Here is a 130326-nt window from a genome sequence, read left to right on the forward strand (position 1 = left end):
TAAAAAACTTACACTTTTCTAGAAAATGTTTATGGTTATTATTTCAATAAAACACAGATTAAACTTAAAGCTAAGTTTTCTTAAGATATAGAGGTATTTTGTTTTAATGATAGGTTAAAAAAGAACTTGTTTCGTAAAAAAATATAGAATTCCCAAAAAATTACTTAAATTTTAATTCAATTAGGTGAATAATTTTCGATTCTGCTTTAACTTTTTTAGTTTGCTAATGAACTACATAAAAACTTTCAACAGCATGGCTTAAATAAAAGGCCTTAAAATACTTAGTATCTATTAAACATGGTACAACCGAGACAGTTGTTTTTAATAACAATTATTAGTACTAAGCTTTACATAAAAGTTATTAATATTTTGATTTTGTTTTACAAATAAGGACGTAAAAACACTAATCTTCTTCAGCAAGGAGATTAATAAGTGCCAATATATTTTACAAAAATTATAATGATTGCTACTTGTCGTTAAGTTTTTATCAACTATAAATCATTTTTGGTTGCAATAGACGACATGTTATAAATTTGCACTTCTGTTAATACTTCTTAAAATGAGTAATGATTTATAAAAGTTTAAACGCTTTTGAAAAATTATTCAGCTTATCAATACGTGCTTCAACCTCTAAACTTAAATTGCTTAGACGTTTCATAAATATAAACAAATTTTATTATACAACTTTTGTACTTTTTATAAGGTAAGTATAGTAGATGTTATTGTTATTTAAATTTAGAAGTATGATTTTAAAAATGCACTTGAAATTTACATTTTAAAACAATATAGATATTTTTGATTTATTTGTTAGTTTTTAAACGCTAAGTTTTATACATATTAAAACAAAACATAAATTGTATATAAGTAAAACTAATAATATATTTTAACTTGTTTTAAATCTAACTGTTGTTATTGTGTTACTGTGCTTAAGTTTTATCTAAACGTTAAGACAAAACTTTTTGTGATTTATTCTTATTTATCGTAAAAAGTTCAGTATACCAACTACAAATAAAAACAAGCAGCTGAAAGTTTTACAATACATACATACTGCATAACGCTTAACCTTAAATAAAGTTTTAAAAACTAATAATTTAAACTTTAAGTTATAAATATTCTAAGCAAAGCGACTCAAAATAAGTATAAGCACTTGCACACACAGTTTAACTTTCACAAAATCCGATCAAAACCGAATTATCAAATCATCAATCAGTCACTGCTTACTGTAAATAACATTCAACTGCGGCCAGCTCGTTTTTTGCTGATAATTCTTGTGCAATAACAAGCATACACATGCTGTCATACCAAACCCAACTAGTTTTGCCAGCTATATTTTGTTCATAGCCTAAGCAGAGGCTACCCACAACGAATTCTAACAACTGGCCAATTATAACTTACGGCAGTGCGTTTATTTACACAAACAGCGGTACATACTACCCAACACGAGCTCACCTGCAAGTTTTAGGTTTTCATGCGGCTATGCAAATCAGGTTTGCGCGAAGAGTCTGGGCTTTGATGTTAGTAAAAACTGCAGACGACGTGTAGTGGGTTTTTGAAATGATTAACTCACGTAATTTGTCTTGCAGTGAACGATGTCATAAAAAAAAAAACACTTGAAAAGTGGAAACAAATTCCCACGATTTTAATAGCGTATTTGTAAGTTTGAAAACTTGTCAGACTTATTTATAAAAGATGTATATTTTTCATGATTTACATTTAAATTTTTTTATCGAACCTAACGATGTGTCTGTACTTTTAACTTTATACAATCGTTCTTTCTGTGTACTACACACACATGTACAAAAATACAACCACTTATGGTAGTATAAGAATTTTTTTTTTTTATTTATGTTGTAATTTAAAAACTAAATCAGTAGAAGCAAATATTTTCTTTTTAGTTGTTAACGTTTTGAATTACATAGTTTATTATCAAGATTATGCGCAAACTATAAAGAAAACTTTCAAATTTATTTTATAATTGTTTATACTAAAGACTTTTAAGTATTCTCCATTATAAACTTTTTCAATGAAATTCAGTTTAAATGGTCAAATTAAAAAAAAAGAACATATTCTTAAAGAAATATCAGATTAACTTATCAAAGCTTATTAGCCCTTAAACTTAATGCACTGCAGTCAAGAAAACCTAAAAAATCCAGCGAGTTGGACTAAAACCAAAACTGCAAAAAAGACAATTTGTTATCTCGTGTTCACAAACACAAGCAAATTAATTGTTCGAGAATACATTTTGGTATTAAGCAAATGACTGCAAAGTTCACGGCGAGGCGACTTCTCGAGAGCGGGTTTCTGGCTACTCGCTGAGCTTAGCCGGGCGCCGCGTCTCCCCCTCGAGGGTGGTCCGTGCGCCACCGCCGTTCTCGTCGACAAGACAAAGCGCGGAGGCATTATTATTAAACGAGCGATATGAGGAATCTGCAACAAGCTTGATTGCTGCGATCGAAGCGTGTCAGATCGCCGTGGCGCCGCAAATCATTCCTGCTACCTGCTGCCGTCACCACGGTTGATTGGTCATAAAGTTTTTTGCATGAGGTCGTCACTGGGCTTCTTTTTTTTTTGTTCGATTAGGAGATGTTTAACTTATTAATCTGCGGTGTTTTAAGTTGTTTTGGCTTATGTTTGTTTGGTAATGTTTTTTGAAACATATCTTTTTTTTCATAAGTATTTTCCAAAATCTAATTATAGTTGTAATTCATTTTGTTTTAATCTACTTTTATCTCATAACTTTACGGCTTGTCTTTAAAATTGCTACATTTTAGTAAAAAATTCTTTCAGTAAAAAATGAACACTTTTTTTTTTGTGTTGATGACAAAAATAAAAATGACCGAATGGTGCCGAGATAAAAGATTAGCCGCTATCACGTCTCATCAGTGTCAAAGCGGTTGTCATATTAAACCTTTACTTCTGTTTAAAAAGCATTGAGGTTTTTTATTTTGAAGTTTTTTATGAAGATTAAAATTTAAACATTTATTTAACATAACTTTTTACCTAGTTATAATAAATCGACACCGTCTGTTGCAAGATTTTATTTATTAGAATTTTTGTTTTTAGCTTATTTATTTAAATGTAAATTATATACAGCTAATTCGTGTACTTTTATTTATTTTCTGTGTTGTAAAGCATCTTCAAAAAGAATAAATAAACATACCAAGTTTTAGACACTTTTAGTATTTTTTGCGTCAAATAATATAGTTTTAAATGGCTGACAAGCGCTTTTGCTTAAACTTGAAATAGCGCTTTTAGTTTTAATTTAAGCAAACACCGTTGAAATTCTGAGTTTAAAACCTATACTAACTGTTTTTGTAAAAGTATTTTTTAAGTTGGAGAAAAACTCAAAATCTGTTGCTTTTTAACAAGATTACATGCGCTACAGAAATACCCATTAATATTTAAATGCCATAAATCGTGCACTTAAACTACTTAAGTTGCCATTTAACGTATGAGTTTTCATTGGTAATTGACTACCTGTGCTTGCGCAAAAAGGTTTTAAACAAAAGAATATTTTTTGATTAATGTTAAGACTTTAATTGATGATTAAAATCCTTGATTGTGTATACGATCTAAAATAAATGATTTATTTATTACACTTTTTATGTGTTTGTAAAATCTAAATGTACAGTACTTTAGACTTTTGTTTTATTTATTTGATTTATTGGATTTATTTTTTAACAAAAACCACACATTTAATTTTTTCTTTAAATCTTAGCAAATTGTATAAGACTCACCGTTTTCATTTAATTTTAAAAAACCATAGTTATTTTGCAGAACATTTTTTTTGTTTTTATAATTAAAAATCTAAGCAAGTGATGTTACCGTTGCAATACGAAACTTTAATAAACTTTTTACCAATAAAAAAATGCATTCATTCTTTGTTGCTCGTAGCATAACGGTATTTTTGAAGCTTATGGTATAGTTTTTAAGATCTATTTAAAAAACATACAGAACATTACGTTAAATAGGTGTTTTTTATTTTACTTTACATCTGCTGTTACTATTGTAAGTAAAACTATCTTGAAAATACAACTTTGATTTTAGCCTTGATTTTTAGATATCAAAAAAAAAATCGAGACTTACGCGCAATTCGCTCTCTCCTGCTTTCCATCCACGGGAAGGTGTTTGAAAGCAGAGGCGGCCGATGGAAGTTGCATTGAGCGGAAACTTTTAATAAGCGATTAGCAGGATCGTTTATTGCTGCGATGGCTGCTGCTTGGTGGTGCGCAGCAGAGTATGAGGAATTCGGTTGAGCTTGGGCGGGATCGCTGCCCAACTGGGAGTTGGTCGCGAGCGCCAGAGGGTTGAAACTGCTGTGAGGACCTTGGTTTGCGTTTCCGTTTCTCATGCCTCCGTTCATGCTGCTCGTCGGAATCCCGTAAAAGTTGTCTTTTCTCGAGGAGTTTTCCGCTCGAGAGTGGAGATCGGCCGTGGAAGAATCAGACCTTCCTGCCGAGCTCCTTTTATCATCGTGACCGTCGCTCGTACACCCGCTGTCGTTTTGGTAGCTCATGTTGGAATACTTTTCGTTCTTTCCGAATTTAAAGCTGTTGTTTGGCAAGCTGGAGTTGTTAACTTCCGTGTCTAGCTGGTTGTTTCGAGAACAGTCGTATGTGCTCTGACCCAAGTGTCTGTTCGGCTGCTTGTTGTTGTTGTTGTAATCATAATAAGAGTAGCTGTTAGAAAAAAACTCTCGGGGAGTTAGATCGGCGCCGGCAAAGTTGCTAGGTTTCAGACCGACATTCTGGTAGTTTTGACCGTAGAGTCCGGAATCTCTTTGCTGGCCGTTGTAGCCTCCGTGGTGATAAAAGCCGGGATGATTTCCCAGCCGCTTGTTGTACAGCTGGTTGTTATAAAAGTCGCTCTTCCAGTAATTGCTGATTTGTGGGTAGATGTAGCCGGAGTTTTGCGTGCTTGCCATGTTTCCCTGCATTGACTTGGGCTGCGGCGAGTTGTCGTCGAACTGGCACTGAGGGGTGTTGGAAAAGTTCTCTCTCGTCTCGGTGCTGCTGGAGTCGGTGGGCACCGGGCTCAGTATCTGGTTGATGCTGAAAGCCATCCGGTCGTGGCCGTTGAGTGAGTGCGATCCGTTTTGCGGCTGCTGTAAGTGGACGTTTTCGGGCTGGTGTCGGACTTGCTGCATTCTCGTGGTGCAAATATGCTGCTTGAATTCCACCAAGTTTTATTAAAAAGTGTTACAGAAATCTACAAAATTAAGTCGTTACTGTATTATATTACAACAAAGGTCAAGAACCAAGGCGTACTTTAATACCCAATCTTAAAAGAGTTAGTTTTAAATAAATACTGTTGTTAAGATAAATCTAAAAAGATTAGCATGTAGAAAGGTATAAGATTTTACCGGTAAAATGAGGTACTTGGTATCTTTATATAGCTAATTTTAGGTTTGTACTAAAGTTTACTATGCGTGTGCTATAAATAGCCTATTGTATTAAGCAGCTATTCTTTAGCCTGACACAAAGTACTAATTTGTTAGTCTACTAAGTCTAACTACATATAGTTTGTGAATTTAACTTAAGTTTCTAAAGTTATTATAACAAAAAAAAAATACGGTTTCGATTTATAAATTGCAACTAGCTGAAAAAATAATTAAAAAAAACATTTGTAATACTGAGTTAAATTAAAAATTTATATATTTGCTTACTATTTTGTAGATCTTAGTATATTGAATGTTATAGCTATTAAGTTTTAATGCGTATTTTGATATATTTTTAGTAAATTAAATTTGAAGATGAAGTTGTACTGAATATTTTATTTACAAAAATCACTTAAACATATATATGAAATGAAACTACAGTTAAATGGTAAAAAAAAAAATACTAAAAAGTAATCTCTAAGTATACACCTCTAGTATTGTTTTCAAATCTAATAATAAATTCTTTCATACTTTATCATAAAAGAAAATAAAAACAAAACTCTAACACCTGCGTGTCTAAATCAAAACTTTAGACAGTTTAAAAGATTTAAAAATTGCAAACTTTTTCAAGTACTATTGGTGCTACCGATGAGTGTAGAAACAAGTAAGTGTTCGGAGCAAACCAAGATATTTTGCCTCGCCGATTTTTTCTACGCCTCTCTCTCAGTTCTTTGCTTTTGCTTGTGATGATAAAAGACGTGATCTCGCGAACAAAACTTTTGAACAACTTAAAACCGTGAATACTAAATATGTGTGCTTTAAAGAGATTACGTTCGTATTGACAAGATTTAAAATAACCCTTGGGTCCCTCGAGGAAAAGAAAGTTGGGGTCGGCCGAAAATTTAAAAAGGGCATCGTTGAGTGAAGAAAGTTTATGAATAAGCGCCCAACGCTTTTGGGTACCAAGGGAAATAAAAAGTAATTGCGAAACATCGTTTATTGACCGCTTAAAACCTTAAAAAAATTTTGTTTTGCTGTGGCTGCTACGAATTCTAATTGAATAAGGTTTTTTAAATGAGAAAACTAATATTAAGTTTTTTATTGAAGTCTTTCAGAATGAGAAGAATTTACTAATTGAAAAAAATATCTTAAAAGCTATGGTATAGTTGTTGATTCTATAAATTACTTACCCAAAACCTGTTAGTTAGATTATTAATGTTTTAGTCTTAACAAAAAATTATAAAGTTTAAAATATCTAAATAGTTTAAGTTGAAAACACTATTTTGACTAGTATCAAAAAATATTTTTTGGTTTAACTTTTATAAAGTAAAACATTTATACATCTGATCAAAACTTTTCAATTTTAAAAAAAGTTATATCTACAAATGTATGTTTTATTCATTTTTTAAAAGAACAAATTTATACTTTGAAGCATATAAAGATAAAAAACAGTACCACTATTAAGATACGCTAACATATAAAACTTGAACTATGTATTTTTTGAGGCTACATATGTGTATAAATAAATGGTAAAATAACTACTCCAATTAAATATTTTTAACAGACCTTTATTATCAAGCTTTTAGAATCACTAGAAATAACGGGGTTATACTTTATTAAGTTGGTAAAAAGAAAAAAAAAGCTGAGAAATGCAATCAGGGATTAAGGTGAGCATCCACCGCGGTGGCCGATGAAAAATCTCGTAAGCGTAACTGTGCGACCGCCACTTTGTCTGCTACAAATAAAAGTTGACATCTAATCACAACAAGGCTGAGTTATTGCGGTATGTTTTTATAACTTGTAAGAAATAAATCTAAAAGTAAGTCTTGATCGTTCTAGAAGTGAGCAACAAATTGTTTACACAGTTTAATTTCACAGTCTATTATAAACAAATACACACTTTTTTACAATTATATTGCTTTATTTCAAACTTATTATTATTAAAATAAAGTTGTTTTAAAAGTAGTTATTGTAACTAAAACTTAAAATGCAAGGTTTAATATATTGTGTATTCAGTAAACTACTTAGATTAATTGCGGTGTTGTCGTAAGAATCACTTGAAATTAGTGTATCAGCAAAGTCAGTATAACTGTCTAGATCCAAGTTATGAAAATGACACTGTATGTTGCTACTTTTATAGTCGTATCTTTTTAATGCGGTATACTTAGAAATGAAATGTAAATTGCAAGGTATATGAAAACTAATAAGTAGTATGTTTCACTTTTGTTTTAGATACAAATAAAACTATTGTATGTACTTAATAACTGTTTTTTACTAACAATAACAAACGATACATTAATCCTTTACATAATCCTACTACTGTTTCAAAATATCTAATTTTATCTTTAAATTTAAAAGTTGAAAAGTTAAGTTAGTCAGCTAATCAAACAAATATGTTGGTGGTCTGAAAAAAACGGAACCCAAAAAATATTCTTTGCTAGATACTATGATTTTATTTTTTTTTGGCTTGATTGCTTAAAACAAACTTATAAAGTAAAAAGAAAAAAATTGTTTACCAAAAAGCTTCGTTATAAAAATGTCAAATTTGATAATGTTTAGTGAAATACTCGTTATGTTCTTCTCTGCTATAAAAAATGCACCTAAAAAATATTATTTAGTGCTCTTTTTGTTTTACGTGATTTGACATTTTATATAATGGTATGAAATAAATTCAATATAAACATTCGTGCATCATAACAACTAGCATTGAAATTAGCTTTATTGTTTACAAACAAAATATAATTAAAAAGAGATTGTTGTTTAGTTTACATTCTAAGCTCGAAAAGAGATTATTACGAGATAAAAATGAGACTAATTAATCAAAAATTCTTTTGTACAAGAAATAATAACACATTCGCGCTAAGCCGATGAATCAGTTAAAACATTAAATTCGCGTTTGCACAGAGAGCAGTGACAATCTTAAACGTACAATAACAAAAGGCCAAATAAATTGTTATTAATCTTGTACCTGACAAAATGTTTAAACGGCTTCAAAGACTGATGATCGTTCACAGCATTGTTATTTTGCTCATTTCGAATGAAACCCAACCGTGTCTGGCTATCGTTGTGAACTTTTAAACTTTTTCAGCGTCTGTCGAAAAACTTTTGTTTTTATATCGAGTTTAATTGCAGAGATTTGGGTTTGAGTGTAACTCGGCTATATTAAACTTCCCATATGTTTAATAGATTAATTTAATTTTTGTTGTTGTAAGTAGTTTTAATTACAGTTAGTTAAGTAGATTTAGTTTTATTTATCTTATATGAATAAGCTTAAGAAGGTTCTAAAAAAAAATAAAACTTTAAATAACAATTAAACAGAAGTTTATGAATAAGTTGAATAGTTAATTTAGAATCAGTTAAGTAAATATATGTTTAATTTATGTTATTGGTAGAAGTTTAGATACTACTTTAATTTAACGAATTATACTTGTGAAAAATGACTTTTAACCATTAATCGACTGATTTTTTTATATATTTTTTTCGTAAGAATTTTATGTAATTTTTTTTTAAATACTTAAGTAAATAAAAATAAAAAAACTGCCAAGGCTGTTAAAAGTGCTTAGTTTCTTAAATAAAATAAACATAAAATTTTGAACGATAACTTAGTTATTAAAAAATTGAAAAACACAGCACTTAATAAAAAGAAATTGAACTTTTTCAAAAAGTTTATTTTTAAATCTATTAAACTTATAACACTTTATGCAGAAAAAAAAATTCAATAAAATACTTTTTTTGAATTTATACAATTTCATTAAACTTATATAACTTAAAGTTTTTTTTTTTCAAAACTAAAATTCAATAAAAATATATATAAATGATTTAAATAATTTTTTACTTTATTTCTCAAGTAAAAGTTAAAAAAATATCTAATTTAAAACTTTATAGACTTTTTAATTCAACCTAAGTAGGTAATTAGAATTTTAAAATCAATAGTATAAAGTTCAATTATATATAAGTTACAATAAAATAAAAACTTCTGATTTATTTTCGCAAAAAAAGTTAGTTAACAAACAACTTTGTTAAAACAGTAAAATTTTTCTTAGCTAATGATTAAAAGTAGTAGTTTTTAGTTCGACATTTTTATATTTTAATAGTAGATAAGAACGTTTAAAAGCAAGTTTTTTTTTTTTAAATCTCAAACTAAAACTGCCATCTTTAATACTTTAGTACAAATATTTCTAGCTTAAAGGTTTCCGTAAGGAAAAATGGATTCATCATTTATAGAGTTGAGTAAACCGATAGGCTTTTGTTAGGTTTTTATCATTTAGTGAGTAAAACAGATTAAGCTGCTTACAATGTTTTTTATTTGTTTACTTACAATAATGTAAAGCAATATAAAATACCTTTGCTAACCTACATTCCTTACATTTAGACTTAAGCATTTTTTATCGAATAGTTAAGTTTTTTCATTTGAAATAAGGTATTGTATATCTAATTTTATAGTGTACATATATAGCTATTTTTTCTTATAATTAACAATTATTTAAAAGCTTATTTCTTATTTTTTCAAGAATTTATTTTTTTAAGAATCAACTTATTTTGTTGTTATGACTATATTGTATAGCATTAAAATGTAGTCAATGTAAAGCTTAATAAGAGAATAGTTTTCTGTATCAACTCAGTTTTTAACTAAACTATATTTTTAAACTGTACAATCTACGACTAGTAGTTGAAGCTATCTATAATTTTTTTAAAATAAAAATAGTATGTCACAGCAGATTTGTCGTTAAAAAAATAAAATTAAATTATTGTAATTTAAAACATTAAAAAAAAAAATAATCTAAAAAAATAAATTAGTTCAAGTTGTCAATAACGACGCCTACGACCTTATACGGTACTTTATTTATCTTGAAATTTCAACTTGATAATAAGTAAGTTTAACTAGATCAAATAGATGTTATACAAATTTAATAGAACGTAAACTTGACCTAATATAACTGTAGGCCTTAGAATTGTCGCAGACAAACTGTGTCTAAAGTAAATTTGTAAAGTATAGAAAAGTAACAAAATAAGTTTGTTTCAGGTTGTACAAGCAGTTTTAAGATATACAAACATTGATTGAATATGGTTTACTTTAATTATAACCGAGCCAAGTTCTTAGGCTTACTTTCAAAAACTTTAATCAATCATTTAGAGATCTTTTTGACTGAAAAAAACTAGGTGTTTAATTGCATTTACGCCGTACTTTAACACTTTAAAAATAAAAATAAAAATATGTTTGGTAAACATTCAAAAACTTTTATAATAACTATAAATGTTATAAAGTCTCGATAGAAATACAAATGTTGCATATATGATTTCACTACAGCATATTTTAAACTATCAAAAAGGAATATATGTAAAACAGCAATCGCCAGTATGTTTAAAAAACAATTAATTTTAATTTTTAATCATCTAATTCTGTAAATTGGCGTACAATAACAAATAGTATATATCCAGACATTTAATAATAATAAGAGTTTAGTAGTTAAACTTATTTCAATTGCAAAATTTTTTAGCATATTTTCTTGTACAGATTAGATTTTCTAACAAGGTACTTATATTTAAAAAGTGTATAAACATAAAATTTCGTACAAAAAGTAGTTAATTTGAATATATATTTAAAAAAAGGTTTATTTCATTTTAAGACTTTCTACTGAATAAGTAAAGTTAGTTACTCTTTCTTTTGTAACACATTGTGGTGATGAGTCTCAAACATTTATACTTTATTTTAAAATATTACAAGTTGTTTTTGAGTTAGTATTTCTTGATTGTTTGTAACTGATCATTAAAAAAAATTCAAACCAGTAGCTTAACAATAATAACATTAATAAACTGCATACATTATGGTTTTTAAAACTAAATGTAAAAAACAGTTGTTTATGTCTTGTTTTGAAATTTAGTAACTTCATTATGAATATCTCTAGATAAAAAATCTAATATTTAAAATACTAAAAAAAAACCAACATTATAAAACAAATTTTAACAAAATTCATAGTATTTAGACTGCATTTAAAAAATATTAAGTACTAAGTTTTAACCTTAGTAACTTAAAAAGTAATTAACTTGATAAAAAAAAATATATAAAAACTATACTATAAGAAATAAATACGCGTTTAAGTTCTAATTTCCTAAAAATAGATAACGCAACAAGAAAGTTTCCCATGCACTCAACTACTTGAGCTTGTGAGTCACAAATAACAAACTACTGAGTGCAATTCCAATCCCTCGACCAAATGTCGAGATTGATTAAAAATCTGCAATGGAAAAAAAAACCAAACGAAATTTTGCATTAAAAAAAAATATCCGCAATACTAAAAAAAAAACGAGTAAAAAATAGTTTCAACAAGTCCAAAGTTTGAACCCGAAAAATAATTCTCATTCATTCCGTCACACCGAAACGACGCAGCAGCAGTTTTAAGACGTCAGGCGCCGTGGGAGATTCCGCGGCGGTTTGATCCGTCTGGGCGCCACAACAGGGCAGTGCCATCGGCCCGTGACGTATGAAGCAAATTGGCAGCGAAGAAAGGTGGTCACATTTCTATTTGAAATTTTCATGCGAGCTCAGACGGCACTTAACAGTAAAAATAACTTTTGTGTGTCAGTTTGTGTGTGCAAATGACAAATGAGCAGTGAGCCGATGTAAAAACAATGTTTTCGTAATCCTATTACTCGTAAGCGTCAAAAACACTAAAAAGTGGGAATATGCATTTTTTTTAAGTTGTTTTCCTACTGTATGTTTGTTGTTTTTTTTTTACTTTAAAAGCTTGGTTGACATTAAAAAAGTTTAAACTTACCATATATCAATTTATTAAAATAAAAAATTTCACAAAATAATTTAACTTTAGTATCTGCTTATAACTTTATTTACTTTAATTGTTAGTTGTTACATTAGTTATTTAAAAGTTTTCTATACACTTAAACTAATACTGAATTTCACAACTATGTATGTACAATGTACATTAGCTAAAAAACTAAATAGTTCATAAGCTTAAAAGCAATTAATTACAACAAGTTATTCAAATAGTGTATGATGGCAAGTAAAATAAAATGAAAAGAATAACTAATACGCTTAAATGTTTTATGTTCAAGCATGTGTAGAGACATACAAACAATCTTGAACTTTTATTACTTTACTTTAATATCATAACACATGCTTGACACTCTTGACATTGATTAAATTTTAAAATTTACTTCTGTTCAGAATGACAAATGAAAAAGGTAGCAGTATCTAACAGTTTTCTGATACAGAAATTTGTAAAATTTAAATTGTTTTAAGATTAAACTTAAAACTGTTTAATTAAAAAGTACCAGTTTTTTATTAAAAAACAGTCTCAAGTATTTTTTCTGTTTTACTGTTTACTCATGTTTAGTGACCAAAACTAAATTTTTTTTTTTGTGTAGAAGATTTATAAACCTTAGTCATTAAAAAACAGCTTAAAGTTTTATCGTGAGACAAAACTCAATTAGTTGTTCATTTAAATTTTTTTTTTTGAAATATTTTACTTGCTGTTAGTACATAAGTTTTTCTTTTAAAAGTTTAAAACTTAAAATTTCTAGCTTTTTTTAGAAAAAATCTACATATTTTTCTTACAAATGAACATATACATTAATATGTAATATAAAATCATTAAATAATAGATTTCTTATACATATCATACATCTATAGAATTACTTTGTTTACACAAGCAAAATTATCCGTTTAAACTTTGACCCCTACTGTAGACCGCCGCGGTTTCGCTGCCATTTTTGAAGTTGCGTAACAAATCCAAACAACAACAAAGCTACACAATCAATAAGTTAAAAAGTCTAAACACCGTGTAATCATTTCTTGCGGGTGGTAACGTTTCGCGTCAAAAAAGCGGTAGCAGCGATCAACGATGCAAGTTTTAGCTGATTTTACAAAAATAGGCTTTAAAAAAAATAAAAAAGTCAAAAGTCTAAGCGGCGAAAAATGAAATGTAATAAACGAGCTGAAGGTTATCCGATTAGGCGGCTTACATTTTGAGGTCTTTATGCATGTTTGTGCGTCGTTGAAGCGTTAATTTGTGTTTACGAAAATATTACTAAGTCTTAATTCCTGCCCAAGACTTGATCGAAAATCACTTTTGTGTATTTTGTAATTTATGAGCAATAATAAACTCAAAAAGTTTTTTTGCAGAAATGACACGTTGACCTGATTTTTATTAACTACCATAATTAATAATATTTTAAAATTAAAAGAATAAGTTGCATGTTGAAAGTGGTGTTTTGAACAGTATTATAGTATTAAACTTTATCTTCAGATTTTTAGTTAAAAAAAAAACACAATAAATATAAAAAAAGAAAAGATGTTATGGTTTTTTATACGTAAAGTACAAACTTTTCAAAAAGTCTTTTATGTTTTAAACTTATTTATTAATAATTTTACTGAGGAAGTTTGAAAAATACAGATAATTTTTTATTTTGTATTTTAATCTAGATTTTTTAAATTTAATACGTTGTGTACCATAGCTAAGTTTTATGAAAATTTAAAAACTAATTGTGGACACTGTGAAACAATGTAAACTAATTTAGTGCACTGCATAGTAAAGTTTATTGTATACAGTTAACTCAGAACTATTTTTGATTCAGTTTATAATGCTCTTTGGTTTTATTGTTTATAATTATAGTTATTTGTATGCATGGTTTTAATTTATTAAGTTGTTTTTTTTTTCTTATTTGCAAATGTATGTAAATAAAGAATTAAAATATTATTTAAAAATGTGCTTTTTGATTTTTCGTTTCATACTTTCTATATTTTTTTTTAATAAGTTTTTCTGTTTAAGTTGCACAACTTTTGATGCATAATTTCAATATTGTTACACAATAAGCAGGAATGATAATATATGTATTTTATGAGCTAAAGTTAGATTATTTTCTTAATTAAACAAAGTTGTTAAGACTTTAAGGAGGCACTTAAAATAAGACAAAATAAGAATGAATAACTTTTTCATTTTATAAACAAAATCCAATAGGAAAGCTTTGCATAAAATTTGTTTATAAAAAAGATTCATCATAAATACTACTAAAACTAAAACGTATAGTTTACTCGATTAATTATAATTTTTTTTTTAATTATTAACTTGACCAATGATTTTTATTGTGTCGAATAATTCAAACAAATACTTCAACTATTAAATGACTTAATTTAGTTTATTTCAATCACTTTTCTATGAAGATAAAAATTTAAAAGAGTAATAAAAATGTAAAAATCTAGATTTAGACGTATTTATGACTTTTAAAACTTATCAAATATAAAATATAATATATTGAGTTTATTAAAAAAAGTATTAAACAAAAACATGGTAATTCAAAGTAATATTTTTTATGTATTTTTAGCTATTTACTCTATGAAAAAAATAAAAATAATTTATAAGGTTATTTAAACGGAAAAACTTTTTAATGTTTTATTTTCTATGTAGATTATTTGCCATACTAAAATTTAATTAGGTTACACTACTTAAAAGCTATAGTAATTCTAAAGCTTGGAAGTAGTTTATTATTTTAAGTTTTTTTTAGTTTTTGATTTTTCTAAGACCATACTTTTGTAAGACTTTAGAATGGTCGGTGCATGTAGTGTATAATGATCTAATACCTTAACCAATACATAAAATTAAATTTATAATCAACTGAAAAACTACATTTTTCTTTTCAAACTAAAACTAAATTCTTATCCACAATAGCATAATGACGCAGCTATATCACTGTTATATCATTGAAAATTATAGATCGTTAACTTTTTGTTTGGTTTGCATAACACAAATAAAAAATAACGACTTCTAAATTTATTTCAATAGCATTGAAAAATTAATACTGAGCTTTTGACTATTTTAAAAGGTTTTAAACAACGAAAAAAAAATCTTGAATTTACATCGAATTACAAATAAGTACTCAATCTGATTATGAAGAAAGTTTAGTTTTTTTTAAAGCTTACTTGATGTTTATTTTCTATAAAGTAAAAAAAAACATTGTAATGTTTTCAAAATCCATTTAAATTGCATATTACTTCTGCTTGCATTACTAGAGTGATTGTGTTAATCCTTAAATATGTTTTTTAAACAAGCTCGTTTAAGAATTTTATACATTAACTTATAACTTTTCGTTTTATATTCATTAATTGACTTTCATACTAAAAAAGGTTCAAACTAATTCCAGTTTTAGCTCAATTTAGATTAAAGTTTTGCAACAAGCTTGACAAACTTGCTTTTTAACTTTACCTGCTACTTACTATTTTTATTTGTAACTGTTTACTCATTAAAAGATATATAATATTCATAATATCAAAAACCTCCAAATTGATGTATGTGTGATAAAAAATATTTTAACCACAGTTTTAAAAACTTTCAAAAACCCGTTATAATTATCTCTTAAAAGCTTTTAAAAGGTAACAACTAAATTTGTGTCTTAAAATATAAGTAAATCAATTCTGACTAGTAATAGATTTTTTTTAAATTTAACTAGTTCTTAAATAAGTTACTTACTTATTGAAAAATTTTAGTTGGTATGTGCTTTGCTAAAAACAATTCAATTTTGACATTTGATGAAAATGTAACGGAGTTTCAAAATTGGCATAAAGTTTGAATCATTAATGAAATTTAACACTTTAAAATCAACATTTTAAAAACAGAAGATTAAATAGAATTATAATGAAAGTATAAGTAAAGTATAAGTAAAACTTTATCCCAGCTACTTTTAATGTTACTTCAAATAACAAAAAACATTGTATAAATTAGAATTTAACACAATTCTCAAAATATAAAACATTTTTGCAATTCAACATTTAGAGTTTGTATATTAAAAAGTAATGTAACTATATGCTAATTAACTTTTCAACTTTTTTAAAAATTATGTACGCTGTTGACAATTAATTATGTAAAACAAAGTATACATAAAACATGATCAAGAGTATTGTACTTGAAAATTGGTAGGTATACATTAGCTGTTTGTATTTACTTGCGGGTGTTTGTATAATGTAGAATATTTTTATTGACTTACTTTGATTCTACAATCTTTTTTTTAAAGGTAAGTGTGAAAAGAATACTTTTTTCTGAAGCTAGCCAAACACTCGAAGTTATAATGTTACAAATTTGTAAAAACTTTGCTGTTTTAGTATAAAGTTACAACGTAAACCTTATTACTTAAAAATACTTAACATGCTAAGCTTTAGCTGATTCATAAGTGATTAGATACGTTTTGTAATTTTATAACTAGTCATAAACTTGTTTGTAGTTGTTACAACAATTTTGAAAATTAAATTTACGATTTTATATCAACATTTCTAAAATGTTACCAAACCCTTTTTTCATTATGTGGTATAAAATATTTTTAAGGTGAAATATCACTAAATAATAATCTGTTATCTATGTATTCAAGTATACAGATTTCAACTTTTAAAATATACCTAACTGAAAGTATATACTTAGGAGCTGACTTCAGAGCTACATTTTTTTGAGTTTTAAAGTAAGTTAGCTTCGTAACTAATAGATTAAAAAAAAAATATTTTTGTACAATGAGTTTTAATTTACGACAAAACTATTTAATTAATTTATAAGATATACTGCAACAACACAGATAACTTTTGCTAAATATCCTTTTTATTTATTTTTTACGAACAATTGAACATTTTTTAGACAGGCTGCTTAAACAAACATTTCTGTAGCTTTAAAAATATAAAAATACTTGATGCTTAAAAAAGTATTAAAAAAAACGTTTGCATTTATACAAAAATAGTTCAATTTATGAATAAAATTTATGAATTATACCAAACTATTAATCCTATCTCTTAAAAAAGCAAATTAATCAAAATAGCCGAAAAAAATGTTTTGAGACCGAATTTCTAAATTGTAACTAAAATTATCCTGCTCTACATTAATATAGAAATAGCAAATACATGAATACATCAAAAGAATTGTTAAGCACAAGCATTTATGTATTTTTTGTAATTTCTTCCCTTTTAAATGATATACTTTAAAGAAAATTTAGTAAAAATACTTCTTTTAAGGAAAAAATATTTAAAAGTTTTAATATTTTCTACCGATTTTAAAAACCTACATGTAGATACAAAATTCAAGTATTTAATTTAGAAAATATAACTAAGTACAATACTTTTTATTTTAAATAATTATTTTAAAGTCTAAAAAGTAATTTCAACCGAGTTGTAATAATTTGCGGCCGTAATTTTGATTATTTAGAATCGTTTAACACCAAAGCTTTAAACAGTGATGAAACATGTGTTTTTAATACGAAAGTTTAAAAAGCTATATGAACTAAAAAGCTCAATCTATCGTAAAAAATTAGAGAGTTTTAATTAACAAGTTTTTAAAATAAAAAGGCAAAAATTATTTACAACCTTTAGTTTTTAGATATTTTTATGATTTTCCTTAATAAAAAAGACTAAATTAGAAATTCTTTTAAGACTCAAAGAATCTAGAACATTTAACTTTTATATGTTCAAAAAACTATGTTTATTATTAATCAATAAAATATTTCGTTTGAAATTTAAAATTATCTTATTGAAAATAAAGATTTAAAAACTGTGTTGTCACTATAATAAGTATTTAGAACTTAAAGTAATTTATTTTAAAAGTTATTAATTTTTAAAAGCTAGTTAATTTAATGTTAATTTAAAAAACTTGATACTCAGCAAAGTCAATAAGGCGTGTAAACGTAGTTTTTTGACCTTAAAACGTACAATAGATATGCATGTTAAGGATTAAACTATCCTGATTCTGCTTTTTAGATGTTATATTCAACACTAAAATGTTAGATAAGTTGAAGTATGTTTTGTTATATTTGTATTTTTAAAATTTTCATTATTAATCAAAAAGTTTAATTTTTCATAAAATACATTTAGTTTGCATTTTTGTTTTCTAAAGTTTTATCAAGTATCAAAAAACAAAAAAAAAACTTATAGACTAAAACTCGTAAAAATAAAATTACATTTTTAAATATTACTTTACACAAGACAGTCTTTTAATCAACTTAAAATACATAAAAAAAATTAAAGAGCTTTTAGTGTTATGAACTTTATGAGTTAGTTTGTAGTTAAAAAAAAACAGTTTTAAATAGAAACTTTAAAACGTCAGTCTGCCTTTAATTGTGAAAATTCCTAAAAAAGAGCTATTACAGTATTTACGCATAAACATCTATCACCACCTCGGCCGTATACCTTTTATCTGATCAAAGTATTAGCCGTTTAGCCAAGAAAAACAAAAGACCCGTGCCATAAATATTGTTGTTCTACGGTCTCTCCTTGTGCGCTTTGCTGCCTTAACCGCATCGAGAAGTTAAAAGTACAAGTGCCTTCTCTATACCCGCTCTGATACGCGCAAGTGAGTGCCAAACTCAAATGGGGCGTTCACGTCTCCTGGCTGGATTTGTGGTGCGCGGAAGAGAAAACTGCCCGCTGTCGTCGTTGGAGGTAGAAGGCAGGCCTTCAGACGGCTGAAATGCTCAATTACAGGACTTGCGAGTCAGAGGGGCGTTTAGCTTGATCGGATGATCGGAGCTCATCGTAATCACTTGGCATCGTGCAATCGATACTCGTTATGATAACCATCGTGCGGCGCATTTGGTTGCAGCCTTCCTTTTAAATCACTCAAGCTGATTTTGTAGTTTGAAGGAGAGCACAACAAAAAGGTAGGCTTATACGTTTGTAAACATGAGGCTGGTTTACAAAAGATGATTTACAGTTCACAAAAGATTAAGTTAATGAGGGACAAGTAAGTTTAGCATCACTTCTGCGATAACAATTGAAGACAGTACACCTGTTTAGTCTTTGTAAATAGAAGATTGAGATCAAAACAATTAATTGATAAATAAATGCAAGAATTTAAAAATTGATAATTTAAAAAACGAAATAATAATAAAAAAAAAAGTAGATAATTGAGTAGATAATTTTAAATAGTTTTGCTTAGACTTGCGTTTACATATACGCATAACGCTAAAGTAAAACTATACAATTTTTTAAGGCTATTCATATTTGTAGCAATTATTTAAAACAAAAATGTTTCTAAAAGTGGGCGTGTTAAATAAATGACTATGGCTCTTCATATTACGAAACTTATTTTAATTTAGCTTTTTTATAATAACATTAGTTTTTATACGTTTATTGTAATAAAAGTATTTTGTTAAGATAGTAGTTTAATAACATTTATAAAAAAGTCAGTTTTTGATTTAAAATTTATAGAAAATCATATTAACATTTACCTTGTAAACGTCAATCTGAATAAAAAAAAGCGTTTATATCATCTGTAGTGATAAGATACATAAACAACAAATTGAAAAAAAAAAACTTTGATTAAACCTGCCAAATTACCATATGAAGTGATTTATAACTTTTTTAAAAGTAAAGTTGTGCTTTGTATTTTGATCAGAATTGTAAAAGATATATAGACTGTGCAATGTACACTTTTTGATACATACATGAATCATAAAACAAATGTTTTTTAAAACACATAGCAACGATATAAAATAATGATTTAACGGAGAAAATGGAATACATAATCATCCATTTAATTGTCAATTTAAATACGTAAAGTCACGTTAATGCCTTGTAATTGTTTTGTTTATGCACGAAATTTTAATCTATTGAAGTTTATCTTCAAGCTGCATTCTAAAGGTATCAATTTGTAAAAACTTTATTTTTTACGTAAACTAATAAATATAATTTTGAGTTTAATTACAAACGATGGATTGGAAGTTTAAACTTATATAATTAAGGAATAAAACTCTTTTTTTTTAAATTTTGAGCTGTGAAATATTATTAATTTCAATACTTGAAAGTAAACTTTTTTGTAGTAAACTTTAGACTTTATTTTATTTATTACTCAATTAAGACTAAATAAAGAAGTTATAGGAAAGGTTCATGTTGGCTGGATTTATTGGTATGGTAAAATGTTTAAATGGAAAGTTTTACTAAGTATTTTGTTTTTATTCCGAATGAACCGCTTATTCATGGGCGAGAAACATGTTTCAAAACACTTATGCGAACCAGTAAAACAGTTATAAGAACTAGTAAAACAGGTATGAGAAACAGTTTAAAAAATAAAGACATAAATAATATTTAAATTTTTAATCTATCTTACCCAAAAACTAAACTAAAAAATTCAAGTTATAACTAGTTAAAACTTAAAAAAGACTTGACATAACACATGAAGCTAAGGCTAACTACTTATGTGTACACCTAACTAAACAGTACATACACTTTCTAATGACCGCTGAAGTTTTACTCTTTTTAACAGTTCATTAGGTCAAAGGAAAAATAAAAACAAAAAGTTTGAAATTTTTACGTAAGATATCAATTATTATCACTAAATCTAGTAACCACATGTTAAATTTATATCCTAATGCAACTATTGAAAATTTCGAAAGAAGTTATATATATAAATTTAATTTTTGAAATAAACTAAAACTTAGTTTAACTTTAGTCAATATAAATTAAAGTTATATTAAAACAAAGATTAAACATGCAATACAAAAACTTTTATAAAAAACAGAAGTTACTTAAAAAAAATTAAAAAGAAAATACTGTTTTTTCGGTGGGCAAACATAAGTTGATCTATTCCTAAAATACATATATTTTTGCTTCAAAATTTGCAGTATTTTTCTAATTACATTTTGAATAACTTTTCATTGATAATATTTTTTCAAATGAAATCTTCTACTCAATCTCTGTTTTTTCACTGTTCTTGATATATGACATATTCTTTAAATTGTTTTTGCTTTTTAAGGTATAATTTAATTGCTTAAATATTCTGTCAATTAATAAAAGTCAAAGTGTTTTATTCTTGTAGTTATTTCAGGTAAATATTTAAAATGAAAATGGTAATTATTTTTCTTTAGTTGAAATAAATAAACAGGTTAATGTCAATAATTTTTGGTTATTTGAGTTAATAATTTTTTTCTTATATATGCATGCATCTACATAAGCTTTTTTTTGCATAACTCATTTAATTCACTTTACTAAACACAAATCTATTAGTTAAATGTAAAAAATGTTTTGACACTTGAAAGATTTCATTATTGTAAAACGTTTACACTCACCAATGTCTTTTAATTAAATGTTTATGGTTAGTACATACGACGTCATTGCTTGAAAGCTTGCTTAAATGATGTAAATTTTTTCAGTTAATCTTTTTATAATCACTTAATGGATGGTTTGACTGGTTGGGTCTGTAACTGGTTAAATAAATATCTTTCTCGGTTGAGTTTATACACAAACTAATAACAAAAATGATAAAATGTTTAAAACAAAACATAATCAAAGCTAGGTTAATATCATACATCTCAGCCAGATTTTATCTTCAAAGGAGATGAAACGATACATTTAGCTAGCAAATTAAATCATTTTAAAATAAGTTGTAAACTTAAATACAGTTTAAGTGCTAAAGATCAACAAAATTAAAATTTAAATAAACAAAAAACACTAAAAAAGTTACAATTAACTTACTTTACAATAAAATAAAAGCATAAATATAAACTGCAATTTAAACAGGTTTTTAGGTAAAACTTTCGGCATCTTAGACCCTTCTCAGGGTTCTTACACGACCGGAATGACACAGTTTATTTTGTGGCGACACTACATCGTCAACAGAATCTCTTTCAGATAACCCGGATTTATTACTTGGATCAAAACGAGACAATACCGATTTCTCTGCTTTCTAGATGATTGGCTTGCACCCATGCAATTTGAGTCCTCAGGTGAAAGGAAGCTAGCTGGTTCTGCATTGCAAATCTTGTTATAGTTAACTCTAGCTTTGAAACTTGTTCCCTTGTGTAGGCGCATGACATCAAAATTTACCTTGGAATTTCTTTTCTAGTCACTACCAGAAAAGACAAACTTCTGAAGTGGTATGCTTGCTTTTCTCAGATAAGTGATACTGCTTAGAGATTTGCAACCAGGAGGATTAAACTTTCTTAGAAACTTGCGATTTCGAACAGTTAAGCGATCGAACCATTAAGCTTGACAACATATTGGTGATAACTTTTCAATTCCACTATTAATCCATTTTTCCCCGACTTGTTAGGAAAGTGACCTGTTTAGTTTTGAATCATGATCACCGCAATTCAGTGGTGGCAACGATTTGTGTGCTCACTTAAACTTTCGAGTGACTTAACATAACGAAACCTAAAAGCTACTTCCTTTTTACTCCATGCATTACGCCACGTATTTGAGATCTGTGGGTTATTGTAAGCTATAAAACTCTTTCTGATGTAAGGTAATAAGTCTTTTAAATTCGTCCTAAAAGGATCTGTGCAGGGGATAGTTTGCATCCCGGATAAGGCGTATTTCTCTGCGTAAGTAAAGCTTGTACCATTCTGTCCTTATTTAGTTTACCATATGGGCCAACGTTTTCCGTTAACAATCGCTTAGTGGCCTTTACTACTAATTCCGCCCTACCGTTTGACATAGGATGATATGCAGATGTCATAAGATGGTGTATACCTCATCGTTTTAGAAAATCTTTGATAACTTTTGCAAAAAAAAAACTCTGGACCTGCATCTGAAGATATTTTAACTGGAACACCAAAAGTGACAAAAAACGACGCATAGCCTTTTTTAAACAAGATTCATTTGTACCTAATTCGATTTTTTATTGTTCTGTCTAACCTGAAAGTCTGCAAGCAGCTACAAAATAATACCACCCTTTGAAATTAAAATAACCACAGACAATTGATTAAAAAGGAACTTTAGGAGTCAATGGTTCAATTGAAGGTAGTCGAGGGTTGCTTGGTGCAATTAAGTTACAACTATTTCAATTTTCCCGATAAAGTTGAATGTCATTTGCTATTCCCGGCCAATAAACAATCGCTCTTGCTCGCTTGTTCATTGCAGTGATCTCATGATGAGCAGAACGCAGCACTCTAAGATCCAGTTTCTTAATGATGAAGGAATAATTATTCTACTCACATCATCCTTAAGTATACTGCTAGGTGGTAGAAGCCTATTATGATTCAGTTCTCTTTTACGATCACCACACATGATGAACCCATCCATCATAAATAAAGAATAGCGAATTATACTCATGCAGTTTTTATGGTAAGTGGTCTTTGGTCTCCAGAAAACCAGCTTGATTATAATTAACAAGCTTCATCATCTGTTTATCTTTCATTAGTTTCTTTTTAACTCGGTCAAAAGTCACAGCTTGAAAATTGTCACTTACTTGATGACTTGCTATGATACACTCACTGTCTGGTAAACGCATCCCAGGTAAAATTTCAGAAGCACTTATCTCAACTTTATCTGTTGTTTCATAAATGGTTTCCACTGGATAGCATGACATTGCATCTGGAGCAAGGTTTACAGGTTTATGTAGAATATTTAATCGCCACAAAAGACTTCTCTGCTTAAACCGGAAAAGGTTCAACCGGGGATTTGCAATCTCATCAAGTGTTCTGTTTCAAAACAATTTTACCAGTGGTTTGTAGTCAGTCAGAACCAGGAAATTATCACATCCTTGTGTAAGTGCCCAAACAATCGCAAGGCTTTCTCCATCTACTGCAGCACAACTTGATTCTGAAGGTCTAAGACAGAGATAGCCTGCCAAAACAATACGCCATCCAGTTTGACAATATCCTGGCACAGCAGAGCTACAAAAGCAATGTTTCTGCGACAAAAAACAACCAATACCAGTTGTGGATCAGTCTGGCTGTATACAAGTGGGCTTTTCCAAATCGAAAACTTGTGTTCCCTTTGTTGTGGCTGCAACTATAACTTCTTTTGATTTATAGGGTGTATCATCTAGCTCATTTTCCCGTAGAACCTAGTTTTGGGACTTAGAAATGGTTTAAACACAGTCATCAAAGATTTTAACTTGTTATAATAAGAAACTTAATGTACTAAGCTAAATTAGTACAGAAGGATGTATAAACTTTACTTGTGGCTTAATTTCAGATTTAGTAATAGTAAATCCAGCAAAATTCATTTATCTTTGTGCAAACTAGAACTTTTCAGTATTGAGTACAACTTCATTTTTTGCCATTAAATCTAAATAGTCAAACATATGCCTGTAATGGTCAGCCAACTTCTCAACTCATAAAACAGTGTCGTAAACGCATTTATCCTTCTATAATCTATTTTCATTAATTCTTCTGTCAATCATAATTTAATCATACCTACGCGTATATGGATCTCCACTAGCCAAATAACCTTGTAGTGCTACTTTGTAGTAGTACCTTCCATATGGAGTAAGGAATATTGTGAGATGATGATCTTCGGGTCAAAGTTGTACTGAATTCCTTTTCGATGCATCAGTCACACTTTTCCAAGTGTTTGCAGGAAATTTTCATACTTGAATGATTGGAAGTTTCTCGTACACAATACTTATTTAAAGGTGAGAGGTCAACAAATCTTCTATATCTACTATCAGTTTTAGCAACCACAACCATACGATGTACCCAAAAAGACGGAACACCTACTGAAGTTTTACCAAGTACACCTAATCTATTATTCTTATCCAAAGTTTCTTTTACCTCATTTTTTCAATGTTTTGGAATTTGGGAAGCTGTTGATATTGCTTTAGGAATGGAATCTTGGACAATATGGAATTTCAAAGATTGACCTGTCATTTCTGAAAGCAATTGGTGAGTACATCTTTTAAACGTAGATGATGCGTACCTACTCAAAAGCCAGTCTCTAATGTTTTTTGATTGCTTGCAGAAATGCAAGGAAATGGTAATTCCTTTGGTCTATCAGGAGGAGGAGTTCTAGGTATACAATCACAAGTTTGCAATTCTTCATGGATAGTATAAGATTCAATGGTCGCACCAATTCGAGAAAAATCACGACTTATTACACCAAGTTTTATGCAGGCATTTCTTGAAAGTAAAAACTTGTTCGTACATGGGCTAATATATACCATTACATTTGCTAAATGGCATTTACCTTTTACATCTTTAGCCATCAATTACATAAAGATAGCCCCAGTTGTTTTGATCTGTTCTCTGTTGGCCGCTACTATCTTTTTTTAATTGGTAGGATATTTGACTTTTTAAAAGCATGTTTCAGGTAGCCATCAAGGTCCCATAAGCATGACTGTGCACCCGTATCTGTAACAACGTTGATTTTGCAACAATTTTGTCTAGGGAATCCTATGTCTGAGTGTATTTGAGTGTATGCTTGTTTATCATAACATCTTTCAGTTAAATTGTAGGATGCTTCAGTGATATCGGTTCTTTCAACCGACTTAAAGAATCGAATTTGTAGTGATCAAGTTTGACTACGTTATACTATCATTAACATCAATTTCCTTATCAAAATTTTGTGTATATGATCCACCTACTAGAAGTGCATTTGTCTCATCAGCACATTTGTTGTCACCTTAATTAAAATTTTCCTGGGTTTTATCTCCAAATAAATTTTTCATTTGATTAACTACACATTGTACAAGTTACTTTACCACTTGGTTTTTGTGTGGTTTTCCTTAAGAATTTGTATGAGAAAACTGAGGGCCGTAATAGCAGGTTGTCTCATTGCGTTATGTGCCATCTCTTTTGCTTAAAAAAACTGATTGTCTCATTGACATATTTCTCATCTAGACTTCCCCATCCTATCATCTCTTTGTAGATATACTCATCTGCTAGAACTGTCACCATAATATATTTTCTGATTATGTCTGTAAAGTCTATTAATTGATTACAGCCATCCTTCGGGCAAGTACAGGTGTAAGAGCATGTACTGACTTTTTTTCTTTAAACGGGCAGCAAATTATCTATTGTTTTAAGTCAAATCCTGTCTTGTACTAAGAAAGTCTGATTGTCGAACAACAACTAAAAACGGAATGACTGCAAGCTGCTTGATCATCTTTGAGAGCTCTCACACACATCGCCTAGATTTTCATCACAGCACTGGTAGAATAGACGACTATTTTTTGAGTCTGTCATCTCTGTGCTGTCTTTAAACATAGTCGGTTTTCGCAAAAATGTGTTCCATACCTCTTCATTACAGTCTCTCCCTATTTGAGGATGGTCCATTTTTGGAGGCTTTGGTTTTGAAGAACTTGCATTAATGTGAACATTGTTTTGTACGATAAGCAAAGAGGCAGCTACAGAAGCATCGACATCTGGTGTTTCATATGTGCAACTCTCAAGAGGGCATTTAATCACAGGCATTGTTGACTAAATTAAGTAAGACTTTATCATAAAAAAAATATATTTCTTTGTTGAGTTTATTCACGAACTATATACAAGAATGATAAAGTCTGTGCAACAATACATACTGAAAGTTAAGTAAATACTTATGCCTGATCTTAAGGTATCCTTTTCCCTGTTTCATATTATTTATTCTCTGAAATTGTGGATTTAAATAAAAAATAGTTTTAAGATACTTTAAAAATCTTAGTATAATTCTGTAAGTTTCAATTTGACATTGAATTATTTACTTTGTATAGCTAGTTAGTAACAAAAGCGCTATAACAAAGCAACATTAAATAAACTTGTTTGAAATTTTCTGAGATTAAACTTAGTTTAATGTATTGCGATAAGCAAAAAAAAAAAGAATGGATTTTATATACTTTGTATAAAATTCATTGTTTTAAGCTGATCTAGATGAGTTAGAAAGTATTAACAGTTTTCTTTATAGTTTACAGTTTACTATAATTCATAAAACTTAGCCAACTTAAATAAAGTATACATATTATACAAAAACTGTAAAACAAAAAGAGGAATAAGAAAAGTAAATGATTAAATATATAATTTAACGCTTTTTTAAGGTTATCGTAAAAAATGTTTAGCCGAAAAAATGTTTTAGTGCTTATAAACAAAAATTTTTAGTTTAAAATGTATAAAAATTATTAAAATATATTTTTTACTGTTAATTTTATAATATAAGTAAATGAAAAAAATATATATAAACAAGGGAGCCGCTTTCAAGTGAATAAATTTTTGATCTGTTTAAATAAACACATAATTTTTTCCTAGAGTCTTGGACAAGATGTTAAAAGGTATCCGTGGTGTGCGACTTCGATAACCGAAAGGTTCTTCGTGTACAAGGTCCTAGGACCAAACAGTTTGAGCGTTTTTTTTGTCGTTCAATAAACTATTGTTAACACGAATATTCCTATGCTAGTATTTTCCATTAATTAGATTACGATCTTCCTAATTTCGCATTTGATCACTTTCCATGCGAATTATTAATTATTCAGATAGGTTCGATCCGAGAAATTTTCATCGAAACTAGTAATCTATCCGATCTGAATTTACTTTTGAAATTAGAATCCTCTCAGATCCAAATACTAGTGAAAAAAATTCGGATCATGCCTTCCTTACTGAGTATGTTGATTGGTTTCTAAAGGCACTGACTTACTCTATATGGTAAAAATTACTATAAAGTTTTAGTCACATTTAAATTACCCGTAAAATTTCAATTAACAAGTTAATATTTCTTTCGTGTAGGTATATTTACTATGTACTTGACATGATTGCTTACAAAGTTAAGTAACTAAATTGTTTTTGAATGTTATTTACTGTTAAAACATGAAGTTGAAAGAATCGTTGCTAAGTTTTGTATCTAACATCTTCTGATAAAAAGTGTTATAGTAAACCAGCTAGTCTTTTTATTTTGTCTTTTGTCTTTCTTTACTTAGTTTATCTTACTGAAGTTAATTCTATAGGTATAGTATAGATATATAACTGCAGTTGTAGAAAGTTAACAGTTTAAATTTAAAAACAAACATTTTTTAGAAACAGATAGGTTTTAATTTTAGAATTTTTCTATTTTCTAATTTAAGACAAGTTATACCCTTAAGCTTACCATTCTAAACAAAACTTTTTTTTTATAAAATTTACATATTGTTTACTATTTAAAGTTAAATTATTCTAAAATAGATATCATATTCTGCTTTTTTTGGTTTAATGCATGTTTTACAATTTTTTATCTTAAAGTACAAGTGATTAAGACTAAAAGATGTTTAAAAATTTATAGCCTTAGATATTAGTAATAAATAAGTGGTGTGTAGTTTTATGACCACTCAATTTTTCTATACAGCAGATCCAATGACAAACATTTTGAGTGTCGACATCATTTTCAATTAGCTGTAAACTAAAGCAGCAAAAAAAAAAAGATTCGGCTGTAGTTAATTAAAATTATAAAATCTTTGAAGTACATAAAAAAAAACTAATGTTATTAAGAAAGAACTTTACATAAAATAAAATAAATTAAACTAGTAGTATTAAAAATAAGGATTTTTATTGATAAATCATTAATAAAAAATAATTAAGTGGTCTAATGACCAGTTATAATAATTTTAAGTTTAATAGTATGTTTTTATTTAAAACTTACAATTTTTCTTACTAAAATTCGATGTCATTAAAGTTAAACGTTAAATTTTGAAATACATTATCTACTGCCACATTAAATTAACGTTGTTTTTGCATTACTGTGATAGAGAAGTTTAAAAAAACAACATTATTTAGCTTTTTTTATAAAATCAATATTATTTGATTTTAATTAGGAAGGTTTGCTAATACACGGGTTCTTTTTCAAATTATATTTTTAAAATAATATTGTGTTTGCACTCGTGTTTACTTTAAAAATTTTATGCTCATCTATAGTTATAAGCACCCATTAAAATGTCATTAAGTATTTAAGCGAAAACTACACAATTGTAACAGTCTCAGTATTTTTTACAATAAAACAACACTCTAATAAGATTTAAATTATAAAAGAGAAAAAATATTGTTATTTTGATAACAGTACTAAACTAAACACTTTTTATTGTAACTTTTATGTATTTTTATAAACAACATGAACGTAAAACATTAATCAGCAAAATATAATAGGGCGACGCACAAACTTGGACGCTAAGGCTGCTGTTTTCTATGGACAACAAAGAAATTTTAAAAAGTTTCAGTTGTTATCGTTTAATTATAAGTTTTCGGCTATCGACATGTGATATTCTTAAGCTTTTAAATTTCATAACGGTAGCCAATATAGGCGGAGCGATATCCCTTCTTAAAAAGTTCAGTGTACAAAAATAATATCAATTTAAAATAGCTAGAACTAAATAAGCTAACGTTCAACATGAGTTTTTATATGACTAGAATTAGAGCATTGAATATTATACAATAAAACAATTTACTAACTTTATGTAAAGTAACAAAACTCCATTCAAAAATTTTTACAAACTTAGAGAAAATTATCAAAGTAGAGTATTCTAGTACACGTTCCATGTTAAATTAACTTAGACTACCTTAAATCTTAGTAAATTTAAAATTTCTACTGTAAAAATAACTCAACTTTGTTAAACAATTTATTAACCAAGTAAACATTTTTTTTTACTTTTGGTAGTGGAATTATATGACAGGTTTTTTCTTAGAAACTAAATTTGAGTAGGTAAAACCTAGAGCTTTTCTTGCTTCCAAGCTCATAGCATTCATTATCTAAACAAGGGGTTATAAACATAAATTAAACATGCACTACACATCTAATAATAAATAAAGTTATAAATGAGTAAAATATTTTTCATACTTTGATGTTGCTTTGTAAATTTTAAATCAGGGATGAGCTAACTTAGGTCCGCAAAGCTAAAATCTGCATCCGGCGAAGAATTATTCAGATAAAACATACTTTTTTAAATCAATAGAAAGAAAGTTTTTGTGTTGAAAACACTTACGTTTAGGCTTTATATTTAATAATTACCCCTGTATATTTCTCTATTTGTGCTTTTTTACTAATTTTTTGGTACACATTTTTTTTTATAATAAAAACTACAACTATTTTGAAGTAACTGCGGCCGTCGAGCAACATTTTATTGGAAAATTGGCCCGTGACTTATAAAAGACAGCCGGATCCTGTTCTAAATAAGTTTACTTATTTGTAATAATACTTATTTATACTTAAATTAAATACAATTAAAAACAAAAAGTATTTAAGTTATATCTAATTATGTTCTTATTTCAACTTATTCAGTTAAAACGTATAAATAAATCTATCCAACTAATTACCACGACTATAACACTTCCCCGATAGCCACTTTTATAAGAAAATTTTTAATAGAAGACAATTAAAATTTCTTATAGTTGCATGAGTAATGTTAAAACTTTAATACAATCGCACAACAAAACAGTAATTTCAAACTTTAATAATAGACATATCAAAGCTAATACAAATAATAATTCTAGTAATAAAGTTAGTAATGACGTAGACATGTACAATATTTCTAATTATACTAATCATATTAATAATAAAAGTAATAAAAATAATAATTTTAATACTAGGAATAATAACAGTAATAATAATGATAATCCTAATAGTAAAAATTTTAATTATGGTAACAATAATGTAAAACATATTAAAACTTTAAAAATTAAAAATATAAGCTGTAATGATAACTTTAATTTTAATGATAATGAAAATATACATATCAACAGTACTAATAATAGTGTAGATTATAACAATTAACGTATAACTAGAAGTATTTCTAAAATAATAAAAGAAAACTTAGAACAAATAAGTGATAATAGCGCTAAAAGTATAAGCAAAATGCAGAACAATAAAACTATAAATAAATATTCAAAACCAACTAACCCTAATAGTAATAAGTTAAGTAATATGCCTAAAACATGTAATTGCCGTAAAATAAATAAAGATAACTACCCATTAAAAGGTAATTGTTTAATTAAAAATGTAATTTATAAAGTTAAAGTTGAAAGTAAGGGCCCAGATAAAATTTATATCGAAAGTACAGCAGGTAGTTTCAAGGATAGATATGCTAACCATAAACATACTTTAAAAAAAAAAAAAAAAACAAAGCAAGCGTTTATCGGATTATATCTGGAGCTTTTTTCACAGGTACGGTAAAAGGCCAAACATGGTGTGGAGTATTGTTTTAAAGATCAAACATGGATCCAACGGAGTAAGTAGAATTTGCCCAACTTGCAATACAGAAAGAGCAGCAATTGCAGCAGAAGATAAAGACCTACTTCTGAATAAGCGGCAATATTTATCGAATATTTGTCCCCACAACCGACGATTCTACTTTTAATAACTCTGTCTATTTATGTACTAATTTATTTCACAACACTCACATTACAACCACAAACACTTGCAAGTTTAATACTTCATGTTTTAAGCTGTATAAATTATTGACCAATTTGTTAAATTTATTATGACGTAACATTTCTGCACAACTCAATTTAATTTTCATTTTAAAAACTTGCCTATTCTTAGAGCTTTTTGAGGTCAGTGCCTACTTTTATTAAATTTGTATTTTTTGTAGACAATTTTATAATTTTATGTTTTTATCCCAAACTTTGTTTTTAAACAATACAGTTCATTTATAGTTACTACCTACATAAACACTATACATAATTTTACATGCTTTTTCTGCTTTTTTTCTAATGTGTGTTAATATTTTATAGACTCCGTAGATCTGTTCTTAAATTTATTTGAGAGCAGTGGAACGCCGTTAGTTGAAATAAAGTTTTAACAGAAAAACATCTGTGGTATATATTCCGATAAGCTTAGCTTATCAGGATCTCCAGTATTTAACGCCTTTTGACGTTACATCTTATATATATTTTATATGTTTTATAAGTATTTTTTCTAGTATTGTTTCTATGGTTACAAGGCTATGGGTTTCTTTCTTTGTAGAACTAAAGTAGAATACCGTCGTTTTTCAGATACCAATAATCATTAAGATAAAAGTAATATGTATACTTAGTTTTTAAGTATAGAAATACATACGACTTTAAATGACTCGAGGTGTATATAATGTTTTATTATTAATTATGAATCGGTAAAATGTTTCTACTAAAATTAGTTCTTAATTTTATTAGCTATTTCTGACACTTTACATTTAAATTTTGTTTTAAGATACCATTCTATGTTACGTCTTACAGACATTGCAATTTAATTATTGACACACCAAACTTTAATAAGAATACTTGTAGTTTTTCTCGATACTTGTGATTATGTTTTATGAAATAAGTGAAAAAAGTTAAAACAAAAAACTTTTAATTTAGTGTAAATTTCTATGTACAGGAAAATATTAAAGGGTAAAAACATTTTTTAAGCCTAGATACAACATTTGCACAATTTTGTTCACTGTAGTGACTGACTAAGTACAATGTTAAAATAAACTAGGTTTTTCAATATATTTAAATCATTTCAGACACAAAAACTAAAAAGACAAGATACTGAAAAAAACAAAAAAAAAAAAAAACTTGAATGTCAGAAGTTTGTAAGAAGTTAGATAAATACTAAAAATTCAAGTATGGTTTTACTATTTAGTTCTTTAATTTCAAGGAAAAATGTTTATCAAAAATACTGCACGTAACTGATTACTACAAATAAACTGACCAAAAACTAAACTTTACAATACCTTAATAATTAAATGTAAAAAAAAGCGATAACAAATTAAAAGCAAGGCCAGTTTAGCTTAGTTTTTATTTATACTTTTTTGTGAAAATCAATAAGTAATACTTCTATTCATAATTAAAAGAACAAAATTAACCCACAAGAAAAACTTAAAGATTTTACAAACTTTATGATAAAATTATCAATTAGATTACTTTTAAAGATTAAAGTTAGATTAATTTATTAGTCTTATAAGGTTTTGATTTCTTAAATGATGGAAACTTGTTTTTTGCTTTAACTTTTGTTGGGGTGATAGTAAAAAGATTATTACAACAAAATACAAAAAAGCACCATATTACAAATCTTAGTAAGTTTTAGAAAGTTCTTCGGTTTACACAACTTTAGCTTTATAGCTGAGTAATAAAAAATAGAACAGAATATATCAATAAGACTAATTTCTTACCATTACAAGTTAGTTTTAATTATAAACAAACTAAAGTTAAAGTTAAAAAGAGTTAGAATATAAACCTGATAAAAATATAGAACAATTGAAAGTTAATAAAAAAATCTTTTTGATTTTCAAAAATACACAAAACATGGCAAGCTACTTCAAATATAATCTTAATAATATATTCTTTTTTTTTTTTAATAACAAGCTAAAGCGTGAACCATTAAAAAACATTAGTATAGTTTTTCTAAATATCTAAATAAACTAACGTGTTTTAAAACTTTCTTTTCTTAAACAAAATAGTAAGTAGGTATTACGCGACAAAATTTTAGTACTTTAAAATTAAAGTTTAAGTTTTGTAAAAAAAAAAAATAGGAAAAGTTTTTATCTTTATGAACTTAAATAAAGTTTTACCTATTTCTCGAACTGTTTTAATTTAACCTTTACCTTTATTTTAAATTTTTCACTTCAAAGCACTTTGTTTACTAAAGAAAGTTGTTTATACATTGACTGTGTTCAGAGTATATGTATGTTTTTCTCACAAAGTACAAATGATGTTTGGAAATTCAGAAAAAAACGGTTAAGTATAAAAATATTTTTTATAATCGATATAAAGCAACACGTTAATATTTACTTCTTTACAATTTTGTGTGTTGTCTAAATACCAAAACACTTGATAATTGTGACGACGTTTCTCAAAATTTCAGTGTAAATACCAATGGACAACATAATTATTTGCCAATTCATCGAGCCTGTTTTTTGTGCACATTTGGCACCTGCAAGAAAAAATAAAGAGTTATACACTGTTTTGTATATAAGGTGGTTGTAATTTTAAAATTTAGTTTAACTTTTTGTTTAACCTGTATAATTCAAGGAACAAAATAAATAGTGCATTATGTATAAATTTTTCTTTTTTTATTGTAAACTTAATAACTTGATGATAAAATTTATTTGTTTCTTAAAAATATAAATAAAAATAAACTTAAATGCTTTTTAGAAATTATTTTTTTAACATTATTAATAACTAGTATTATAGAATTTTGTTTTTGTTTTAAGAAATTCATTTAAAAATGAGTATTTTTATTAAGTTCAGAAGCTGTTCTTATGTTGACTTAATACTCTAAATTTTTACTACTAGTTTTAGTTAAAGTATGTAAAAAACTCGATAATTTTTCATTATCGTAGATGCTCTATAAACTTTGCAGCTGTATATGCTTTAATTATAAAAAAGGTTTTGGTATACAAGTGAACAAATATTTTTAGCGAGAAAAATAGTGTCGTCAATGTTTAAAAGTTTTTGTGATAACCAAAACTAACTAATTGAAAAAACGACGAAATTTACATCATAATCTTTCTTACAAAATTTTCTTAAAGTTTTATTAAACTTTTTTTAAACTAAAAAACTCAGTTTGCTTACTTGTAACTAAAATGATGAAACTAATTTTTTAACTCCTACACTAAAAATATAGTTACGTTTGTTGTAAACAATTACGAATAAAACGTTAAAATAAATCTTAAGTATATTAAAATAGCATACTCTGAACTAAGGAACCGGTATTTCTTTTAGATAAAATGTTTATGAGACTAAACTTGAAGCTTGCTGTTTTATTTCTGTTCTGGAACAATTGTGTTTTGTCTAAAAGTTTTCAGCCTTACAATGACATAGATTCTAAGAATGAATTAGAAAGCAATTTATCAAACTTTGATAAACTAGATGTTGACGACTTGTTGGTAAGAAATATTTATTAGATAAATATATAATTAAACAAATTAAAAAAAAAGAAACAAAATAAACAACACGTCTAAGCTTCGAAAATATTAACTATTAATGGACTATCAGTTGGTAATAATTATATGAGTTTAAGAAGTCTATCATAAAATATAAAATAAAAATAAAAAGCCACAAAAACATATGTCTACAATTTAAAGATAAATGGAAGTACTTATTAAAAATTAAAACACTTAACTTTGAACTTAAAAAACGAAATAAAAAAGTTAAAAAATGTTTTTACTCATATAAAACTAATTTATAACTTTTTTATCCTAGTGGTTGTCAATAAATTCAGCGAAAACAGCTTAGTACTTTAAGACTTAGCGTTTTAAATTTTAGCAGAAAAGTAGGTCATCCATACAATTTTTAATAAAATTTAATTAAAAAAATAATAATAACATATTTAACTCGTAGAACTTGTTTTAATAATTATAATAGTTAATTTAAAACAGGATTTACTAATTTCCGACAAAAAAGATCCTCTTTCATTTTTGAACGATGACAGTTTTCACAAAAAAGCACAAAATCCACTTTTAAACAAACTAAAGTTAGTAAACCGGCCTGAAGATATTTCTCAAACTAGAAACAAAGACTTATCTAAGTTTTCAAAACGCTCTTCAGAGATAGATCTACTTAATATACTTGGAATGCTACGAAACAAATATCTTTTCTCAAATCTTGATAACGACATTTTGAATACCATGATAGAAAACTATAAAAAGTAGATTCGTGTTCTTTTTTCAAAAAATTAATAAAAATGCATTATTACTAAAATGTTAAGATTTTATTTATTTATTTTATTTTTTTAACGGTAATTATAAACTCTAAGCTACTAAAAAATACTAAATATTACAAAAGAGCTTAATATTAAAATATTTATGAAATATTAGTATCAAAAAAAAGTTAGAAATTAAATATTAATCAGACAAGAAAACCTTCAAAAAATTTTTGATATAAAATAAACTAATAGTTAACAATGTTTAGCAACTAAAGTATAGTAAAAAAATATTAGGTCAATGTGGTAATTATATCTAATGGTTTTTGCAAGTTTGTAAGAAAGAAAAATATAAATAAAACTGTTTTAACTTTTATTTCACTACTTATAAAAACTTCACTCGCTTTTTACAAACTTCGTTAAAACCTTTTTAAAGTTAACTAAAAAAATAAGTAAAAGTTTAATAGAAGTTTATTTAAATGTAATATTTAAAACTAAGTAATGTTGTTATTTTCAAATGAAAATGAAAATAAATTTCATTTTAATTAAATACAATAACTCAATAAGTGATATTAACTAATAATTTACTTTATCATATATCATTATGCAATAAACTTCAGTAAAAGTTTGTACCAACATTAAAGGCTTACAATTGTTTTTGTGTTGCAACTTTTTTATTTTTTTGCGTTAATATTCCTGTTTTCTAAGTATTCATTTCTTTAAATTATTAAGATTAAAGTCTTCTTGTTAGTATAAGTACTTTTGCTTTAATTTATCTATTACCCTACCAATTTTCAACACTTTTATATCTGTTATATATTTCTGAATTACCTAAGCAAAACTTTAAAAAAAAAATTTTTTATAACTGAACTTTTATATCATATCTAAAACAGTTTTAGAGAAACACTTAAAACAAACAACATATATAAAAAAATTAAAAAAAAACTAAAATACCAATGATAGGATAACTAAATTAATCAAAGGTTAAAAAAAAGAAAACAGAGAAAATGAAAAATAAGACTAGAATAACATTTTAAAGTTAAGTTATATAAACTAATTATATTAACTATTACTACTTATCATTAATTGGAACATTACTTTTAACGAAGAGTTTACAACGGTGACAGATGTAGAACACTAATACATAAATGTTTATATAAAGTGTTGTACTGCACGTCATATAAATCTAAAAAAAAAAACGTTGTAGATACTAATAACGAACTTTATAATACTTGTGTTAATAAATAGGTATTTTCATTCAAAAGGCTAAAAGTATTACATTTTATCACAATATGCGGTAATACTATAAAAATTTTTTTAGTGGGTCCTAATAAGACGAAACTAGATCGCAGATTTTCACGAGGGCTGTTATTAAAGATAGGCCGCAGCAGTCTAGTACCTACAAAAAAAAAACATAAAACTTCGAACATTTTGCAATAATATTCAATAATTTTTTTTTTGTTAAAGTTTTTGTTTTGACGTTAAACTGTTTTCTGTTAACAAAAACAAAAAAACAATGCCGGCAACTTTGGACTATAACAAAAAGGTAGTTCAACATAAACATGTTTTTACATTTAAAGATGAGTTTATAAATATCATATGATAACTTTTGCTAGTTATCTATTTAACTATATGTTTTTAACACTAACATATTTTTAAGTTGAAACTAAGTAGTATTTAAATTCTAATCATATTTTACAATAAAAGAAAAAATTTTTAAGGTGATAAAAAAAGTACTAGAAAAGTGATTGTACGATTTTGTAGCTTAAAGTTTAAAAAAAATTAAAACCTTTAAAAACTTATATTATAATTATAAAACTAGTATATCAGATGTTTTTAATCCGTTTATAACTAATTATCTAAAAGTTTATAGGCACAGAGAGTGAATTAATTTATTTTTGTACTTTATTATTTTTATATTGGTTATTTTATGTATTAAGTTGACAGTACAAAATTAGATCTCCCTTTTGAAAGTTATTTTTGTTTATTTTCACGTAAAGGTTGAAATTTAAAAATTAAGGATTAAGATTTTACAACAGTTAATATTTTAAAAAGTGTAATATTCCTTTTAGTTAAATCTATTACATTTTGTTATTATAACTTTTTTAGTTACCAAAAGGACTTTTTGTACACCAGGTCGTTGGACCAAACTTTTAGAACGTTTTTTTTGGTTAATAAACAATAATATTAAAAACAAAGTTTTAAGTTAAGCACATTCCAATATTTTTTACAAGTAAATTTTTAATTTTAGGCTAGGGCTTTAATTCTGGGTTCAGTACTTTTAGCTGATTAAAGAAAATTTTGAAAAATATTTTAAAGGGTTTAGTTATACAATAAAAAAAGTTTTTTAACGCATTTATAGGTTTTTTATCAGTTTCTTATTAAAATGATAACTCTAAAAAAAATGTTTTTGTTTAATTTTAGTAAGTTATTTATAGAAAATTTGTTTTCTAAATACATACGTCAGTCTTTGTAAGCTATCAGGAACCATTCTAAAATAGTTTTTAAAAGATCTTATAATACACTTTAAGCTAGCGTGATAAAAATAACTACAAAAGGTACTGTAAGCTTAGTCAGCCTAAAATAAAGAGTTTATTTATTTTTTTGACTTTAGGAACATCAAAATGAATTTTTTTATGACTTTCTAGTAAGGTATTAAAAAAGATCACCTTAAAAAAAACTATTAACTAAAAATAAAGATAATAAATACATAAACACATTAAATTCATAAACGTTTCCTTTAATTAAATTGATCTTTTGCTTTCTTCATACTACTACTAGTACTTGTTAAATACTAATTAATCTACTTAAAATGTTTATAAAACTTTTTTTTGTTAACTAGTTAGATTCAAAGACTTAAATTGTATTTCGACTTAACTTTTTAATTAACATTATTGGTTAATAGTAAACAAAACAGAGAGCACATGCTATACGTTAACTTTAAGTATATAATTTTTATAATACCTTAACCGGATAACTGTAGGCCGGAAACTAATACTTTGTATACTTACAAATAATTACTGTTGAATAATGTGTCAAAGGTTTTAAGTAGCTTTTTATAAGAAATTATAAACTAATAAACTTTTATTAATAAAACACTGTACTCGTAGCTTTAAAAAATAATTCATAAAAAAAGTGTATATAAAATCACATCAAAGATTTATGATAAATTAATTAAACTCTTAAAAAGTGTTTTTACAAAAAAAAAGGTTATGCCTGAGTCCTTTTTTACTCTTCGTTAAAACCTGCGAGTTTCTAGTGTAAGCCTGAACATTTACTGTTATTCCTATTACAAATAAATGACTTACAGAATAATATTAGTCTTAACGTCCTCAACTTTGCAGATGACACAATGTTATACAAAACATTCACAAAAGACACATATCTAAATGACAGTAAGAATTTTAACATAGAACTAAAAAAGGTATCTGATTGGTTTATGGGAAACAAAGTTAAACTAAATCTTAATAAAACTAGAAGCATGTTTCTACATCAATCAAAAAAAAAATTTTTTGGAAAAATGTAGATCCGAGTGTAAAAATAGGTAAAACAGTTACAACAAACACAAGTAGCTATAAATATTTGGAAATAATTATAGACAAGATTTTAAAATGGTCAGAACACATAGAAACTATAAAAACAAAATTACAAAAAACTCTGGGTATATATTATAAAACAAGACACTTCTTAAATGAAAAAGCATTATATTTGATCTTTAATTCTTTGCTTATGATCATGTTAGATATGGCTTGTTGTGCTGGGGAAGAGCAAATAAAAAATTTATAAATGATATCAATGTTCTCATAAACAGAGCACTTAGATGCATACACTATAAAAAATGTGATGATAGTGTAAGAGAATTAAAAACACAGAAAAAAATATTAGAAGTTGAAAATCGGTATCTATATGAATTAGGTCTGTTTATGTTTAAGTTTAACAATAATTTTTTGCCAGATAACTTTAAAAATTACTATAAAAGTGTAAAAAATGTCCATAACTATCATACCAGGTCTTAAGAAACAATTTTTTTCCTACCTATATTCAACAGCAAAATAGGTCATAAACTTTTTTGTTTAAGTTTTACCTCAGGGTCAAATAATTAATAGCAAGCTAAAAATAGTAAAATAGCAAGAAAAAAAGTAAAAATCTTATGACAACCCAAAATTTTAAAATCGCCCCCTTTTCGCCCCCTTACTAGTTATCGCCCACCCTTTCGCCTCCTTACTAATTATCGCCCCCAGGGGGGCGATATCGCCCATTTTCGGAAGCCCTGATTTACATACTAAAACCTAAACGAAAAAGTCATTAAATTTTATGAATTCATTGAATATGCATACTATAAAGTTTTTTAAAGTAAAAAGGTTAGTTTTTTTATTTAAAACAAAAATCTGCTCATTTTGTTTGTGTCAGAACGCCCTTTAGATAAGTAATCATTTAATGTAAAACTTTTTAACTTCATATTTTAAACGTAATTTAGTTTTTGACTTATCTGCGTTAGCACCTTGTATGCTAAAACAAGTTATGGACAACTATTTGACTAAAGAAGTCTTGGACAAGACGTTAAGCGGTATCCGTGGTGTGCGACTAGATAACCGAAAGGTTTTTGTGCACCAGGCCCTAAGACCAAATACTTTGAGCATCTTTTTTTTGTCGTTCTTGAAACTATGATAATATTAACAACTAATTTACTTGTTTTAAAATTATTCATTACATATAAAATTTAAATTAGTTGACTAATTTTATTTTTTATTGCTGTAAATTGATAAAACTTACTCGTTTCTATAGATATAAAAAAATTAATTTATAAAAACTTTTCAAATACAAGTTACCATAGAAAAATTAATTATCAGGCCAAATGTTTTTATAAGTTATTATGTTTAAAATATTAAAACAATCACCATAAAAACTTATTGCAAATGTTTCTGTACTTGTTATGTAGTTTGTTTTCTTAAATTAAGAGTAAGTAAATTAGATGTTAAAAGTTTCTTGAGCATCATTACTAAGATGTTTTTTAGTCTTTAATTATGATTGAATAATTTCTTTTATAGTAACTTTTTCAAAGTATATAAAAGTAATTGTTTTGTTTTATTATTATCGTTCAGGTAGACAAAATATAGATGCTTAAATTTAACCTATATCATGTGATCTATGTTTTTTTTTAATGGCGTATAAAAAAGTAAGCCTATATACAGTTTAAGTACCTAATAATAACATAATTTAAGAAAATTTTATGTTGGCATACAAAACAAAAACTTGTAGAAGTATGAAGAAATAAACGAAGTAATTTAATTAAAGTAAACGCTTATGATTTTATTGTGTGTAATTTTTATTATCTTTATTTTATTGAATGGATTAGTTTTTTCTCGTTGCTCCTTTTTAAATACTTTTTGATAAAACCAAAGCAAAAAGAATGGTTTAATGCTACTAAAGGTAACATAAAAAACCTTAAAGAAAAAGCTTAATTCTAGATTGAATAAGCTATAGCTTAAGAAATGTTTTTATATTTTTTATACGCACTAGCTTTAGATGTATTTTGAGATCTTTTAAAAACTATTTTTGGATGGTTCCTGATAAGTTACAAAAGACTGACGTATTAATGAAGGTAAACACATAGTTTAGGATTAAATTGCACTACCAAAGGGCTTAGCGTTGATAGATATACTTAAAAATATCAGGTAATAGATTTCTGAGGTCTTTAATATTTTATTACGTAAAAAAACACTTACATATTGCTTCCTTCCAATTTGTAATAAACACTTATCAGAAATTATAAATTATTAGAACTTTTATCTTTTGATAAACCTGCTTATAGTTTTTTAAAAAACTTTTACACGTTTAAAAATCACGTTTTTTATTTATTTCTTAAATTAAATGATAGTATGTTACTTATATTTAGTATTTGAAAATATGCTATGACAAACATTTAATTTTGTTTTAGTTTATTGAAATTATTAATGTTGTACAGTTTTTTAACAATATACAATATTTAGAGTGTTTGTAATAAAAAAAAAACGGTTTGAGCTAGCAATAAAAATAAAGTGGCAGGTTAATGCAAAAAAAAAAACTAAAAAACACTTTCGTGTTGTTGTCAAACTTATTTGAAGAAACCATAAACTTCAAAGGCCAATAATAAAAGAAATAAAAAACATAGTTAAAAAATTTACTAGAACATGTTAAATAAACAACATAATGAGTTTTGGCGGGATAAAAACAACTGTATAAAACTCGTGCATATTAAAAGTTTACAAGAAGAGTTCTCATATGCTGCAATTGCCTCCAACTCTTACTTGCAATTTAGGTAGAAATAGTTTAGCGATAAAATTTTATTTTCAACTTCTCCCACCTAAATTGATATAGCGTTGTTAATAATTGTCTAATAAATTTATTTTATTTTTATTTTTAAGATAGTTTTTATGAAGCAAAACAAATTATATAGATTTTTTTGATACATTAGAAAGCTACTTAAAATCATAAAGTTTAGTAAACTATATATTAAACCCTTATTTAAAGTAAATATCATCAAATAGTTGTGCTTTCTTTATATTGAATCTTTATAAAGGGGTTTACCATCATATTGGAATCATTAGGAAAAACTATCAAAAATGTTGACAAATTTTATAAACAAATAACTTTGTATGTAAACACTGAAATTCAGAAAGTAGTTTTTTTTAATAAATCATACCTTGCAAATTGATTTTACTTTCTTATGATTTATACATTATAGCAATTGTAATAAATGCACTTTGAAAATTTTAACTTCAACAAAATTAAAAAAAAGTAAGTATCATAGTACTTCATACTTTTAACTTTTTTAAAGTTTAATTAGTCTAATTAAGCAATAAAAAATAACCTTAAGCCAAATTCATTTTCCTTTGTCTCCTTTTTCTAATAAGACATACTGTGACACATATAAGAGCGATAAGTAGAACTCCTCCGATGACTCCGACAACTATCAAGATCGTCCTCAATCGTGCTGTGTTATAAAAAATGTTTTAGTGTTTTGTTTTGTCTTTAGTGAAAAATTCAGACTAATTTACGATAAAATTTATTTAAAAGTATACCCGTTTTTAGTCGATCATTAAATATAAATTCTAGATATTCAAAAAACTCACAAAAATCTTCACACTGCGGACCATCATACATAAGTGTGCATCTAAAAATTTTTAGTAAATTTAAAAAGTGTTTAAGTACTTTAGTAGAAAAATTTCAAATTAAGTGCTTACTTAAAATATGCACTCAATAGTATTAAACATTTTAGCTCTCTGAAAACAGATTATTTATGTACTTTTTTATAGTATTAAGGCTACATCTAAGTATTTTTCATTTAAAACTCTTACGTTTTGTAAATGGAAAACCTGACCAAACATTTTTTTTTACTTTTAATCTTACACAGAAAAATTCCTTAGTACGAGAGAATTTATAAACTAAGGAAGCCACCAAAAATAAAGTTTTCATAAACTCACGTGCAAACAGGGTTTCCAGTTGTATTAGTAGGAGTGCAAGTTGCTCCATTCAGACAATAATCATTACTGCATTGGTCTGTAATTTTGTTTCATATTTAATAAAAATTGTCTTAAACTAAAAAAATCTTAAATGTTGTTAAAACTACCTATACAAGTTTCATTCTCTTGAACAGTTGTACCGGGCGGACATTGGCAGGTGTAACTACCAATCGTGTCGAAGCAGTTCTGGCCAGATAGACATGGATTATCTAAGCATTCATTTACGTTTACACACTCGCTTGTACCAAATAAGTCATATCCAGCGTTACACGAACATTCGAAACCTTTATTCGAAATATTTGATAAAGTATTAGTAGTACTTTGTTATAGTTATTTTTTTAGGTTATTTAAAAGTCTAAAACAAATTATACTTGATGACAAAAAGTAAAATTATTAGAACTAGAAACCAACATAATTAAAATTACTCATTTAAGCAAGACGACTATAACTAAACTAAAGGTATTCTTGAAAAGATAATACATAAGTAGCAGTTAACTAAAAAAAAAACGTTCTCAGAACATCACTAACAAATGATGTAGCTAAGATTATGAAGATGAACATTTTATACTTATTGATAAGAGTTGTCCTGAAATGCAGGATTTTTTTATTAGTAATAATGAAATACTTGAATCTGTAAATCATTTAAAAGATAAAATACTCAGAACAGCAGAAAATATACCTTCGTATTTTTTGAAACGAATTATCAGCTTTCTCATTTTCCCAATCTCGTTAATTTTTAATTGCTCTTTAGCAATATCTTTTATACCAAGGCAATGAAAAATATCTTATATTATACCAATATTCAAAAAAGGAAACAAAAATAATCCATTAAACTATAGACCAATTTCACTAACTAGTAGCTTTTGCAGATCTTTTGAACATATAATTTCATTAAAAAATACTTAATCATCTTTTCTTAAATAATCTTATTTCTCCGAAACAATTTGGTTTTCTTCCTAAACGAACTTCATGTATTCAATTATTGGATTGCCTTCATTCATGGTTAGTATCTTTTTTTACCAATAAATCTATCAATGTAATTTATACAGACATTTAGAAAGCGTTTGACTCTGTCTCTCATTTTAAGTTAATTAAAACTTTATCTCAATACAAAATTAATAGAAATCTAGTTGAATGGTTCAAAGAATTTCTTCAGGAAAGAACACAAAGAGTAGTTATCGGTAACACGTTTTCAGAATCCTTACCAATTTTTAGTGGAGTTCCGCAAGGAGGGGTTATAGGTCCACTGTTATTTATAATTTATATAAATGATATAGCCTTAGAGGTTGACTCTAATAGCAACATTAAGCTTTTTGCAGACGACACAAAAATATTTAGCCAATCTAACTTAGTTTTACAAAAATCTTTAGATAAAATCTACTATTGGTTAAAAGAAAGGAGATTAAACCTAAATCCCAGCAAATGTCATGTTTTGAATATTCGCAAAAGTACACCTATTCCAGCGTTTGATTTTAAAATAAACAATGCAATCTTACCTAAAACTGAGGTATTTAAAGACCTTGGAATTTTTATTTCAGATAATTTGAAATGGAACCATCATATTAACTTTATTTACCGTAATGCATCAATTTTATCTTTTCAAGTTCTAAAAAGCTTTATATCTACGGATTTGGTAATTCTCAAGAAACTGTACCTAGTTTACATCCGTCCTAAGATGGAATACAACACACCTTTATGGTCTCCATATTCTATAAAAGACATCAACCAACTAGAATCTATTCAAAAAAAATTTAAGAGATTAATCTTTAATCGGTGCAACATTTCATATACGTCTTACATAGACAGACTAACAAAGCTTAATATAAAAACTTTAGAGTACAGAAGACTTGAATTTGATCTAATTACTTTTTTTAAACTGATTAACAATGAAACTACTATTGATTCTCAAACTTTCTTTAAACCTTATGAAAATAATTACTCACTCAGAGGTAATAATAGAAAATATACATGCAAATATCATTTCAACTATGTTGGTTGGCACAAATCTTTTTTCTATCGTTCGGTAAAAATGTGGAACAAACTTCCAAATGAACTAGTATCGTGCAAAAATCTTAAACATTTTCGACCAAACTTAAAAAGATTTGATTTAAATAAAATATTTACCAGTAAAATTTATAAGTGATTAGTTTTGTTCATCTCTTTATCCATTGATTTGGTGTGTGGTATGTAGTTTATTGGTAGTTTAATCTGTAAGTTACACCTTTCACTTATAGATTTTAGGTACTTTTCAACTTTGATTTTTTGGAAGGGCTGTTGTTAATGTGCTTTGGGCTTTAGATTTTGAAATAATTGAATATTCAGTTGATTCCTAAGCTAGATTTGTGAACTGTTGCTGCCAAATTTTTGAAGTGATTTTTGACTGAATTTGCCGTCATAACGAGTGGCAAATAGTAGCTGAGATGAATGTTCTGCAAGATGAAGACAGCTTCTGAAGATTTGACAGAAATGCTTGTTACAGGAATTTGTTGCTTTGGAACGTATAATTGGAGATTGGTGACTTTGGAATTGTTGAATATTTGGTTGTGAAAGTTTTAATTTATTCAGTTTCTGCCTTGTATAAGTTTTATGTTTATGTTTATTTAATCACTGTAATTTGTTTTTTCTTTTTATGTTAGTGTCTTTCAGTTTAAGTGGCTTAGGTTTTAATGCCTAGGTCCTTCGTTGGACAATAAACTTAATAATAATAATAATTTAATAAATAAAAGGAATATTTAAAGACAAAAAGTTAATTATTACCCAATAACTTAAAAGTTAAAATTTTCAAAGTGAAAAATATAAAGCAAGTGTTTAAACCTCCGACAGTGTTGGTGCATATCTGATCGCATGGGGAAGGATCAGCTGCACATTCATCCACATCAGTACACTCACTTCCTGAATACCCATCATTACACGGGCAATCGTAAGTGGTGTCTGAAGTCGCATTGCAAACTGATTGATCGGGGCATGCTGCCGTCATACATGGTTCATCCACTAATATGAGTTAAAAGTCAGTTTCATAAATGTAACATGATTTCAAACATTTAAACTTTACATATTTTGGATAACTTTCTAAAGTTAAAACTAAATAAATACATATGTATACATAGTTTATTTTGAAAAACCTTTATTACTAAAGTTAAAGTAGAAATAAAAACTTAAATACTTACCAATAACTGTATCCCTGAAATATCCTGGTTCACCTTGAGTATCATTGAAGTTTCTTAAGAGTTCTTCTGCACCTACTGGTGAGCTTGGGTCTGACAGTGCTTGAATACTGTGAATGTTTAATAACAACTATTAGACATAAAATTTTGTGAGTTTTTGGTTTGTAAAAGTTTATATACGTGAACATAGTTTGTAGAAATGCACTGTATTTTTTGGCTTTGTAAAATGTTTTCAAATAATTCTTAATTAAAAAACAACAGTTTATATCTAATAGTTATTTATTTAAACCTTACCATATTTTACGTTATATACATTTATTCAAAATACGCTTAGTAAGTATAAATTTAGATACGCTGTCGGCGGCCTTCTACAAGTAATAGACCGAGTTAAGAGACTCGGTTATTTGCTTGGTTATTTGCGAACGTCATACTTTTGTAATTTGTATAACAAATTAAATTAAAAAAAAAAACAACCAATCAGTTTTAGCTTTTTAACAATGAGATTTTATACAATTCATTTACTCAAAAATTTTTTTGCTGTCATATTTACTAGTTTCAAACTTAAAAGAACTAACTAGGTGTTTTTTTTAAACAAACGTCTATTGCGAAACTAAATAATAAGTTGTGGACCTTACTTTTCCAACCCTTGCTTTGATCAAGTTATTATCATTTTAAAACAAAAGTTAAATGAGCCCGACTTGGTGCTATCTAAAAAGAATTGCTTTTATAAATATCCTTTTTTAGTATATCAAAATTTACCTATAAAAAGTATAAAACTAATCTTTAATATAGCAAAAACAACTTACTTAACAAGAACTGATCCTTGCTGGAAAGACACGATGACAAATGTAACTGGCAAACCTGCATACTTCATTGCAAGCTGGGCGAGAACTTGAGCTTTCAAGTTAATATACGCCTCTGATGAAGCATTAAGAAGGTCTTCATTGAACTCAATACCATCGTTCAGTGTTAACTGGAGGTCAAACGCGGCTGTTGTTACGAAAAAACTTAATAGTAAAAGTTTTTGTTTTCCTTAAAATAGACCATATTTTATAAACTTTTATAGCATTTGGTTTCCACTAGAACTAGTGGATTGATGTAGAACCTACGGCTAATTTAGATGCTAAATGAAATAAATTAAAAACTTAAATAGTTTTCCTTGAGTCAAAAATTTAAACAAAAAGTCGTTCTAAAACTCTCGATGATACAGTAATAAAAATAATATAGTTGACATTTTGTTAAAATAGTTTCAAAATATCTAGTTAGCTTTCCTATAAGTTTCGTTATAAGTTTAAATCAAACCCTAAAAACTTACAGCTACAAGTGAGCCCGTCACCAACAAGGCCGTCCTCACAGGTACAAGTGAACTCTTCCGTTGAAACGTCAGTGCACGCGGCTCTGCTGTCGCAAGGGCTCGAAGAACACAGTGGAATGAACTCGCATTCTTCTGTTGGGGGATTTCCGATGTAGCCTGGAGCGCATGCGCACTGTGCACTTTGGACCAACACTCCCAAGTTGGTACATTGCGCGTTTGCACCGCATGGGTTAGCTCCGCAAGGGTTCTCTGGTGGTACTAGTACAAAATTTAAGTATTAGTTAGTGGTGAAAAAAGTTAAGTTTTTAACTACAAAAAAAATTAAGTATTTTACTAACTGCTTTGCGGGTTTGTATAACAGATTCCTGAAGCTGATCCATCGAATAATGAAATTAAATCAGTAGTAAATTCAGATGTTGAAACCAGTGTAACTCTGTTAAAAAAAGAAAAAAATGGACGGTGTTTTTAGAAAAATGTTATATCTATTTTTTTGTTTAATATGAATGTATATTACAAGTCTAACGACTCCATAAACTTACACAGCAAACTCATTATCGCCGTCAAATCCTTCAAACGTCTGCACAGTTGCTGCTCCTCCAAAGTTTGCGTTTATCTCTGCAACTACAGACTCCTGTGTTGGATCAATCAAAGAACAACCGCTTGCAAGTGTCAAGTAAACCTTCTGCGTCGCTGTAATTTGTAATTTTAAAAAAACTACAGTAACGTATAATTGAAAAGTATACCAATTAAGATAAACCATTTATAACTTTGTTTTTACATGTTTATAATAAATGTAATAATAAAACTCTTAACTATAAATATTCTTAAAAAAAAAAACTAATGAAAATATTTATTAAAATTAATAAAACTAGCAAAAGTTAAATTTGTTAAAAATAATAAAAAGTTAAAACTATTTCAATGAAGTATTTTTGCATGATAAAAATAAGTTTTTAATTCTTATGGTGCAAATGTTAATAACTTCATATTGTTTTAAAAATTCAATTTGATCAAAAACTATCATAAGTTAAACAACGTACCGAAACAGCTGCTACCGTCACCAACAAAACCGCCTTTGCAGGCGCAAGTGAACGATCCCGGGCTGTTCTCACAGTTTGCGTTGACACTGCACAAGTCGGTACCACACTCGTCAATATCCACACATGACACCAGTGGGTTTCCTTGGTAACCACTTGGGCACGAACATACAAAGCTATTAAAACAAGTTACAACCATTTATTATTGTTGTAAAATATATTACTGCATTGTTTCTAAGGAAAGATCTAAAAAGTATTTAATGCAAATACAAACAATTAATATTCAGCTATAAAGTTTTGTTTCAATAAAAACCACAAATAGTTTAAAATAAAAACAAAACAGAAATTTAAAACCATAATAGAAATATTCTATGCTTTTGTACTCAGAAATTGAAATATATTAATGCGTATGTTAGTGTATTAAGAATATAATTTTTTAATTAAAGAAAGTTGCTGGTTAAAATACAAATTATTTTTTTCATATGACTTTATAAAAAATACCTTCCGTCAGTGTTGGCGCACTCGGCCGAGGTTCCGCATGGTGACGCATCGCATTCGTTGACGTCCGTACACTCGACACCGTTTCCTTGGTAACCAGTGTTGCAAGCGCAAGTGAATCCTCCAATTACGTTCGAGCACGCAGCGTTGCTATCGCAGTTGTTAAGAGTGGGCGAACTGCATTCGTCGACGTCAATACATGAAACTCCGTCACCGCTGTGTTTAGTACGTATATTGACAAATCATTCGGTAGTTAAATTATTTAAAGTTTTCTAAGCTGATTATTGTTTAGTAATTTGACTGAGACAACACTAAATCCGATATAGTAACAACTTCAACGTAAAACAAACCAACACAGAAAGTGGTTTACAATATAACTATTAGCTCAACAAAACTGTTGCTTCATATGTACCTGAAGCCCGCCTTGCATGTGCACGAGAATCCTGGAGCGAGGTCCTGGCAATCTGCGTTGTTGTCGCAGTTGTTCAGCGCCGGGTCCAGGCACTCGTCGATGTTCGTGCAGGTCAGCCCGTCGCCTTCGAAGCCGTCCAGGCAGGCGCACGTGTAGCTTCCCTCGGTGTCGGTGCAAGCGGCGTTGTTGTCGCAATCGTTGAGCGATGAGGAAGAACATTCGTCTACGCTCACGCAGACCTTTGATGGTAGTTAATAGTAAAAAAAATCTACTGAAAATTAGTAAGCAAATTTTTTTTTGTCAAAAAATATCTCTTTTTTAAGCTTTAGTATTTACATACTGTTTTAATTGAATTGGAAAATACTAACATTGTCGAGTTTATTATAGCCACTTATGCATCTGCACAAGAAACTGCCTTCGGTGTCAATGCAACCAGAATTTTCTCCGCACGGCGACGCTAGACACTCGTTTACGTTCAAGCAAGAAGTTCCTGTTTTGGTATTATATTTTTAAAAATGTAATTTAATAATCAATTTCAAATAGTATTTCATGGAAATTTCTTTCGATAAAAGGTTAAATTGAAAAGGCTATAATATAGCTCATAAACAATCTGTCAAGTGAAATACAAACCGAACTACCATTTACAAATCAATTTATTAGACATTTTCAATACAATAAAATAAACAGATGTTAAAAACGGTTTGGTTCTGTCACTTGACAGATTGTTTATGAGCTATATTATAGCCTTTTTGATTTGATATTTAAAACTGTACAACTGTCTGAAATAGTAGTGAATTGGCTTTTGTTCTGACCCCGGATACGGCTTACTTGATTTCCTAACTAAAGGTTAAATTGAGTAATTTATATGTCATGCTATTTGCTTTAAATTCTGCTTTACAAAACAAAAAAAACTTTTTTCACAAAACTTAAGTTTCACGATTAAAATATTGATCAACTGAAAGAACGAAAGCAAACTTGAAAGTTTTAGTTTAACAACAAAACAACAAACCATCATAAACAAATCCGGCTGTACAAGTACATTCAAATCCAACCAACAAGTCAGTACAAGCAGCTGTGGTCGGACATGGCGTTGTGAGACATTGGTTCAGGTCTGTTAAATTTATTAGTTATCAGTTTTTGGTTATAATACGTGCATAATAGCTTAGTTTCTGAACTATTTCTGGTTTGTTTTGAAAATTCAGAGGTTTTTATTGTATTTTGATCAATCATTTTTTAAAACTGAAAATTTTGATACATTGTCATATACGGTTTAGAATAGTACTTTTCTAAACGTGTAGATGATGAATGGTGATATCATTATAGTTAAAGTGTGAAGTGTTTAAACTATAAAAAAACTAAATAAAAGTTGTAAAGCTTGTACTTTTCAAAAAAATATTTTGATAAGACAATTTTTCTAAACTACCTATTAAAGGTTTTTTTTGTTCAAGTATTTACATACTAGTTTTACATTAATAGCTTAATAACGATAATAATTCCTTGTGCTTACTGGCAGTAGGTGATCCAACAAACAATTCTCTGTTAAAGTCAGAACTGTTCTTGAATTCATTGACAAACAGCTCTGAACTTGCAATAACACGATCAGAAAACACTTGATGCCTATTTGTTTTTGTTTAATTTTTAACTTTGCTTAATTACGTAGTAAAACTTATAAGATATCATGATATTTGTATAAAAAAACATATTACTTTAGTTAGAAATCAAACACAACCTCTTTATAACCAAAATTAAAAAATAGGTTTAATTTTATAAAAAAATTACTTATATAATTTTAAATTAGTTCGTATAATATCTAACTTTGTATCTTACATATAAAAATTACTATCGACTATTGTTTGGTTTATTCAGACAGGTTTTTGATTAATTTTGAAAATAATTTTCATAAGTAAACTTTGTTTCTTTAGCAAAAGCATCTATCAAAAAACGACATTCAAAAAAACTAGTATTCACCATGCAACTGTGTTATCGCCATCTTGCCAAAACTCTACGATTTGTACGTTAGAGAAACCATTGGCAGCAGAGTAAGCGTTGGAAAGCTCTTCTACTACCTGAGATTGCAAGGCAGCATATTCAGGCGAGCTTGTATTTCTGTATGCAGAAATGTAGCTTCCAATCTCCGAAGCACTGACAGTAACCTCAAGTGTGAAGCTCTTTACCGGACCTTTAATTTTTTTTAATTTAATTGCTTATTGTGCAATGTTTTAAATATCAAAACGTTTGATTATTTCTAAATTAAATGAAAAGTTATTTTCATCTTTTAATAAAAAGTTTTGTTAAAATTTTACGATGACTTATATAACAAAAATTTATAATAAATGCATATAATCTTTTTATATCTACACTTTGAAGAAGGTTGTAAGTAATAGATGATAAAATAATATTATTATAATATCATTATAGTTGTGTAACCTGTTTCTACGACAAGTTCAGTCGGCTCGCTTACTCTTCCATCAGCGTTAACAGCTTGGGTCGAAAATGTGTAAACAGTGTTTAACCTGAATAGTAGTAGTCAGTTTATTTATAAAAACTAGAAAAAAATTGTGCATAGATAATTCTTTTATTATTGTTTGAGTTGTAACTAGTTTTCTTATGTAATTTACAAAAAAAAATACAAGGTGATACTTGCCATACTAGTGCGGTAATAAACAAAAAATAAACAAACCACTGTATGTAAACTTTATAACCCAACTAACCTAGCATTAGTGAAAATTATAGTGCTGGTTGTTTCCAAAGTTTGCGAGAAATCAACAACTCCCCCTTCAACTCCTTCGACGGTAATTGGGAGGGCTCCCATTGGCAGGACAACTGCGATTGTGATTCCGCTGTCAACGGAAGATGACATCAGAGTCAGTTGCACAGGGTCCGTTACTGTTGTAATTTAGAAAAGGGGTTATAAGCATCATAAAACTGTTTTTAAGCTAAGTTGATAAAAATAACTGATGAAAATAGATTAAAGCTTGACTTAGTTTTTTATTTTTTATAATTAAGAAATATAAGTTAACTGAAAAATGAACTTAATATAATAAAAAAAAACAACTTATTAATAGCTTTTACTAAGATAAGAATAAAAAAGATAAGTTATACAAAGAAAGTAAAAAAGTACTTATTATTGTAAGTAAAAGCTTCACCTAATACATTTTTAATTATGAGCAGAAACACTATTAAAAGTTTGTTACTTTGTCGGATAATGTATTTAATTAAAAAAACAACCCATGGTTTATACTACTAATGCAAAAAACCATAATAAGCTTAATAAATAAACTATACTAACCAGTGTGAACGGTTTCTGCCAAACCAAATTCGCTGGCTCCGGCATTGTAAATAGCCTTAGCTGAAACAACGTATTCTGTACCCGAAGATAGGCTCGACAGTACAACACTGGCGTCTTCTTGCGCCAATTCATCTCCGTTCACATTTACTACATAAGACACAGCACCAGAGACCTCACTGATTGTTACCGATATTTCGTTTGTGCTAACAGAAGTCACAGAAACAGATGGTCCTCCGACAATTACTATTTGAATGAAATTTAATTATTACTTAAACGTCATTTACGTTGTAGTTTTAGGTAAGTTTTAATTTCTGACAACCATAAAAAAAATTAAAACTTAATTTTACTTATACAGTATACAGAAATCGTTTTAATATAAAACTTTTAAAGTATGTTTAAAATAATTTAAATAACTAACACACAATAATTTCTAACTAAAAAGATAAAACTTGAAAAATACTAATTGAAATTAAAAAAAAAAAACTAAATCTTGCAAAAAGTATAAAAGATAACCTGTGTAGACACTAGTTGAAGTTCTACCGCTGTCTCCAGCTTCGTTACTTGCAGAAACTTTAAAAGTGTACAGAGTGCTTGGCTCGAGACCCTCGGCTCTGAACTCGTTAGTGTCTGCATCAACTCTTACTTCAATTGCTTCTGCGCCAGAGGACTCGTCAGTGCCTGCATCAACTACGGAGGCGCTGTACCTTACAGAGTATTCGGATGCACCTTTGACTGATGCCCACTGAATGCCGACCGAGCTGGCAGTTTGCAAAGAAACACTGACAAATGAAGGTGCCGAAGGAACTGTGTATAAATATAAAACTAAGGTTATTTATCAAAGTTTATGGATATTTTTATAATAAAGTAAGACATGCATGTTCAAGCCATGTATGAGTTTACTTGCAAATAGTTACTTTTAAAGTTTTGTCAATTTTAACATTTAGATGATATAAAAAATACTAAAAAAAATACAACTCCAGCTTACCGGTCGTCAAATTAGCAAGTCCGGCCACTGACGGTATGCCGACCACCGTCGAAACAACTTCGACTTGGTACGCGGTTCCTGGTTGGAGAGAAGTGACTCGAACGCTGTTGCCGTCCACGAAAGGCACGACGCCGTTCGCAACAACCACGTCCTCTTCTGCCGTCACGTCGTTCACCTCGTAAATGTTGAGATCGATGTTAGGCAGCGAGTCCCACGACAAAAAGAAGGAGGTCGAAGTTATCTCAGTGACGGAAACAACAGGCGGCGTTGGTCCTAAACGTGCAATAAAAGTTTAAGTTGTTGTGTGGTAGTGAAAAAATAGTTTTTGATGTATCTAATATCTAAGTAGGTTAAGTAGCTTTAGGCCTTAACGAACAAAATTTTAGCAGTATTTAGCTTAAATAAGTATTCGCTGGTTTAATCAAATAAGAATAAAACTTTTTTTTGCAATTTAAGTCACAAAAAAAAAACAAACTCGTTCTGATTTCGATCTGCCCGCTTTCGAAACTGTTTCCTGAAAGACCAACAGCAGTCACGCTGAACAAGTACGCGATGCCTGGTCTGAGTGACGTCACAGTGGTTTCCAGGGATGTGGTGCTCACATCTCTTGATACTGAATCATTTAGTGATCTGTAAATTTTATAAATCAGTTGTAAGCCATTTTAATAAACAAAAACATCATGTTGATACAAGAAATGCCATTGAAACTGTTTATTTAAAAAAGTTTTTAAATAGCCCATCAAACAATTTATCAGCTACCTTTTTATTCCTTTTAACTAAAAAAACAATCATACATGTTTTTTTTTTATTTTACGAAAAAAATGAAAAACTTTAAACAAACTAACTCTTCAACATGCACAATATAAAATGTTGCACCGGCTGCAGCTTCAAATGTGATAGTAACGCTGTCCGTAGTAATTGAAACTCTAGTTGGAGTACTTGAATTTGCAGGTTCTAAAAACAATAAAATCACATCAAAAATATTTTACGCCTTCTTAAATTGATTAGGCTCTATGTAAAACTATGATTCATATGCTTACGCAGAAATATAAGAAGCGATTAGCTTTTTATTAAACCAGGTAATATTTTGTCAACTTACGAGTTATAGCGTTAATACAGTTCTCTTCTGTGAACTGCCTGACACCAACAGATACATCAGAAACTGTTTTTCCAACTACACATAACTGGTATGAAACACCGGCTCGAATGCCATCTTCAAAGTCGAAAGTGTTGATCACGTTGCTAAAAAATTGTTTTTTAAACTTATAGATTATTTAACAAAAAATGTTTGATTATATGATTAACTATGTTTAAACAATTATGTTTTAAAAATGTACCATAATAATTATACTATAACTTCACTTTTAGCATAATGATTTAGTTTTAAACATTTAACCGACTTCGGTGTTTTACAATATGTTATAATTTAACTTTGTAAAAAAACATAAATATACAAAATTAACATCTAACTTTCTTTTTACTGTAGCAATAACTGTATCTGACTGTTTGATAGTTACATCGTACTCATTTACACCTTTTGGTCTGTTTTTAATTAAAGTAATAGAAGTCTGTGTCACAGAAACAGCATCCTCAGCAAATTGAACAGGCAACGGTCCTGTATTAATAGACAGGTGTTTTTAAAGATTTAAAATAAATAGTATAACTTTTTTTTTCAGAATTAAATAGTCTTTAATATTAAACTATTGATATAAAGGGTTGCATTGAACAAAAAATAAAATTGAATAAGTATGTATACTAGTTTTTATAAAAATTTTATGCTGCATTACATTTTAATGAAAAATTAACAAATAAATAAGTCAAAATAATGTCTAAAACCTATAAGAAAACTAACTAGTTATTTGATTTATAGTTTCTGATGGAATAGTACCCTGAATTTCACCAATAAAAGGCACTACGACTAAGTTGTAAACAGTTCCAGATTCTAAGTCGCTTGCTGTGAACCCAACTTCCTCAACAACATCTTGGAAAACTTCACTGGTGCTATTTCTAAGTTGCACGGTGTAATTTGTGGCGTACTTAACTGGTTGCCAGTTAAAGGAAATCGCATTCAAATCAACATCGATTGCTGTTACTCCTTCCGGCTGAGCAGGGCCTAAAACAAAATTAGTTTAATTTAAGTAGTCTTTGCTCAGAACCTCACTTTTCATTTAATAGCAGTAAAGTAGTGTTTTTTACCGATCGTTTTTAAATAACTTTAGTATTTGAATCAAAAATGTTTGAATTTAGAAAAATTTAAGAAGATATCAACGCAACTTTTAATAAATAAAAGTTATAAACATTTTTTTAACTCTATACAAAGCTGTCGGTGTGTTAAGTATTGATTGATATTTAGATTACTTTAAAATAAATGTTTATACATTTTATAAGGTAAAACTGTGAATACCTGAAACTTGGGTTATGCTCTCACTGTAATTTCCAATTCCAGCAGAATAGACTGCCCTAACTGACAATTGGTAAGAAGTTGATGGTTGCACATCAAATTGACAGTTAAGCGAGTCTGATTCACACAAAAGCACGTCACCGGTTTCGCTGGTAGCACTAGCAATGTAAGATGTAGCACCGTCTACTGGGCTCCAAGTGATGTTTATCGAAGTTGAAGTTACACCAGTCACTTCTAAGCCTTGTGGGACTGCGAGTGCTAAAAGTTTTATGAAAAACGTTATTAGTTGTATAAACTTTTTTAAACACTTTGATTAGTTGATATTTGTTAGATATTTTTTTTTCATGACTGTATAAAAAAATTTTAAACTTTTTTTCTTTAAGTTGCTTAATTTTTTTCAATTATAAGGTTTAGTTTAGGTTTAATTTAAAAATAGACTAACGTACTTGTTTATAAAAAGAAACTTGAGAATTATCGAAATAGCGTTTAAATTATAAAAAAATATCGTTTTGTTTATAAATAAAGCATCATTTATAAAGATTTTTTTCTCCTTTTATCGACCATGATACGCTTCAGTATCTCGTAACAATTTAAATTATTTAATCAAGCCTATCATTAACACAACGTTTCCATTGTGCATGATGTTTAAAATTGAGTTGAAACTGTTTGAAAAATTTAAATAGATCATTATTTTTAGTTCCTTATTTGAAACACGGTTTTGATTGTTAAAAAAGGGAACCTAATAAATCATACATACAACAATTAATGACGTAGTAAGACAGTATAGTCTTTTGTTGCTATGTTTTACAAATTTGAAACTAACTGGTAGTAAACTGGGTGTCAACGTTGCCAGAGGTCAACGAACTGCTGTCAAACAACTTAATAGCGTTCACAACTGCTCTGTATTCTGTACCGCTTTGCAGATTTATGAACGTGTAACTGGTGTCGTTGAGCACAACTTCATTCAAAAGTTCTTCCCCTCCGAACAAGGAAACACCGTATGAGGTTGCTCCGTAGGGACTTTCAAACGACAGTATGGTGAAGAAGTCAGATGAAACCGTTCTCAAATTCGTCGGATTATCAGGAACTGCATTTAAAAAAATATATATTATAGCTTTAATCTAGTGTATATTAGTTATTTATAAATAAAGCTAAGTAAATAAACTTGTTTCATAAAAGTAAATACTAGTTTCAACATTATACGAAACAAACTTTAATAAGATTAAAATTTGAGTTCTTTAATAAATGTTATTCAACTTTAAAACTTCGTTTGCTTAGATGTAAAGTTTGTGTTAGTTTAAAAAAATTAATACTTAAGTAGTACTGATTAAAATTGTTCAAATATCAGCTTAGAGAATAAATCAAAGGCTGTTCAAAGATACTAATTACGATTAAAATTCCAAAATCTTTTTATTATTATTTTATAATTAAAAATTGAAAACCTGTAATGTTATTGAAAGTCGCGATAGTTAAGTAATTTTTGATACTTTATCTTTACACTTAACAGTAAATATATAAATAACGAAAATGATTCAATTTTTTGTAAAAACTAGAAATCAAAAATGAAACTAGTTTATTAAAAAATACTCTTTCAACTGACGGTACTCATGTGTTAAGCATCTCAAATAATGCTTGCTAAGCTTAATTAGAAAAACATTTTGTTGACATATTTTTTGTATTTTAAAGTTTTATTGAATTAGTTTGTGATAGTTTGAAGTTTTAAACATTGTTAATACTAGTCTTATAAAACTTACAAATTAATTATAGGACCTTGAAAATAGTTACACACTTATACTGTGCCAAGTATTATTAATAGTAAAGTAACCCATGGAAATAAGCAATACTTGAGGAAAAGTTAAGATTTTTTAATCAAAGTCGCAAGGACTAACCAGTTGAAAAGGTGTTTGCTTCTCCGAAGTTACTCGAGGCACCTGAGCTGTAAACACCTCTTACTTGTACACTATGGTTTGTTCCTCCAATTAAACCAACAACAGAACATTTCAACTCTGATGACAGGGAAGCTTCGCATTCGGCTAAAATAATATTATTTAATTATTACACGTTTTATTAGCAAACAAAAACTTAAACTTTTACTTAAAAAAAATATATATCTTTTTTTTTTTAAAGTTAATTTAAGCTTATATTCATACTTTTGTATGTAAATATAATGTCAATAGCTGAAAGTTACATAAAAAGTGAGGAAAAGTAAGAGTACTTATTTTACTTGTTAAAGGCTGTTGTATTGAACCTTAAATGTAACGCATGATTGGGAATCAGGGCGTAGAACACATTTGAAAAATTTTAAATGTACAGCTAATCTTGCATGTAAGTATTTCGTAATTTTTTACATATATGAAAACCGGAAAATATTTGTTCAACTACTTGGTATTATATAATTTCAATGTTTTGTTTATTTTGTGCATATTAATAACCTAGTATTACGTTACATCCTATAAACTAGAACTCATGCTTTATCAAGCGCTTTAAGTTTAAATATTTTACATAAGCTAATTCAAAAGTAGTTACAGTAAAACAGCAACATAATCGAGCGACGTTTCAGTATATTTACCTTCAGAAACGCGTGACTCTTCGCTTGATGATGCCCTTATGACGTAATGATGAACTCCCTCGTGAGGGTTCACCACACGCAGGTCAAAGCTGGAGTTGGTGGCAGCTTCCAACACCGCTGTTGCTTCAAACGGTTCTTGAACTGTATTTAATTGTTTGCTATTAGTTAACTTGGAAAGCTAATAATTTTTACTACTTTTTTACTGTAAACAATATACAAATTCCCGTTGCTTAATTAGTTTGACTATCTAGTTTTAGTTAAAGGCTTAGTTTGTTTAGTTCTCGCTTAAAAAATGTTTCATCTGTATAGTATTTTTGATTTGAATAAAGCTTTTCTTCAACTAATTGTATTTTAAAATAGACTCAGAAGTATATAAAATAAAATATAAACCAACTTGTATATGTAATAAACGATTGTTCCAATCCAGAACCAAAATCGTTTTCGGCAATTATAACTATGGAGTACCTTGAACCACTTTCCAACCCTTCTATTGTAATGTTTTCAAACGAAGTATAATTTTCCTGAAGACAAATATTAATATTATGCACGAGTTAACATAGTTTATCTTTAAACGTTATACCGTAGCAAGAGAATGTTTATGTAACTTAACATTGGTCAGACAAGAAAGAAAACTATACGGATATATATTTTTTATAATTAAGGATATTCAAGTAAAATGTTTTGATATCTTAGTTTTAATTAAAGCTGATATGTTTCTGCGCTTACAACTTTTTTACTACTTTGCTTTATCAGTTGAAACTTAAATAAGTTTATTAAAAACTTAAAACAAAAAATACTTTAGAAAACTAAGTAAAACGTTTGTCGAAGTAGCGTTTATTGTAATGTTTGTTCTGTATATATTTTTGGTTTACCAATGACCGAGAGTTCTTTTTATACACCTGCTCCTTTGACCTTCCTTATTAGCGTTAATTTCTTTTTATTTAGAAAAACACTTGAATTTATCTGCTTATTATTACTGGATTGTTTATAACTATGCATAAAAATTTAATGCATTATTAAAAGTACGTTATATTTTTTTTACTATTTTTGAGTATTTATCCTTATAATTCATTGAAAAAATAAGTATTTTTAACATAAAACAAATGACCGTTTACTTTAATTATTAATTTAAAGTAACGAATTAACAATAGTATATATATTTATTTGAAGTTTATCAGAAGGCATTAATATCCAAATGAGCATGAAAATATTTCCTTTATATAAAGCTTGTGTTGTTTTATTTTTGGCTCATTTTAACGTTAAAAAGTCACAAAAGCGCATTGGCAATTGTTGTTCATTGACATAAAACGTGATTTGATACATCGCTAAACTGTTTGAATAAAACTTATTATCTTATAAACTAGTATATTTCCTAGCTTTATAAGTTAACGATAAACGTATTATAGAAGCAATTTATAACAAGTTAAAATTCGTCTAACTTTTGTCATTATAGTTTAAGAAATAAAATATATTTATAGACAGTTTTATAAACTGTTGTTGATATCTACACTGCTATACAAAACAAAAGCTTTGATTTTAGCAATTTTAATTTATTAAGACAGGTTTTAAGTATCATATAAATGAATAGCTTCAGCTGTATATTTCGCTTACAATTAATTTAACAATTTTATGAAATATTTTTTTTTATAAAACCAGGTGTTATTTGCACCTGCTTACCTGAGAAACTCCGTTGGAAATATTCAACTTGTAATTAGTAGCTCCAAACACTGGGCTCCAAACGAAGCTTAAAGACGTGCTTGTTTGATTTGCAAGTGTGAAGTTTTGTACTCTTGCCGGCACTGATATGTTTAATATTTTAAAGCACTTAACTTATGCAAGTGTATACAATTTATTTTGAACAATTATTTATGTTTTACTAAAGAAAATAGTTATTTTGAGAAAATAAATTTCTAATGAAGCACAACGTATTTGTATAGTTTAAAGAAAAACTGATTTAGTTAGTGTAAAATATTTTTATCATACGCACACGTTGTGAAATTAAATACTCCCGGGTTCGATATTGGGCCGTCTTGGTCAAAAGTAGCTACAGTCAGTGTGTAAGAAGTACCGCTTTCTAACAAAGAGAAACTTATCGAGTTGGTCCTGCTAAAAACGGCACTTTCGGCAACCCTTCTTCCTGTGGATGCTTCCATCAGACGCAAATCGTATCCGCTGTTTTAAAAAACAAAATATTTTATTGAAATATTACATCTATAAACAAATAAAGTGTATAAATGGTAAGTTACAACATTTTTGTTTAATCGTCATAAATTTTTCAAACATTGATAAAAATTTTTGATTCAAAAATTAAAAATAAAAATAAAACATATGCACGAGTTTATAAAATATTTAGAACCAAAAATAAAGCTAAAGTTTAAATTTTCGAGCTAAAACTAAAAAATTAATAACATTTGAAGCATAAACATTTACTTTCATATGGGAAATAAAGTTGATATTTTGTTTATATTTTTGTTTTCTTTTTTCTAAACTGTAGTTTAAAACAGAACGAAATAGATAAAGATACTTTAAAGTATTAGATAAAAAATATGCATTTACTTTATCAAAAAATCAAAAAAAAAAAAATTACAATAGAAGAGTTGCTGAACGTGGTGTTTCCCATTGTATTGTGATATCATTAGTAGTAATATTGGTTACACTGAATGAACTTGGATTTACTGCTCCTGTTGTAATAAACGTTGATACGTGACCATTTTATTCAAAATATATTTCAGTGTTTTATTTCACATAAAACAATCCAAGCGTAAAATAGCTTGGAATTTTCAAAGGTTAAAAAGCTTGACTTGTAAAATGATACATCAAAAAAGACAAATAAAAAATACTACTTGTTGAATTAACGATCGATACAACTGAGCTTCTTCCGAATTCTCCGACTGCTTGTAAAGTGAAAGTAAATTCCTGCCCGCTCGGAAGTCCGGAAACCGAAAATGGGGAGTCAAAGACCGAGTAGTCGAGGTAAACATCGCTGCCCATAAGAACGGTGAAAGCGTACGAAACTGCATTCGGCTGCGGAGTGAACTCGAACTCCAGTGAGGAGCTCGTTCTTGCGATTGCCGTGAAGTTCATTACGTTTTGAGGAGCTGCAAAGTTTATTCAAGTTTAAAAACAAATTTTTAGTTAAAGTTAAGTTATAAAAACAACTACAGCCGCTTGATAAATGCATTTCAAATAGAAAAGAAAAACACGACACGAATTTTACATTCGTATACTAGGCTTGAGATTTTTTAAAAGGTTTTCAGATAAAGAATCGGCAACTTAAATCTTTATAAAACTTTCGTATCATTAAATTTGCATTAGTTATATAAATGTTTGTAAGTTAGATTTTGTTGTTTAAGTAAACCTTTTTTTATTGATACTTTTCGCTAACTACAAACTGTTACTTTTACCATCATTTTTCGTGCAGAAACAAAGTTGCACTTTTTAGTTTATAGTTATATGTAGCCTTTTACTTTGGCAATAATATGATCTGAAAGCTTTAAAGACGCTTACCAGTTGTGAAAGTGACCACCTCTGAAGGTTCGCTTGCCGCCTGACCAATGTTTTCCTGGTCTATGCCTCTCACGGCAACCGTCACGTTGTAAACGGTGCCTTCCTCCAAACCGGACAACTGAACTCGCTGCACGTCTTCTGATTGGTCAATTTCTCCGCTGACTTGGACGACGTCACTGGAAGAGGAGCGGGCCATCACCACATACGCGACGCTGCCTTCAGTTTGGTTAAACTGGACTTCGACGGAAGTTTGAGTGATGTTTTCGAGTTTGACGTTTGTGGGAGAGCTTGGTCCTTTAAAGAAGTATACAAATTGTTTTCGAACTCAACATTAAAATTATTAAATTTATTGTACCGTTTTTATACGTTAAAGCTTTTAAAATTTGTGTACTTTACTTGCAAATCATTAACCAAAACAGAGTTGTTTAGTTTAAAAATTTATAACAACGCTTTGTATTTAAACTTATTTTTAAAAAAATTAAATAAAATTGGAGTTTAAAGTTAACAAATCAAGGCTTTACTTGTTTGGAAATCAAAAGAAGCCTTGTCGCTTGACCCAGCTTCGTTAAAAGATGTGATTGACAGAGAGTAGTTTGTGCCTGCTCGTAAAGTGTCTTCAGTAAAATTGAAGCTTGTTGTTGTGAAAAACAAGCTGTTTGCATCATCGGCGTTCAGTGTGAAGTTAGCCAGAACTTCGCTTGCTGACTCAACAGTTAGAAAGTATGTGTCGGCTGATCTCACTGCAGGCCAAGAAAACTCTGCAGAATCGACTTCTACTCTTTCTAATTGTACTGAGCTCGGTCTCGGTGGTGCTGTTTAGAAATTATTTAAAATGTTAAATAGTTTTTTTTATTAACAAAAAAGTAAAATACAACTCGAAATTTAAATTATTTATATATTTAGGTTGAATTAAGCCAACAATAAATAATTTTTACACCGTTTGAGCAGGTATCACGGTTAGTTCATAAAAAAATACTTTTAATCTTAAAAAAAAATTACTAACATTTGTACAGAAAATAAATCTAAAGACAAGATTTTGTGAAATAACTAAATTCATTACGATTTTTTTATTTTCTGAAAGAGTTTAATCTAAGAAAGACAGGTAATCGCAGAAATAGTCAACAAATACAATGAAACTACTGAAGCTCTTACAGTAAAACGAATAAGAACTTTAGTTAAAGTATTGACTTTTGAAATTGAAAAAGGTTACAGAGCTTTTATAAACTTTCTACAGTACTTTTTGTGTATGATTAGTTTTTTAATTGTCTTAACTTTTTTAAGATCAATTTTAAACTATTTTTTTACTAATAAAATTTAAGAGAGTATTACAATATTTTTTTCGTTAAAATTTATTAGGGGTAAATATAAACAGTTTTAACAAAAGCTTTATAAAACAAAATGATCATAGAGGTTACACTATACTTACATGTGACTTGAGACACAGCAAGGACTCTTTCACTGTCGCCTGTGGAGTAACGAGCTGTTACATAGACTGAATATTCGATTCCAGGCAACAGATCAAGTAAATTGAAGGTAGATGTGTTAGTTCTAAACGTCTAAAAAAACAAATCTTTTAAAAAACTATATTTATTAAAAAAATGACTTTTTTTATACTATATATATGTATTAAAATTTAAATTTTTAATAATATTTAGATTAAAAGGCTTAACTGTATGTTTAACGATGAAAAATCAAGCTAACTTATATAAAACGAAATAACCTTCATCTGACTAAACTAATTAAAATTAAATATTTTTTCGAACAAAAAAAAAATTGTACTATAGAAACTTACAGTAAATAGGATGCTGCCGTTTTCAACATCTGCTGAATAATCAATAGCACCAGAGACCACTTCGAATAAGAGGTTGAAAGAGGTTTGCGTAACATCAGTCACAACAAAGTTAGACGGTTGAGGACGGTCTAAGATAAGGTTAGGTTATCATCAAAGTAAATATGTGTTTTAAATAAATATTTTTATAGTTGTTTTTATATTTAAGAAATTTTTAGCACTAATTTTTATTTTTTGTTTTAAATGTATTAAAAAGTTTGACGAATTTTTTTAATAGTTTTTTAAATGTAAAGTTTATCAATAAATGTTTTCATTTGGATTAGTTGTTTAAAATGTACGAAATAATTTAACTTTATGAACTTATTTAAAGTACAACATTTTTATTCTTTGCTAAAAATTAAAACAACTACTTTTTACGACTTTTTTATCAACATTTTAAATTTATCAATTTCCTACAAAGTAATCAAAAAAATAAATTGTAAAAAACTTTAAAACGACTTAAATTATGCAGTCAGTAAAATATTGCACGCAAAAACCAACAACTAATATTGAAATTTACCAGTTTCGAAGTTTTCAGATATGCATCTTTCTCCTGCCGAGTTGACAGCACACACGGTAACAACGTACTCTGTTCCGTACAGCAAGTTTTCAAACGTGTAAGTTGGCATCCCGCGGAAAGTGTTGGTGCTTTCGACTTCTTCTAACGTGGTGGCAACCCTTAAAGTAACTCGGTAGTTGTCGACACCAATAACCTCGTCCCATTGTGACGCAACCGTGTTGTTAACCACGGTGAAGTTCAGAGATGCTGGAGAGGCTGGGACTGTGGTATTAAATGTTTTTTTAGTTGTGTTATTTAATACATAAAATAAAAGTAATTTGTTTTAGTATGTGAAACATGACAAAGTCAATATAAACTTTGAAATTTTTGTACTGATTAATTTGAATAAATAAGTATAATTTTCATTTATTTTTTAATGCAGTCTGAAAAAAGAATAATCTTTAACGTTTTAAGACAAAGTAGTTTGAGTCTTTTAATCTTTAAATCATATTAGATTTTATAATTTATGAAATTATTTTTTACTTGTAACGGTGTTACTGCTCCTGCCGAATTCACTTCTTCCAGCTTCGTATAGAGCTTGAATTTGGACAAAGTAAAATGTTCCTGAACTAAGACTTTCAATAGTGATGTTGTAGTTAGTCTGATTTGTTACAGAATCGATGAATAAATATTGTCTATCTTCACCTACATGGAAAAACGATTTAGATACATTATTTTTGTGTATAAGATTTTAATTTGTGTAAAATATATTAAAAAACTATTCGTACAATAGTTAGCTTGTTTTCCATCACATGCTTGATAAAAAATGTACGGTACTATTTTAAATCAAACATAAAAGATATTTTACCAACTAATTTTTTTTAAGAACTCAAACTGTGTAGTCTTAATTTTCAACAAGTAAATACCCTTTAGCAATAATAGTAATTTTCGTACACATATGTACTAATGTTATAATATTTAAACCTAACACTCATTATTACATGCTTAAACATAAAAAATATGTTTATAGCTTTAATAGTTTTTGAATCAATACTAAGCACACAAAACAAACACAAAAAAAATTTTTTTTTTTTGAGTAAAATTTAATAAAGAATTTAAAATAACATATACAAAAAAACAGTTTTTTCTTCATACCTACATTTACTTTGCCCGTTATAGTTATCTGTTAAAAACTTTTAAAGCTTGTTTTTTTTTTATAAATAGTCATATGTTTACGAAAATGTTTACCAAGTTCGTTGTACGAGATGTTGTAGCCTGTTGCTCCTATGATAGACTGGAAAATTACATCAAAACTTGTTACTGTCTCTCCGCTAAGCTCTAACCTAGGTCCTTGCGTTGCAGCTGTTAAAAAAAGTATTTTGTTATTCTTTTATTTTTGTTATTGTCAAAAAATCTGGAGCTTGAGTAGATACGAGTTACTAATTTTATTATCATCAATTAACCGAGCTTTATTTGTGCTTAAAAATCTGTTTTTCTGTGAACAAAAACTAAAAAAAAATTGTAATCTATATAACCTAAATCTAAAAAATATATTTGTTTTCCTTGTTTTATAAATTATTATAATTTTAATTCTGTCAAAAATTCAACTATTTTAAAAATTTATCTGCCCCATGTTTTAATTTTAGAGAAACTTTTTAAAACCATTTTAAAGATGTAATATTTTTTTAGTCATAAAGTTTCGTCTAATATCAATAATTCTAATCCGTAAAAATCTTAAATGAGATTATTATATAACATAGGACAAACTATGTAAACAAAAATTTCTTTTTATATACTTAGTTGAAAAAACTAAACCATATACCGCAAATTATAGTGTATACTAAATAAAAACAATATCAAGTTCTTACTTAAATACTTAAAATGTTTTTGATGCGTTTATACTTTTAGTAAGTCTAATGTATCGGATTAACATTAAAGGCAACTTAATCCTTAGACTATTTCATATGCTTAACGTTTATATCACATGACATAAAATGTAATAATAACTAGCCGTATTTTGTCCTTGATGCGTGTAATATATTCTTTACTCAGACTAAATTGTAAACAGTTTAAAACTTGTGCAACGTTTTCTACATTGTTTCTGTCTACAAATTTAAACCACCAGAACTTTAGTTTAAAACTACTTGCTGTCCAAGGTGAATGCAATAAACAATGTTAACTCACTAGTAATGAACGTCCCGTTCGACTCAGAGCTTTGCCCGTTTTCATTGGCAGCTGCCACGAACACGTCGTAGATTGTCGATTCAGTCAAATCGGAAAGTGTCACTTCAGTGGCATTGGTAGAAAATCTGAAGTTTCCGTCGGAATCCGTCGTGACCTCTCGTCTAGCTCTCTTTAAGGTAGTAGCCTCAGATGTGCGGTACCTGATGTTGTAAAACGTGGCGCCGGAAACCTCGTCCCAGGAAATTTGAATGTTTTCGTCGGATTGTGATAAAAGAGTCAAGTCGTTTGGTGTGGTGGGAACTAAAAATATATACACGCTTTGAAAGTGTATTAAACTTTCAGAAATCCTTTATAAAATTAAAACTTTTAAACAATTTAGATTTAACATTACACTTCCAAGTTGAAGAAATGTTTTGAAGTACTGACGAATAAATAGCACAACGAAAAGATACTTAAAAAACTTTGTAAATAAAACAAACAACAACTTTTTATTAAAGTTTCACTATTTCTTCAAGACCCACCTGTTACAATGCTAACTTCTGCAGTTTCCGAATTCAAGGTTTCAGCAATTGCAATGCAGCTTATAGTGTAATTAGTTCCAGGTCTCAGTTCGTCAATGACAAGACCTGATAAGTCAGGTGTGCCGTCGGTAACGATGATCGGCGGATCGCCGGCTGAGTTTCGAATGATGTACAGAACTAAGTTGACGTGATCTTGCACAGACCAGTTCAGTTGGAAAGAAACCGCTGTGATGTTGCCGATGGAAATTACAGGGGGTAACGGATCTGTGGAAAGACTTATGGTTAACTAAGTGAATAATCAGGTAACGTAGTCGTTTGAAAGCTTAAATAATTTCACCCTAAGCAAAGAAGTACGATTAAAATAAAAACGTCATCAAAAGCATTTAAGTTTTTTAATAAACAAAAATCGTTTTCACAAACTTGTAAATTGTAAAAGTGCTTCAGACGCATTTGATCTTCCGCTTTCTCCAATTACTGTTACAGTCACTGAATATTGGACGCCAGCCTGTAAGTTAGTGATTGTGCCCGATGTGTTGGTTGTCTTGGCCATCTGCGTATCTGATGCATCTGATGTGCTGTATTTTTGTTTGTTTTAATAAAATGTTGTTAGAGTTTTATTAAGGATCTTTAAAAAATCTTAGTTGCTGTCAAATAGCTAGACTATACTTTATTGTTTTTTTTTAGTTTAGCCTGTTTTGCGTACCTCATGGCTTTAAAAAGATTTCAAAGAACTTGTTATAAATATGACTGTGTATATCATACTGGTTGAAACTTACTTTTTTACAAATAACAATTTTTAAGGAAATCCAAATAAAATATTATTTTATAAACTGTTTTAAACGAAATCTTACTAAATTAGAATGTAATAAGTTTTAAATGTAACTATATATATAACCCCAACTGAAACTACATCACAAACATACCTGGTAGCAACAAGCTCGTATTCAATTGCACCATCTGCCTCTTCATAATTTACCGTCAACGAGTCTGAAGTAGAACTTACGAATACCGGAGTAGAGGTGTTTTCTGGCTCTGTTAGTTTTAAAATCTAATTTAGAAACTTAACTTGAAAATTTAACTGCAGAACCAAAGTGTTTCAAATGTCTGTAATATTCCCTTTAATCTAAGCTATGTGAAAGTTTTAAATAAAAATATACTTGTGGTGACATTCACGCAGGTAGGCTCTGTCACTTGTTGAACTCCAGCCCCAAGTTCAGCTGTCAATCCCCTAACACACAACTCATAAGTAGTTCCGGGTCGAACTCCGTCGGAAAACATAAATTGTGCAAACTGAGTTCTGTTTGGTAGTTTAAAAAAAATAAATATAAAGTTTAAAACTCTAGACAAGTTGTTTTAAACTTACACATTGTTACAACTAGCTTTAACTGGTTGTTTTAAAAAAGTAAAGAAAAAAACTACTAAACCATACACTTAAGCATGTTATAAAAACAAAAAAAAAAAACACAATCAGGAGCTCTAAAGTCATATTTTTTATTTTTATTTTTAAATGGCTATACTGCAAAACTTCAATACACAAGCATTAAAACAATTTTATCGTGAATTATAAAATTATTTAGAAATTAAACTAAATTTAGTTGTTTTACCTGAAGTTTTTCTCTGTTACTAGAGTATTGTTTTCAGAAAGTGATACGTTATACGAGTCTACTCCTTGTTGAGTTTTGTAAAGAATTTCAATAGAAGTTTGGGTAAACATGGTTTGATTGACCAAAACTTCTACTGGAAGTGGTACTGCAAAATTTTTCTAAGTAACAGTATTTTTTAAATACATGCTTTAGTTATTTTTTAATATATTCTGTAAAACTTTTGATAAAAAGTCTTTATACGTATATACTAAAACTAAAAGTTTAGTTCTAATCAAACTAAAAATTTTATTTTTTCAATAGTTTAAAATAAAATCAAAATATGTAAAGCTTATTTTAAGGTAAATTTAAACTTTTTTAAACAGCTTAAACACTAGTAGATATATTTTCTTAGATTTAAAATTTTAAAAATGATTAGAAGATCTATAATTAAAAGTAAAAATTTTCTAATATTAAAAAAATAATTCTTTTTACGTACAACATAAAGCTATATAAATAAAAATACAAAAATAAACTGAAAGCCTTGGTAAATAAATCTTTTTTTACAGATACATACCGGTTATTTGAGCATAGTTTTCGAACGGAATGCTTCCTTGTATTTCACCAGCGATTGGTACTATTGTGTAGCTGTAAATAAAACCAGGTTGTAATCCTGTTTGAGTGTAAACTGGTTCAGTAACGACACCGCGTCTAAAAAGAACTGATTCTTCATCATATGTGGATACAATGTATTGGGTAACTAAAACAATGTCATCCCACGCAATTGTTGTACTGTCTTGTGTTACATTCACAGTTCTTAAGCCAGTCGGTTGTCGTGGACCTACAAAGAAATAAGAAATAAAATTTGAAAATTTTTCATAAAATTATAACAGTTGTAGATACGTTTAACTTGTTTTGTTTTTATTAGTTTCTGAGGGGAAAATATTTATTAGCAAAATGTGTTGCACAGTTTTTAAATCATTATTATCATGAGTGATGTTACAAATACTGTTTTAGTTTGTGCTTAAAAAGCATCCATCTATTTAAAATAAAAAAATAATTTTATAAAGGATACTTTTCATTAAGTATATAAAAAATAAGTCACCAGTCGTTTCAAATACGGCGTCACTGTTTGGCCCTTCTCCACTTTCAAAAACACCCCTGACAACAAACGAGTAGTTTGTAGATGGGTTGAGCGTGCCGAAAGTTGCTGTGTCTTCAGAAGATCTTATTTCTATCGGTGCAGTTACGCTGTCTACCTCAGTAGCAGTTAAAATGAACTCGTTTGAGCCGTTTGTAAGGTCATAACTAAAACTTATTGATGTTGAGGTGATGAAAGTTACCTGAAGCCCGGTTGGCGCAACCCTTTCTGTTTTTTTCAATTAATTAATATAAATTTATGTTCATACTGTGAAGCTTTAAAGAACATGCAGGTTATTAAATACTATAAAGTGGCATTTGAATTTTTTAGCTCTAAGTTTAAATAAAATAGTTATAAAACACACCAGTGCTGTCAGAAGCAGTGACAAACTCAGAGCTAAAGTTTCCATACGTCGTGTTTTTAAGAGCAGCAACCGAAACTTCATACAAAGACCCGGATTCGAGATCGGAAACTTGAAATTGGGGTTCGGTGGATATAAACTCCTGAACAGAAGATTCGTTTCTCTCGACTCTCACACTGTACATGCTTGCCCCGCGAACAGGGTCTACACTGACTTTAAAACCGAAGAATTCGGGCTCCAATTGTAAGTTGAACGGGAATGAGGGAACTAGAAATAAACAATATAATAAATTTTACGTTTTGTTTTGTTTTACAAGAAATTCGATGTTTTTTAAAATTTAGCTGTTTTATACTTGTAAAAAAAACAATTAGTTACAATCCGAAATGATTTATACCTTTTTGTATTACCTAAACAAAAATAAAAAGGTTGTCAGTACGCGTAGTGTTTCTCCTTCTCTTTAATATCAATTAAAAACTAACAATTTTTTTCTGTTTTACAGAAAAATGTATGTCTACTTGCACACACAATTTTTAATAGGAAAATTAAGTAGTTTAAAAGCTGATAAAAACTTATTGCGTATCTAAACTCAATAAGTTGTGAGAAATATTTGTTGTTTACCAGGAATATACTTTAAACATCATTGATAGCAAGTACTCAAAAAAAGTAATTTAGGTGGATACGGTGTTATAAAAACAAATATATATATATATATTAAAAGCTGCAAGTAATAAAGAAAAATCTTTGCGCAAACCTGTAGTGAAAGTTACAGATGCCCCGTTTTCACTTGTGTCCCCCGCAGCATATGTTCCTCGCACTGTTACTTCGTAATCCGTTCCTGCCTGAAGCCCTGTTATCTCACATGACGTTGTAGTAGCACAGTTTCCTGTTTGTTGTTTTTGTTTAACTAACTGTTGCTCAACTGGCTCTTTTGAATGCAAACAGAAAAAGAACAACCTACCTCTGCTATTGAAAACTGATGCTTCTGCAGAAATAACGTACTGCAAAACACCGGGGACACTTTTTGAAACTTCCAGTGTGATTGATCCGTTTGTGTTTGAAACGAATCTTGCCTGCGCCTCGAAAGGACTTTGAACTGTAATTCATTGATTATTTAAACATTTAAATGGGTGTTTTTTTAAAAGATTCATTAAAACATATAGTTATGTTCAAAATATATGCTCGTTTCATTAAATGAAGTACTAAATAAAAAAATAAAAATTAAAAAATGGTGAACCACCACTAACTTTAAGCAAAGTGTTTAGATTTTATAAACAAATAGCACAGATGAACAATAAACTCTAGTGTTAAAGTTTTGTTTTATTTTTTTAAATATAAAAAAAACAAATTCATATATAAAAATAGCTTAGCAGTTTAACCATTTTTCTAAAGTTAGAAAATACTATAACATTTCTAGTAGTTGTTTAAAAAATTATGTCTTACTCGTATGTGTTGTGACAGTTGCAAGGAGCCCTCTACCGTTTCTATTTATGGCTCGAACCGATAAAAAGTACTCACGTCCACTTTCCAAGTTTTCAACAACTAAGGCTGGAGTGGTCACATTACCTTCCTGAAAAACATAACTTAAAATGTTTTTTGTTCAAAGTTAGGTTTTAGTGTTGTCCAATGTTTAAAAACTTTGTAGTTTAACAATTTTGTAACATTTTTAAAACTTAGTTTTCCACATTTTGTAATAAAATAAAGAGCTTGTCATCACTAAAACTAAAAAGACATTTAAGGTTAAATTCAAAAGTAGGTTTTTATTGTGTTTATATTTAAGAGATAATAGAAAACTAATAACATCTGCTGTAGTGGCGTTTAACGTGTCCATCAGTTTATAACTGTAAGAATCAGCGGTGGAAATTGGAAACCAGCTAAATTCAAGGAAGTTACTGCTTTGTTTTATAACTCTTAGTGATTCAACCATATCAGCAACTATTAAAATAAAAATAAATTTTAATGTAATCTAAAAATACATTTTTTTTTTAAACTCTTGTTTCAGTTTTGATAACATAATTTAATAACTGTTAGTTTTTATGTTAAATGATAAAACAATATAATTTTCAAACTAACCTAATAACTTCCGATGTTAAAGTTAAAATATGATATTCAATTATGAAAAGTTAAAGTTGAAAATACAAAAACGTATGCTACAAAATTTTAATTTTAAGTGCAACATTAAATTTGAAATTTTGTAACAAAGGAAATATTTTTTACATTATTTACATTTCTTCAGCTTACGATTTATATATTAAGAGTTTTTATAAGAGATAGCTGTTGCTCACGTGTTATTTCTTCATTTCTTTGAGTGGGATCAGGAAGCTCTCCGAAATCGTCATTTGCGGCTATCGTGATATCATAAAACACTGATGGTTGAAGATCTTCAAACATTTGAGATGTTTCGTTTACAACAGTTAACGTTGTTGTAATACTTGTTGTTGAATCAGTAATTGTTAGCGTATAGTTTCTAAGAAAACAGATAAAGTTTGTTAAGATAAAACTTTTGTAATGGTCCTTTCTTTTCTTTTTGTATGATAAATTTTAGTTGTTATTATTTTAGATGTAGTTTAACTTTTACGTACAAAAGGTAAGTTTAGTGAATGAAGTGTACTTTAAAAAAAAATTCTGTTAAACTGTTGCTAATAAATTAAAGTTGTGTTTTTTTTCTGTGTAAAAGTTTAACCTTATCAAATTATTTTATAATAGTGCCATTGCTAACATCTTGAACATTTTTGTATTTTGTGTTTATTTAGAATTTCATATTATTCTTGAGTAAATAATTAAAAAGTAGTTTCGCTATTATTACAATGGTTGTAAAGGTTTTTTTAATTAAGTTGATTATTTGAAACCTTTTGAGTTTGATAACTTTTAAAACAGCTTATAGTACTTTAAAAAAGCCGTTTATAAAATAATTACAACTTTTTATTTAGTTGTAGTTATTTGTAAATTGATGTAGTAAAAAAATAAGAATAACTTAGGTACAATCTCTTTAGAAAATTAACACTACAATGAGAAATTACAACTACAAGTGCAAAATGTATATGTTCATATACATACATTATGTTAGATATAATCAGCGATAAGTTGTATTTACTTAGATTATTATTTACTTAGCTAATTATAAACTATTTTGTTTTATAAACTATGTTTTTTAATACATATTCTCGAAAACTACCTTATTGGAATTGGTGCAACAGTGAAAGACCATTCAACCGTGATAGAAGTTTGATTAACAAATGTAACTTCTAAAGCAGGATTATTTGCTCCTAAGTTTTGTTTGAAGTTTAGTATTCAAAAATTGTCTAAAACAGTAAGGTTAGCAAAAAATATGATTAGTTAGAAGAACAACACACTTATTAGCACTTCAAGTTAACATTTGATTTATATTAAGTGCATCGGGGAAAGATAAAGATTTGCTAGAAAAAACTTAAGTGTTTAAGCTGAAAAATATTCTAAACTTTCCAGTTAGCTTAGCGATAATCCTCTACTAAATTAACTTTATATTGTTTAATTTTTACTGCAAATTAAAATGAAGTAGAGCTCTAAATTTTTATCATGATCAAAGTTATTAACACGTTTACGATTGTACATTTAAGTCAATCCTTATAAAAACTTACTTGTTGAAGCTTCCAGTTCTTCGAAATTACTAGCACCATTAATATTGACAGCCTGTATTCTTATAATGTATGTTGATGCAGAGCTTAGCCCTGTAATTTGAGTTTCAGTTGAACTTATACTAAAGTTTTGTAATAGTTCTGAGCTTTGTAAGACTTCTACGAAGTAGGAAGCAGCATTTTCGGATCCATTGAAGTCGATATCAATTGTGGAGTTGCTTCTTGAGACAACTTGCAAGTTTGTAATACTCCTTGGCACTGTAAAAAAAATGAAACTCGTTATTATCAAATGTTAATTATGTTATTTAATGGTTAAAATGTTTAATCTTATGTTAAAAATATTTAATTTGATATCGTAATCATTTATAAGATTTAGTTTGTTAGTAAAAACACTCAAAAAAAACCTGTCACAACACTAATGACATCAGAGCCAGCGCTCACTAATCTGCCAACTTCACTCTGATCACTTCCAGTGGCGGTGACTGTAACGTTGTACACCGTACCTGCCTCGAGACCGTCAAACGTATACGTAATAGATGGTTCGGAAGTAGAGCTTTCCGTCCTTGTTAAATCATTAGCCGTAATGTCGTAGCTCTGTGCACCTGTAGGTTGAGGGAAACTAATCCTGAATGAATTTTGCTGCACTTGATCGATCGTGATGTTTGCGGGTGCACTTGGTCCTGGAAACATAAGCATTTATGTAAAACAGTAGTTAGATCATTAAAAATGGTAGTCGGTAATAGTCAAAAGCTTTTTTTTCTGTTCAATTCGTTTTAATGAATTGGCTCAGCTTTCACATAGAGAACCACTCACTTGTTATGAAGTTAACGATGCTCTCGGAACTGTTTCCTGCGGAGTTTCCGGCAACTACTGATAAAGAGTAGCTGGTTCCAGCTTCCAACTCAACAAAAGTCTGCGTGGAAAAGCTCACTAGCTCCGGCGCCTCGCGACTGATGCTAAAAGCCCTCAAAATTTCTCCCGTTGCTGAAGAAATTTGCACGAAGTAATTGGAAGCGCCGACGTTTTGGTTCCATGTGAACTCGGCAAAAGAAGTTTCACCACGAGTTGTCAGAATGTTAGAAGGTTCAGAAGGAACTGTGATTTTTTTACACTCAATAAATATTTTCGGTACACTTTTGTTTATAGTAAGGTTAACTTATCAGTATCTAAGCTTATAATAAACTTTTTAAAAAGCTGGTTTCTTTATACATGTTTAAAAATTATTTTTACATATTCCTACATTTTCAACTTTATTTATAAGATTAACTTTTACTAAACAAAAACGTCTATCTCAAGTTATAGATACACTGTATAGTCATTATAATTAATTGTTTTTATTAATTTTTTTAAACAAACCAGTTATAAGTGACGCTTTTTCTGAATACGAACTGAATCCAGCGGAGAATCTTGCTCTAACTCTGCATTCATAAGAGTTTCCTGGTTGAAGACCAGTGAACTGAACTGAGTTTTCAGCAGTTGTTTTTGTCTTTTTTAAAGTTTTTATTTTAGTAATTATTGCAAATAAAGCTAACTGTCTTAGATAATATAGCTTTATTAAATAATGCATTTTTTAGGTTTTTTACAAAATAAAATTATTGTTAACAATTGACTGTTTTCAAAGTTTACTTACTTCAGTTACAGTATCGTTAGATAGAACATCTATTTCATACTCAATGGCGTCTTCAAAAGTGTTATAATTAGCAGTGAATGATGTTTGGTTTACAAATGTAAATTCAGGCGTATTTGGAGTAAGGAAATCTATATGGAATGTATATATTGAAAAGAAAGCAATCTAAATTAAAATGATTATAAAAGTAAAAATATTTTAATTTTAACCCAGCATTAAGGAAAAAGGTGTTTTATTATAAAATGCAATCGCTAAAGCTCTACATAAATTAGTTAAAAAGTAAATTATTGTTTATAATTTAGTTTTTTGTTCGTTTAGTTTTAAAAGTTGTAATTATTTTTAGTTTTCGGTAAACGTTAACCTAGTCTTTGTTTTCAAATAAGTTAAGTTAATTTAATTTATTTACAACCTTTAAATCTGTATTAGGGTACACTTTAGAAGCAAAGCTGATACTTAAAACTAAATAAAATTGAAAAAAACTAACTCGTTGTGAAAGTTAGATTACTGCATGACCTCCCCGCTGAGTTTATTGCGCACACACGGATGACGTAAGCAGTTCCTGCTTTCAACTGCGCCAAGTTTACCGAAAACGTACTTTCGCTAACTACTCCAGTCCCCGTTACTGACGATGCGTCGTCACTGTCTGATGTTATACCAACATCATATGACGTTGCACCAGCTCCTTCGAGCCACGTAACCGTGGTTGAGTTGTCACCGCTGGAAGCTTCTAAGCTGGTAGGTTTTGCAGGGACTATAAAAAATTTATAACATTTAAATACTTTGAATATAATCTTAAAAGTAATATTTAAAAAAAAAGTTAAACTAGCTCACCAAGTGTTTGGGAGGTTACAAATAAGGTTGTTAATCCAGTAGTTAAAACTCGGAAAATAAATTCTTCAGTGCTGCCTGGTTCTAAACCAGTTACTGTGTAAGAACTATCAGTTGATGCCTAAAAATATATTTTTTTGTAAAACATATAAAACTTTCGAGTAAACTATGTACCTAGAATTATATTAGATATTCCAAAAGGAAAAAAAATAATAAGTATTTTATTTATTTCTATTAGGATTCTGTATAGTGTTTCATATTATAACCTGTAATAGATTGAGTTTTATGCAGCTTTGTATAAAGATAAAACTGAATAAGTTCAAAAGTTTTTTTATAAATTTAAATACGGTTTCTATAAAAGAAGTCATTGTCTATAATATGTCTTAGTAATCAACATGAAAAATTTTTACAAAACGATCTATTTTCTGTTTTATGGTTAAGTACTTTTGTTAGAGTAATAAAAGTGTAAAATATATTTCCATAAGTACATACTATCGTTTCAGAGGCTAAACTCAAAATATATCCGGTAGCCCCTGGAAACTCACGCCATTCTAATTTGAATCCATCTTTTACTACGTTAGTAATGTTGAAAATGTCTGTTTAATAAAGTATGTTTTAAGCAAACACAAAAAATACAGTCATATAACTAAAATGATTAAAAACAAAACATTTAGTCAAGCTTCCTTACTATATTATAACAAACCATTTGTTAAAATTTAAACATTTATTTCAACTACTAATCTAACAGATAGTGATTATATCAATTTGAATAAGAGCATTAGTTTTTTTTTGAAGAGATAAAACATCTTAAACTTTTGAAATGTTCACGCTACTTTTAATACAAACATCTCTGGTAAAGACCTAGACTTTAAACTATGAATCTGCAACATTTAACATTTTATGAGGAACGGACCATAGTAACAGAAGATGTTTTTCGCGGGTCACAATTAAGAAAAAAAACGTCATGGGTCAAGTATTCAAAAAAAACAATAGATTATTTACATGTCATTGCAACAAATAACTTAATAATATGAACATAAACTAAACAGAGGTTTGCTGGAATAGATTTATAATCGTATTGCTTCTTTTTTTAAAGAATCACCGAGTTATAAACTAAGACTATAAATTTTTCTCGTACTACTACAAATTTTAACGGAAACAATTTGTTTTTATAAAAACTAATTCTGTCTTTTTTATTCAATGTTTTTAAATCAATTAAATTAAATTAAAAGCAGGCAAACCAAAATTTATTATCTAATTTAAATTAACAACCAGCAAGAACTAAAATCTAAGTAATAAACAATTAATAATATTGTATTAATGATGTAATTCAACATTAATTAAGTTGAGTTTTTATTGTACATAAGGCTTTTTTTGCTAAGATACTTATCTGGCTGGATATTAATTTTTTTTAGTCTTAGTTTTGGGGTTCCGGTGAATCGCTAGTTTAATCAAAAATTTCATTAATGACCAACAGCTATGCGTTTTGTTTTTATTATTACGTAAATAATACAGTTAAGGAAAACTTCTTGTATAGTTAACATAATAGAACAACTTTATATGATTTCGAATGCTTCTGACCAGTGAAATACAAATTGTAGCCCATTTAATGTTTTTGAAGTTTTTACCACCTTGAAAATATTAAAAAAAACTTCATTTACGTGCTTTTTTATTTATTATATTTTATTTATTTAAATGTTATAAATAACAGAAGGTTATGTATTTTTTTTTAACAATTGTGTAAGAAATGTAGCCCGGGAGATAAACCTACATATGTGCTTTAAACTTTTAGTTTGCAAGGCATTTATTTTCATAATAAGTTGTTTATAGTTTCTTGAAGATGCATAACACCATTGATTTTGTTTAATATTAGTATAACAAACAAATGTAGGTATAAAAGAGTTAAAGGAGATATTTAGAAAAAGGTTAAACATTTTTTTTTATCTAGTACCATCCAATATACCTGTAGTAATTTCAGAAGTGAAGTCACTTGTTAGATCGCCGACTTTGTACGCAACTTTTACATTGTACACGTTTGTCAGAGCATTCTCTGAAATAACTGCTTCGGTAACATTGACAGTCTGACTGTTGGAAGTTGATTCTCCAACTAGCTCGTATGTGACGACATATTCAGTTGCTATGGAAACTGGATCATAAATTACTTTGAATTCTGCCTCAGTCATTTCCACGATTAAAACGTTTGGAACTAAGTTGAAATCTGTTTTTTTAAGAACGTTAATAACTTATACTTTAAACAAAATACAAAATGCAGAACTTAATTTTATCATGAATAACATTAAGAACATCAAAATGTAAGGTTTTCTTTGAAAAAACATTTGATTTTTATAACAAATGTATCTAAAAAACTGTATCTTTTGGATCATAAAAACAAACTAAAAATAACTACAGTTAAAGTATTTTTCTTAATACTTTTAAGTTTTTAAGCCACAAATAACGTTATTGATTATAAGCAAAACCAGTGAATTTACAAGTAAAGCAGTAATACCATAATACAGCGGTACGAAGTACTTTTGAAAAAATACCTATATATTTTCAGCAAAAAATAAGTACCTGCAGTTATTATAGATTTTGAGACAGCCTCTCCGGGAGATGTTCTAAGTCCGTCTTCTTGTAATGTGGTAGCAATCACCTCAATTGTGTAGTTGGTATTCAAATTTAAACCGGTAAAAGTCCCTTGAACTTTACCTCCGACCGTGTCAGCGTCGGTTAGCGATAGAGTTTCAGCTCCGTTAGATACAGAGTAGGACTGAGCTCTTGTAACTGGGTCAAAAGTCACTATTATTCTGTCCATTATCGTGGCTAACTCTAGGTTAGTGACTTGAGACACTGTTTAAAATGTTTACATGAGTTATTAAACCTTAAAAGTAGTGTTTTGAGAAGTTTGCGTAATCCTGTTAATATTTTAACTTAAAATAGGAAGTTTTAATTTAACGATAGTTCGTAATAATACAAACAATAATAGACAATGGTATTTTTTAATTTATTTTAAAAATAACTTTTTAAAACCTTAAACAATCTTAAACAAAGTTTTCTAAAGTCATTAAATTTAATTCGTTTCATAAATAAGACGTTTGAAATTGCTTACTTTGCAGTTTTTAAAAATGAAAGAAAATAAAGTATTTCTATTAAGCGTGTAATTTTCTTTAATTTTAGTTTTACTAGACTGTTTTAATATAATTTGAAACAACTTTTTACACATTTCTTAAAGCTTTTGTTTTTTAATTTACAGTTTACTAAAAAATATGTTGAATTAAAAAAAAAAAAATTACGAATGTTTCTCATAGCACAACAAGTGTCGAAAGAAAAGTAGATGCTTACAAGCCTTAAAACATTTCTTGAAAAATTTAATTTAGAAAACATAAAAACTATACAAAATTTAAGTTTATAATGTTTTAAATATCGTCTTGTTTGCAAGTTGTACTCAAAGATCAAAGTTTTGATTTTTCTGTGTGTGCCGAACTATACTGAATATTTTAAACTCGCTTTGCGTTTACAAACAAGCAGATAACAGAGCTTACGTGTCGTGTATTCGGCGGACCTGCTGAAATCCGTTGGAACAATTGCATCTTTGGAAGCACCAGTACTAAGTAATAGTATCGCCTGGACTCTTACTGAGCAAATGGCGTTTGAAGAATTTGCCGTGACGGTAACAAAGTCTACCTCAGACCTAAATTCGTTCGTGTATTCGTCATTGCAGATTACTGTTTTCAATGTTTTAGTGTTGACACTTTTTTGTTTTTTTTTTTGTTTTATCACACGCTTATTTAAAGTGCAATTAAAAAACGCTATATACTATTTTATTTCAAATAAAAACTTGTATAAGTAATTAAACGTGAACAAACAGACTAGGTTTAGATAGTTTGAAAATAAAGTTTTTATAGCAAAAGCTACATTGTAACTTTAAAACTTTTTTTGGGGCACTTAAAATTATACAAAACGGCAACAAAATAACCTTCTATAATGTACTCCTCTGCATTTTCTATGCTAGTATAATTAATTACAGCTGTTAGGGGCCCGGTTACAGTCACACTTGTAATGTTAGGTGTTTGTAGATCATCACTTGAGACTGTAATAGACATAGAATGTTTTTTTGTAATTTAAGAAAACATAAAGATATTGTTAATAATGATTATAAAAAGTAAATGAACAAAATTTAACAAAAATTGTAAAGCTTTTATCTACAAAAAGTAAACAAATATATCAAAACAAACTTATGTTAAACACTTTACGAATATAATAAAGTACCATTTTTAGCTTGATAAAATTAGCCAAGCACTTAATATTTGAAACTATTCATTGAACATTAAACCATACAACAATAGTTTCAGGAAAAAAAAACTTGTAGTTATATAAGCTTACTCACAAGTATCGACTGCTGTGAAGCTGGTGTTAGCGGCAACAGCGTCTGTGATGTTATCGCTTGTGATGCTCATTGTTTCGTTTGTACTGTTGGTATCAATCGCCATAGAAGCGACAGTCGAACCAGGCCTGAAGTTTTATAGAAACTAGTTTAAAATGCTGTTGGTATAAAGTTTTTTCTTGAAAAATTTACTCTACAGCCTCAGAAGAATCATTTTTACTCTTTAGCTTTTAAAGACTATGTAAACTAAAATAACTATGTTTTAAAAATATACAGTTTCCCTTTAAACTTTATAAACAGCATTTTAATTTTAGTTTTCATCTAAAGATTAGTTTCAAGATGGTTTGCTTAATAAAATTTGTTTGTTTCAACAAGTATCTGTTGTCTGAAGTACTAACTAACATTCTTCAGGCATTGGTTTTAGTTAAAATCAATATTTTTGTTATTTATACATTTTAATCAGTAAAATTATAAGTTACACAAAAATGTTGTCATTAATTTACTTGTACTAATGCTAAAAGATATATTTTATTTATTGCTTCTTAAGTCGTTTATTTTTAATTCTAAAAATTATATTTATTATCTTATCTAATAATTCTATCTAAAAGATATAAGTACTGTAATTTAATATTTAAATAAACATTTGCTTTTGTCTAAATTTTATGAATACAACACGTTTTTTATATAAAATACTATACCTCACTTTAACACTAGAATTATAAAATAAAAACTATTTTTTCATATTTATTTTTACCATAACTAAAATAAATCAGAAGCCCACTTCACTGGTAAATTTATTATTTAAAACTCATGAAGGAATCTATTTATTTAAGTTTTAAAAAAACTTGGACAAAAAGTATGAGAATGTACTTTCTTTCTAGTATCGTCAAAAAAAAAGTCAAATTTTAGATACTATGAAGCGTATTTGTTTTGTCATTAAAAATAATAGAGTAAGTACAATTTTAATTTTCAGTAGTTATGATAAATAGGTGACATAGTCTTGTTAATAGTCAAGTATTATAATGTAAAACACTGTGACTTGGTTTAGCTTTTGACAGAGCTTAAGGTTTTACGATAGGGTTTAGACCGAGTTATTGGTATTTGTTACTAATTTTTTATTGTTTAACTAAAATGTTTTGCAAAGAAAACAGTTTTTCTACAAAATAAGAATTTTTTAAAGTATTTTTTTGAGAACAAGCTTAAAGCTTTATACAGCAAGTTGATAAAATTTAAAACAGTTTTACTTATACAAATACCAAATACTACGAAAAATTTATGTTAAAATGTTCGCTAATAAATTATTACAAGTAAAAAAATACATTTAATTAAGATAAAAATTAACCTTTCTATATATTTCATTTATAATAGTAGCTAAAACGGTTCTTTATTTTTTCGATACAAATAAATAATGTTTTAACTTTTGTTAGTAATGACTAGGTATCTAGTTAGTTTTTTGTAACTAACTTTTAAACTTTCGAAAGTTATAAAAAACACTTAAGTACAAGTTAAGGTCTTTTAAGCTAGAGTATATTTTATTCTCTTATTTTGCGTTTAACTTTATAAAGTATTTCACTTAATTATACATTTAACGACTTTTTGTAGTTCGAGTAATCTAAAATAGTTTGACGAATAAAAACAGCTATATATTAAAAACTAGTACTTATTGTATAAATATTAATTAACGCAACTCAAACAATTTTTTGGTTTCTCGTTTATTAATTGTAGTTATTTATTATTTTTTTAATTTTTTTCATTCTTCTCATTGCATTAAGACTTGATTTTATTTTCATGCAAATTTTAGTTTCCACCAACAGTTTTTCACTTTTATGGTGTGAAGTTTGTTATGCCATCTAAAGGCCTAGTTTAAAACTATTTTAAAATTTCTAATGTTAGTCACATAACTTTGAATTTTTTTAAATAGTCTTACCATCTAGTTGACACCTTTGACTAGTTATAATCTTTTGAAAAGTTTCTTTTCTAATAGACTGTTTTTATTAGCTTTTGTAATGCCTGAAGCTTTTTTTTTCTTCAAACTTAACTATTAAAAACCGTTAAGAACTTGTTTAAATGCTTGAAAAAATAGTTTAAATTTGTAAGACTTCTACAAGTTTTATAAGTTTAAAACTGTTTGTTAATTTTTGATTTTAGATTAAGTTTTTAAAACTTTTATCAAAACATAAAAACTAATTTTTAGATTTTAACAAAAACTTCAATTTTTCAACTAGGTATAATATTAACTTGCAGTTAATTTCACAAATTGCAAACTATTTTGATTCGAGTGCAAACTAATTCATGCTGACCTGTCCGGGTCGGTACTTAATGATAACCTTAGTCCAAGAACGCGAATCGATATCACGACCAGTCCGTTGAATCCGCTGTTGAGAAGCGACAAAAAGGTGATTTGAATGTAGTCTTGTACGAAAGCAATGTACTGAGCCGAGGTCGGGTCGTTGAATGCGTCAATGAACGGCTCGTTTATTGTCGCTGCAACTGCAACGGCTATCGGCTCTGTTTTAAATTGTGTATACTTTTCTAACAGTTGCAAAAAATGTTTTCATTAATACGATATAATACTGTTAAAAAGCTAATTTTTTGACATTAAACTTTCCTCAAATTCTACCATAAAGTTTCGCCTGCGATACTTAGCCATAGTAAAGTTATTTGCTTATACTTATGATATAAATATAAAACTTCTACATATTCTTAGCTAAAATACATGTGTTTTTTACATGCCAAAGACATATTCTTAAAATAAAATTTTAGTTAATTAAATTTCACTCAAAAAAAAGTAAAACTGTTTTTTCTCTCACATTTAACAATACTAACAACTTAACAACACGCTAAACAAGTGTGAAAATTTCAAACTAATATCTAGCTTAATGATTTACCAGTTTTAAAGGTAGACGAAGGTCCAAACTTTGATGTTGAGCTTATGTCAAACCCGTTTGTTCTCAAAACACGGGCAGATATTTGGTAGTCTGTATTGGGACTTAAATCATCTAAATCGGACAATGACTTTGTCTCGAGCCTTCTAGACGTATCGCTTTCCAGTAATATCTGAAATTTTTAAGTTTAGTTTAATAGTCAAGTCTATATGCCAGAAAACAACGTAGAATGCATTTAAGTTGAAATCCCTAAGTCACCTGGTATGATTCGTGCTGGTAAAGATCGTCTAAAAGTATGCTCGCTTCGGTTCGACCGACTGATAGTACCATCGGCGATTTCAATACAGGAAGTTCTACATTTTTTAGGTAATTTTATCAGTTAGTAATTTTTTTTTTCAAAAATGACATACTATTTTTCTGTACCATCGAATTTATTTAGGTAGTTTACTCATAGTATAAAAATTAAAACACATTTTTTTAAGTGTAATATTTTAAAATTTATATCCTATTAACTAACGTAGTTTGTTTTAACTTTGAAAAAATCAACTTACCAAAGTCCACGGCTAAGCATGCAAAAGTGTTAAAATTGTTAGTTTGTTCTTAATTTTAGTAAAAACACTTTAGACAAAAACAAACAATAAGTGATAAATACTTCCAGTGAACACGTATAAAAGCTTACCGTTACACAAGTTTACACCGTCACCGTAGAAACCAACGTTACAGGCGCAGGTGAAACTTCCTTCCGTATCACTGCAGTTGGCATTTACGTGGCAGTTGTTCAGATCGGAACTTGAGCACTCATCAATGTCTTTATTTGCAAATAAAAATGTAAGTTCATTTGTTTTAGAAAATTCAAAAAAACAAAACCGCATTTTGTTTAATTTGTTGACCATATTATGCAGACACTAATATTTTGATAGTTTGTGAGCTTTAAAAAACATTTGCATACCTATTCAAATTACAACCTATTAATTATAAAAATAGAACACAAAAAATGATACTGTATAATTAAACTTAAACACTTGTAGTATTATACTTCACTACTTTGCCTTTTTAGGTGCTATTTTCGAAAAACGCGAAAAAATTAATAGTTATTTGGTTAGTTTTATTTGAAAATTCTTATCACTTAGACATAGATTAACTTTATTTGAAATATCAAAAACAACAAGCTGACTTTTGCAAAAAGTTCCGTTGCCGTCGTAGCCACTATTGCACTCGCAAGTGAATCCTCCGTCTGTGTTGTTGCAGCTTGCGTTCGCGTCGCAGTCGTTCGTACCGCTGCACTCGTCGACGTCTGTTAACAAGTCAAAGTGGTTATTCTTAATTTTAAGTGTACTGTACAAATGATATATTAACTTTGTCGCTCCATTAAAAGCTTTTGTTTTTACTTCTGTTTTGTACAAAAAAAGGATAGTTGTTTACTTACAAAACTTTCCAAGTATGTTTCATATGAAAACGAGGTCTCTTTTAACTTTTTTTAATACTTTATTTTAACCATTAAAAAAATATTTTTCCAATCTGTTATTTGTACTATAGACATTAAGTACAAATTTTTTAAAGAATTTTTAATCAAAAATGTTATATTAACAGGTTGAAACTATTTAGAAAAATCTCAAAGTTAGCGCTATATTTTGTTAATGACTAAGCTATCTTTACAGTACTTTGAAATTAAAAAAAATGTATGTGACAAGACAGAACTAGGTTATAAATGTAAAGAAAAACTAGACGATAAATACTAACATCTACAGAAATGAATGCTAAAATAACTTTTGTAAAGTATACTTCTATATAAGTTATACTAAAAAATAGATCGTTTTTTCTTGTGAGGTATTAAAAAGATTTGATAATTAACTTATACTACAGCACAAAAACTAGAAAATATTAGCTTTATCACGGTTGTGCAAAACAATAAGTCTTTTATAATTTTTCATACTTGCGTCAATGCAATTTAAGTTTAAAACTATTTTGCGCTCAATCAAAAGTAATTACACAGTTTTAAAATGATTATTTGCACAGAAAATGTTTATATCTAAATCCTTTAAGTCTAAAATTCTTGAATTGAAGATTTTTGCAGCAGCTGAATATTTAAAAAAAAACTGTTATGTTTTAAAGCTCTAAGATTATTTTTATAAGCTTCTTAAGAATTATATTAAATAAAAAAACTAAAAATTTAGTGCTTTTAGTGTTTTTCCAAAAAAAATTGCTTAAATTTCAAGTATGTCAAACTAAGATTACTTGGACATTAAAAAAAAAAGTATTTAGCATAAGTTAAGTCAAATTATTAATTGTTAGTTGTATTAGTTCTAATTTTCTAAAAAAAAATTAAGTTTATTTATCTTTAAAGCTACTCATTGTCTTTTTTCTGTAAAACCTACTTGATCAAAAAAAAAAAAGTAATTATAAAAAACAAAAACTTTTTTTAAACTTAATTAACTTGCGTGAACTTATTACTCTAGATTTTTAAGTCAATATAAACATAAATATTTTTCATTGCAAACCAGAGCACGTGAGCCCGTCGAGTGTGTATCCTTCGTTGCATTCACAATCTCCGCTGGTGGCACAGAATTCGTTCAAACCACAAGAGTCATTTGTACATGAAACTATTGAGTTTAAATACAAGTCAATATAGTATTGATAAGTTTTAAAAATGTCATACCTTAATTGGCTTGGTAATAACTTATACGCAAAGATTGTCTTAAAGATAAAATATTAAGACTAGAGAGTGATAACCAAAAGTATAAAAAATTATGTATGAACGAAATTATACAAGTAAGTTTGATATAACAAACAATATTAGTTTTGAGCGAAATTTCATTCAACGCTTAAAACCTTTAGTAGTTGTGACTTCAACAGTAGTGACGTCTGGCAGAGGAGTGGTCGTGTCATCTCCAGAGGCAGAACCTTCAGCTGTTGTTAAAGTTTCTTCGGTTGTGAAGACGTTTGTAACACCATCGAGACCTGCCACCATTGTCGTTGCGGTGGTAACATCCTGAGCTGTTGTTGGATCTAGCAATTATATTTTTCGGTTTAATATTTAGTCAATTGTATAATGTTTTTGAACATGCAGTGAAGTATAGAGATAATCAAATTTTCTATAAAAGACAGTTTCGAAAATTTACAAAATCGTTTGAGTTCAACTCATTTATCGATGGTTTTAAAACATAAATTAACTTCAAAAAAAAGGACAATAAAACATAATCTTTAATTAACCAAAACCACAAAAAATATAAGTCAAAACAGAACACAACTGGAAAAAAGTATATTTCTAAAAAGTTTAAAAGGTTTTAATTCTTAGCTCGATAATACTAATGTTATAAAGTACTACAAGTTTATCTTTTAAATTTCAAAAAAAATATATATATATAAAGCATGTTAAATCTTTTAAATAAAAACTAATTAAAAATATATTGCGCTTAATTTTATATTTTAGGAATTTTTTTTACTAAAAATTAATAGTGAAAAAAAGTTTCTTTAAATACAAAACTTATTTGTGTCAATAAAAAAATAAATTAGGTCTATATGTTAAACGATAAAAAAGTAAAAAAAAATAGCTTATTTCACATAGAATAAGTGTGAAAAACTGGTTTAGTAATTACTTTATTTACAATATCTATACTTTAGAAGTTTTGTTTACTCACTTAAAACTAGAGATATAATTACAAATAAATAAAAAGACAAAGTATGTTTTTTCTTTCGGACTCTACTTTTTTGGTCACATTCTAAAACGTAGAATTTCATTTTTTGGGTTTATCAAAAAAATCTGTAAGTTTATAAAAATTAAAAATGTTTTCAGTAATATTTAAACTAACGTAACGGAGAAAACAAGGTTAACAAATATGTATTCATTTCATTACTTTTGTAATAAAACTTTAGGTTTTTCAATTAGTAAAACTACACTTCAGAACAACACTAAGTTACTTGAAAGTTATATTAAGACTTCTAAGTAACTGACAAAACTACAATCTTTTAATTACAGGTACTCAACTCATAATAGGAACAAATAACTAGTTCAAACTTAAATAAAACTTGTTTTGAAAAGATTGATAATACTAGACTTATAAGCTTCCGACGTCAAACTTCGTAAATAACCGACAGCTCTATTTTCGTACTTTTATGACGGACTATATGACGTCACAATGAAGGCGAGTCTGAAAAATTTTGAACGGGTGTGGCCTAGGATTTAGAAAAATATGATGATTGGTTGCTTCACAATTGAAAGATAACTGGTGAAATACTTTGGTCAATGGGGGAGATTTACTTTCTCTTTTGTTGAGGTTTTAATTTATTTAAAGAAATATTTACTCGGATTTTAATTTGTTTACAAATAAGTGTTTCCTTAGTCATCCTTTTAACAAAAAATCATAAAAACAAAAGCAATTTCCATTTGAAATTTTCAAAACAAAAACAATTTCATACTAAGGTTTTATTGAAACTAGGTTAAAGCAATTAAAATATTTGCAAATTGTTCTAGTATGACATAAAACTTAAGCTAAAGTATTTTACTACAATTAACGAAAAGTAGTAAAAATTATTTAAATCCCTTTTATTTTTATACTAGTTCTTAAAAAATTTTATTTGTAAAAAAATCGTGTAATGTATAAATTGATATGTTCTACTATTTCTTTTTACATTTACTTAACTAAGTTAAATAAAAATATTCTGACATCTTTACTTAATATTTTCAATACAAGCTGTTTTCTTTAACAAATAAAAGTTAAAAGTTACTCTTTAACTACTAATATTTTCTTATTGAGTAATAAAAGCGAATAAACTATTATAAAACTAGGAAAATGTACTTTTTAATATTTTTTTAACCGTTCAATGTGAAAAAAAATAGTACTTCATTCTTTTTAAATAATTTAGGAGACAATTTCTTTTTCTAAAAAAAAAACTGTTCCAACTAACTATCTTTGACTAAACTAACAAAACCGAAAAAAAAAACAGGTCACCGACCTTTTTACATCAGCTACGCAGCCATCCTTTTAGGACTACACCCGTTAGCGCAAAACTTTTACATAAATAAGCGCAACAATGAACGTCAAAGTCACTCGGCGTGAACTGCTTCCAGCCATCCATGAAATAATATCTTATTCTATTTTCTAACATACTTCCAAATATTTTTCTACTTTATAAAAACGCCCTGTACGCCTTGTGGGTGACTGGCCTCTTTGACGCTTTGAAACAAAACAAAAGGTTTTTAAGACTTCAAAGACTTATCAATGCGTAGAGCACCACGAAAGAAAAGTATTTACGTATGACTTTGGTATCGTAATTCAAAACGATCAACTACTAAATATAAATGGTGGCATACTATAATTAATGTTTTTTTCTAAATTAAACATCATTGATGTTGAAAACAAATACAGTTATTTTATTGTTTAAATGTTTAAGAAAAATTATTTACTACCAAACTAAATGATGCGATAATTTTAAATTAAAAATGTACTTTTAAAGTTATAGTTGGTTTTTTTCTTACACAAATATGAAAGCATCATGTTTTCAAAGCATGTTCATTGAAAAAATATTTATGAGTAAAATTGTTCAGTTCATTAATATTTTTAACTTTAAATTAGATTATTAATTTACGAAAGGTGTAAAATTTGACTTTACCTTTTAGTAATAACAATAACTGCATATAGTCCTACACATACACAACTTAATAATGATCTTTGAAAAAAATAGTAAATCAAATTATTTTGTTTGACTGCAACTAACTAAATATTTAGAATAAATTACTTTTAAAGCTTACAATTTTAATATTTTTTTGAAAAATAAGATAGAATAGTAAGTCTAAATATAGATTTTTCGTATGCATTTTTTTTAGTGTCTAAAAATATCAAGTGCAATAGTTATGCTTCAGAAAATTCTTAATTCTAAACCCCTTAAAGCTTTTTTAGTTGTGAATACATTTGTAAAACCATTTTGACCTGCCACCATTGTCGTTGCTGTAGTAACGTCCTGAGCAATTGTTAGATTTTGCAACTATTTTTATAGTATTATTGTTTAGCTAGTACATTACGGTCTCTTGAAACAAATGTAACTAAAAACTCACTACTGGTTGTATAGTAAGTTATGTGATCTTAAACACAATATGTGGAAAAATATTTAGAAAAAAAATTTTTTTTTTAATTAGTTTGCTGCTTATCTTATTATAGATACCTTTTATACAAAAGATACGAGTAAAATTCTCACAATTAATATTAATTTACATTCAATAGATAACTGTTATATTTACATAGTACAGAATAACTTTAAAAACAATGTTAAGTTCAATTTTCTTACTTGGCTTTTTAACTTTATTCTTTAAAACTGATGAGTTTATAATACAGTATTAATATAGCTTCTATCTTATTATGACTTGTGATAAATTTTTATATCTTTAATATATTTTAACACCTAAGTATGCTTGTATAAATTACACTTCAAGTTAAAAGATATGTATTGAGAACTACTTAATTTAGTTTACACAGAATAAACCTATCAAAATAGTTTTTAAATTTCTATTTATTAATCTTTTGCTTAGTTTTATATTTATCTCAGCTTAAACAGTTATGAGATTTTATCTTATCGAGAAGTATATGTTTAAATCAATTTATCAGATATCAATTTAATAGTATGGTTAGTTTGTTACAATAAAAATTTTACACAACGAGAGAAACTTATGTAATAAAACAGTTTTTGACCCTAAAAATTAAGTTTTGTTATTTAAAGCAACTCAACACATATATTTTATATGAAATATTAGAAATACCCGTCAAAAATTGGTAGGAAAATATTGTGACTCATAAAGAAATATGTATAGAAGAAAATAACACAAAACTATAGTTTGTTTTATTTTTTGAATTGACGTTTGTGGTTACAGTCTAAAATGCAGAACTTAGTTTTTTACGTATTAAAAAAGTTTTGTAAGTTAAATAAGTTTTAGAAATTCTCATTAGCAATTTAGTTTTAAGAATTAAATCAAAATCAACTATATTTTTCCAAAAAAAATAACTTATTTATAAAGAATTATAACTTTTTAAATATGAATGTACTCTATTTAAAACAAATTTATGTGTAAAATAGTTCGCTACTTTCAGAAAAAACAAGCACCTTCGTAGTTCACTAATAAACGCTAACCTTTTGCAATTGTTAATTTTTAACACCTATTTTATTCGAACAGTTTTTGAACAAAAATTAAATACACACATAAGTTTTTTTGCTCTATTTTATAAATAAAACAATTTATTTTTGTAGTTAGCCATGCTTCATGAAACTTTAAGTCATTTAGTTAAAAAAACAAAAAAAGAATCAAACAAGATTAAAATTTCGTGTAAGTTTCCCATTAGATTTAATTTCGTTATATTCAACTTCTCAAGTTTTTTCGTTTGTACGTTTTAACTTTTTACTGGTTTATGTTTACAAAATGATAGTTTTTAAAAAACTATATATTTGTACAAAATACTTCACTATTAAGAGCTTTGAAAAAAAGTTAATTAAACATTTAAGTGTAGGATTTTAAACAGTAGTTAAAAGTTTTGAAAAAAATGTATAATTTTTTTTTTCAAGATACAAGTCATACTTTTCTGTAATAATCACTTCTAAATATAAGTTTACGACATTTTTTTTTTGTATTTTCCTTTACGTTGATAAGTTTTAAAATTTTCAACAAAATTTAAGTATTATTTAAACAAAAATTATTGTGTTGATCTCAGTGGAAAAAAATAACAGTAACTATATTTTAAGACTATATAGTACATTTTAATTTTTTCGCATGCTTTTTCTTCTCTAAATTTAAAGTTTTATAAACTAATTATAAAATCTATTATATGGGTATAAGTTTTAAAAACTTCTGTATTAATTAATATTTATTTAAAGTTTAGTTATATTGTTTAGATAAAAGTTTTTATCTACAGTACATTTACTATTGAAACGATAACTTAAAAAAAGAAGTTACAACAGCTATTTCATAATTTGAAAAATAAAAGCTCATAGTTTTGAAAACTATAAGAAGATCTTTGTATTCTAATTAGGTGTTGTACAATTTTTCGTAAAAAGGAACTTTTTTAAAGACATAACTTAAATCTTATTTACGTAATAACATCTAAATAAAACAGAGTAAAAATAGATCGAACTAAAAATAGTAAACAAATTTAGAAGTATGATATCTTTACCTACGTAGATCTTGGTTGTAATATGTTTTCTAAAGTTATCACTTGTATTTTATTCAAGTACATTACAAGTTTTTTAATTATCTATTTTAATAAACTAAAACTGTAAAATAAATGAATCTAAAACTGTGAAAAGAAAATTTTAATTTACATAAACTAGGCAGATGATTTTAAAAACAACTTTAGTATTTTTACAAGTAACCTATCATAGTTAAAATATTCTATATTCTGCATCTTAATTAACTTTTAACATCATTAAACTTTAATTGAAAAAAAAGTTCCTTCTTACCATTTACTTACTTTTCATTTACAAAACATTCTTATATACTCTATATATTTATGTAAGTATTTTAATCAATTTTTTTCGCCATCAATCTCTTTGTAATATCAGATTTTGAAATTGTTCCGTTCTCAGTTTTTAAGTAAAAAACGAATATTATGAAATATCCTTTTACAAAAATGATAATCTTCAATTTAAATTCCCGCCATAGTTGAAAGTAAGTTTTCTACCCTGTCTTTTTAAGCTACATATAAGGAACTTAAAAATTTTTCGAAAACAAAAATTACAAGATTGTTTAGCGATTTTGAAAAATATACAACTGTTTATCGCATTAAAACTTAAACAAATGAAAAAATTTATATAAAGTTTATTTGACAGTACTACAAAAACTTTTTCGATAAACAAAGGTTTTAACTTTGTAGGAACTTACTTAAGCATTATAAATACGTTGAATTTTGATAAAGTATTATTTACATACAAACTTATAGTTTAAGCTCTTGTATTCAAAATTAGTATCAAAACATAGTACACCTATAAAACGTTACCGAAGTTTTTATTCAGAATAAATACAAAAAACGGTTTAGTTAAACTTATATAGAAGCAGTTTTAGAGGTTACCCGACTCTTTCAACTCTAAAACTCAAGCTCTGACAATTTAAAATCTATTAAAACCAGTAGTTGTAAATTTTTTCCCTCAATAAACATTGTTCTTTTTTTTTTATAAAATACTATTCTTTTTAATTAGAGCTAGAAATAATTCTTTATTTAGCAAAAATTTTAGCATTTTTTTGAGAGTTGGCTAAAATATGTTTTAAAACAAAGTAATTTTGTAACTTCTTTTTAAATAGAAACTTTTTTTTCTATTATCTTATTTCTAACTATTATACATAGATTATCACTTTTTTATTTTTACAAAAATATATTTGTTTTTGAGACGTTAGTCTGTAAACAATACTTTTAGATTTTGAATTCACATTAAACCGTTTTAGGTTACTATCACTATCATTAAACTAAAGGCAAAAAAAAAAGAACATTTTCTAAGATAGATAACTGTTAGAATAGAAGAAAATTAAGTTACATAGAGTTTTGTAAAAAAAAGTTCTTTAAAAAAGCAATTATAACACTAATTGAAATAGTTTTAAATCATTTAATAATTAGATTAGTTTCGTTCTAGGCTTAATGCAAAGCAACGTTTTAAATTAAGATGAATATACAAAACGATATTCGGATCAAAAGTTTAATATTTTACGTTTTGTAAATTTTAAGCTTGTCTGTTTACAATCAATAACTTTTAATTTTAATTTATTTTTTTTTTAATTTAAAAAAAATGTATATTTTGCTTTTTTTCTTGTTACTAACCAAAACTACAATAAGAACAAGATGTTTTAAAAATATATGCTTTTATATTTTCAGTGCGTAACTTTCAATCGAATATTCTAAAATCACCAAAATTAGTTTCTGTTTAATTGTAAACATAGTGATTGTCATTATTCATATAAGAAGCAAAAAATTTAATCTGTGAAAAACAAGCTACAGTAATTGAGATTTTGCTGAAGGTAAAAATTATTTTTCATCATACAAACACGAAAACAAACTCATTGTAGTACTTTTATGAAATTTTACGTTCGAAAATTATAAATCTTAGTTTTAGTTTGCGATTAAAGATGTTTTTTAACAAGTTATTCACTCATACAAACTGTTTACTTCAGTTTGAAAATACTGGTTTTTCATTCTAACTACAAAGATAAGTAAAGTTTCAAATTATCTTTTCATTATAGTTCTTGAAAATTTCAACCTAAAAAAAAGTGTTACTGTGGTTTACGACTCGATAACCGAAAGGTTCCTTTGTACACCAGGTCCTTAGACCAGACTTTTAAGCGCTTTTTTTATCGTTCAATTGAAAATAATAACAATAAAAATAAAATCATTTTATCCATAGTATAAAAGTTAAATTAAGTTGATAAATAATGGTATAAGTGATTTGTAACATAGTACTAGTAACTTATTTATAAAGTTTAAATTTATAAAATATAGAAACTTTGGATTAATTGAAAAATAAATCCTAACTTTAATAGTTTGGAAAAAGCTGAATACAATTAAGAAATATTATTTTAAGCTTATTTAAAATCTATGAAGCAATTTAAGAAAGTTTTTTTTTTCTGTTCAATTTTTCTTAGACGTAGTCTTTTGTAGTAATTGTGTTCTGAAGCAAATTTTATTTATATAGCTAAATCTTAAAAATTTATGGTGTACTACAATTCTAAACACTAGACTTATTTATTTTAAATTAACATAGTTAGTTCTTTTAAATTTTTAAGTTTAAGCTGTAAAACTATTATTTTATATCTCAAATTAAAACTAAGTTTATTTATTTGTTATGTTTTATTTTCCGTAAATAAATTAAATTGGTTTAAAATATTTATTTTGATAGCATAAACTTAAAACAAGTATTTGACTAAATTTGATAGTTAGCGCAATTATATGTTATCGCAAAGTTTGAATATTTAGCAAAGTTGATACTGAGGCAGAAAGTTTGAAATACATTGATTGATTTCTTTTTTTTTTTTCATCAATTTATTAATCAATCTAAAAATGAACTTAAAATGAAATTAAAAAATTTAATGTATAATTAAATAACATAAATTTTATTAGAATTTAAGAGTTTAAGACTAATAATCTAAATATTATTCTTCAGTTGATTAATTGTACGTTTAAGTTTTTAAAAGTTTACTCTTATAGTTGTTAAAAAAGTATAAAGTCACGTTTGACCAAAATAAATATCTATTTTATCTAACTTGTTATTTATAAAAGTGTTTAGTTACATTTAATATTGACATTTAACTTGTTGATATTTTAAACAACATAACTTACTTCACATCTAAATAAAAACTTTAAATTACCTCTGTATAAAATAGTAATAAACTAGCTGAACAATAATACTTAAAAATACTTGTTAGGTCCATCAACTGTACAACATATAATGTAAGTGATAAGTGTTTCGAAGTAAATGCGATGTTATAACTAATTATAAACTGTTTTTTTTTTCTAAAATACTGAATACTTTTAAACATAGTCTATTATATTAAGGTCGATACAAAATTAACAATTAAAAGAATTAAGATTAAAATCTATTTAGACCTTAAACTAGTTATTCAAAGCGTGTTTATGGAAAAAAATCAGTTTTCGGTAAGTCTTAAAACAATTATATCAAAGTAGATACACTTTAAAATTTACTCTCTTCATACACCTAGTGTTTAAATTATTTTTTTAAATACGCCTTTCTTAAATCAAACACTTCAGAGAAAGTTCAAAAGAGTTTTTTTTTATATAAGTTTGGTTGTCATTTGGACTTATTGTTATTATTCTAAAAAGGTATTTGTAATTTTCTAACTAAAGTTTGTAAAAACAAAACAAGTTTTAAATTTGAACAAATAATCTTTTAACAAAAGTTTTATAAAAAGAACTTCTAATATTTAACAAACAGAATTAAAAAACATTAAAAATTGTAATATTTTTTTTTATATGTCACTTAGAATAAACTTCTTTACTTTTTTTATTTGACACTTTGAATTTGTTTAAAAGACTCTACGCACTAATTAATTTTAGAACTGTTTACTTTACCTTAATATTTCTAATTAGAATATAAGAAAGCTTGATAACAATCAATGTTGCTTGTACAAACAAAGAGATTATTTCTTAATATTATTAAACATGATTAATATGTCTAAGTATCCTTTTTGTCATTTGCCTAAATAACATTAAGTAGCCTAATCAATTTTATCAAAAAAAGCATGTTCTTACGGATAAGAGCAAAACTCTTGTCTCAGTCTACCGAAAGTTTGTGGTTTGATGATCGAAGTGGTATGATCACCATTAAATGTTAAACTAGAACTAATTTTCAATAGATAAAACAGCTTTATTTTACCCTTTTAAATATTATTTACTGTACCTGCATTTTTTTTTTACACCTTTTATGAAAATTTAGTTTTAACAACTTTTAGATACTGTAACAAAGGACTATAATTAAGTAAAATAAAAATAACACAATCTAACATCATTACTTCTTCTTTTTAGCTAGAAAAAGTTATCAAATTCTTTTTTATATAAACAAAATACTTTTTACAATAATACATTAGTTACCAGCTCAGAAAATTCTTTAAAAAATATGGATGTATTTTTTGTTTACTTTAAGTTAAGATATATTTATACTTAAAACTTCAATAGATGTAAAAATAAATATACTTTACTTTTTTGTGATTTATAATCCACCATTTTAAAAAACTTAGTTATTTAAAGTTGTAAAGTTTAAAAGTTAATGTTTACGTGTACTACTTTGAAAATTATCTCAAATGTTAAGACTTAATTTCATTTAATTTAGTATTTTATGTATTTTAAATCTTTAGTCTTGGTCTAAATAGTCTAGTTAGTAACTACATATTTTTCAAATTTACAGAGATTTTGATGAAAATTAAAAAGAACTTTATAAATTTAGTAAGGTTTACTAAAATTTCGATAAAACGTAAGTTATGACTTGTCTTCTTTTTTAAATACAGAAACAGCTATTAGAAATAAAACAAAGAAAAAGAACATTTTTGTTTAATTACCATAAATAAATTAAAAATATACTAAATTCAATTAACTTAAAAACTATAACAATACTGCTTCATTACTATTGCTTATTAAGATGTTTTTGCAATTTTAAAAAAAAATTACACAAACAGCTAGCTTTGGTTACCTTATTACGGAAAAGTAAATTGGTTGACATTCTCAAGTAATACTATATTTGCTAAAATACTTTTAACTTTTTACGCTCGAAAAAAAATAAAACTTTTTGGTATTTTGTTAACTCACTTAATGCTTATTTCTAAACAATTATTTTAATTGTAAGTGTTTATTTTTGACAGTAAAATAAAAGTTGAATATGTCGAGTTCGTTATCAAAAGGACAAAGTTATAATATTTTAAAATTTAAACTTAACATAAACTTTAGATAAATATATGTAAATCTATCAATTATACTTATTAAATATCAAAGTAGTTAAGGCTTCTAAATAAATAATTTCAAAAATAATCTAATTAAGTATTATATTATTAGTAAAATGATTAAAGCTAAATGTATAACTCATTTTCATAATTGTAAGCCTAATGTAAAAAAAACTATCGGTTAAAGTAAATTAACAACTAGTATTTAGAATACGGTTTATAACTAACTTTGTATAACAACATCAATAGGCGGTAAGGTTGTGGTATCATTGCTCACAACTATTTCTAGTGTAGTATTAACTACTTCTGATTGAACTAAAAATAGTAGAGAAATATTTTTTAAAATAAAATTTTGTATGAAAATTTCAAGTTTTTTTAGTAAAACGTACATATAGTTTTTTTTTAGGTAAGTGTAAGCTTTTTTAAGTAGTTGCAGAGTAAAAAAATTAAAAAAATTAAAATGCTCAAAAGTGTTTTACAACTTACTTTGTGATGTAGCATTGAGCAAAGGTACTTTAGTCGTCTCTTTCTGACCTTAAATACCATTTAAAAGATTATAAAACAGGGCAAAATACTGCTCATATAACTTTAAAAATGCTTTTTTTGCAATTGCTTAAGTAACTAAGAAAAACTAATGAAAAAAAGTACGTAAAAATTTTCACTGTTTAGACTTAAATTGCAAAACATAATTTATTTAATTATCATAATCCTATATGTAGTAGATAGTACTAAACCAGTACTTAAAAACTCACTTGATAATGAAGCATTATTAAACGGTAGTGTAGTTGTCTGTGGATTTGCAGCTATATCTTGTGTAGTACTAATTAATTTTGACTGACCTTAAATAGTGTTTAAATATTTAGAATACAAACGAAAGAATATAAAGTCTACTACAAGAGTTTTCTTATATAATAATAAAAACCTAGCTACATTAGTATCAAAACAAAATATATGGTTATATCAAGATAAGTTTATTTAAAAACACTTGTTGGTAAAAAAGCAGAAGAGTAGCCTTTAAAATATTTTTTTTCTTTTTGTGCATAAACTATCAAAGGCGGTAATTTACCTGTGTATCAACTAAAATTGTTTGTTTAGTAGTGTAAGCTAATTTTGATTAATCTATAATTAAACTCGACACTTTTGAAAAAAAATTGTATAAAACTTATATATAAAAAAAATCTTAACGAAAAAACATCTTTAAAAAGTACAGATACATATAAGTTTCGTCAAATAAATGCAAGCTCTATATCAAAATACAGTAACCTGCCAACTAGGTACGCACTTTCTAGGTACGACCTGATGGTATGGTACGCACTTTTTAGCCGTAAAACGCTGTGTTCTTAATACAATATTTTTTTTAATTCGAAATTAACAAAACAAACCTAAAAGTAGTAATACAAAAGTATTATACTTTACACTAGTCTATATTTTACTGAACTTGAATAAATTCACAGCTAAGATACCAGAAAATAAATTACAAACATACAAGTCTTGTGTTATATCCAATATTTAAAACAAACATATTACAGTTAATTTATTTAACGAACATAAGAAATAATGCAATTTAAACTTGCATATCCCATGCTTACAATTTAGGGATAAAAATAGTTAAAAGTCATACAGAACAAAGTTTAGATCGACGAAAATAACAAACACTGAGTTTAACATTTACATACGCAATGATTGAAACATAAACTTAAAAAGCGAATAAAAGTTTAAAATAGTATTTAGATAAACAAAAGTATGTAATATAAACAAAATAAGAAATAAAATGTAAAATCTCACTACTATGGTCAATTGATTGGTGGGGAGAAAGACCTTTCGATTATCGAGCCTCACACTTTTGTTAAAAGTAATTTAAATAATTATTATAATTTCTAGGCACTCTTTCTTAAATTCTTTACTGCCAATATTAGCTTTCGAAACCACAGTCTACTACGAGCATTACAATTTTACTTTCTAAGAGCACCACATCATTTTGTCATTTATTGTTTTGTTTTCTACCAAGGCAACCAGTTTAAATACAAAAACTGCTAAATAATTAGTAAGCTGGAGTAAAATCATATTAATATTTTTTTAATCAACACAATTTAATAAAATCATGATCAATGTTCTTATAAATATTTTTTTAAATTTAGTAATTATTAGTATGTACTACGTAAACTTTAAAAGTAAAGGATCTAAAAAGATTATATAATTTTGTGGGGTGAATACATGTATTAACATACGTACATAAATAAATTCTTTTCTGGACAAGACGTTAAAATGTATCCGTGGTGTGCGACTCGATAACCGAAAGGTTCTTTGTGCACCAAGTCCTAGGACCAAATATTTTTAGCTTTTTTTTCGTATATATACTTGTATTAAAAAAATATTCAAGAGTTCCAATATACTTTCCATAAATATGTTTTTTTTTTTACAATGCAAACTTTTGTTTAAGAGGATTTTGCTTTAGGAGTCTGTTTAAACTTCAGTAGCTTTTAACATGTCTGCATTAATCTTAAAATATACAGTTTGATACCGAAATTTTTTAGGTACGCACTGCCGGTTGGGTACGCATTTTTGCGCTGTGTTCAAAGTGCATACTTATTTGACAGCTTACTATACATGAAGTCTTTAAGAGTTTACAAAATGCAAACATCAAAATGTTTTTTATAACTCACTTGTGTTTAAGGTATCAAACGTTAGTGATGTAGTTGTCTCTCGAGGTACAATTGTATCTTGTGTAGTATTACCTACTTCTGATTGAGCTTAAAAGTTAAAAGTAAAATCACTAATTAAGTTTTATAAAATAAAATATAGTTATAGAAGTTTCCAAAATAACTAATAAAAAAGTCGTACAATTTTAAGAAGTGTTAGATAAGTGTGTGTGTTTTTTAAAATACAAGCTAAAAAAAGTACAAAATAAAAGCTAAGAAATTGTTTTAATATTTACTTGGTGAAGTAGCATTAAGCAATGTGAGTGTAGATGTCTCTTTACTCACGAGTAGTTCTTGTGTAGTGTTGAATATTGTTGCTTTACCTAAATTATCATATTGTAAATTAAAATAACAAGTTTGAAAACACGGTAGTTTAGAAAAACGCTAATAAATGTGAGTACAGTTCAAAATAGTTGTCGGTTATAACAATTTACGAAACAAAACCATATAAAAGTATTTTGAAACTCACTTGTGTTAAAGATATCAAACGCTGATGATGTAGTTATCTCTGGAGTTCCAGTTATTTCTTTTGTAGTATTATCTACTTCTGATATACCTAAAACATGACTTAATAGTTTAGTTATGTATTTCTTTAAAGGATTTAGAAATTAAGGCTCAATACCAAGTTCGATCCGTTAAACAAGAACCTACAGCTTTTAACAGTGTTTTCATTTTAAACAACTTGTGTAATGCATGTAAAATTATTTTTTTTTCTAGTTAAATTTAAAATATATACTCAACTGTTAGAATATGAACGGTTGTATATTTTATCCTATATTTATTTTTTGAAAACAACACAAAAGATTTTGTTTATTGAATTTATCTATTATTTTTATAAGGTTACTGAAACCTGTTGTACGTGGTGAACGTGAAGTTAAAATAAATTTCAATATATATTAGCAGATAAACATCAAACAAAGGTACAAACAATGTAATTTTTTTTACCTAAAATTAATTCTGCTTAAAAAACGCAGAGTTTAAATTTTTAAAAGTTTCTTATAACTCACTTGTATTTAAGGTATCAAACTTTGGTGATGTAGTTGTCTCTGAAGTTAAGATTATATCTTGTGTAGTATTAGCTACTTCTGATTGAGCTTAAAAGTTAAACTAAAATGAATAACTAATTAATTTTTGTATAAAATGTATGGTTATAGAAGTTTCCTAAAAGCAAACAAAAAATCTAATAAAGTAATGAATCAAAGTAGTTCAATAAGTGTATGTTTTTTCAAAATAGATGGAAGCTAAAATAAAAGTAAAAAATAAAAGCTAAGAATTTTTTTAATTATTTACTTGGTGAAGTAGCATTGAGCAATGTGAGTGTAAATGTCTCTTTACTCACGAGTAGTTTTTGTGTAGTGTTGACTATTGTTGCTTTACCTAAATTATCATCTTATAAATTAAAATAACAAATTTGAGAAAACACGGTCATTTCGAAAAACGCTGATAAATGTGAGTATAGTTCAAAATAGTTGTCGGTTATAAGAATTTACGAAACAAAACCATATAAAATTTTTTTGTAACTTACTTGTCTTTAAGATATCAAACGTTGGTGATGCAGTTGTCTCTGGAGTTCCAGTTATTTCTTTTGTAGTATTATTTACTTCTGATATACCTAAAACATGACTTAATAATTTAGTTATGTATTTCTTTAAAAGATTTAGAAATTAAGGCTCAATACCAAGTTCGATCCGTTAAACAAGAACCTACAGCTTTGAACAGTGTTTTCATTTTAAACAACTTGTGTAATGCATGTAAAATTATGTTTTTTTTTCGAGTTAAATTTAAAATATAGATTCAACTGTTAGAATATGAACGATCGTATTTTTTATCCTATATTTTTTTTTGAAAACAACACAAAATATTTTGTTTATTAAACTTATCTATTATTTTTATAAGGTTACTGAAACCTGTTGTACGTGGTGAACGTGAAGCTAAAATAAATTTCAATATATATTAGCAGATAAACATCAAACAAAGGTACAAACAATGTAATTTTTATTTATCTAAAATTAATTCTGCTTAAAAAACGCAGAGTTTAAATTTTTCAAAGTTTTTTATAACTCACTTGTATTTAAGGTATCAAACGTTGGTGATGTAGTTGTCTCTGAAGTTACAATTGAATATTGTGTAGTATTAGCTACTTCTGATTGAGCTTAAAAGTTAAACTAAAATGAATAACTAATTAATTTTTGTATAAAATGTATGGTTATAGAAGTTTCCTAAAAGCAAACAAAAAATCTAATAAAGTAATGAATCAAAGTAGTTCAATAAGTGTATGTATTTTTCAAAATAGTTGCAAGCTAAAATAAAAGTAAAAAATAAAAGCTAAGAAATTGTTTTAATATTTACTTGGTGAAGTAGCATTGAGCAATGTGAGTGTAGATGTCTCTTTACTCACGAGTAGTTCTTGTGGAGTGTTAACTATTGTTGCTTTACCTAAATTATCGTCTTATAAATTAAAATAACAAGTTTGAGAAAACACGCTAGTTTAGAAAAAAGCTATTAAATGTAAGTACAGTTCAAAATAGTTGTCGGTTATAGCAATTTAAGAAATAAAATCATATAAAGTATTTTGTAACTCACTTGTGTTTAAGATACCAAACGTTGATGATGTAGTTGTCTCTGGAGTTCTAGTTATTTCTTTTGTAGTATTATCTACTTCTAATATACCTAAAATATGACTTAATAGTTTAATCATGTATTTCTATAAAAGATTTAGAAATTAAGGCTTGAATACCAGATTCGATCCGTTAAATAAGAATATACGGTTTTTGACAGTGTTTTTTATTTAAAACAATTCGTGTAATGCAAATGTTTTTTTTTTTCTAAATAAAACACATGATATATGTTTAACTATTAGAATATCAACGGTTATTATTGTATTCCTATATGATTTTTTTTATTTTTGAAATTTCAACAAAACATTTTGTTTATTAAATTTTGTTTGTTATATTTATAAGGCTACTTAAACCTGTTCTACGAGGAAAAGGTAAAACTAAATAAAAAAGTTTTCAATATATAATATTAGCAGATAATTGTCTAAAAAAGGTACAAATACTTATAGCTTTTTATTTACACAAAATTAAGTCTGCTAAATGATATTTATCAAGTGAAAAAACGCAGAGATTATGTTTTGAAAAAATCATAACTCACTTGTGTTTAAGATATTAAACGTTGGTGATGTATATGACTCTTGTGTAGTATTACCTACTTCTGATTGAGCTTAAAAGTTAAAAGTAAAATCACTAATTAAGTTTTATAGAAAAAATTATAATTACAGAAGTTTCCAAAATAACCAATAAAAGAATCGTACAATTTTAAGAAGTGTTAGATAAGTGTATGTGTTTTTTAAAATACAAGCTAAAATAAAAGTACAAAATAAAAGCTAAGAAATTGTTTTAATATTTACTTGGTGAAGTAGCATTGAGCAATGTGAGTGTAGATGTCTCTTTACTCACGAGTAGTTCTTGTGTAGTGTTAGCTATTGTTGCTTTACCTAAATTATCACCTTATAAATTAAAATAACAAATTTGAGAAAACACGGTCATTTCGATAAACGCTGATAAATGTGAGTATAGTTCAAAATAGTTGTCGGTTATAACAATTTACGAAACAAAACCATACAAAAGTATTTTGTAACTCACTTGTGTTTAAGATATCAAACGCTGATGATGTAGTTATCTCTGGAGTTCCAGTTATTTCTTTTGTAGTATTATCTATTTCTGATATACCTAAAATATGACTTAATAGTTTAGTTATGTATTTCTATAAAAGATTTAGAAATTAAGACTCACTACCAAGTTCGATCCGTTAAACAAGAACCTACAGCTTTGAACAGTGTTTTCATTTAAAACAACTTGTGTAATGCATGTAAAATTATGTTTTTTTTCTAGTTAAATTTAAAATATATATTCAACTGTTAGAATATGAACGATTGTATTTTTTATCCTATATTTTTTTTTTGAAAACAACACAAAAGATTTTGTTTATTAAATTTATCTATTATTTTCATAAGGTTACTGAAACCTGTTGTACGTGGTAAACGTGATGCTAAAATAAATTTCAATATATATTAGCAGATAAACATCAAACAAAGGTACCAACACATGTAATTTTTTTTTACCTAAAATTAATTCTGCTTAAAAAACGCAGAGTTCAAATTATTAAAAGTTTTTAATAACTCACTTGTATTTAAGGTACCAAGCGTTGGTGATGTAGCTAACTCTGAAGTTACAATTGTATCTTGTGTAGTATTAGCTACTTCTGATTGAGCTTAAATGGCATTTAAAAACTCAATGTACAAAAGTTTATACTGTAACTTTATCTACTTATAAAAAAATTCTAAAATATTTCTTTTAACTAATGATATTGCCGTTGTAATAAAAAACTAGAGTGCAATTACATTTTAATTTATTTTGATAGACTTAAGTATAATTTGAAAATAGTTTTTCGCTAATAATTTTTACCAACTTTAAGACTTTGAAATTGATGTTAAACTTACTTGGTAAAGTAGCATTGAGAAACGTAACAGTTGTTGTCTCTGAAGTCACAACTATTTGTTGCGTGGTATTAAGCACTTTTGATTGATCTAAAGTAGCATTTTAACGTTTGAAACATATAATTTTATGAGGTAAAGCTTACCACTAATTTTTATGTCATATTTTTTAGGATTAATTATATAAATAATAAAAACTTTTACAGAAACAAAATTTTTAGTTTTTTTGAATATTTTACTCATTGATTTTATGCAAAAAATACAATTTAAATAAATCTAACTAGTTTTTATTATTGCTTAAAAAAGATAGTAAATAAGCTTTACAAAAACAAAACGTACTCATTTAAAGATTTTTAAATCAATTGAAATTTTTTTGTATCTGCTTTAAAGCAAGAGTCTGTAAACTAAAGCCTAATTCGATTTGCTAAGCAAAAATATTCGGCCCGCGAGTAATTTTTATTTTGTAAAAAAGTTGTACAAATCAAAACCTTCATAAAGTTATTTTAATCTTTAAAGTTACAAGCAAAATACTAATTTAACTAAAAAAAACAACTTTCTTATTTTCATGCTTCTTTAGTTTTTTTTCTTAAGAAAAATTGTAATGTATTATACGCCCGTTACTTATAAAATGCTTTTGACAGTGTTAAAAAGTATATATTTACTTTTATTCATCGAATATTAATAAATTTACTTGATGCAGTCTATCAAACTTATTTTACTTTGTATATGGAAATTTTAAGATACTTGAATAAATTGTTGTATATAATAGTCTGTAAATAATTTATAACAAAATAAAGTTCGCATAAACAAATATCTTTTTATTATACTTTAAAGAGTTTAAAGTATTATGTTATACCAGTTTAAAAAAAAAGTTAAACCAGTTTCTTTACATATTTTAAACCATTTGCTTAGTATCAAATTAAAGTAATTAAAAGAATTGTTTTTTGTAAACTTTCAATGTTATTAAACGGTTTTCATGCAGATAAAAAGTACTAAAATCTTTTGGTTAAATATTAAAAAGTACTTAGTATAGAATTTGATAAACTTTCACTTTTCTTCTCATTAAGTATATACTTCATAATGAGTTATATATGTTAACTTGAAAATATATAACTATAAACTGAAACAAAGCTCTCGATTCTTTATTAAGTGGTTTTTTTAAATCAAGTAATATTATAAATATAGACATATTAGCATTTCTTTTATAGATGTAATTCATTAAACACATATAAGAAACATCTTATTTTAAAAGACTAGTTTATTTTTTAAACTTTTTGTTAATAGAAAAAATAACTGATAATAATATTTTTATCTTGATATAACGTTTATAAAGTATTAATTTTTGAGTAGAAAAAAATAACTTTGTGTTTTTATTTTCTCACCAATATTTAAGATTACAATTTTCTATTTTCTGAAATCATAAAAAGATTTTAAAACTAGTTACTATAAAAATATTTTTTTTAATGTAACTTTTTTTCTTCTGCTGTTTTTATTGATGAAAAAATAGTTATTATAGTTTTTAGATGTGTTTAACATAAAAATTTTAAGTTACTTACTACTTTTTAAATCTTCTGTATTTTTGATCTTTGGACAAATTCCTTTTGTATGCAAAATAAAACAACCTGTAAAAAATATTTATAACGTAAGAGTAAAACACAAAAACATAAAAAGAAATTATGATGTATAAAAATTTTCGTAGACCAAACAACCTTAACTATTAAGAAATAAGGGATTTTTTCTTTTTATAAGCTGACACTCACATCATAATTATAAAATTAACTTATTCGGTAAACACAAATTCAAAAGAAAAAGTTTAAATTAAATTGGAAAACAACACATTTACTGGTATAAAAACCCTTTAACTTTTGCAAATCTATCAAATTATTTGTATTACCAATGTTTTCTAAAGTGTCATTTTTTTGATTTTTTAGTTGTATTCTTTTGAGAACCATAATGGATAAAAGTTTTATTGGTTTTAAATATTCATTTGCCTTAAAATAATTTTACACTAGCATTTTAAGAGTAAGTTATTATAGTAGTAGAAAACTTGGCTAACAGTTTTTTAAATATTTTCAATTTACTATTGTTTATTGAAGGATAAAAAAGCGCTAAAAAAGTTTGGTCTAAGGACCTGGTGTACCAAAAAACCTTTCGGTTATCAAGTCGTACACCACATCCGCTTTTCCTTTTTAGCTCACTTTTTCTTTATACTTTTATCAAAAGGCACTTAACTTTGATTTTATATTTGTTTTGATTATTATAACGATCTAGTTACAACAAGTACACCATGTTGAAGAGATTTTTGTAATAAATCACCCAATTATTAAAATACCCTCTAATGATGATGAATAATAATTGTATTTTAGTTTATGTAATTTTGTGTTCAGCCATGCTAAAAACTATAAACGAAAGTCATAAAATTTTTAAAAATTAAGTTAAACCTACTAAAGTTAGAATTATTGTATTAAAGTTTAAACGTACAATTTTATAAAATTAATGTAAAATTTTGAGACGGTTCTACGTATAAAACAAAAATAAACAATAGTAATCTAGCATAAAAACTGTTTGATTATAACAAGTCAAAAATTCATTTTAAGTGGTTTTGAGAATTTAAAACATTACTAAACGAAAAGCAATTTTTAAAAAAATGATGTGTAAATATGTCTTCAAAAAATATAATGTAAAAAAATAAAAGTTTATAAAGGTAATGTCAATCAACTTTACTACGATTCTAATTATATTTTTAATCTTAACATCTTTACACATGCTTTAAAAAAAACATTAGTCAAAATAACTAAATCGCACTTGAAAAATATTTTAGAAACTTAGTAAAAACTAATTGAAAGAGTTTTAATTTAAAAAACAATCAAATGATTTGCTTTAAAAGAGTAAATAAAAAAACACTTACTTATAAATATCAATATTTGATACTTTTTATGTTTGTCCATATTCTTTCCTAAATCTTCACAGCTTGAACGTTCAAGTATTAAAAAACTTTGTTCTAAGTTAAAAATATTTAGAGCCTTCTTGTTGTTGTAAACCAACTAAGACTTAAATAAGACTACATTTAATATTTTTAAAAATTAGGTTTACTTCTTTTAAAGAACAATTTTATTATTGTTACTTTTTTTAATAAATGCTAAACTCTTTTATTAATTTACTAAACACATCTCTTTGGTTCATTTTTAGTTTCGAAGTAAAACTTACTACAATTACAAATTTTATAAAATAGTATTCACTATTCTTCGAACTCAACTGTTGCTATAAATATAAAATTCTTTAAAATAAATCGTTTATGTTATAAAGTTCTACTCTTAAAAAATAATAAAACGAAATTAAAAAAAAAGTTTAAAGCTCTTTTTTTCTAGTTTTTTGTAAATCAATTTTTCTAAAAAAACAGTTACATACAAACTTAACAAAGTTATGATTATAAACATAAAAGTTTGTGTGCTTGAAATTTGATAAAACCCGTTACCCTTGGATAGCTATAAAACTACGTTTGATTGATTTTTAGGAATTGTAGTGAATAATAGCGTTTACACTTTAAACTTGAAACAATAAAAAATAGCAGTTTGTATATAGTGCGTTAATTTAAGCTAATCTATTTTTTCCTTTTTCAACAATAATGTTTTAGCTTTCAGTTACAATTATACCTATCTTAAAAAGTATAATTAAAAGCATAATAATTTAATTATACTACAATTTATTTTGTTTGAAGAAATTCTCAAGTAAAATGTTTGACACCTATTTTAATATCCCTTATATGATGCATCTTACAAAAAATTTAAAGTATTAAGAAACTTAATTCAAGATAAAAACGTTATCTGGTAAAAGTTAAAATTTCTCAATTGTAATTTAAAAGGAATAGCTAATATTCATATATACTGCTTTCTTATTTGTATATTAGTCGTTTGGTTTTTGTAAATGTATTACAATTTAAATTCAAATAACATATAACAACATTTTAGATTGTTACTTTTGTATATATAAATGATATTTTTATGTTTCCGAAAACAGTGTCATGTACTATTTTTTTTTATTAGCGACTAGTTTTCTATGCACAGTTATTAGTCATAACAAAACTTCTTCTAACAGAAAAATTTAAACTAAAATAATTATTGAAATATATTTTGGTCTAAAATTCGTAAACTTACTATATCAACGTATAACTATTCAAAATATAAATTTAAGTGTTTGTTAACAAAAGATTCTAGTGAAACAAGTTCACTGGAATATATAGTAATAACAAATTATACAGTATCCTTCTCTTATTACACTTTATAAAAGAAGTGAATAAAAGAAGGATACTCTAAATTTTGTTATTATTATATCAACGTATATCAATTACTATATGTAGATATTTCTAAAGCTTTATATTGGTTAACTATTGATGATCAGCTTAGACTTAGTTCTTTAGGAGGGAATGTTTGTAATCAGTTTAGTGTGATAATTTGATAAGTTGTAAATGTATTGTTCAACAAAAATTTGAAATAAACTTGATTAATGCCTTACTCAATTAATTTATACCAATTGGATTCGGGTCCAGAGTGTGTCTAGACTTCTTCAGTGGGGTTGCACAATTTTTTTTGTTCAATAATAGAGTACTTTTTGTAGGAGCTTTTTTTAATACACTTTAAAAAAATTACAAAACTGTATACTATATAACTGTCTAAATGTTCTTTGGTACATAGTTTTTTTTAACTTTTAGCAATTTTAAAAATACCAGTAAAACAGAATGTAAAATCTTGATAAGTAATCAAGTCCTTTTTTGTAAAAAAAAGTAAATACAACCTTAAGTCCTGTTTTTATTGACATTGTAAAATTTTTGCCTTACATTGTAAAGCTAACATAAATAACTAAGTATTTATACTTATGAAGCTCTAAACAAAGTACTAATCAAAATTGATAATTAGCTTGTCTTAATAATAAAAAATATACTTAATGGTATGTATATAAATTACTTAGTCAAACAATCGTCAGTATGTTGTAGTCAAAATACTTTATCTAAATATTAAATTTAATCAAATTATGTTTTTGAAAACAAAGCAAACGTAAAGAAATATTTTATGATTTGATCAAAAAAAAAGTCGTAAACTACGATTTTTCTAAGGTTGAAAGCATCAAAACAATATGTGATTTCGTCAAAAGTTTACAAAGTTAAAAATGAAACCCTTCCAGTTGCAAAATCAGTTGCAAAAAAATTTCGAAACACTTTTTGTTGGACGTTTTTGGATTAAAAGCTTTGTTTTTTAACTTTTTTATTGTATACATATTCATATATAAATAGATAGTTTATACTTTTTTTATACAAAACATCTTATAAAACTACGTCATTTTCAAAACACGTTCCTATTCGGGTCTTAACGAAAAACTCCAGATAACCGTTAGATCACTAGTTATATATACTACAAAAAAATTCCATGTAGTTTAAAGTAGAAGATAAATATGTGCACGAAGGAAACTTTTCTTTTAACATTTTATATTTAATCCACTGTTCTACAACTTTTAATATTTCTTTAAAGTTCTAAGGTAAAACTTTTATTGATGTTAAAAACTTTAAATAAGAGCATTTCTAAAAGTCTTATATCTATTAAATTTTTAATAACTACAAGTTTCTTTTTTAATACTAATGGTTTTTTAAGGACTTAGAAGAAGCACTTTTTCATTTTTATGTTTATTTTTAACAAAAAAGTGGTTTAGCAAGTAACTATTTTTTATAGTTTGTTTAAAGTGTTTTTCAGATGTTTAAAGAATTAAACACATGAGTAATTAGGACTTTCGTAACCATCATACAAATAGCATTTTTTTTCGGACATTTTATTTTGTATAAGTTTTACAATCAAGTTAGATATCAGGTTTTATTAAGTTGTTTCCAAGCTTATTTTTAAGAAAATATTTAACTTAGTCTCATTTTTTAGCTGTTTTAAATTTGATAGTTTAAAGTTTTTGCGTAGTATTTAAAGTCTTATACGAGGAAACAGATTCTATCTAAATAAAAGATTTTTATTTTTAGTACTGACGAGCTTTTTAAGCAAACTTTAGACTACCAAATAATATTTTATTTTAAAAAATCTTGTATTAGTGAAAAATCGGCGGTTAATGAATAACTTTAACTTGTATGTTTTAGAGTCGGCTGTATGTCTGTTGAGCTTTACTAAATGTATTGTATGTGTAAACAAAGTAGAACAATGTATTCGTTTTTTTAATTATTTAAACTTGAAATATAAATAAAAACCACACTAATATTAATTTTAGTTGCTTATTAAGTACTTAAAGTATTTCATTATTTTTTAAATTAAGCTATTATCTTATAACTTAAAGATTTTTTTGTAATCTCGTTTTATATGACGATTTAAATTTGTTATTAAAACTAAAGCCTATGTTTTATAGCGTATATATTTTTTTTTTAATGTAACGTACTAAAGCGTTTAATCTAGAGATCAAAACAACTGCTTTTTACGCAAATACTTTACTACTTTACGGCGCTTTACTGCTCATAAAATATGAATTAGTCTACGGAGCAAACTTTTATGCAACTTTATGCACTTTGTAAACTATAAAACATTTAATTTTTTAAATACAGCGTTTATTTAAATAAGTTTAGGCTTTTAATGTAACTTTTAAGTTAAAACATCCAAAAAAAGTTTTGGTTGAACTATATTTGCTTTAGTTGTTTTTAGATGAATAAACTTTTTGCTTTATGATTTTGTTTCAATGATTATCAATGCAAATTGTAAATGTCATAAGTAATTTTTTTAGTTACCTGCATAGAAGTAGAACTATAATACTCAATTTATACCATTCTCACATAATAAAAGTGGAAAGATTATTAGTGTTAATAAAAGCTTCTCTAAACTTGTATTTACATAAAATTTAGACGCACAAGAAAAATACAACTTAATAAATGAAAAACTATTTTCAACTGAATACGAAAAATTAAGTCATGACAAAAAAAAAACAGTTCAACTCAACACGTAAAATAAAATTAAATCAAGAAACATAAACTTAATACGGTTTTTAATATTCAAAGCAATGAGCTAAAGTTACATAAGCTCTAATATTTTTAAATTAAACAAATTAATCACTTTCGGAAAAGCTAGTTGTGTAGCTAATCGACCTGATGTTAAAATTGATGAATAAATTAATGGAGCAGAAAAAAATCATTATTTTGTAACGTAACTTAATAGTTTTACTGTAAAAGTAAAATTTAAAGAACTTTTTTTTTGTTTATAGTATGCATAGCTTTATTTACAAACTCCATAATAAACTTGGGTTAAGTACACCACAGTTATACTATATTTTTACTACATAAGTCATGTAAAAATTTTTTATAATTGGAATTCAAAACACTTTTCACCATTTATCATGAAAATGATTTTTACAAAAAGAAAACTTGTAGCTGGTTTGCATGAATTATTAGACGACCTATTCTAAAAAATAATCGTTTTATACACATGTATAGTTCATAACCTTACCACTAAAAAGTATAATTTTATTTTATACACAAAATACTCACTTTAATTTAAAAACTTAAAATATTTTTACACTTATAGTACCGTTTAGTTTTTTTTTGATAAAATTAGTTGTTTTATTCTATTGAAAAATTAACATTAACTAAAAAATGAAATTTTGAAGTGTTAGGGTTAAAGTGAATTTTTTTCTAACAAAAAAGACATCTATAACACATTTGCAGGTAAACGAAAAAATCATTGAATACGTTTTGCCGGTATTTTACAGAGTTTATCATTTACAATTAGCTACATATTTAACATGTATCCACCGTGCTTTTTATGTTTTTTGTTTCTTTAAACAAATATACAATTTCTTGAAACTTTCAATCTTACTATAAATGGCGACAAACGTTGCTTTAGTGATTTAGTAAGTGATGTCTACTAGCTAAACGTTGCATGCTTAGTTTTGTTATATTAATAGTTAAATTTTTACTTTTCTAAAGATACAACGATTTAAAAATGTCTTTACACAACTAATTGAAATACTTTTTCTTTTAAAAAACTATTTGGAATTCATTTTACCCACACATATAAATAAAATAAAAACATCATAGTTCTTCTTTTACAGTGTATAGTATAAGTAGTGAAACAGTAGATTCTGTATGTGCACATTTTGATAAACCTTAGCAAATTTATAACTGTTTTTAATAAAAATTTAACTAAGTTTTATTTATAGTTGAAACACTTACAACAAAATCATTAAACCTCCTTACCTAGAAAATTTGAAATTAGTCAAATGATTTTGATAACTAAAAAATTAGTCAAATGTTATTGATAAACAATTGATCCGTATATAATTAAATTTTTATATAGTAACTTTTAAATCAATTTAGTATTTAATTAGTGATAGATAAAATTTAAAAGACAATCTTTAATGTTTTTATGTTCTTTTAAAGTCAAGCTAAACTATTTTTACTTTTTTAATTAATTTATTTCTTTAAAACTTATTGCGAAGAAATATTTTATCAAAAACGTATTTTATTGTTTTAAATTCGGTTATAAATTCCTCATATTAAATGTAAAATTAGTAAAATACTTATTCTAATACTTTTTAGATATATAATTATACAAAAAATTGTTTATTGATCTTAACGCTGAGTTTTATTTAAAAAATGCTTTAACAACTGTTTCGTATCAATTCAAAACTTCAAAACCACCAAAGATTAATATAATACTTTTAAATTCAAAACAAGCTTTGAAAATGGTGTGAATCATTAGTTTTCTTTACAGTTTAAAAGGTAAATACGTGTACATTTTTTCACTCTCAAATCATATATATTTATAAAGTTCAACGCAGCCGATCAGCTTCAGTGTTAACACAAAACCATAGAGTGAATGCGAGCAGTGTTTATTTGTTTTTTTTTATAAAATACTTTGTTAACCTTTTCTTGTATATTTTTATAACGTTTTTATCAAATTACTACCAGCTTACACAAGATTCCTAGTTTTAATCAAACACATAGTCTTCAAATAAAATTACTTATAGTTATTGCAATAACAACTTAGTTTCGTATTGTACAATGATTTTTAATTTTCTACTAACAGACCAATAAATTATTACATCGTATAATCAAAAGGTTTTGTAAAAATTTTGTTTCTAGTTAATTTAATAACAAACATGTTTGTTAATAATAAACATATTTCTGAGGATTACCTAAAGTTCAAGGTGTGAAACAATTATTACCTTAAACAAAATCCTAAAGTGCGAAGTGAATAGGAAAAGCGATCATAAAAAATTGTTTTATTTTCTAATGGTTAGTCTTAACATATTTAAAGCCATTAGTGTTTTGATAAATATAAAATCCCCTAAAAGTTGAAATAATTATTCATTAAAATTATTCAATCTATTGATGCTATCAAATATGTTCAACTGTTGAACAGTATATAAAATAACATTTTGAAGTTTAAAAACTAAACGTAGCTTATTTTGTAAATCATAATTTTAAGTTTAGTAAGTGATTGTTTGAATAACTAATTAAAGCAATTTAAAAATATTAGCTCTTAATCTTTAGTATCAAAGCTTTAAGAACAAGAAACAATTATATTTAACTGTAGATTAAGTAATTTATTTTTTACTAATTGTTTTTGAAAACCTTAAGGTTATTTATTCAAAATTAAAGTATTCTTGCTAAGCTTTTTTACTGCATCTTTATAATTATATTTGAATATTTATTCTTCTTTTTTTTGTTCCACTAAGCACGAAAAACTTCATTTTAAAAAATAGTTTTTCATTAACACTTTTGTATTGATAAAGTTTTTTAACTTTTTTATTTTAAATACAAATTTGCACTTTGAACGCAACGTCATTTTGGTGAAAAGTGTAAACTCGACAAAAAGACTTCCTAGCTAGCAAAATACAATTTTGTTGGAGCATATGATTTTTTTTCAAATAAGCCGCTTTTTAAAGATATTTAATAAAAAATGTTTTTGCCTACAGGATCAGGAATTGGTAAGTTGAAGCCCTCAAAGCTAAATCCTGCGGCCCGCAAGTACTTGTTGTCTATAATTATACTTATTTTTATAAATAAAAATAAAGTTTTTTGTGGTAAAAATTAACATTCTGGCTCTTTATTTATATCTAATGTTTTTTTAGTACTTGTTTTATTATATTTTTATTTGAAATAGTGTTAAATATGGTTTGTTATATTCATTTTAAAACAACTGCTGCCTACAAAGACTTATTTCTACAAAGTGCAGTCCGCAAGCAATTTTTTTTTTCAAATTAATAGGCCCACGACTTATAAAAGGCTGCAAACCCCAGCAGTAAATTTAGCTCAAGTTGTTAAAGCACATGCTTTACTTTCGTATATGTATTCATAGAAAATTTCATATATTTTGGTGAATGTAGAAATTCTTTAAGCATTAATTTTTAATTGTTGAATTAAAGGTTGAATAAAAACTATATTAGTAGTCACACTACTAATTATAAGATTACAAAGTGAAAAAAAAATCAGAAATTTAATTTTATAAAATACATTAGTTTAGAAGCAAGCTTTAATTGTTTAAATTGTTTTTTTATTGCCTGTGCACTGTTATATACATTTTTAAGTTTATTTAATAACGTAACTATCTTCATATATTGTATAAAAATTGTAATTTTTTAAAGCAAAATTTTTAAAAAGCATAAAAAACGTTTCTCTTTTATATTTTATTCTTTATTTTAATTTTTCTTTTTGTCATGGAACTTTGTATATCTGTTTATTAAATTCAAACGGTTTAAAAATAAATAACTCGGTGTTAACTTGCTTATTACTAATAAGTTTTAAGCTTAGTCTTAACAAATAAGTCTTAACAAAACTATTAGTTTTTTACTAATCAACATAGACGTAGTTTGTCGTCTAGTAGATAACTTAGCATGTTTAAAAAGAAACAAAAAGTATATAGCAATATGAGGGCAGGTGTCAGATATGCATGAAGGGACACTTTTGCACGGCGTTAATTTTACATGACAGGTAAATTTTGCACAAAGACACTTTTGCATGAAGGCTTACTTTTGTACCAAAAAACTTTAGCAGTATTGAATTTTTTTAATTTAATTATTTTTTAGTACTTTTTTTTTACTTTTTTCCTTAACCCTTGCCCTTAGTCAGTAACTTTTATTCTTCTATTTGTCTTTTTTCTGTTCAAAAACTTATATTTTATTTTTTTTTTAAAAACTTTCATTATTTGTCTTTTATTTTTACTATCACCATTACCCTTAAGTTTTGCCTTCGGTTAGTTTTTTTTTTTTTACTTTCACTGTTTTTTTCCTCCTAACCATTACCCTCAGTTGGTAACTTATTTTTTCTTATTATTTTTTATTTTATCTTTTTGTATTATTTTTCTAGTTTTTATGTTTTCACAATTTTTTTTGTGACCTTCATGCAAAAATATGACCCTTTGTGCTAAAGTGTCTTCGTGGAAAAATTTTTTCGTGCGTTCTAATAAATAATAAAAACAAATTGTACAGTAATCTTCCTTTATTGTACCAACATATGTTTCTGTGTGTCAACGAATCAACACACTTCAACTGGGTTGTTAATGGTAAACTTTCCATTTATCTTTCCATTAACAACCCAGTTGAAGTGTGTTGATTCGTTGACACACAGAAACATATGTTGGTACAATAAAGGAAGATTACTGTACAGTTTGTTTTTATTGTTTATTAGTTATAGCAATTCTAAAGTTCATTATTTGTACAAAGAAAAAAAAAAATCATTGTAAGAAACAATGCTTTTATCCTATATAAAGAGTAACTTAAGTTAATAAAAAACAATCTTAATTTTAAACAAAAAAAATGGTTTTATAAAAAAAATCATTTTAATAAACTAAACCAATTAAAAATAGATATTATTATTCTTGTATGTTAACAATAAAGAAGTCATGCAACTTGTATACAGCTTCACAAGAAATTTCTGACCACTTTTCTTCGATTACATCATAGCAATGAACAGTTGCTGATAGACTTTTTCGAAAAACATAAATTTTATTTCCAACCTTGGCAGCTTTTGGAGCTTCGCTCAAATTCATGAACATTTTAGTTTTAAGAGCAACAAAACGTTTACACGAGCTGTCGTAAACTTCACAATTATTTCTCAACTTCCCAATTACAAACAGTTTATTTTCAGCAGAAACCATGCTGTGTCCATAGTGTCCATTCATCATGCACGCCATTCGAGTCCACTCATCACCTATGACGTCATAGCACTCAACAGTTCTCAGACCTCTTCCGTTTCCAGTTCCACCGGAAACAACAATTTTCCCCTCAAACACTGCACATGCTGCGTATTTCCTTTTTTGGCTTGCCACAGCGGTTCTCTCCCACCTATTTTTGTTGGAACATTTTAAATTCAATTTCAAGTAGAAATTTAGCGAATCTCCTCCGATTAGAAATATGTCGTTGATGAAAGAACAAACGCAATAACCCCGTCGATTGTCATACATATCGGTGACAACGCTCCAACAGTCGTCTTCAAGTGAATATTTTTCAATGGTTTTTGTGCTGTCTGAATTACTTGTATTTAGTAGGTAGACGTTTCCTTTTAAAAATACTGCTTTTGCAGAAACTCTATCACCTCTTATTGAGGAGAGACTTTTTTCGTTTTGAAATGTTTCCCCATAGATTTTTGTTACTTTTGTAAACATTGAGTTGGTTCCATTAACTTCAAAACCTCCAAAAATTAAAATCCTGAACTTATTGTGATTACAATATCTACGCGAACAATGTAAATAAGAATAATTTCTAGAAATGTCATGTTTGCTATATAAAAAACACTTCATTATTTCAGCACACTCTTTGTTTGTTGAGAATGAGGAAGGCCTTTTTATGAGATGATTTATTTCGTGATCAGACAATAGAGGAAGTCGAACTTTTGACAAAAGATTTTTCGAAAATATTTTACGGTCTTCTATTTTGTGACTCAGCCATCTATCTGAAGCTTCGAAAACTTCAATTTCAGAGTGGATGTTTAAACAGGAGCTTTTAAGTATTTCTGCTAAACAAACATAGTCCAGCTGCAAAAAGTTATCACTTTCAGCTATCGTGGCAAAACAACGTTCTACGTAGTTCTTCGCTAGTTTGTAAATTTCAGTCAAATTGAAGACTACAGCTAGTTGTAAAAATAAGATTGCATTATGAAGTTTTAACTTTTTTTTAAAATGCCTTTCTGTTTTATTTTGCAAGTCCTTACTAAGCATTACCTTAGTTAGCTTTAAATTTGAAATTAAATTAATTTCTTTTGACATTATTTCACCTGAAAAACGTACAAACTTTATTATAAGTATTTGTTTTTGTTTTTTTTTAATATATAAAATATAAGTAATAATTGAAAAAAAACAAATATATTTATGAAAAGTATTGACAAATGACGAAATATTACATTTTGAACACAAGCGTATAAGCCTTTTTAAATGGGGTAGCTCATACTTTACTTATTTAAAGGTAGACTATTTTCTATAAAAATTTTTAATAAAACACTTCATAAAGTTGAACTAACTGTTCATTATTATGTTATGGCATTTGTTTATTACAATGTAAATAAAACTGTGTTTTCATAAAACCAATATTAAAATGTTAAAAGTGTTCATTCAATTTTATTTTTTGATTTAAGCAAAAAATTATTTTTTAAACAGATTTTTACTTAACGAGTTAACGGCATAAAGAAATAAGTTCAAAAAATCATTGAAGTCATTTTAAACCAGGTTTTTCAAGAAGAAAATATCAATAATTTTGGATCATTTTCTCAAAACGTGGGCTAAAATAGTTAAGGGGCGAAAAAGAAAGATATTATGAAATTCTTAGAAGTCATAGAACTTTCCTTTTTTTTGATAATTTTAGCTTGCTTTTTAATATTTTCAATATTACCAAAGTGGGTGATTTCAAAGGGAAATTTCTAGTAAAGTGAGAAAACTAAATTTGTAAGTAACCAATAAGAAGTCGATTATATTTTAAACTTCTGCCAAATAGAGTTGATTATGATAATGAGTTTGGAAATTCCTGGTGTAAAAGAAGTTATTATTTATTAGTAAAAGTTTAGTGTCAGCTAAGGCTTTAGTAAAAAAAGTAAAACAAGACGTACAAAAAAAAAGTTAACTAATCTTTGTTAGTTTTGCAAACTATATGTTGTCTCTCTTTAAGTTGAAGACGAAAACTACTTGAAATTTGATAAAAAAAACTAAAAAACCCTAGGTAACCATAAGCTTAATTGATAAAAGTTTTTTCACTTTGAAAACTCAAATTACTCAGTCTTATTTATTGTTTTGAATAATTTAGTTTATTTATCTAAATATTGATATATAGTTATAGAAAAATAATCATTTTACTATTATTAAAGTATTTAAAAATTTTAAGTATTTCATTATATGGCAATTAAAAGAAAATCTTGAAAAATCATTATACTGATATCATAATTAAATAATTGAAATGAGGTTGTCAGTTTTTAGTAAATTGTAAAAATCAATACTTATAAAGTACAAAAGAGATATTAAAAAATTTATAATACTAAGAGACGTGCGAATATCTTCTTCGATATAACCAAAATTTCAGTTGATATACAATACATTAAAAAACTTAAGTTTGTTTCACATAAAAAATCTTACAAATAAACAAAGTGTAGTGAAACTTTAACAACTGTATAAAGTCTGAAATTAAATTACAAAGTCCAATTCAAAAAATAATTCTAATATATGTACTAATAGAACTATAATTTCCAGTTGGAATTTAGTAATTAATTTCCTTATACAAACAGGCTCACGAAAGTCTTTAATTTGTTAAGAAAATTAAGTTTAAACTAGTTTTAGCCAGTTCAAAGTAGTACATAGCCTTTTTGTAACAAATTTTAATCAGTACTTATTTCGACTATCATCAACAAAGTGCAAATGTTTCAAGCCATCAACAACAAACAGTGAACTTCACCTTTATTATGTTTGCCTGATGAAGTCTAGATGCGAAACCCTTACTAGAACTAAGATTAGAATTCTTAGATTCTCTTTGATGCTGTTGTTGATGATCGTGTGCTGAAGTTCATTGTATATATTTACATGAAATGTTTGCATGTTGCTATAAAGCAGGGTTTCCCAAACTTTTTTTTTTGCAAATGGTTGGTCCCCTTTAAAGAATTTCAAAAAGCCATGGCTCCCTTCTACAAGATTACTCAGAAACTGCAATAAAAAACACCAAAGACCTTTAATTTTTATTTTTTGCTCTTCATCTTCAACTCAAGAATATCTAGTGTAAGTTTCTAAACTACCTTAAAATACACCTGGGACCTTTTTTTATGCTCTTCATCTGCAACTCAAGAATATCTAGTGTAAGTTTCAAATTATGATCTCATGGCCCCCCTGTGGCTCCTTTACTGCTCATACCCCCCTCCCTTACCCCTTTGCTGCTCATACCCCCCTCCCTTACCCCTTTGCTGCTCGTTGCCCCCTGAATATCAGTTATGGCCCACTTTGGGAAACCCTGCTATAGAGTTTGGGTGTTTTTATTCAACATTCAGAAAATTAATAAGAGAGCACAAGCAAACTCAATTAAATCAGTATAATATCTTATCAAACAGTTTTTACTGATTTTTTTCTAGGGTTAGCACAGGCATTCAGTCTAAACACATCTTTGGAAATGCTACTTATAAGAGTTGTAAAATAATTTTATATGGTTTGTGAACATTAGCTGATATATATTTTTGATTGTAGAACTACAAAGTTAGTTTTCAGAAAAGAAATATTATTATTAAAACAACATTTTTTTTCTAATCGTACAAGATTTAGACATCAGTTTGAAAAAAGTTATTAGTTACTTGCAAAAGTTTAATTAATAATATACATACCCCTACTCATGGCTTACTATATCGTTATTAATATTATTACTCGGAAATTTAAAAAACGTTAGTATTAGTATTAAATAAACTATCTTTTTTTTTTTAATTTTTAAAACGCTTCAACCTAAATAACTAATTGCCTATAGAAAGAGAAACTTTAAAAACAAAACAAATAATTATTTGTTGAAAGTCAACCTAAACTTAAAAAACAGTTTTTTTTTCAAGAAGTGCTTTGCTTACAAACTGATATTTAATTCAAATGAACTATAAAACCTTTTGAGCTAAAGCTAGTTGTCAAAAGCTTTATTTTTGTTTATTTAAAGTCCATACTCCATTGTAAAAACTTTAAGAATTTTAATCTTTTAACTATCAGACGACTTTTATTATCACTGAAACTTTTTTGAGTTTTGTAAATTTAAATTCATACTACCAGTATAAAGTTTTTCATAATGTTAAAAAAAACTAAATCAAAATTTTCTTTTACATCTTCGTATCTAAATATCTAATTCTAAAGCAACTATAAAATATATAGTTTATAAAAAAGTTACTGCGAAAACAAACATGATTTTAAACATTGAAGTCTGTAAAAATAGTTTTAAAAATTTTAGATATTTTTTTAAAACAAACCTACGCTTTAAATTTATTGATAGCTAAAAATAAAAAAGTCAGTAATTTTTTTTTAGTTACTGAAATAAATAAAAATGGTGTGTAATTAGTTATTAAAGACAAATTTGGTCTAAAAGATAACAATTAGTTATTGATAAAATAGAAAAGCTAAAAACTTTACTCTAATAACTTTAATTATAAACTTAAAAAATTATTCTTAAGTATAGTCAAAGTTTATGTGTAATTTTTTTTTAAAGCTATATAAATTTTTAAGTACTTTAGTTTAATTTAGAGTACAGCATTTTTGTTTTTACAATTGTTTTTTTTTACATTTTTTTTTCACAGTAAAATTTAATAGTTAGGTTTGTTTTCTATAATTCTATCTGATTAAGGAGCTGTTCAAAAACAAAAAAACAATCTAAATAAAAATGACAACTTGCAAGAACAAGCAGGGTAAAGAAAATAATATGATATGAGGAATGAGAAAAAGAATATAAAAGAGATGTTTATGAATTAGCTATCCTTGTCGAGGGGAGAAAACAGGAATATAAAAAAGACCCTTGATGACACTATAAAGAGTCTGAAGAGCTAAGTGGATGAGTCACTAGAATGAATAAACAGTAAGTTTGAAAAATTGTCGGTGGAAAGTTCATTATTGGAAAAATAAAACAAAGAGTTGAACAAAGCCTTAAAACAAGTAAATGAGAAGTCATAAGAATATTTTACACCTTAATTTTTTTGAAAGAGACCAGAAAGCCAACAGTATAACTTTAAAAGGGGTTGAAGAGAAACATAGTGAAAAAACTAGTTAAGTAGCTTTGGAAATACTCAAAAAAGTAGATCCAGAAATTGAAATATATTAAATTTTGTCTGTTTATAGATTTAAAAATACAAAAATGACAACAAGTAAGTACTAATGTACCAATACTAGTAAAGTTAGTACCTTGTATAAAAAGAAATTAAATCTAAAAATAATAAACAATTGTTAAGTGTAGAATCTAAATCTACAAATTAGAAACTAAAAGAGGTTTACATTAATGAAAACCTTAAAGAGAGAAACCTGAAAATTTTTACTGAAGCAAACCAATTCAAAAATGAAAAGAACTGGAAATCCATCTGGGCCATAAATGGAATTGTTAACTTGAGAAAAAATAAAGAGTCTAAGATATTTCCAACAAGAAAGGAAAAAGATATTGTAAGTACAAAAATTTAATTCAATAAAGTTTTAAGTAAAAAATGTAAGGTATGGTACACTTAATTTATTGGTACAACTCATCATAATTAAGTCCTACCTTATTAAATTATAATTATTTAATTATTATTTGCTATTTTAGTCTACCTTGTATAAATCAGACAAGCACTATTTCAAAAATATAATTAATTTCTAAAAATAACTAACAAATTAAGCTAAACATCCATTTAAGTTCTTAAAAAAGTACTTAAAAACTTTAACTAATATGAATTATAAAGTGTTTAAAGAACTCTAAAATAGTCATTTTCTGTTTAGATAATACTTGTTATACTTGAACAATTAAATTAAACCAACAAATATAACGCAGTTTTTACTAAATAATAAAGGTCTAATTCTCAGTTTCTGATCTTATCAACAAGTCTATCTCATAATAACTACAACATTGCATTAGATACTTGCGTTCTGATTTACTGATTTTTGACACTCAACATTCAAATAATTAGCACTCAATATTCACTATTCATACACTAGTTCTATGTTTAAATTAAGTAGAAATTTCTCTAAAAATAAGGTTCGAGTCATACTTTTCAGACAATTTTTTTAATTTGTCTGTGGTTTTTCTTGATCAAGTTAAAAAGATAGTTTCACCAATATAACTTTATATAGGGTGCTGATCTTTTAAAAGTTATTGTAACTTGTAATATTATGTATTCATAAATATATATTTTCTCCAGTAACAACTCCGTTGGTTTGCAAATAAATTATGTTCCGTTTTAAACTTTACCAACAAAAACATTACAGTAAGAAATTTTAAATTAGCACATATACTGTTTTTCATTTTTCTTTAAAAAAAATAATAAGTTATTATTCTTCAGGGGCGTGTTTAGACTAGTTTCCTTCAGCCTGTGCGACCACTGAAAAAGTAGAAAACTTTAATTATTTAACAAAAAAATAGTTTAATCATATAATTTTACTTATTTTAGTGAATTTACTTGTGCTTTCTTTCCGAAATTTTGGAAAAAAAAATCATTAAAGTTTCTTTAAGTATTTATATACCATTTGCAACTATGTATGTATTTATAACTCTTTATTTCACAAACGTTTCTTTATCAAGTGATAAATGAATTTTAAGATATTTAGTAGACAGTTTAAAAGTTATGACGTATGAATAAAGGATTTAAACAAAAATAAGTTTTAGTAAGTACTTTATATAAATAAAACTTAAGTAAAGATACTTAATTAGTAATTTGATGATAGTTTTGCTTTTCCAATGTTATTAGCGTGTTTAACTTAGGACGTTCTTCCTCAATCAATATTTCTAAGCTTCGCTCTGTTTTTATCATTTCAAAATTTGAAAGTTGTTTATAGTACTTATTAATAAAAATTTTCTCATAATGATGTAAGAACTTGCAAAACCTTCAGAATGTGCAGCACTATGGTGCAGGGGCGTGTTTTGACTGGTTTCCTGTTTCCTAGGAACCCCCTGAAGAAAAGAAAAAAGAAAAAAAGATTTTTAGAATATCACTAAAAACGTTGTTTATTGACTTTGTTTTGGTTATTAAATAAACTTTGAATAATGAATGTTGAATTTATAACACTGAAAGATTAAAAAGTTTCTTTAACAAAAAATGCTCATTTTTGCCCAGCTGTAATAGATTTTAAATAAAATTTCAATTGTGACGTCATAATAGGTAAAAGTTTTAAAGTAGCATTTTCTTACTAAGAAACTTTTTACTAAGATGCTCTTAGTTCCAACTATAAATTGTTACTTAGTGTAAATAACTTTTAATACAGTATTGTTTTTGAACTAGTAAGTACAATTTTAATTAATAAATGTCCAATATAATCAATTAGATACTATTTTACTTATTTTGTTGTATATAATAATGTTGGGTGAAGCTTTTTTACTTTAAAATTTATATTATTTGTTTATGTGTCAACCAACTGGGTTTAAACCTTGGAAAATTCAATTTATTCTTGTATCATTTAATGGTATTTTAATATTTTTTTATTTAAGTTGTTTTATTTGTATATCTGTTGGCCACAAAGTTAATTCTTGATTTTTGAAGTTTTTAACTCAGAGAGATTTTAACATCATTATTAGAATTCCTGCACCATCAGGCAAACATTTAATTAAAATTTAAAGATTTTTTAATTTAGTTGTAAAAGTCTAAACATTTGTGGTATTTACCTAAGATGATGTCGCACCAATATCAAGCTGAAATTATATTGTGATTAATATCTTTTTGAACCAGAACTTTAAGCTTAAAATCAATATTTTAAGCCATGTATGATTGATCTAAAATTATACTTCGTTTTAAACAAGCTATATAAATACATAGTTAGAATTAAATTAATTTGTTATAAACTAAAATACTTAATTGATTTTATTTTACAGTATAGTAATGTATATAAGTTATGGTATCATTTGCTTTATTCTAAAAATAAAAGCAATTAAACATTTAAGTTTTATTGGTTTATGATAAATAAGTTCTATTTATGTATTTATAAAATATATTTTTTAGCCTATAACTATGGTAAAAGAGATTTAAAAAAAAAAAGACAACATTGAATTTAATATAATTTTAGCTTGATATTGGTGCGACATCATCCTAGGCAATTACCCATTTTTTTTAGTGAAATTAATTTTTTTATAGATTAAATTACTTGAAAAATTGTTTTGTTATAAATATATTTTATCCGGCTCTTTTAGTTTTAAATTATCTAAAGTTTGGCTTAATATTGCGTACTTAACTGGCAGTAAATACCTAAGAAATGCGTAGTTAAGCGGGAAATTAAGAACAAAAAAATTTGTGAACCCCTTTAGAAAAAAGTCTAGACACGCCCCTGCTATGGTGTAATGTTCAGCACACAGAACTGTGAACCGACTTGTAGTCTCGGTAGCACTTATAAATAACTTCATAAAAGTTTTTCAAAGAAAAAAATTCTAATAAAACTACTTTTAAGTGAGTCTTAAAAATAAAAAGAAGCTTATTACTAAAAATTATTTCATATTTGTTAACGCTGTGTTATTAAAAAAAACAGTTTTTGTTCATCTTATCATTGCCTAACTTTTTTTGAACTTATAAAAGTTAATGAGATTGTATAACTAAAGCTTAATTATTTTTTCTTGTACTAACTACCACTAGTTTGTGAGCTAGATAAAAGTTAAGCGTACTTTTTAGCATCAATGTTACCACTTACCCTCGGTCGGTAGGTTTTTTTTAGTTTTTTTTTTAAGTAATTTTTATTAGTTTTACTTTTACTATCATTGTTACCCCTAACCAGAGTTGGTAAAATGCTAATAGTTACTATGGTATTTCAGCAATGAAGCGTATAAACTTTGGTTTGTTTTAAGTTAGTAATTTCACGCTCGAGTAAACAAAGCAGAGCTTTTTAACATGTCTGCCCCTAACCCTCGGTCGGTAACTTTTTTTTTCTATTAATTTATCTTTTAGTTGTTTTTTTTTTACTCTCGTGCAAAAATGACCCTCAGTGCAAAATAGTCACTCGTGCAAAATTAACCCTTCATGCAATTTTGACCCGTTCCCCTGAAAACTTTTCTTTTGCCAAAAAGCAAAGCGTTTCAAACATTTTTCGAAACAAAAGGCATAATTTTGACATATACAACTCACTAAGCAAAAATCTAGCTCTTCAGCTGTTAATTGAGTTAACTAAATTAATTATTGAAAACTTATTCATTACCTTCAAGTTTCCGATTAACTCAAAAGTGAGGTTACCATGTTAAAAGCCAAACAATAAATATAAGTTTTTATTTCATTTTTACAATAATTGATAATTCTACACGGTAAATATTCGATTAAGTCACAACTATTGAAGGTTTACCGAGTTAAGAGCCAAAAAATTGATACTTTTTTATGTTTGCACAATAAATAGAAAATATTGAACTAAAGTACTAGTTGAACTAAAACTTCAAGTTTCTTAATGAGAAAAAAATAAAATTTTGTCATGATTAGGTGTATCTTAATTAATTTAGGATAAATTTTTCTAACTAGATTAGAATTGGGCAGCTTTTTTTTGTTTTTGGGCCTAATTATATTTACCATAAAAGTTCTTATGCGGGTCGTTTAGTTTGTACAAAAGGTACTACATGTTTTTAAATATTTTAAAACAAATATTGAGGATATGATCACTTAATAATCGCTAATGATTGCTAAAAATTAAATTAACACCACAAATAAAAATATTTGTTGAAATATTCTTCTTATATGTTGTAATTCTATCTTACTTATTTTGCACATAACATTTTTAAGATGACAAAACCTTGGCAGGCCAGGTACCCAGACTGAGGGTTGTTCTCCTATGAATTATAAAGTTATTTTACTTTAAATCAAATAAGTTACTTGAATAATCTTGCTCCAGATGACATAACTTCAGTTGTAGAAAGACTTTTTTATTTGGCTTAAAACTCAACATGCTATTTGGTTATTGAGAATATTGGCTCTATATCTCAAAGAGATATTGAAATGAAAGTTTCTACTTGAAAGTACTATGTTTTGTAAGTCATTGTATACCAACTTTATTGAAATAATATGTTTTGAAATGTTTGTACAATGTTCATAAGTATGATGTGAATGTTTTGTAACATTCATTGTTTTAACATATAATAAACGAACGATTTATAAATGTTAAGAAAGAACTATGAAATGTTGCAGTTTACTAAAATACTGAAAATTTAGAATATTTTAGTGGAAAGTTAAGTAAAGATGTTTGTTACTAAAACAATAAATTTAAACAAAAATATGTAGTGAAAAAAAAAAAAAAAATTTAATTTATTATTGATAATAGCTTTTTAGCTTAGTACATAAAAAAATTCTGACCACTTAAAATAATAAACTATTCAAAAAGTGGTGACATCACACTAAGACACTTTAGTTTTTCTGTTTAAATATTTTAATCCAACTTTCAAGAACACTTTAACTTTTTAGATACTACATTTAAATGAACTTAACAGTTGATGTATACGTTTTTATTCCATAGCATCAAACTAAGCTTACATTAGTGATATAAATTTATACAATACTCGATTTTCAAATATTTCTGTAATAAGTTATAATATGTTTAGAATATTTTTTAAGACTTTGAAAAACTATTTTATCACGAATATTAATAAAACTTATTTAATTCTTAACTCTATGGAACCATAAATACTGAATTACTACTTGATTTTGCTTTCTATAACTATATATTTAAACTTTTATTGCAAAGTATTATATTTTTTAAAGTGATAATATATGTAAACATTATACCAAAAGCAATTTTTGTTAGTCTAAAACTCTAAACCATATGCTCAGTTTGAAACTAATTATTTTTACATTCAATTACGGCTGTTTAAACTTAAATTATCAATTTCTTTTTGTTTGACAGATATTAGAACAAAGTTTAGATCAAGTAGTATTTTTGAATTTTTCGCGGTTATGCTTGTAAAATCTTTGTTAGTTTATTTTAACTTGAATAAATGTTGGATAAAAAGTTTTTAAAACAGATTTCTACTTATCAACGGTTAGTAAGAATACTTTACTGATACATGAATGTTTAACAGTAATAAATCTTTTAAGACCAACAGATAATAGTGTTAAGTTAATTATAATCAAAATAAGAATAAAAATTATTAAAATTTAAAGTTTAAAAAGCTTAAAACTAATAAAATCTAACTGACTTTGAAAATCAAATATATTCAGAATGATTAGTTATTTGCTCAATTCTCAAGTTACCATATGAATAAGCTACAAGATTATTTCAATGTTTACGTCACTATAACAAAAGTCTTCAAAGTTTAACTTTGTTGACGTTTTATTCATTTTGAAAACTAGTTTAGTTGAGTTCAACGTTTAATTTCTACAACTTACTTTTGTTGTTTTAAGAACTCTAATATTATTAACGTTTTTTTATCAGAATTTTCTTTTCTCCATAGCTAGGAGTCATAAGATAAATGCTGAAAAACTACAAAAGCAGAAGTAATTAATATACTAGCTAAAGTTTTGAATAATGAAAAATTTAACTCATCAAGTTGTAAATTTCTTTACGACGTTTGCTCCGTTAAAGTTTCTATTTGGAACAACATTTTTTTTTTTAAACTTCTGTTGAAGATAAAACCCTAAGAAGGGTATATTTTAATGGCTTCTTTGATATTATCTATATAATTTCAATATTACCACAGATGTTCTTGTGCTAAAACTTTTTTTCAACTAACGGCGTTTCACTGCTATAAAATAAATTTAAGAACAGATCTACGGAGTCTATAAAATATTAACACACAGTAGAAAAAAAAGAAGAAAAAGCATGTATAATTATGTATAGTGTTTATGTAGGTAGTAACTATAAATGAACTTTATGGTTTAAAAACAAAGTTTGGGATAAAAACATAAAATTATAAAATTGTCTACAAAAAATACAAATTTAATAAAAGTAGGCACTAATCTCAAAAAGCTCTAAGAATAGGCAAGTTTTTAAAATGAAAATTAAATTGAGTTGTGCAGAAATGTTACGTCATAATAAATTTAACAAATTGGTCAATAATTTGTACAGCTTAAAAACATGAAGTATTAAACTTGCAAGTGTATGTGATTGTAATGTGAGTGTTGTGAAATAAATTAGTACATAAGTAGACAGAGTTATTTAAAGTAGAATCGTCGGTTGTGGGGACAAATATTCGATAAATCTTGCCGCTTATTCAGAAGTAGGTCTTTATCTTCTGCTGCAATTACTGCTCTTTCTGTATTGCAAGTTGGGAAAATTCTACTTACTCCGTTGAATGCATGTTTAATCTTTGAAACAATACTCCACTCCATGTTTGGCCATTTACCGTACCTGTGAAAAAAGCTCCAGACATAATCCGATAAACGCGTGCTTTGTTTTTTATTTATATTTTTAAAAGTATGTTTATGGTTAGCATATCTATCCTTGAAACTAGATATGAAACGATTAGAAAGATATGCTAACCATAAACATATAATATTTTTGCTATAAACCTTTCAGGTTTAGGTCTATTCTTTAACTCAGATTCTGTAAATAGCTAAATAACACACCTTTTATTTTCAAATAAAAACTTATTATCTATTTTCACAAAGTTTTTATGTTTAAAGTATTTCACCTTGTTTTCTCTTTAGTGTTCAAGGCTCCCAAGATGATTGTTAGAGTCGTCGAGGTTGACATAAATGTTTTTAAAACAGGATTCGGGTAACTGTTTTGGAACAATTTTTCATTAGTATTTAATAGTTCGTTGTTTGACCATAATCGAGATTAGTCTTTTTGTAAAGTTTATCAATAGCTGACGAAGTTGTTAACTTGTTAAATTTCGTCGTTCCTTGCAAAAATTATCGATTGAATTCTTTTTATTTCCTTGAGCTCCTATGTGTGTGAATTTGATTTTTAGTTTCTTTTTTTTTAAGACAACTTTCATTAAGATGTCTTGAATTATTACGTTCGGTTTTAGTTAACCAGCATTTTTTTATATAAACCGGTATTTTTTCGGTCATGTTATTGAGTATTGATTATCAGACTTTATGAGAATATATTCGAGATTAGTTAGATTGGCATATTCTATTGTCCTCATAATCGGCTCTTTAGTCCTGAGTCCCATTAACAGGATGGTTAAACGATGGGACACGTTTATGTATTTAGGTTAAATTTTCTTACTAAGCTTAATTTTTGTTTCTTCAAGATGTCTAATTCACCTTAAGACTTTTTAACCTATATTCGAAATTAAAACTATTACTTAATTTGAAGAAAAATCAACAAAAATTCGTCCATCATTTGATTTATGGCATCAAGTTTGTTTCTAGTTCAATCAGATTTTTATTATGATGTCTGTCTCCGTTATTATACCGAATATTATTCTTTTAAGAACATTTTTGTTTTATAATAAACTAGGATTTTTGACTATAGAAGTCTACAAATGCTTTAAAAAAAATTCTTATGTATAGAATTTGAATTATTAAATTTTTAATATTGCTACAGATGGTATTAACTTTGCATTATATAAATGTGACAACTGATTTAGTACATAGCAGGGACGTCGCGTTGGGTGTTGCACTGCCGTTATTGCACCACCCTTAATTTTGTAAGAAAAAATTAAGTATTTATATCGTTATTTTTTAGAACAAAATCTCTAAGAAAACGACCATTTTGCTCACTTCACTACCGCAAATGAACTCAATAAAGCAAAATTTCTTTAAGAACTACCGCAAAATCAATATCTTGCAGTAAGTAAGCTAACTTGAAAATTCCCTAAAACAGTACAGGATTAAGTATCATTCCACAAGCTACTGTAAAAAAAAAATTGAAAATAAAACTAAGCAGATCAGAGACAACTCGAGTAGAGTCAACTCAAGCAGAAGAAGCTCGAGAAGAGGCAACTCGAGCAGAGG

General features: G+C 27.0%; 3 protein-coding genes across 6 annotated transcripts in view; all 3 read right to left on the reverse strand.

Moving 5' to 3' along the window:
• LOC145842233 (uncharacterized) overlaps positions 1-5203 on the reverse strand; it is a 10605-nt gene extending 5402 nt beyond the window's left edge. The window contains exon 1 of the mRNA XM_082949651.1: positions 4087-5203. Coding sequence (XP_082805777.1) covers positions 4087-5146 — 1060 coding nt within the window. The 5' untranslated portion in view covers positions 5147-5203. The remainder of the gene's footprint in view (positions 1-4086) is intronic.
• A 36335-nt stretch (positions 5204-41538) lies between these two features.
• Positions 41539-107318, reverse strand: LOC145842201 (uncharacterized). Of its 4 annotated transcripts, XM_082949609.1 has the most exons (98): positions 107242-107318; positions 105890-105955; positions 104340-104426; positions 104024-104110; positions 103483-103569; positions 103248-103334; positions 102992-103060; positions 102422-102508; positions 102188-102274; positions 101904-101990; positions 101364-101450; positions 101129-101215; positions 100846-100932; positions 100308-100394; positions 100075-100161; positions 99803-99889; positions 97892-97978; positions 97626-97673; positions 97368-97454; positions 86558-86734; positions 86227-86328; positions 84903-85022; positions 84408-84536; positions 83987-84081; positions 83732-83900; positions 83171-83351; positions 80847-80971; positions 80436-80549; positions 80002-80184; positions 79034-79309; positions 78426-78680; positions 76955-77058; positions 76466-76583; positions 76119-76385; positions 75638-75765; positions 75364-75493; positions 74821-75102; positions 74412-74687; positions 74011-74265; positions 73569-73659; positions 72679-72860; positions 72195-72328; positions 71837-71963; positions 71355-71489; positions 71148-71279; positions 70400-70663; positions 70000-70263; positions 69472-69735; positions 68919-69063; positions 68472-68611; positions 68238-68346; positions 67735-67889; positions 67315-67578; positions 66794-67093; positions 65858-65971; positions 65153-65314; positions 64631-64891; positions 64075-64202; positions 63709-63838; positions 62804-63094; positions 62283-62576; positions 61619-61873; positions 61363-61456; positions 60763-60947; positions 60453-60574; positions 59170-59296; positions 58776-58916; positions 58096-58239; positions 57030-57293; positions 56210-56464; positions 55658-55918; positions 55276-55420; positions 54905-55047; positions 54651-54759; positions 54281-54435; positions 53806-54078; positions 53334-53624; positions 52821-53063; positions 52243-52417; positions 51959-52044; positions 51500-51710; positions 51039-51148; positions 50541-50642; positions 49900-50021; positions 49532-49770; positions 49123-49335; positions 48625-48797; positions 48127-48277; positions 47926-48020; positions 47588-47845; positions 47079-47262; positions 46276-46382; positions 45923-46099; positions 43216-43392; positions 43070-43145; positions 42719-42759; positions 42457-42579; positions 41539-41949 (listed from the first exon to the last, which is right to left on the reverse strand). In XM_082949609.1, the coding sequence occupies exons 1-97, from the start codon at positions 107279-107281 to the stop codon at positions 42458-42460; spliced, it is 15126 nt and encodes a 5041-aa protein (XP_082805735.1). In that variant the 5' UTR covers positions 107282-107318; the 3' UTR covers positions 41539-41949; position 42457. The 4 variants fall into 4 exon arrangements, with proteins under 4 accessions (XP_082805735.1, XP_082805737.1, XP_082805736.1 ...); XM_082949611.1 differs by lacking the exon at positions 104024-104110; XM_082949610.1 differs by lacking the exon at positions 102992-103060.
• Positions 107319-116176: 8858 nt separating this feature from the next.
• On the reverse strand, positions 116177-117826 carry LOC145842964 (kelch-like protein 26). Its single transcript, XM_082950437.1, has 3 exons — positions 117820-117826; positions 117226-117432; positions 116177-116994 (listed from the first exon to the last, which is right to left on the reverse strand). The coding sequence occupies exons 1-3, from the start codon at positions 117824-117826 to the stop codon at positions 116177-116179; spliced, it is 1032 nt and encodes a 343-aa protein (XP_082806563.1).
• Positions 117827-130326: the final 12500 nt, after the last annotated feature.

The sequence above is a fragment of the Thalia democratica genome, chromosome 8 (genome assembly GCF_965202585.1).
Source record: "Thalia democratica chromosome 8, ktThaDemo2.hap1.1, whole genome shotgun sequence".
In the NCBI taxonomy this organism is placed as follows: Eukaryota; Metazoa; Chordata; class Thaliacea; order Salpida; family Salpidae; genus Thalia; species Thalia democratica.

Coding starts and splice junctions, on each gene's coding strand:
- LOC145842201 (XM_082949609.1), bottom strand. CDS start 107,281: ATGGACAAACATAAAAAGTATCAAATATTGATATTTATAA. Junction 99,890..100,074: donor GCTTAATGCTACTTCACCAA/GTAAATATTAAA, acceptor TTAACTTTTAAG/CTCAATCAGAAGTAGGTAAT. Junction 78,681..79,033: donor AAAATCTATAATAACTGCAG/GTACTTATTTTT, acceptor TTAAAAAAACAG/ATTTCAACTTAGTTCCAAAC.
- LOC145842964 (XM_082950437.1), bottom strand. Junction 116,995..117,225: donor GAGTCACAAAATAGAAGACC/GTAAAATATTTT, acceptor TAATTTTTGGAG/GTTTTGAAGTTAATGGAACC.